Below are 138,118 nucleotides of genomic sequence, written 5' to 3' on the forward strand. Positions count from 1 at the left end.
GAAGGGGCTGGAAAGAAATATTCCAAGTCATGAAAGACAAAGACCTACATCCCAGGTTGCTCTATCCAGCAAAGCTCTCATTTAGAATGGAAGGACAGATGAAGTGCTTCTCAGATAAGGTCAAGTTAAAGGAGTTAGTCATCACCAAGCCCTTATTTTATGAAATGTTAAAGGGACTTATCTAAGAAAAAAAGATAAAGAAAAAACATGTATAGTAAAAGGACAGCAAACTCACAATTACTAACAACCACACCTAAAGCAAAACCAAAAGAAACTAAGCAAACAACTAGAACAGGAACAGACCACAGAAATGGAGATCACATGGAGGGTTAGCAACAGGGGAGTGGGAGAAGGAGAGGGGGGGGGAAGGTACAGAGAATAAGTAGCATAGAATGTAGGTTGAAAATAGATGGGGGGGGGTAAGAATAGTATGGGAAATGTAGAAGCTAAAGAACTTGTAAATATGACACATGGACATGACTAAAGGGGGGGGATATGGGTGGGAGAGGGTGTACAGGGTGGAGGGGAGTGAAGCGGGAAAATGGGACAACTGTAATAGCATAATCAATAAAATATATTTAAAAAAAGAAAATTGGAATAACACAAACAAGTTGAGCTGCAGTTAGGATTCTGTGAGGGGCTGGTGCAAAATAATTTCTCTGTGTAACCACAGCACCTAACACAGTGCCTAGTTATACTACAGCTCTTGCTTGCTAATTTGAGTCTTCAGAGCAGATATATTAATAGAAATGCAAGATATAAATTTTACCTCTAGAGCAGGGGTGTCAAACTCATTTTCACTGGGGGCCATATCAGCTTCGAGGTTGCTTTTAAAGGGCCAAAATAATTTTAGGACTGTACAAATGTAACTACTCCTTAACTGTTAAGCAGCTGAAATTACATTTGGCTCTTTGAAGGCAACTGCAAGGCTGACGTGGCCCCCAGTGAAAATGAATTTGACACCCCCCTAGAGGGTAAAGTAAAAAATATCAGAAAAACAACAAAGAGGTACACCAATGTGCTAATACCATCTAAAGCACTGGGAACATTTATACTTTTCTATTCTTCTATTTTCAAATTGTTCTATAATTTTACGTTTAAAACAAAGTTACTTGGAATTTCATAAGACTCCTTTATTTTATTGTTTCTAAATGAAAGCAAACTCCTACCAAAGCAAATGGATTTTATACTTTTATGTAATGATCTAAAAATAAACAGACTATTCCTGGAATGGAAATGGAATGTTGCAGGACAAACTCCTAGTAAAGTGGCCTTTAAAAAAGGAAATAGCTAGAAATAATGTAACCTTTACATTGCCAAACTTCCACATCTAAACATTTTTTACCCTTAATTCCAATTTCAAGCAACAGCACACAAGTTTTTTATTTAATTTTATTATTTTTTAAAATCCTCACTCAAGGACAATTTTTCATTGGTTTGAGAGAGAGGGGGAGAGAGAGAAACATCAGCCTGCTGCTTCCTATCTGTGCCTGGACCAGGACTCAAATGCACAACCCTTTGGTTACGGGACAACGCTCCAACCAAATGGACCACACTGGCCAGGGCAGTACACACATTTTTTTATTTATTTATTTTTGGCTTCACATCAATCTGTTGCCTCCTGCATGTGCTCCAACCAGGGATCAAATCTGCAACCTAGGCATATGCCCTGACTGGGTATTAAATCGGTGACCTTTCACTTCACAGTGAGATGCCCAACCAATTGAGCCATACCAGTCAGGACATTTTTAAAATACCCTCTCAAAGCCAAGCATGAACACCATGATCTAGCAAAACACAGTTTCATATGGACTGATTGGATAGTGGAATCACCAGACAAACCATAGCATCTTTAAGTCAGCACATGGTACATAATGGTTTATTAAGTTGTACAGGAATCTAGTGACCAAAAAATTAAGCTGAAATTGAGTTTCACAAGTTTCCATTGTGAAGTATTTTTTTTAAATTCAGTATTTACTTATCCTAACTCTGCATCAGATTCAGAATAAACTTTCAGAGCAATCTTTCAACCAACTCTTGCCACTTGTCAAAAACTTATTACCATCACCGCCCAAAAAACACACATGGGGCAACACCTGCATGGAATACTTGTACTTAGTGGTTTCACATATATAATGCACCTTTCTAGACAGAAGAGACCAATCAGGGAAGATTAAAAATGCATTTTTGCAAAATTTGAGATTACATTTGCTTTCTTATAATGGTGTTATTCTAAATCATGTTACATGCTGGTTTCCACCTAAGAGAACAGCCAGGATAAAAAAAAAAATACCATATAAAATAATTATAGATAAAAGCTGATTACAGCACCTCATCCTTCCTCATTTCCATTTTCTTCATTTTGCATCTTCTCCGGTTTATAGTCAGATCTATTTGAGCACATTTAACTATTGCTTTCAATGGGTTCTTTACACAGAAACAATCACTTCCTTAATATAAGATAATCCAGGCAATGTGAAAAGTCCTGAGTATTTTAAAATTTAATATTTAAACAAAACACTATCTTTTAGAAAATATGATAATCCAATAGTCAAGATGCATTTAAGCCAAAAAAACGACAGTTTGGGCAATCTCCCCTTTAGACTACTGCTTTAAAAGAACCTTTTATTTCATAATAGTAAAGTACAAAAAGAGTATGTTATACTGAATCATCAGATGTTTATCAGTGAAATAAAGTCCGCAATTAAAAAATTTCGGGTTTACTTCCAGCACAAAAATACTAGTTTAAAAATATTCAGCTACTCAAGAAAAATCTATGTGTAGATTTTTCATGAACTGTTTTTTCCTCCATTCTTAGAACCCAGATCCAAAAAGTGAACAGAGTAAAAAGAAATGGCAGAAGTATTTTAGAAAGAAAACAATTAACTAAAGTAACACTTTCACATTAAACATAAAACTCAACTTCTTCCAACCCTCATTCCTAAATGAAAGTTGGTTAAAATGTGATTTCTATATAAACTACAAATTTAGGGAAAGCAGTATGTCTCCATTTAGATTGCAATTAAGCCATTCTGTGAAAGACATGCACAATTCAGAGGGAAAGGTAGAACTTTATACATTGACACTAGTTTTGGTTGTTTTGGCATCAACAAATTTTAATCTCACATAAATTTGTTTACTGGAGCATCTTATTTTTCGGACCATGAGACACACCTAGGGTTTTGAGGAAAATACGGACAAAATTTTGAAGCAAAAAAAATGTGGTAAAGTATTTAATAAAATAACATAATTATTTTACCAATGTAAATGTAAGCAGAATTCAACAGCAGCATTAACCATTACTCCTCCAAAACTTGGGAGGGGTTGGGGGAGGGGGCGGCGGCGGGGGCGCGTCTTATTGTCCATAAAATAGGCAACGTTTTAAAAGCCCCACTAAGTCTTAAAGGGAAAGGAAACATTAACTTCATTAATATTCCAAAACCCATCATCAGTGGAGCATATCCCAGTGGGCTTAGTTAATGTGTATACAATCTGCCTTCTTCCCTCCTAGGCCCAATCACAGCCAATCAGCTGGTCTACATTTTCACTGAGTCTCTTGCCATAGATTCATCTCTGTAGTAACATTAAACCAATTGGTTCCCTCTGTGTTTCAGAGGCTTGCTACTTATCCTAGGAGGAAGGTCCCCATCCCAATAGTTATATACAAATGTACTTAGCCAAAAGGTCGTCAGAGAATTTCATGCTGCTCCTTAGGAAAACTAAAGGCAGGATGGTAAGACAGAGTTGAGACTTAAGGCTTCATGATTCTCAAGACCCATGATTGCTCTTGGCTAGAATTTTGCTGCACTGTACTACCTCTGCCCCCTCCACCACCTGTCACAACCTTTTCCAAACTTCAAGGGCCAACTCAAATGCCAACCCTATGAAAGAATCTGATGTCTCCTTCCTATTATTAAGACCCAGGACGCTTTGTTAATATCTGCCTGATGGCACTACTATCCTTGCCTTTTATCACATTCCTTGAGGGCAGAGACCAAATGATTCATCTTTGAATTATCACAACACCCTATGATTATCCTTTTAGTAGTTACATAGTTCTATTTTAACTGCTTTTGAGGGAATGGGAGGCCTAATAGCCATTTGGTGGATGAAAACAAATTGTTTCTTTTACAGACCCAATTCAATCTAATCAAGTACTGACAATAAAAATACCTAAATCCTTGCTATCATGAGTCACTGCATCATTAGTTTAAAACAGTGATTTGCAACCCTTTCCATCTCAAGGCACACATAAAACTATTTACTAAAATTCTGCAGCATGCCAAAAAAATGTTTTTGGCCAATATGACAAAAAAAAAAAAAATAGGTGTAATTTTGATTCATTCACACAGGATGGCCACTGTTGTTAGCCACTGTCATTTTTTAAAATTTGACAATCTAAGGGAAGAGATCAGTGCCCCTGACTATTTTAAAAATTCTTGCAGCACACCAATGTGCAAAGCAACAGTGTATTTTCAATTAGGTACTCATTAAGGATTGACTACAATCACTCTAAAACTCAAGAATATTTAAGATTATCTAGTAAAAACCCCCTATAAAACAGAAATTTTCATTCCAGTTTACTAAAAAAGTCAGCAGTCAAGCCAGGACCTGTAATCTGCCTCCTAGGCCCTTGTTATTACTCCAAGAATTCATAAGCAACCTCAGTAACATTTTACAGAATGCTACAAAATACACATATATACTAACTTAAAAGATAAAATACTGTATTTTCACTGTTGCCAGCAAGAGAGCATATATTTTCTTTTGCTGCTAAAAATCAATTGCAGTATGTACACCAATATATCCTTACACAGTAAGATTTGGGACCATTAGGTTACTGTAGGTTAACCATTTGACCCAGCTTAAGGATTTACTGTGTTACCTCAGGCACTTGACCCCCCCACCTGTCCTTAATTTGTAAAAGGAAGATGGTAAAACTATCTTTGATGAGAATTGTTCCCAGGCACCTCGTGCTTAACAGATACTCAACTAAAAAAACTGCAAGGGTTTATGTCCTCTGCTTACATAGTTTCTTTTCCATTCTCCCCTCAATTAAGTCAGACTGCTTAAAAGTAAACAGAACCCAGATTAATGTCTACATAGCAGGCTTAAGTGGGCTAACTATTATACTCAAGTTTCCCCATTTCATAAAGTCTACTTCCTGAAGAGAAGAAACAAGAAACAGTTGAGAAGAAACAGTTGAATTCTAAATGACTTCACATTTTCAACAGAAATCAAATTATCTCTTTCCATTTAGGTTTTTGTATCAGATTTTAATGACATAAACCACACCTAAAGATATGGTCAGAGCACAGGGCAACCAGGCAGCAGCTGTACACTCGGTCAAGCTATTGCTTGAAAAGATTGAAGATCTTTTCACTGTGTGGGGCCATAAAGTATACTGTAAACTAAGAGGTCTGTTTTACAGATTTTGCACTCCTCTAGGCTTTAAGGTTTAAATCCTGGAATTGGTACCAAAACACAACTGCTTACACTAGTTTATTTCCATTAATGTCAGTAGTTATACCACATTTTTGATACTAAGAGCAAAGCCAGTAAACTACTTAAATCTTAACAGTACATGGCCAAGACTAACAATGAGATCCAGTTAATAAAAGAATACAAGTCACCCCACAAATACATTTAAAATAAGTAGCAAAAGGAAAGTTGTGTGTGTGTGGGGATCTAGCTAGCTCTAATTTTTTTATACAATTTCCCTAACACTGCTGTATATACTCACATTTGCTCTATGTCTAGTTATTTTCACCAAGTTTAGGGTTATCCTGGACTCATCCACTTTGTTGACCTACACGGAGCTTTTGCTCCCATGAAAGCACTCACTCATTTTTATGCTTGCTCTAATAAATCAGTGTAGGTTCCAACAGGGTACTGAAACACTTCAGACTGTTAACAAAAACAAACTACAGAAAGACTGGAGGAAATTACATTATGTATTACTTGCATTCTGGCCAGAATAATGGAGAATAGAGTACAATACTGGGAGCAATTCTATGTTTTCATACTGGTTCCTGCATTTACCACATGACCTTACTTATTATTTACAGACATTTCTGCCAGCCCTGGTTACCCCCAAGGGTTTCAATTAATAGCTCATCTACAATGAGTCAAGGGTTAATCAACATATCTATAGTCCTTAAAAGCCTGCAAGTTATGGATTCTTGCTCCCATTTTACTCATAAAGTGGGGATCTGAGACCAAATGACTTACCTAAAGCCATGTAACTAGAAAGTTCTAAAGTCAGGATTTCAACCGTAGAGGCTTTTGTTAGGGCTAAGGGATAATAAAGTATACGAAAATGCTATTATTAGAAGAGTATACCAATTCACTCCCTAATTCAAAAATATTATACAGAATGTTACTACTATAAAGCAAATAATTGTATGAAGTACACGCTAATCTGAATTTTAATGAAAAAAGTTATGTTTTCAAATATATTTTTCAGAAATAACTTGTTCCAAGCCCTGGCTGGCGTAGCTCAGTGGATTGAGCGCGGGCTGGGAACCAAAGTGTCCCAGGTTCGATTCCCAGCCAGGGTACATGCCTGGGGTGCAGGCCATAACCCCCAGCAACCGCATATTGATGTCTCTCTCCCCCCCTTCCCTCTCTAAAAATAAATAAATAAAATCTTTAAAAAAAATAACTTGTTTCAAAAAGTTCTCTACATTTCAAATATATTCTAAAACTCTATATATTTAAAAATCCACAGCCACGAATGAATTTATTCACAGCATGCTATCCCACAGCTCTCTTGAATTTTAAGCCAAGGCAGATATTCTTCTTAACTTTTCTCAAGGTGTAAGTTAAGAGTGCCACCAGAGACAGAAAGACTGGCATCTGACTTCATTAGTTAATACTCTTATTTGTAATTCTGGAACCACTCCAGGAAATCACTGTACTATACTCTCATACTACTGATTAATAACTAATTGAGTTACAACTTGAATTCTGGTGGCCACAGCTCTCATTTCATTATTCCAGCAGCTTTTTACATACAACATGAAAATGGTGCAGTTTTACTGGAATCTCTCAGTGGCACACCCTTAACTGCAACAGCATCTGACACTATCAGAATAGGAGTTCTATTAAGTGAGACAGTACCAAAAGAGCGTTCTCCATACAGCAGGCCAGAAGGCTTTGGTATCAGTCTCCTGGCTCTCCACTTACTGTCAGGAGGCTAGGAAGAGGAAAGCCAAAATTCTTAAACACAAACACACACACACACACACACACCCACACACACACCAACAAACACAACACAAAAACAACTCACATTCCTGCAGGGGAAAAAAACAGAAGAGCAAAATCTCTCCTGTGGTCAAGTGTTTAGTTAACAGACCAATCTTTCCAATTAAAGGTACATGTCAGAGATATTGTGGGTTTGGTTCGCAGTAAAGTTTTAATCTTTTTGCTGATAGAAGATCCAGCCTTTGATTTATAAAAAATGCAACACGTGCTGCAATAAAGTGAAGTGCAATAAAATGAGGTATGCCTGAAGTCAAATTGTGGCTCTACTGCTTGTGAGCACTGATTTGGCATGTTCCCATACATATACCATGTATTTTTATTAGATTTTAAAAGAAAAAATCCAAACAGTCATAACGTCATACTACAAAACTCACTTATAATATCTTTAAAAAGATCACTCTACCTGCCCCAGATGTTCAAAGGCTTGACGTGCCTCAAAATATTTGACCCTTGGTCTTCCACTGATTTGGCTCAAATATTTGAGGCCGCATGCTTGAAACATCACCCTCAAAAAATAACAAGGAAACATATCACCCCTCTTATTATGAATATGAAAAGAAATGTGGACCTTTGGTTGCAAACAAAACTTACCCAAGTTTTCTAATGTGACATAAGTACACATATACTGTTAGCTTGTTAGCTTTCTTCTTCTTCTTTTAATTCTGTTGCCAAGAGTTGCAATTTGGAAAAATATTTCTTTGTTCAGTTCTTGGGAATCTAATAAATTATTCGTTATATTCCAGCACACAGAGAGCTTTTTGTAGAGAAGAATAAGGCTCAACAAGCTAAAAATAACAGGCACCTCCATATGTGACACTTGGAGGTGTTTGATTAAGCCATGACCGGTGTGATTTGTTAGCATTTGAAAGTAATTGCTTTGCAGGGTGAGGAAAAAAGCCTAAGAGGTAGGAACTTCATTTCATTCATCTTATTAAAGACCTCAAATTCTAATTTGCGATTATGGTGCTTAAGCAAAAGAGAAAGTGGTTAATTTAAGATTCTCAGTGATGCATAAATTAATTGGTTATGGTGCTGTTTCTAAAACTGGGCCATACAACAGAAAACAAAGAGAACCTATTTTTAAAAACTTGGAATTTGGGGGCAAGACGACATAAATGAATCCTCCTTCACCTTATAAGAAACAAAAAACGAAATCAGCCTTTTACACATTATCTGAAATCACAATGAGCAATGTTTTCTTTTTCTAAGGCCCCCGAAGACCAGATGTCACTTCCTTGGAAGGGTCTGACACCATGTGGTTAACATGTGGCAAAGAGCAAAATCCTTACCCATAATAAAATTAACACACAAAACCAAATGTGAGCGATGATGCCTTTCCAAAGCAGGCTTTCATATTGGGAAAATCTAGGCGGAGGCTGGCTAATTAACCATCGTGTTACTTTTCGATTCACTTTTAGAATCAATAGTATTCGTTTAGTTAATCTAATGAACGATGTGATATGATTATGGAGACTTGACAAATTCATGTGGTTTTTTCCCCTGATAATGGGATTTTTTAAAGGTCCCTCTAACTTAAAATAGTGTTGATTCCCGGAAAGCGGGCCTCAGCTGCAGCTTTTCGAATTGCAACGGACGTTAAAGATTCAAGAACTGGGAAGCTGTCAAGTATAGAGAGTATGAATTCCAAAAGCTCTCAGGACTTCCAGAGGGGTGTTCCACCACTCTAAAAGCAAAAACTTCTCCCAGGACCCTTTTCTAAGTCCAGGAAAACCTTTGGCACATGGCCCGCCAGACCCACTACCCCAGCACATGGCCTGTATCCAATCCCATCCCCCTCCACCCCCGCATCCACACCAAGGGCTTTTTCCCACCAGACGGCCTCCTTTTACTAAGTTCCCGCCAAAACCCCCTCCGCCCAGCATTCTGAGTCCGTCGAAGTCTCAGAGCCTCAGTCCTCAGGGCGTCCGAGCCAGGGCCTCATTTGCTGGAAGGCTATGGCTCGGAATGAGGCCTTGGCACTGGGAGAGACCACAAACGCGAGTGGGCCCAGCTTCCCAGGACGGAAAGAAGGGTGGGAGGGTCGCCCGACTGCAGGACGCCAGAAACCGGGCCCCGAGGTGGCGGTGGCAGCCAAGTTTCCCGCCTGACGCAGCAGAGCGGAAAGGGCCAAAGTGCGGCCGCCATCGCCGCCTCACCACTCCCTACCCTCTTCTTCCGCTTCAGACTCGGGCCCGCAGGGCGATTATCCCCAGCCCCAGCCCCCACTCTCGATTCTCACCTTCGGCGTCTGAGCCGGCCCGCAGCGGCGGAGACTACGACGCAGGCCGAAGTAAGCGGCTCCCACGGCAGCGGCTGTTTATTTTCAGGAGTGTCCTTGCCTGCGCCACACGCGGGTCTGCACACGGCCCCACACACGCCGCTGCGCACGGCTCTCCTCCGCCTCGCCCACGCGACCAATCAGCGCGCAGAGCTCGGATGTCCAATCAGAGCTTCTTGCAGGGATGACCGCCCAGCCAGAGCGCGGCGTGGGGAAGCGCGGGGCGGGCATCTTCCCTGCTCTTTGGTTTTTCCAGTAGTTATCTCTGCGCGGCCTTAATTTCCTGGGTTCCCAAGCCTGAGTCCCACGTTGGCCCTTTTCGCTTACTCCACCCCCCTCCCGACCGGGTGTGCATTGGCCTGTGTGTCCGCGAAGTCTCCCAGCAGGTCGCGACGAGGGATTCCAGGGGACGGGTCTCAGTCAAGTGTTTGTGATAAACGTGGGCTTGGGAAAAATTCCTTTCCCTTCTTAGCCTCCAAAAAGAGTGCCTGCCCTTATACTCCTGGCTGGCGGTGCTTTCAGAGGCAGGCCCTATTTCCGGATACTTCAGTTTGGGAAAAAGTGGCCTGTCTAGTCACAGAAGAGGCTGGAGCTGTAGGCCACAGCCCCTGAGATTTGTTTTGGTTTTTGTGTGAGCCAGGGGCAAAGCCCAGATGTCTACTGCTTTCACTTTTAGGTCTATATACCCGCCTCAAAGTAAAACTGGCTGTGGAGGGAAAGGCGCCAGCCCTGGAGAGGGTGTGAAGATGGTGAAAGGTTGTCACTAAGACTTAATAGCCTCCCCAAAAACCTTGTGACAGATTTAGCACATTTGTGAACATTCCCTGTGACCTAAGGTGTAATCGCGAGTGCCAAAAGAGCCATATGGCCTGGGCTATCACATTCAGGAATGGCCTTTTAGATTTTGTGTTTTCTCCAAAAAAGATTGTGTCATATATATATTCATAGATACTGTTAAGATAGTCAATTTAAGTTGTTCAATGTGAACAAAAAATTAACAAAATTCTGTGTAACTTTTGTGTAACAGGGGGAAAAAAAAGCGTTGTCCCCAGTCTCTTGAGTTTTAAAAGGCCCCAAAATTACTATAGGCTCATATAGATTTAATATGCAAGGTGAAATTAGTATGCAACCCATGTTGGTGTCAGCAATGTACTTTTTATTCTCTTCATTACTATCTGATTCTTTGCCCTAGTTTTACCTCACTGAATCCTTCCATTCTCAAGGCAGTATGACTTTTGAAATCATGTTTGTGAAGTGGCAGTACACTGTTTAAGAGCACAGGCTTTAACAGTCAGGCGTTAAATCTGGGTTCAAATGACTAGTGATTGTAAAGCATTTAGTAGATTGTGCTCAACATAGTGCTCAATAAAGGGTAGGAATTATTAAAGAGGAAATAGACTATTTTAAAGATCAAAGATTTTTTTTAACTTTTGTTAACTAAGATATTTGAAGTAAACTTATTGTTAAATTCAGAATGAAAATGTCCCATTTCCAGTAAGATAGAATTGCCTAGCACTTTTTGTATTGAATTGTAACATTGTAGTTACCAGTAACAAAACAGTATTTTGTATTTATACAGGTGTGTTACCAAGAAGCTTGTACATCTTTATAAATTTCCCCTCCCTGACTGATTAATGTTTATAATATCAAGGTAAGTAGTAGGGTAATTGCAGACATTTTAGTAGTGATTTCCTGAGTGAATCAGTGGAATGTGTCAAAGGTTCAGAAATAGCCAAAGTAAAACCAAAGAGTCAGTGAAGTAATCATTGGTAAAAATTTACTGTGCACATGCCACAAAGACAGTTTGTAAACTGGGAGCACTCAAACCAAAGCATGGAATGAGATTCAGGGGTTTACCGTTACAAAGCAGCTTTTACAGTGAAAAAGTAGTGTCTTTGCAGTGATTGGTAATTAAGCTAAATTAATGACTGAACTAGTTTTGTCTCAGGAAAGCTTCAAGGTTGGTCTGTTTGCTGCTGCTGCTGCTTTTTTTTTTTTTTATATCACTTAATCCAAGGAGAGGTGTAAACAGTTTTTGGCTTGTCTGTTGCATTTGTTGTCTGTTCACTGGTGTCCTAAATTATCAGTCTCTCTCTCTCTCTCATCCTTATCCAAGGTTTACTGATTTTTAGAAAGAGAGAGAAACATCAATGTAAAAAAGAAACATCAATTGCTTGCCTCCCATATGCACCCAACCCAGTGATCAAACCTGCAACCTAGGTATATGTCCTGACTGAAATTGAACCCATGACTTTTTTGTGTACAGGATGACACTACAACCAACTGATCCACCTGGCCAGAGGTATTTGTTTTTCATTTTAACAAATGTAAGAGTCTAGATAGGAAGTCCACATTGGGTGCATCCATGCCCACTAGGAAGACAAGTTGAAACTGTAATAGGAAACATAAATTATTATTTCCTGGCTTGACTTTTGTTTACCATTCCAACTATAGAGCCACATAAAAATTTTGCTATTCATTATAGACCCAAGGATGAATATTACTTGTATTTTTTTTTAAGTGGGGCTGGGTATGAAATAGAGATACTGGACATAACATTCTTTTTTTAAAGATTTTATTTATTTTTTAACATTTAAAAAATATATTTTATTGATTATGCTATTAGTTGTCCCATTTTCCCCCTTCACTCCCCTCCACCCTGCCCACCCCCTCCCACCCATATTCCCCCCTTTAGTTCACGTCCATGTGTCATAAGTTCTTTAGCTTCTACATTTCCCATACTATTCTTGCCCTCCCCCTGTCTATTTTCTACCTATTGTTTATGCTACTTATTCTCTATATCTTTCCCCCTCTCTCCTCCTCCCACTTCCCTGTTGCTAACCCTCCATGTGATCTCCATTTCTGTGGTTCTGTTCCTGTTCTATTTGTTTGCTTAGTTTGCTTTTGTTTTAGGTATGGCTGTTACTGTGAGTTTGATGTCTTTTTTTTACTGTTCATATTTATCTTTTTTTTATTTTATTTATTTATTTTTAGAGAGGGAAGGGAGGGAGGGGTAGGTAGGGAGAGAGAGAGAGAGAGAGAGAGGGAGAGGGAGAGGGAGAGAGAGAGAGAGAGAAACATCAATGTGTGGTTGCTGGGGGTCATGGCCTGCAACTCAGGCATGTATCCAGACTGGGAATCGAACCTGCGACACTTTGGTTCACAGCCCGCGCTCAATCCACTGAGCTATGCCAGCCAGGGCCATATTTATCTTCTTTTTCTTAGATAAGTCCCTTTAACATTTCATAAAATAAGGGCTTGGTGATGATGAACTCCTTTAACTTGACCTTATCTGAGAAGCACTTCATCTGTCCTTCCATTCTAAATGAGAGCTTTGCTGGATAGAGCAATCTGGGATGTAGGTCCTTGCCTTTCATGACTTGGAATATTTCTTTCCAGCCCCTTCTTGCCTGTAAGGTCTCTTTTGAGAAATCAGCTGACAGTCTGATGGAAACTCCTTTATAGGTAACTGTCCCCTTATCTCTTGCTGCTTCTAGAATTCTCTCCTTCATTTTTACCTTGGCAAATGTAATTATGATGTGCCTTGGTGTGTTCCTCCTTGGGTCCATCTTCTTTGAGACTCTCTGAGCTTCCAGGACTTCCTGGAAGTCTATTTCCCTTGCCAGATTGGGGAAGTTCTCCTTTATTATTTGTTCAAATAACTTTTCTACTTGTTTTTCCTCTTCCCCTTCTGGTACCCCTATAATTCGGATGTGGGAATGTTTAAAGATGTCCTGGAGGTCCCTAAGCCAGTACTCATTTTTTTGAATTTTTGTTTCTTCATTCTTTTCTGTTTGGTTGTTTCTTTCCTCCTTCTGGTCCCTTCCATTGATTTGAAACCCAGTTATCTCTCCATCACTGTTGGTTCCCTGTGCATTTTCCTTCATTTCTCTTATCGTAGCCTGCATCTCTTCATCTAATTTATGACCAAAGTCAACCAATTCTGTGAGCATACTGGTCACCAATGCTTTGAACTGTGCATCTGATAGGTTGGCTATCTCTCGGTTGCTTAAAAAAAACTGGCTCTGTTTGAGCCTTATTTTATTTTATTTTATTTTATTATTTTTTCCTTTTTGGTCTGGTTGCACCTGTTATGTATGAGGGGCAGAGCCTTAGATGTTCACCAGGGCGGGGCACCCCAGCCGCTGGGTCATGATGTTGTATGCGGGGGCGGAGTCCAAGAGGGAACAATGGTGCCTGCTTCGCTCTCTCTAGGACTTCAGTCCCCTTTCCTGCTTCCCACAAGCAAACTGGGCCCTTCTGGTGCTGGCTCCTGGGCGGGTGGGCCTGTGTACTTTCTCGGACTCTGTGGGTTTCCCCAAGGAGCCTCCTGTGAGGCTCAGAGAATCTCCTGGCCTCAACTCCCACAGGTGTTTTCAATCGGTGCCTTTAGGCTTTGTTTCCCAGCTGGGTACCTGGGTTGCAAGGTCTGTGTCGCTGCCCAATTTTGCTTGGTTTGTCTGCACGCGAATGTGTGGCTGCAGACTTGCAAGCCTCACTGGGTCTGCTCGTTGCCTCCCACACCCAGGGTTTGCCACCAGTCCAGCAGCTGCCCCTGCGCTTCTGGGGTCAGCCAACTGCTGTCTGCCCCCTGTGCGCCCGTGTCTGCCAGCTGCCGCTTTTTCCTGCCGGGACCCCTCGACCCCTCTCTGTAGGCCTTGGACCCCGCCTCCCCTTATTGGTCTGGATGTATGGTAGTCGGACTTCCGTTCGGTTCATTTCTCTCTGTTCTGGTTGTTTTTTTGTTTGTAAATTTTTCTTGTCCTTAGTTATGGTTGTGCGAGGAGGCACAGTGCGACTACCTATGCCTCCATCTTGGAAGTCATCAGATACTGGACATAATATTCTTTTACAGGTTTTAAAAATTTAAAAGACTTTAGTAGAAGGAATAGAAACATAATATGGTCTTTGCTGTTTGGCTTTGGAAGCAGTAACAGCTAATGGTTCTTCTCTACCTGGCTTCCAGCTTTCTGTAATGACTATTATTAATAGAGCCAAACTGATCATGAGGCATTCTGTCTCCAGAGAAGGTCTGTGATGAAATTTAACTGCAGTGACTCATGTTGCCTGGATATGCCCTTGGTACACCTATTCATTAGAGATGTTTGAAAATAAGAAAAAAGCCAACCCACTCAAAAGATAAACTTCCAATTGCATTTGAAGAAAGAGGTTCCTATTACATTTCCATTCCACATAAATGTGTTTTATCCCCCTCCTCCCTTCCAGTATTCAGACTTACCCAGGTACAGTGTTGAACACTGCAGTGGTTACAAAGGTGACCAGTTAAGACATGCACTTTGCCCTTCATCTTGTAGGATGACAAGGGCCATAAGAAAGTATTAAATGTCCTGAGAGAGGACCAACTAAAATGCTGATTCAGCATGATTCAGGATTTCTTAAAATGCATGCCAGCTGAGTAATAATTCTTGCTAACTCTTAATTTCTGCTAAAGAGCCCAACTGCATAGCACATACCTCAGCTTCTGCTATTAAAAGGAAATGATATGGGTATATGAGATCTGTCCAGAAAAACTCCATCCATTGTTATAAAACCAGAATAGTTTGTGCGACATTGATGTAACCTGGCAGCCAAGGAGAGTGGACTGGAATGCACATGCATGAACAACAACAACTTCACTGTACTAGTCAGTGTGGGTGGTATACACTGTTTAGTGAACATGTGCACTGTGTGGCCCTCACATTCAAAACGACTGAGCAACTAGAGCAATGAATCTGCATCAAAGTTTGCATTAAGCTTGAAACTTTATCCCGTGGAAACTGTTTGGGTGATTCAGAAGGCTTTGGGGGACAATGCAATAAATGTACCGCAAATAAAAGTGTGGCACAAATGCTTCAAAGATGGTCAAAAATCTGTTTAAAGTGATCTGTGTTCTGGAAGGTCTGAAACACAGGTTGAAGACTTGAGAATGTTGAACATGTACAGGCTGCCATCAACAAAGAATAGTGACTAACAGTACAAGAACCAGAAGCTAATCTGGGGATTCCAAAAACTACTGTGTCCAAGATTTTGACTCAGGATCTTGGCATGAAACATGTTGTGGCAAAATTCATTCTGCAGCTTCTGCTGCCAGAGCAGAAGGAATTTCATGCTGCTGTTGGGAGAAATGTGTGAGGTCCCAAAGGCACCTACTTTGAAGGGGACTGAGGTGTAACTGTCCTATGTACAATGTTTCCTGTATCTTGTTTCTTCTTCTATAGAAGAATATGTGTCTCTTTTTCTATAGAAGAAATGTCTCTATTTTTTATATACATGGCTGGATATTTTCTGGACAGACCTTGTATATCCTTTAAAACCCTTCCATGTCTTCTTTTCTCTGCCAGCAGAAAAGTAGTCTTTGTGACTTTACTTGGAAAGTATGCAACAAATTTTAAGGAAAATAAATTGCTTCTATCTCTCCTGTCTGCTTCTGAAGCAGAAACATAGTTTACTAAGCTAAATCCTGAAATAGGCATCAGTTATATTAATAGCTAACAGTTAACATATATAGTTTCTATAACAGTGTGTGGCATAGAGTAATATCTACTAAAGTGTTATCTATTATGATTGTTATTATTATGTATTGAGTGCTTGCTATATGCCAGGCATTGTTTATAACCTCTTTATAAGTTTTCACAACATCTCTATGAGATAAGTACTGTTATTATCCCCATGAGGAAACAGGTTCAGAGGATTGAAGTAATCTTTTAAAGGTCATAGAGTTACTAAATTACAGTACAGGCTTGAGAGGCAAAGTGCTTAAACACAAAGCTTCCAGCCTCAGTAGTTATTGAGACCTAATTCTACAATTTTTCATTGACCCCTTAAAGTGAGTGTAGGGCCCTGGCCAGTGTGGCTCAGTTAGTTGGAGCATCATCCCATGACCAAAAGGTTGTGTGGGTTTGGTCCCTAGTCCAGCCACACATACAGAAGGCAATCGATCAATATTTCTCTCTTGCATCAATGTTTCTGTCTCTCCCTTCCTCTCTCCTTTCCTTTCTCGCTAAAAAGCAATGAAAACATGTCCTTGGGTGAGGATAAAAATAATAATAAATAAAGTGACAGTGTAGGGAATGCTAATTGATAAGGAAAATATGAAACACTAATAACTTAGCATTCCATCAGTTGGCTTTGTCCTCTGTGACCTCATATTGAAACTGTCTTTACTTCTGCAAACTAACTGTTAAGAGAAAAACTTTATTTGCAAATACTTTTTAAAATTTCAAAGCAAAGGGGAGAAAAAAGGAAAAAATTTCAAAGTAAAACCACCTATTCTCTTTTTTCCTTAAAAGAAATGTAGAGCCCTGACTGGGTGGCTCAGTTGGTTGGAGCGTCATTGTCATCCTGTTACCTAAAGGCTGCAAATTTGATTCCCGATCAAGGTACATACCTAGGTCGCAGGTTTGATCCCCGGTCAGGGTGCATATGGGAGACAACCAATCGATACTTTTTTCTTGTACTGATATCTCTCTCTCTCTCTCTCTCCCTTCCTCTCTCCGTTTCTCTCTCTCTAAAAGCAATGGAAAAAAAAGTTCTCAGGTGAGGATAAAAGAAAAAAAAGATGTTTTCATTAAAAAAAAGTAATTTCTTATCAAGCATCTACATTATTTAAACTTTGAAATAGGTAAGAATAGAAAAATGTTTAAATTGCTTCCAAATACTTTTTTAAAACAAGATGTCTTAAATTATTCTGAGACAGCATTATAAAGTGCAAAATTTGATCATGTAGCTCTCATAATTTACAAAATAATGTAATTTATTTTTAATTGACAAATAACTCATATAATTGGGTGAATTAGAATTTAAGATCCAGAAGAGTGTTAAGTCTAATCTCAGAGTATTTAGTCTAATTCTCTAGTTTTAAATGAGCACGTGGGACCTATAGAGTTGCAGAGCTCCTCTTACGTGTCCGAAAAAGAACTGATGTTTTTAACCAGATGACATCCATGTATTGTAAGGTCCTATGCTTGTTAGCTATGCTAGTAACCTAATTAATCCAATTAAATGCAGTGGTGGTAAGAAAAGCAGAGCCCATATCTAATCTATACATTTGTTCCGTTTTCTTTGGAAATTAACACAAATGGGCATTCTACTTTATAAATTATTCACGTGTTTGGCAAGAATCAATCAGTAATCAATTTCTCAATCTTGAGAATTATAGTCAGACTTCAGTTTAAGAAACATTAACCGTAGACTGTAAATTTTTATGCTAGAAAATGTCTTTCAATTATGTATTATTACTACAAAAGAGAACATTTGAATTTACACCAGGCAATAGAATGGCTTTTAGGCAATTCAAATATGACAGGTATAGCTAATGTGCCCTTTAACTCTCTTCAGCACAAGTCCCACTTCTTTCCTTTCCTCCTGATATAAAAATGGTGTATATCCTTCTGGTCTGTTTTTTATATGTGTGTCATAAAATTATGTATATATCAAACCATACATGAACAATTAAACATTTTATATCAATATCTTTTTACTAATTTTTTGTGTTCCAAGATTATAACATACACAAAGCAACGACTTGTCTGGCTTTGTCTATTTTCTGCTGCATTTCCAGGTTCTAGAAAAGCTCCATATACAGGGTAGGCATTCAAATATTTTCTGAATACATAAATATCAATCTGTGCCTCACTTTTCAAAGTTGATATTCTGTTTCTAATATATACAAGGTCTGTCCAGAAAAAAGTCATTATTAATATAACAAGGACCGTTTGTGTGACATCAGTGTAATCCAGCAACCAAGAGTGGACTGGAATGTGCATGCATGAACAATGATGACTTCACTGTACTAGTCACTGGGGCTCATAGACATTGTTGAGTGAGCATGTGTACTGTGTGGTTGTTAAATTCAAAATGCCTAAGTGAGTAGAGCAACAAATCTGCATCAATTCTTGTTTCAAGATTTTATTTATTTATTTTTAGAGAAATGGGGAAGGGAGGGAGAAAGAGAGACAAACATCAGTGTGTGGTTGCCTTTTGCACACCCCCAACTGGGGACCTGGCCTGCAACCCAGGCATGTACCCTCACTGGGAATCAAACCAGCGACCCTTTGGTTTGCAGGCTGGTGCTCAATCCACTCAGCCACACCAGCCAGGGCTGCATCAAATTTTGCATTAAATTTGAACATTCCTCCATGAAAATTATTCAGATGATTCAGAAAGCCATACCTTAGGGCAACTGGTAATTGGCAGCTTCATTACTACAAGCCCACACATGCATCATGTCTTGTGCAGAGTTTTTTGGTGAAACATCAAATCACCCAGGTGGCTCAGCCCCCTACAGTGCAAATTTGGCACCCTGCGATGTCTGGCTTTTCCCAAAACTAAAATAATCTTTGAAGGGAAGACATTTCAGACCATTGACGGCATTCAAGAAAATATGACGGGGCAGCTGATGGAGACTGGGAGAACAGTGTGAGATCTCAAGGTGCCTACTTTGAAAGGGACTGAGGTGTCATTGTCCTATCTACAATGTTTCTTGTATCTTGTGCCAGGGTCCAGCCTCAGCAGGGTCTCAGGGTCCCCAAAGGATGTGTGGCTAAGGCGTAGAAACTGAAGGGAGACACCCGGTAGGGTGCTGGAGGACAGCCAGGCTTTTTGGGCCCGACTGACTCACCGAGAAAAATCAGTCTTTACTTTTATAGGGGAGGTTATACAACATTCAATGCATAGTGTGATTATTAAAACAGAAACGGTTACCATAGAAATAATTTCTAAAAACACAGAAGGTTTTACAGATCAATCATGTTAAACAAATAACTGAAAAGTACAGGAGGTCCCACAGGTGAACCATATTAAACAAAGGTTGTTTTGACCAAGAGGGTCATTAATCAGATAGCCAACAAAGCTATATGGGCACAAACTTTCAGGTGCCAATTAGTAACTTGGTGTCTATTAATAAAGATTCTAGGGATTGGTCTAAATTAAAAGGGTGCAAGGGGTGATTTATAGGTTATATAGAAATTAGTTATTGTCCGTTAAGGTTAGATTTATCTCGGTTAGGTAACTGATTTTTTGCCTAGGTTTTTTTATTTATACATCTTGGGGGGGGCATGTTTTGTGTTAATTTCTATGTATTGAGATTATTATTTTCAACTAGAAATCCTTGCTTCTATATACTCCTGTCCAGGATATGGGAGGAGTAGTGGCTTTAATAAATCTTAAGCTTTTAAGTGGTGACTCCCTAAGAAACATTCCTAGCAACAGCTTCCTTCAGCATTCTGGCAGTTGGTCTGCCCATAGTTTAATTTTTGTCCTTAACTTCCCAGGTGGGGGAAGCAGGCAGCACTAGGGTTGCTAGGGGTCTCTATTCTACGGTCAGCAAGTCATTTCTCGCAGAATCAGAGGCATCATGCAGATTTTTTGTTACAACACACGGGTACCCCAAAATCCTACCACCTTTTGCTAGCAGGGATAGGCATACAGGAAGAGATAGACAGGAGATCCTACCACAGTCGCCTCTGCTGTGCAGATGCATCTCATCCGACCTGACTGTGTCAAAGGTCAGCTGTTCGTTGGCTCCTCACAATCTTGCCTTTAATAAATGTCTCTATTTTTCATATTACATGGCTAGGTACTTTCTGGATATTTATCTAGTTCATTATTTTTTCTGCTATGTATTATAAGTATACTATATTTTACTCATTCATTCCCCTGGTGGAGGACATTTATGCTTTGCTATTACAGACAATGTTGTAATAAGCCCCCTTGTATACAGGTGTTATCAGGACATGCAGGAGAGTCTCTCTAGTGTGTACAAACCCAGAGGGAAAATGGCTGGATCAATGAGAGATGTGTATTTTAAATTTCACTGGTCGCCTGCCATATTACTCTCAAAAGTGGCCATACCAAATTATATTCTCAGCAGCAGTGGTAAGGGCACCATGTTTCTGAATTTTTGGCCAACACTTTATATTGTGAGATTATTGAATTTGTTTTGCCAACCTGGTGGATGAAATATGCTGCCTCTTTTTTTGTTTGTTTTTGTTGAGATAATAGTGGATTCACATGTAGTTGGAAAAAGTAATACCAAGAGATCCATATATCCTTTACCCAATGTCTCCCCCAATGATAACATCTTATAAAAGTATAGTATAATGTCACAACCGGGATATTAAAATTGACACAGTCCACCAATTTTACTCAGGTTTCCCCAATTTTATGTGTATTCTCTCTGTGTGTTTTCGTTAGTTCTATATAATTGTATGGCATGTACAAGTCTGTATATACACCTCTACACTCAAAATACAGAAGTTACAACACCACGTTTCACTCCTATTGCCCTTCTATAGTCACACCTACTTTCCTTCAATCCTGTCCTTCCTTCCTAATCCCTATTCTCCATTTCCAAAATGTTGTCCTTTGTCCTTTCAGAGATGTTATATAAATGGAATCATGCAGTATGTAACCTTTTAGGATTGGCTTTTGTCACTTAGCATAATCTCCTGGAGAACCATTGAATTGTTATGTCTATCAACAGTCCATTCCTTTTATTATTGAGTTGTATTCCATGGTCTGGATGGACCAGTTTCTTTAACCATTATCCATGGAAAGACTCCTGTGCCATTTCCAGTTTTTGGCTATTGCAAATACAACTACGAACATTCGTGTACATTTTTAGGTGTGAATATGAATTTTCATTATTTCATTTTTTTCAAATAGTATTCCCCAGATTACCAATGACGTAATAATACATCTGTAGGCTATTTAAGTTTCCTCTTTTGAAAAGGGCTAATTTTGCTCATTTTTTTCTATTGGGTTGTTGCCTTTTCCTTACTGAATTGAAAGAGTTCTTTATATGTTTTGGGTACCAATCCCTTGTCAGTTATACAAGATTGTATGAGTTAACATTGTGGTAATCATTATTTCACAAAGTGATGTGAAGTTTAGGAAGGGGTAAAGAATTTCTGAAGAATTCCTGACTTGGATTTGGATCACTGATGAAGGGACAGAGCAATTTCATTTAGGGAATGTCATTCAGAGCTGTCCACATTGAGTTTGGAGAGACTGCTGCACTCCCACCCTTTGTAGCATCTCCTTTGATCTGTTAAATGCCAACAAACTGCTTAAGTGGTGGTATGTTGGATGCTAGGCAAAACAGCAAAACTTCTTCCTGCTTGAGGACAGATACCATGAGCCCTTAAGATTTGCTTTTAGCAAACCCTTTCCTCCTTTGGGAGGGGCATCAGGTACATTTACTGCATTACAAAACTATGTTTTTTTCAGCATTTTGACCACCCCTTGGAAACTGCTGACATCATGACGTACTTTTACTGGTGTTTCCATTTTCCCCAGTACTGCAGCCAGAATTTAGAATCCTGACTCACCCTTCAGCCTGCCACAGAGAATGCTCATTATTCTGGCATGGTCAATGCTCACAAAGTGACTCTAAAAGGGGAAATATCTTTTTGAACAAGCCAAATTGAGTACAATTTCAGGTAATAGTGAGACTTTTTCTTTTCTTTCTCATCTACTCAGATGCTTATTCTTTTTCCCTTCACAGAAGCAGAAGCAATGCTTCTGCAATCCTGGCCACAATACTGTGGATGATACAGGCTGGCATGGTCAGTAGTGTCTTAAGCTCAGTGAGCTCTTAGGGCAAGTCCTAGGATTTCTAGGAATATGAAGTTTATACGTATGTTATACAAATAAATATTGAGGAAAACAAGACTTTGGACATTTTTAAATGATTGTGGTAAGGATTAAATAAACTATAATATAAGAAAATGCTTTGCAAATTCCAAAGTGTTTTACCAAGGTAAAGGTCAGTTTCTGTAATCCTGATATATCAAAGTCACAAAATTCCTTTTCCACACTGATTTATTATATATAAAGGAAATATTTTGGACATGTCAATAGGCAATCTACTATTTCTATTGCCTTTGAAAAATGATTAGAAGTAATTTTTTCCTTTTCAGTGATGGATTTCTTTTAAAAAAGATTTGATTTTATTTATTTTTAGACAGAGGGGAAGTGGGGGGCAAAAAGAGGGAAACATCAATGTGTGGTTGTTTCTCATGCCCCTCCTACTGGGGACCTGTCCTGTAACCCAGGCATGTGCCCTGACTAGGAATTGAACCACCAATCCTGTGGTTCACAGGCCAGCACTCAATCCACTGAGCCACACTAGCCAGGACTAAGAGATGGATTTCTCATTTTATGCAATAAGAGTTCTCAAGGGACTAAAACTGACCCTAAAAGCCAAAGATTTATCCAAAATAAAAATTTCTTTGGGTGATACAGAATTCAAAGATAGCTTTGAACCAAACAGAAATGGGTCATTAATTTGATCTTTTTGTGCGTTCTTTTCTTCCTTTTGCACACTCTGAATACACATCTAGTTTTCTAGTGATTTCTTGAGTTGATCAGGGCCACTTCCTTCTCTCTTCAAGATTGACCTGCCCTGTTCCGTGAGGAACAGAAACTTCACGGAGCCGAGCACAACCCCTGTAAGTAAGAGATATATATTTAAGTAGGATGACAACCTAGTATTTTTTACAAGGTGGAATGCATGGTATGCTTTTCAGTGGTATATGGCAAAGCATCAGCTAAAGTTGCATTCTACCAGCCTTTAGTTCCTCAAGAACACTGTATTTAACCTTTATTATTGAGTAGAGCCTAGGTTAAGTAGCTATGTAGAATGTTATCATTTTATTATGATAACATAATATACAAATTATACTGTTTTCTCACTTGTAAAGTTTTCTCTTTTTTGCACATGCATACATACATATTTTATTGCTAAATAATCTGAGAGTAAGTTGCAGACTTTGTATTAATACATTTTAAAATCAAGATATAATTGACATATAACATTATATTTAGTTTCAGGTATACAATATGATTATTCAATATTTGTATATATTGTGAAATGATAACAGTAAGTCTAGTTAAAGTCCATTAGCACACATAGTTACAGCTTTTTTTTTTCTTATGATGAGAACTTTTAAAATCTTCTTTGGGAGACTTCCCGCCAATATGGAGGCATAGGTAGACACACTATGCCTACTCGCACAACCAAGATAGAGACAACAACAATTTAGAAACAGAATAACAACCAGAAATGACAGAAAATTGATCTGAATGGAAGTCAGAAAACCAAAAAGTTAAAATAAACACGTTCATCCAGACCGGTAGGAGGGGCGAAGTTGTAGGAGGGGCGAAGTCAGGCAGCCGGGCGCAGGTCATGGCACGGAGAGCAGAGACTGTTGGGACTGGGCACATAAAGCATCTGGGGTGCACAAGACTGAAGCAGGTGGACCCTGAGTGCGCAAGTGGCAGCTGGAAGACCCAGTGAGGCAGCAATTGTGAAGCAAGGCACTGCTTACAACCCAGGATCACAGCGCTGGGTAACAGAGCCTTGGAGCACTAATTGGAAACACCTGTGGGGAGTTGAGGCGCAGGAACAGCCAGCCTCACAGGAGAGATCCTTGGAAAGTCCCATGGTGTGCACAAGCCCACCCACACGGGAATTGGCACCAGAGGGGCCCAGTTTGCTCGGGGGAAGTGGTGGAAGGGACTGGAGTCTGAGGGAGAGTGGAGCAAGTGCCACTGTTCCCTCTCAGACCCTGCACCCACATACATCATCACAACCCAGCGACTGGGGTGCCCCGCCCTGGTGAACATGCAAGGCTCCACCCCTCATACATAACAGGTATGTGCCACACCCTATTCCAACCATGTTTTTTGACAAGGTCTGAACATGGAAAGAGGGCATTCAAGTAATCCATCTTCCTGGAAAAGAGCGTGGCATACAAAGGGGGGCGGTAATTTTTCTGGGGATTGCTTTTAATAATTTCCTTGCTAATATTAATCATGATCTTACTTTGTACCCTGATTCCCATAAGAACAGGCCATGAGAAGAAAGAGGCTCGAAAAGAGTCAATGATTGATTTTGAGGGAAATTCTGAAGGGACAACTAGTTCTCCCTAGACTATTGAATCATGCCCAGATTGTTTTAAATAAGGTGTTTATAAACCTGAGTAAGAAATTATCCTTGATTGTTCCCATAAAAGAATTCATAAATCAGTTACAATAGGTTGAATTAATGGCGGACTTTCCCATGCCTGTTCCTTACCCATAGATACAAAGAGTCTTTCAAGAAAACAAGAAAAAAACTATATAGACCCTTACCCACAGCCCAGGGATACCCCTGGGTAGCATATTAGATTATTGGCAAATTATGGTATCCCTCAAAAGGAGCTAATGGTCTCCAGAGGGTTCCAAGTCTCCCATTGTCTTATACAGGAGCATATAATGAGGGTGGCATTAGAATGGTCAATAAGGATGAAGGTCAAGTGCCTTATAATAGTCTAAATTTCATGGAAAAGCTAGCTTGAAGCAGACCTCCCTGGTGTTTATTAACTAAGAAATAAAAAGAGTTTACTGTAGCTGAATTTCCTGTTTATCTCTCCTTACCTGTTTGTTTTGGAGATTAAAAGGTGGTGGGATTGTTAGATATCTGTATCTCAGGTTTATTGGTTTGCATAATTCCAATGAAGTTGTATAAAATAATTTCTTGACCAAAGAATAAAATCCCCTCTAATGAAATAGCCCCTGAGTGTCTAAAAGTTGTTGGAGTAACAGCCCCGCCTTTACCTTGAATAGGAATATATATCAAATAGAATTAGACAGGCAAAGAAATAAGAAAAGCTGGTTAACTATTATAAATTAAGCACGTAGAAACAGTTACCAGGGAGTTAGAGTCCATGGTACATAGAGAAATATTTTAGACAGAAAAGGTAAATAGGTAAGTTAGACATCACAAAGGCCTTATAATAAATTTCCTATAACCTCTATTCAATTAGCGTATCCTTTTGCCCCATGACAAATTCTGAGCACTTTAATAAACAATAAGACATTCAAACTCTGTACGTACAGCTATTTCTAATTGTCTGATTTATGGCTCTCCTGGTTAAAATAATCTTTGTTTAATATAACTGAATCTATGGGAATTTTTGTATTTTTCCTGGTTACCTTTGTATTAATTTTTTTCTGCTTCACCTAATCGGAAATGTCAATCACTGCTAAAAATGAAAGTATAAAAACCTGCTTATATTTGCAATAAACGGAACAGAGCATCACTGTCCTCTGAGGTGTGTTGTCATCTGTCTCCCATCGCCGACGCCTTACCCACCTTTCAGGAACCCCTGGACCTAGCTGTGGCTGGACCGCAGCAGGTTTGACGAGACCAAAGGGGGGGGGGTGGCTCAAACAGAATTGAAAGCTCCACAACCAGTATTTTTAAGCAACCAAGAGATTGCCAACCTATCAGATGCACAGTTCAAAGAACTGGTGACCAGGATGCTCACAGAATTGGTTGATTTTGGTCACAATTTAGATGAAGAAATGAAGGCTACAATAAGTGAAATGAAGAAAAATGCACAGGGAACCAATAGTGATGGAATGAAAGCTGGGTTTCATATCAATGGAAGAGACCAGAAGGAAGAAAAAAAACATACAACCAGAAAAGAATGAAGAAATAAGAATTCAAAAAAATGAGGAGAGGCTTAAGAACCTCCAGGACATCTTTAAACGTTCCAACATCTGAATTATAGGGGTATCAGAAGGAGAAGAGAGAGCAACCAGTGGAAAACTTATTTAAACAAATAATAATAATAATAAAGGAAAACATCCCCAATCTGGCAAAGGAAATAGACTTCCAGGAAGCTCAGAGAGTCCCAAACAAGTTGGACCCAAGAAGGAACACACCAAGGCACATCATAATTACATTAACCAAGGTAAAAATGAAGGAGAGAATCCTAGAAGCAGCAAGAGACAAGGAGACAATAACCTACAAAGGAGTTTCCATCAGACTGTCAGCTGATTTCTCAAGAGAGACCTTACAGGCAAGAAGGGGCTGGAAAGAAGTATGCCAAGTCATGAAAGGCAAGGACCTACATCCCAGATTGCTCTATCCAGCAAAGCTTTCATTTAGAATGGAAGGGCAAATCAAGTGCTTCTCAGATAAGGTCAAGTTAAAGGAGTTCATCCCACCAAGCCCTTACTATATGAAATGTTAAAGGGACTTATCTAAGAAAAAGAAGATAAAAAAAAAAACATGTATAGTAAAATGACAGCAAACTTACAATTATTAACAACCACACCTAAAACAAAAACAAAAACAAACTAAGCAAACAACTAGAACAGGAACAGAACCACAGAAATGGAGATCACATGCAGGGTTAGCAACAAGGAAGTGGGAGGAGGAGAGAGGGGGAAAAGGTACAGAGAGTAAGTAGCATAGATGGTAGATAGAAAATAGGGGGAGGGCAAGAATAGTATGGGAAATGTAGAAGCTAAAGAACTTATGACACATGGACATGAACTAAAGGAGGGGGAAATGTGGGTGGGAGAGGGTGTGCAGAGTGGAGGGGGATGAAGGGAGGGAAATGGGACAACTGTAATAGCATAAACAATACAATATATTAAAAAATAAAAAATAAATAAAAATCTTCTTTGGCAACTTTCAAGTATACAATACAGTAGTATTAACTATAGTCAGCATGCTGTACATAACTTCCTGGGATTTATTTACTTTTTGACTAGAAGTCTGTACCTTTTGACCACCTTTACTCATTTCACATACCCTGTATCCCTTGCCACTGTCAACCACCCATTTTTTTGTGTTTTAGATTCCACATATAAAAGAGATCTTGTGGTATTTGTCTTTCTTTGTCTGACTTATTTCACTCAGCATAACACCCTCAGGGTCCATCTATGTTGTTTCAAATAGGAAGATTTCAAATTTTGTGTAATGGCTGAACACTATTCCATTGTACTTTTTTAATTTTTTATTTGTTCACTTTTACAGAGAGAGGAGAAGGGAGGAAGAAACGGAGGGAGAGAAACGTTGTACCGACCCAGGACTGAACCTGCAACCCAGGAATGTACCCTGACCAGGAATCAAACTGGCAACCTTTTGCTTTACTGGATGACGCCCAACCAACTGAGCCACACCAGTCAAGGCTGCATACTTCTTTATTCATTCATCTGTGAATGGACACAGGTTGCTTCCAAAAGGTTCCTCTTTAAATAGGAATAAAATATGAGTTAATTTAAAAATAAGTATGAAGTAAATAAGAGCAGAGGTACAACAAAATATAAACAATCACAAAGATAGTGCACAATAATAGGTAAACTTGGCAAAAATGAAGTGGATGGCAAGTTGAACTAGTGTGGGAAACCTGGTGAAATCAAAAGGAATATTTAATGAAGAGAAGGGAAGTACATGAGCTACATTTTCACAACCTTTCAAACTAAGACAACTTTGGTATCTGCCTTCAGATTCTGACAGGCCCTGAGAGTCACCTGTGTAATCTGAGTGATAATTATCATGGAAGAAAAACCTTCAGGAAATATACTATTACCATTAAAAGCAAAACACAAGCCCTGGCTGGTATGGATTGAGTGCTGGCTTGCAAACCAAAGGGTCACTCACTGGTTAGATTCCCAGTCAGGGCGTATGCCTGGGTTTCAGGCCAGGTCCTCTGTGGGGGGTGCTCGAGAGACAACCACACACTGATGTTTCTCTTCCTTTCTTTCTCGCTCCCTCCCCCTCTCTAAAAATAAATAAATAAAATCTTTAAATAAAAAAAGTGAAACACAAGATTGTTCTGTCTCTTTTATATGGCTATTGAGTAATCATAGCACTAGCCAGATATCCTTAAGGATTAAAAATGTTTTTAAATTAGGGGAGGACTGAATCAAGTTTCTATTTCTGATTCCTTCTATGTGCAGTGTTCAGAGCAGAAGAATCTGGAGCACAGGATGTTTGAATGTCTGCAGATTGTCTGTTCAAACAGCTTTTCACAATGGTTTACTATTCTGAGGAGACTGTCTACGGGGCTGTTTGTTGAGGGTGGGAGGGCCGTAAAGGGCTAATAGAAGGGACATGTGAGAGTTTCAGTTTCTGAATGGTGTATACAGTCTTCAAAATTCAGTGAAGGTGGTAGGTGTTAATTCTATTTAGCTTCTTCCCAAATTCAGAGCAACAGTCTGGTTCTGTGTGTGTGCACACCTGCATGCAGCACTTTACACACTCCTTATTATTGGAAGATTGGAAAAATGACACAGGAAGGTAAATCTTCCTTGAGATAAATAATCCCAAGGGTGTTAACTGAGCCTCAGGGGGACCTAAGACCCAGCTGCAGGGTGTAAATTGTCTTTGATTTCTACGCCTCTTCTTTTTCACAACTCCTTTTCCCCTTACTAGTACCTCTCCAGTACTCTTACTTAGGTAATGGTCCCAGCTGAATAAGAGCCAATAAATAACTTCCCATTAATAGGTTAGGGATATTAGCCAAGGGTCTTAGCTTTCTTTGGCTTCTTCCCTGGGTTCTTCTTGAAGACCCCATTATATCCTTTGTGATAGATTTCACAGAGAGGCTAATGAAAGAGTCTCCTCAAAGTTCTTCACACCATAGCCACAGAACCTTACCTACTTTTCCCTCCTACCCACTTTTAAGACCTTTATATATTCCTATTAAGGAACAGTACAATGGGTTCTTGTTTAGGTACATAGATGTTGAAACTGTAGGTTAAGATTCACAACAGAGAAAAAAATAACTCTGAAGAGTAAAGTCATAGGAAGTCTTTGAAAACACATCTTAGTTTAATTATATGATTCTAAACCTTAGGCATAGACCCTCCAAGGGCATGGGTTGGCAAGGTCTAATTTTTATAGGTACAGTACCTAACAGAATAAGGCACTAGAACATGAACCTTACATGAATTTTTACTGAGTAAATGAGGATTTCATTTTCCCTCTTGGCATCACACCTGAAATTGCTCTAATTGTTCATTGTCCTCAGAGCCAACATTTATTATATCTCAGTCTAAAGTTGCTAAGTCAAGGCATTTTCCACAGGCTTTTTCTGTTTGTTTGTGTTTTTTAAGTACCTTCCAATCTTGATTTATTGATGACAACATCAGTTGTCATGCGTTTTATGCTAGCCTTTGCAATGATACAGTAAACAGAATCTGTAATCTCCAGAACCAATGTTAATACAAGTAGAACTACCACACAAAGGGAAGGTTGATATTACCTCACCAGAGTTATGAGTTTAGAATAATGTAAGAAGCACTTTTTAACTGTAAATTGCTACCCATATATTATTATTAGAATACCAGAAAAAAACTCATAGGACCTTACAAAGAGTAATTCCAGGTCATTTTTACTCTATATAACAAAGCAGTATTCTCCAATATTTTTGGTCAATTAATAATTTTGGCAAAATACCTAACGACTTGTTATCTCATTCACTCTTAGTATACAATCCAAGAGTTTTGCCAGGATGAATGGGAAGACAAGAACTATTTTGAATTTCTAGTTTTCAATAACCTTCTGCCAGGAAAGGAAAAAGGAAATAAAAGAAGTGTGGAAAGGAGTTCCAAGTACAAGATCAATGATGATTAGATTTTTGATCAACTCCAGACTCCTCCAAGGTCAACTATGATTAGATTCTTGATGAAGCAACAAGAAGACAAGGAAATCATTAGGGAAATCCAGAAGGGGTCCAGAGGTGGAAGGACAAATGAATACAAGACATACCACTGTGCCTGTTTTTGTCCACCTCTTAATCTTTAGACAGTGTTACTGATCCATCTTTGCCTGCTTTCTCCCTCAGTTCCTAATCTCCCTGTTTCAACTACCATCAACCTAAGATGAAACGAGCCAACTAAGATAACTTGGGGGATAGAAAAAAAAAGATTTAAACAAACCTGAGCATGGGTACCCACCTAACTAAGAGCTCCAGGTAGTTGGTGCCTTTGGAGAATATGAGATTAGGAGTTCCAGAATTTTTGACACAAGTTAAAATTGTTTAAAAAAATTTTTTATCCTTACCAGAGGCCATGTTTTTCATTGCTTTCAGAGAAAGAGAGGAAGGGAGAGAAACACTGGTGGGAGAGAGAAGCATGGATTGGTTGCCTACCATATGTGCCCAGTGAGGGAATCCAGTGTATCCAGACCAGGGATCATACACACCCAGACCAGGATCAAACCCAAGACCCAGGTATATACGCCCTGACCAAGAATCAAACCTTCAGTTACAGGACAATGCTCCAACCAACTGAGCCACACCAGCAAGGGCAGAAGTTAAAATACTTGGTTTTTGTAACAAATCTCCCAATTTGCAACTGTAGGCAATTTATATTAAAAATTTCACAGAAGGAGGACTTAACGGCCAAGATGGAGGTGTAGGTAGACACACTGTGCCTCCTTGCACAACCAAAATAAGGACAACAATTTAGAAACAAAAAAACAACCAGTACTGACAGAAAATTGAACTGTATGGAAGTCTGACAACCAAGGAGTTAAAATAGACACATTCATACAGAACAGTAGGAGGGGCAGAGATGGGCAGCCAGGTGAGAGGGGTTGAGGCAAAAAAAGCGGTGGCTGGTGGACCCTGGGTGCCAGCTGGCAGTGGGCAAACACAGCAAGGTGGCAGATTGTGGAGGGGCACAGCGCACTAGTGTCTGGCAGACTGGGCAGTTCCACATTCGTGCACAGCTAAACCAGGGGAAACTGAGAAGCGAGACAGACCACACAACCCAGAGTTCCAGCTCAGGGAAATAAAGCCTCAAAACAACTATTGAAAACACCTGTGGGGGCTGAGGTGCTGGGAGAGACTCCCAGCCTCACAGGAGAGTTCATAGGAGAGATGCACAGGCTCCTAGAATGTACACAAACCCACGTGCCTGAGAATCAGCACCAGAAGGGCCTAATTTGCTTGGTGGAAGTGGCAAAAGGGACTGAACTCAGGTAGAGAGCAGAGTAAGCACCATTGTTCCCTCTTGGACCACACCCCCACATACAGCGTCACAAACCAGCAACATGGGTTGCCCCACCCAGGTGAATACCTAAGGCTCCACCCCTCACTACATAACAGGCGCGTCAAGACAAAAAGGCCCAAACGAAAGAACAGATCAAAGCTCCAGAAAAAATACAACTAAGCAAAGAAGAGATAGCCAACCTATCATATGCACAGTTGAAAACAGTGGTAATCAAGATGCTCACCAAATTGGTTGAATTTGGTTGCAAATTAGATGAAGAAATGAAGGCGATGCTAGGTGAAATAAAGGAAAATGTACAGGGAACCAATAGTGATGGAATGAAAGCTGGGTCTCACATCAATGGAAGGGACCAGAAGGAAGAAAGAAACATACAACTGTAACAGGGTACAGCCAAGAGGGGAGCCTCAAATAGGGATCTGTAATAAGATCCAGAAGAGCCTGGAGATAATTGGCTCCACACCACAGGGCCACACCTGCCCAGAATCTGGCAGCTGTAGCCAATTGTGAGAGGAGCTGGAAATGGGGCTTCAGAGGAAGAATGGCGCTGGGATTTAAACCGAGATGCAGCAGCCATTTGAGGGGGGAGAACCATGCGTAGCCCTGCAAGAGAGAACCACACAGCTTTAGCAGAGTGAAGATTCTCGCAGCCCTGAGGGAGAGAACCACACGGCTCTGGCAGAGTGGGGACTCCGTGGTCCGGGGAGAGAGGACCACGTGCCTTTGCCAGAGTAGGGACCCCTGCAGCTTTAGGAGATACGGTACTCTGGACTGGGCAAAGGGGGAAGGAAGGAAGGACTGTGTCTGTTTGTGGGTGCTTTAAGGGACTTTAGGATTTTTGGTGAAGACATTAGGTCCCTACTTTAAGTTTGGATAGCATTAAATAAACGTTTCCTTTCCTTTTCACAAATCTCTGGCATTGAGAGACATCTTTCCTCTGGCGGCGGACATAACGGACCTGGGGGCTTCTTTCAGTAATAGTATATCGTCTCAGGCCCCCCTTGTTTGTTCTGTAACACAACCAGAAAAGAATGAAGAAACAAGAATTCAAAAAAAATGAGGAGAGGCTTAGGAATCTCTAGGACACCTTTAAACATTCCAAAATCCAAATTATAGGGGTAGCAAAAGGAGAAGAGGAAGAGCAACCAATGGAGAACTTATTTGAACAAATATTAAAGGAGAACTTCCCCAATCTGGCAAAGGAAATAGACTTCCAAGAAGTCCAGGAAGGTCAGAGTCCCAAAGAAGTTGGACCCAAGGAGGAACACACCAAGGCACATCATAATTATATTAGCCAAGGTAAAAATGAAGGAGAGAATCCTAGAAGCAGCAAGAGACAAGGAGACAATAACCTACAAAGGAGTTTCCATCAGACTGTCAGCTGATTTCTCAAAAGAGACCTTGCAGGCAAGAAGGGGCTGGAAAGAAGTATTTCAGGTCATGAAAGGCAAGGGCCCACATCCAGGATTGCTCTATCCAGCAAAGCTTTCATTTAGAATGGAAGGACAGATGAAGTGCTTCTCAGATAAGGTCAAGTTAAAGGAGTTCATCATCACCAAGCCCTTACTATATGAAATGTTAAAGGGACTTATCTAAGAAAAAGAAGATAAAAAACATGTACAGTATAATGACAGCAAACTCACAATTATTAACCACACCTAAAACAAAAACAAAAACAAACTAAGCAAACAACTAGAACAGGAACAGAACCACAGAAATGGAGATCACATGGAGGGTTAGTAACGGGAGTGGGAGGAGGAGGGGGGGAAATAGTATGGAGAATAAGTAGCATAGATGATAGGTAGAAAATAGACAGGGGGAGGGTAAGAATAGTATGGGAAATGTAGAAGCTAAAGAACTTATGACACATGGACATGAATTAGAGGGGGGAATGTGGGTGGAGGAGGGTGTGCAGGGGGGAATGGGACAGCTATAATAGCATAATCAATAAAATATTTTTAAAAAATACAACCCCCCCCAAAAAAGAAAACACTCAGCAAAGTGGGAGTAGAGGGAGAATTCCTCAATGTGATAAAGGCGATATGAGAGAAACTTACAGCCAACATCATACTTAACAGGCAAAAAATAAAAGCTAACCCACTAAGATCAGGAACAAAAGGATGTCTGCTTTCACCACTTCTATTCAATATAGTATTGGAAGTCTTACCCACAGTGATCAGACAAGAAAAATAAATAAAAGGCATCCAAACTGGAAAGAAAAAGAAGTAAAACTGTCACTATTTGCACTATGATATGATAGTATACATAGAAAACTCTATAGACTCCACCAAAAAAAAAAAAAAACCCCTCTACCTAATAAGTGAATTTGGCAAAAGAGCAGGATTCCAAGTCAATATTCAGAAATCAAAGGAATTTTTATACACCAACAATGAAAGATCAGAATCATTAATCAGGAAAAAAACCACATTTGCTACAGCAACAAGAAAAATAAAGTACCTAGTAATAAACCTTACCAGGGAGGCGAAAGACCTATACTCAGAACACTACACAACACTAAAGAAAGAAATTAAGGAAGACACAAACAAATGGAACCCTGTATCATGATCATGGATTGGAAGAATCAACATCATCAGAATGTCCGTATTACCCAAAGCATTTTATAGATTCAACACAATCCCTATTATAATACCAATGACATATTTCACAGATATAGAACAAACATTTTAAAACTTTACATGGACTCGCAAATGACCCAAATAGCCGTGGCAATTTTGAGACATAAGGACAAAGTAGGAAGGATTGCCAATACCTGATATCAAACTATATTACAACACCACTATAATCAAAACAGTATGGTACTGGCATAAGAACAGACACATAGATCAAACGAACAGAATAACAGAGAGTCCAGAAATAAACCCAAGTCTCTATGGTCAATTAATATTTGATAAAGTGGGCAGAAGCATAAAATGGAGTAAACATATCCTCTTCAACAAATGCTGTTGGGAGATCTGGACAGCTGTATGAAAAAAACGAAACTCGATCACCAAATTACACTATACACAAAAATAAATTCAAGGTGGATAAAAGATTTAAATATAAGTTGTGACACCATAAAAGTCCTAGAGGAGAACCTGAGGAGTCCTAGAGGCAGGATAATCTCAGATATGCGACACAGCAATATTTTCAGATATGTCCACTAGAGCAAGGGACATAAAGAAAAGAATAAACAAGTGGGACTTCATCAAAATAAGAAGATTCTAAACATCTAAAGAAAATAGCATTAAATAGAAACAGAACCAACCATATGGGAAAACATATTTACCAATGACCCTCAGACAAGGGTTTAATCTCCAAAATATATAAAGAACTCACATGGCTCCACTCTAGGAAGACAAGCAACCCAATTAAAAAATGGACAAAAGACTTGGATACTTCTGTAAGGAGGACATATAGAGGGCTCAGAGACAAATGAAAAGATGCTCAGCATCACTAGCCATCAGAGAGATGCAAATTAAAACCACAATGAGATACCACGTCACACCAGTCAGAAGGGCCATCATAAACAAATCAACAAACAAGTGTTGCAGAGGTTGTGGAGAAAAGGGAAACCTGGTGCAGTTGGTGGAAATGCAAGACTGGTACAGCCACTGTGGAAAACAGTATGGAATTTCCTCAAAAAACTAAAAAGGGAACTGCCTTTTGACCCAGAAATACCACTGCTGGGATTATAGCCTAAGGATCCTGAGTCACCAATCCTGAACAACCTATGCACCCCAATGTTCACAGCAGCACAATTTACAATAGCCAAGTGCTGGAAGCACCTAAGTGCCCATCAGTAAATGAGGGGATCAAAAAACTGGTACATTTACACAGTGGAATACTAGACAGCAGAAAGAAAGAAGGAGCTTCTACCCTTCATGACAGCATGGATGGAACTGGAGACCATATGATAAGTGAAATAAGCCAAGTAGTGAAAGATAAATACCATATGATCTCACCTATAAGTGGTACCTAATCAACAAAACAAACAAGCAAGCAAAATACAACCAAAGACATTGAAATAAAGAACAAACTGACAGTAACCAGAAAAGAGGGGGAGAGGGCCATCAAGGAACATGTTAATGGATACATGGACAAAGCCAAAGGGTGTAGGTTTGAGGGTGGGACACGGGGATGGGTGCAGCTAATGTGGTCTTGGCGGGGTGAAAATTGAGAAAACTGTATTTGAACAATGAAAAACAACAACAAAAAAATTTTTTGGTTTTAGAAGGTAGAGTAAAATCAAATACTTATATTTCTTTTTTTAAAAGATTTTATTTATTTACTTTTTAGACAGGGAAGGGAGGGAGATATATATATAGAGAGAGAGAGAGAGAAACATCAATGTGAGGTTGCCGGGGGTTATGGCCTGCAACCCAGGCATGTACCCTGGCTGGGAATCGAACCTGCGACACTTTGGTTCACAGCCCAAGCTCAATCCACTGAGCTACGCCAGCCAGGGCTATATTTCTTAAAATACAATTTTCTGACTGACATCCCTTAACCCTACATGTACATTATTTCCTGACAGCAGATTTTGAAAAGGCAATCAATAAGCAGACAATTTAGGTCATTTTAAAATAATGAGGAAAATAAGGAAGCCAAAGAGAAAAGTACCAGCACTCAACTGAAGAGCCAGACTGTTCCACCCAGAGAACTTTGTGAGAACTGGTAGAAAGGGGCCTGAGCTGCTAAAACCATTCCCTGTGAATTCACAGCATGACAAGGTAAAAAGGTAAAAGTCCTCTGGACTGTAAAAATGTTGAGTAGAGAAATGTGGTGTCCCCTCTGAGAAAGAAATTTAAAGCAAACTTTAATTGTGTCCAAATTCATTGGGTGATGTCTCTGCTATTCAAAGTTAGTTATTTTTTCCTTGCTGAAAGATGTAAAGTGGTTGATTGTGCAACACAGTTGGTTAGAACCTGTCAGATATTAATAATTTGTACTAGTTTGAAAAAATAAAAAATAAAATAAAATAGCATGAAGACATACTTTTTAAAGATATGGTTATGATTCTTGGTATTTACATACACATCCTATGGTGGGATGGCTATGAAAATGAAACAAGAATCAAAGATGCAAATAAAGTTTCACTTCTGCAGGGAGGTGAAACTCGTACTGGGTCCCACGGGGAAATGACAAAGTGGACAAGCAGCCAGGTTCCCCAGGACCAGCTTCTGCAGAACAGCATCTACATCATTCATGTGGTTTCACGTCCTGCAAATGACATTCAGAGACCTTCCAACACTGTCACTGAAAGCTCATCAAGGATTTTAAGATAGGTCTCTTTGGGGGAAGCTGCTCATGATCTGCAAGTGGCTCTGTTATTTTACTCATTGTTAAAGGCAAACATAAAACAAACTTCATCACTGAAAAAAATAGAGCTCAGTCAGATACATAACCTTGTGAGGGGCCATCCAGACACTTCACTTACTCAGGGTGGGGATGCTCGGCGATCACTGTTCCCAGTCCCTCTCTGGATGCCCTGCTGTGACCAGGTGGCTCTGTGTCTCCTCCAGGGTTGGTGCTGTCACCTACAGAAGTGGGGCTGGTGGTGAGGTCCCCCTGAGTCCATGAGAAAAGCGACTCATGCATGGTGACAGTGTGTGCCTCCATCTGGCACTGCAGGCTGTCCATCATCTGCTTCCAGATAAGGCTTCCAGTTGCACTTTGAGTCTCATTTTTTTCTTTAAGAACCTGCAATATCTCATCGTGAGTTTCAGCCACAGAACTTTCCATGGACATACTGCTGTAGATGCTGTCTGTCCAGTTCTACATCTCCCTATTAACATCCAGGATCCAGTCTTGGTGTTCAGCTGCAGTGGCCTGGAGGACATCTGTGATGGACAGGAACTGGCCCAGGGAACTGGTAACGATTTCCTGTCCATTGATCATGTAGGAGGGAGTTCACTAGTGCTCCTGCAGTTCACTGGAAGGTGATGTACACCCCCCTCCATGGAGATACCACTACAGGAGAAGTTGTTGTTCTTGTTCCTATATGCCTCAGACATATTGTCTCCAGACAGGGATGAGTTCCAGCCTCAGGGCACAGGTTGACCTCTGTCACCACTGATGTCATGCTACTTTGGTTCTGCTTCAGGGAGGCCCTGGCAGAGTCTATAGCCAGAACATTTCCACCCAAATTCCCAGCGTTAGGGTCTTTGGTTCTATAATTAACCAGGGACCAAATTTTGCTTCATTTGGAAACTTTTTCTCCTTAGGATGTGCTAGCAGCCCTAAGTGGCCCACTTTCAGCCACTAAGGCATGCTGGGCACAGGAAGAAATATTCCTTTGTCATAACCACAGTGCTGGCTCTTGGTAAGATTTCTGGGTTCAATATGAGTTCAGGATCAAGTGTGCGAAAAGGTCTTGTTTCAGCTGCAGGTTGGCTGGACTTTCCACAGAAGCACACAGAAATAAACTGTATATCCTAGAATTACGTCTGACTGATCACATTTGTTACGTGGGAGTTCTCGATTAGCTTCAAGAGCGGGATTCACTCATTTCTGGTGCAGCTTCACCTTATACTGTTGGAGTTGTTCCTTCAGCTGCTTCCAAGCCTGAAGTTGGACCTGCTCTTCCTTCTTTAGGGGCAGTGAAGCACCTATTGAGCCTGGAAGGACATCAGGACTCACCGGACTCGTGGTAGGACTGAGAAGGTGGGCCTGGTAGCTGTGGTGTCAGCCCTTTCTGACAGCCATCTCCCTCTCTGGGCACAACTGAGCTTTCTCCTTCATCCACTGCTCTGTTTGCCTCAACAATGGCATGCTGGGCTTTATCCCAATGGTCAGGCGGCACCCCCAAGCCCAGGGTCTTCGGGAGGGTATCAGGGAGGGCTGAGGTGTCACTGAGAGATTCATTCTCCAAGAGGCCACCCTACACAGCCAATGCTGGGTCCATGGTCCAGACAACTCAGACTGGCTGACACTCAGGGGCTGCACGTGAGCTGTTGGCAGGCTCTGTTTCTGCCATCATCAACAGTCTGGATCTCCTGAGAAGGATGGCAAGAGGTTTTCCATTTTCAAGAAATTTAAAGTTTCATAAATGGCTGGAAATCAAAACATTATACTCATGTAGAAATGCAGCTTCCTGACTTGCAGGACCAACTCTGACAGAAAGCTGGATAGTAATGACATTTTTTGAAAGAGAAAACAATTCAACCCTGTGGCTAAACTTCCTAGGGGTGTCTGATTCAAAGGACCTTCACAAATTGCATCATAAGCTCCTCCAGGGTCCTGGGATGCCAGAACTGGGTTCTTGCATATGAACTATGTTGCTTTTTTATTTATGCAGGTATGATTTGTGCTTATTCCACCATATCGTGTGTGTGTATGTTAGCTGTTTATGTAAAGACAAACTTGTTCTGGGGACTTTTCACTACAAAATCCCTAGTCCCAGGTTCATTCCAATGTTTACTTGGTCCAAGTATTATAGTTTATATAAAGAAGCTCACTGAAGGCTGGGGCAGGTACTCCTTTTTGGTTTATTAGACCATCATTATTCTTCAGTCTGCTGGTGGGTGGAGATATTCTAACACTTTCTATTCACTGTCATAAGCTTCTGGTGAGCCATTTAATAACTCTTCAGCCACACCAACCCTCCTGGAGGGTGGAGAGAGCCTGTAGATAGCTGCTTCTCCTCCTATTTTGTAGTGACAGGAAAATTCTCAGTAACCTTGAAGTTTTGTGATAGGTCCATTAGACTTAACAGTCACACACAGAGAAGAACAAGATTGGTGTTTATTTTGTTGCATGGGAACTAAGGATCCACAAGAAGCTGAGCTTCCCTCAGACTCCCAGTCCAGGGTTCTTTCATAACACACACAAAAAATCATGCATCTGCATGGAAACATTGATTTGTCTTTAGATGTCATGTTTTTCTTTTTACTAAATCAGTGATCAACATGAAGAAATTTCTTATTGCATAAAAATAAATACGGAGTTACCCACACCAGGCTGGAATCTGAGCAGTCATTTATTCACACTCAATTGCAATTCACTGAGCACCTACTATGTGCCAAGTGTCAAGGATATGGCAGATGAGGATCTGCCTTAACAGCTAAAGTTGGAGAGAGAATAATAGACAAATGTGATGGTTAATTTTATGTGTCAACTTAACTTGGTCAAAGTGAGCCCAGATATCTGGTCAAATATTCTGGGTGTTCCTGCAACGATGTTTTTGGATGAGATTAACATTAAATTAGTATACTGAGTAAAGCAAATTATCCTCCCCAAAGTAGGTGGGCCTCATCCAATCAGTTGAAGGCCTGAATGAAACAAAAAGGTTGAACAAGCGGGGCCTACACCTGCCTGACTGCGTTCAAATTGAGACATCAGTTTTTTCCTGACTTTGGACTTGATATGAAACATCAGCTCTTTCTGGGTCTTGAGGTTGCCCATCTTCAGATAGGAATTATACCATCAGCTGTCCTGGTTCTCAGACCTTTGGACTTAGACTTGAACTAAATCATTGCCTCTCTTAAGTCTCCAGATTGCTGACTGCAGATCTTGGGACTTGCCAGCTACCATAACTGCATGAGCCAATCCCTTATAATCAATCAATCTCTCTCTCTCTGTATGCATATATCTCCCATATAATGCCTGTCCAGAAAGTACCCAACCATGTAATATGAAAAATAGAGACATTTACTGAAAAAGACACAAGACACAAGAAACACTGTATGTAGGACAATGATGCCTCAGTCCGCTTCAAAGCAGGCACCTTGGGACCTTACACAGTTCTCCTAATTGCCATCAGCTGCCCCAATCGTATTTTCCTAAATCTTATCAATGGTCTGAATCCCTTCCCTTTCAAAGGTGACTTCAATTTTGAGAAAAGCCAGCTACCAAAGGGTACCAAATCTGGTCTGTAGAGGGATTGAGTCACCTGGTGATTTGATGTTTCACCAAAACACTCTGCACGAGACATGATGCACAAGTGGGCACACTGTCATAATGAAGCTGCCACAGCTGCAACCTTCTGAATCATCTGAATAGTTTCCACAGAGGAATTCCAAACTTTACACAAAATCTGATGCAGATATTTGTCACTCTACTCACTCAGTCATTTTGAACATGATGGCCACACAGTACACATGCTCACTCAGTGGCATCTACTGCCCCCACTGACTAATACAGTGAAGTCATCATTGTTCACACATGTGCATTCCAATCCATTCTCCTTGGCTGCTAGATTACATCAATGTCATGCAAACTGTTGTCATTATATTAACAATAGCTGGACTTTTCTGAACAGACCTCATGTATCAATCTCTTTCTCTACACACACACACACACACACACACACACACACACACCACACACCACACCATGCACATTTTATTGTTTCTGTTTCTCTGCAGAACCCTGACTAATACAATAAGCAAAAGTATGATCATTTTGACAGTGGTAAATTTCCATGAATAAAAAAAATAAGATCATGGAAAAGAAAGGGGATGGTACTTTATCTACAGAGGTCAGAAATGCCTCTCTGAGGAGGTAGCACTTCAGCAGACCCAAAGCAAGACAGCAACAGCCATGTAACACTCTGGCTGCTTTATGACCCTAGTTTGTTATGTTATCTTGGGTAAATGCATATACCTCTCTGAATTTTAGTTTCCTGTAATTGTTGTGAGGATCAAATGAGATAATGTAAGAAGATGAATTAATACTGTGTCTGGACCAGAGAAGTGGTTGTGGAAATGTCAGTTTCTCTTCCTGGTTGTTCACTAGGGGCAATGATTGGTAAATGCTGACAAGCTGGGGAAGAGGGACTGACGTGAATTTCTAGAATGCAGTATATAGCACACCCTTTAACAAAGGACCACCCTACTAGGATTATAATCGAGGGAAACAATGTAAAACAGGAACAAAATGTCCACCAAAGATGTTCATCATAATGGTATTTACATATAGAAAAACTGGAAACAATTCAGTTTCTGAGAAGAGATGGTTTAAATAAATGTTTGGTACAAACTAGAGTTTTGCAGTTAAATAGACTTGGACTCAAACTTTGGCTCTTTAACTGCATCCTCTCTTGAGTGACTTTTAGTAAGTCATCCAATTCTGTAAACCTCAGTTAACTTGGAGAATGGGGATAACAACAGCACACCCATCACCTCAAGGGTTAAATAAGAGTACATACACAACACATAACACAATGCATGGCACCCATCAGACCCCCCAATACATGGGAACCATCAGGGGAAAATGAAAGTAAAACAAGATTAACTGTAAAAAAGCAAATATATATATGGTAATTCTAAAGATTGCTTAAGTTGATCTATAGATTTAATCAATTCTAATTAAAATCCCAACAATTTGTTTATAGAACAAACTTTATTTGGAGGATCGATATGAAGGAGTAAACACCAAAAAGAGGCAAGACATGCTCCAAGAAGAATAAGACAGAAGGACTTGCCCAACTAGATATTGATATCAACACTTATTCTAAGATTATGATAATTAAGACCATGTGGAATTGACAGAGGGAAGACAGAGAATGATACATAAGAACAGAGTGATGTCAGAGGAATGGCAGCACGAGAAATCCTCTGGATCTCCCTCTTGAAATTTCAACAAGTTGTACATCTATAACTCAATAAAGGATTCCCTGATCAACATACAGGCATGCTTGAGAGATCCGAGCATTGAAGTAACTATGGATGCATCCCTGCAGCCAGGAGATCACCACAGAAAAGGGAGGATGCCAGCTGTGGCTAGTGCTTCCTTCAGCAGGGAGGAGCAGAGAGACTCGGTAGCCATTCTTGCAAGAGTGAGAAGTGCAAACTGTGAACTGTGTCTGAGCCAAGACATCTGGGCAAGGACATGGCACACAGGTTATGCCATGTCTGGCTGTCTGGCAGTTAGCATTACAAAGAAAAAAGACGACAGAGGCCCATAGACTCCCAAAACTCACCTCCCATCACCCTTGGTGTTGGGTTACAGAGCAACCTATCTGCAAACCTGGGAACTATTACTACAGAATCACTATTTCCTCTAAGCAAAGGAAACACTCTGTAACAGATCCCCAGTTGGGGTGTGTGTAGTGGGGGCATCAGGTGGAGGTCCAAGGAGGTCACCATTACTGAGAGGGCAAAACAAAGAAGATAGCCAATCCCCAAACACAGACCCATCCCCAAGCATCCTAGGTATAATGACAGCAGCCATCAGCTTTGTGATTTCACAGAGCTGAAAAAAACTTGTGATTCAGCACCACCTATTGAAAATTAATAGGCCCTGGCTGGCGTAGCTCAGTGGATTGAGTGCAGGCTGCAAACCAAAGTGTCACAGGTTCGATTCCCAGTCAGGGCACATGCCTGGGTTGCAGGCCACGGCCCCCCGCAACCACACATTGATGTTTCTCTCTCTCTCCCTCTCGCCCTCCCTCTCTCTCTCTCTCCCCCCTCCCTTCCCTCTCTAAAAAATAAATAAATAAAATCTTTAAAAAATGAAAAAAAGACACCATCTATTAAAAACCATAAAAAAAGAAAATTAATAGGAAGACCTCTGTAGTAATTTGCTAGGCAAGTGCCATTTATAGATAGATGCCTCAACAGAAAAGGAGCATATCAAATACAATGAGTAACCAAGGTAGCAAGACAGCTCAGAAAAAATATAAAAAAATCTTCAGGAAGCAAACTTGAACACATGGAAATATATGATATGAATAACATAGAATTCAAGATTGTACTACTGAAAATACTCAACAAGAAGTGAGAAAATGCAGAGAGATCATTTAACAAGCCCAGAAAACAACACAACAAACAAAATGAGTATTTCACTAAAGAGATTGAAACTTTAAAAAAGAACCAAACAGAAATCCTGAAGATGAAGAATTCAATGAAAGAGATGAAGAATGAATTAGTGAACATAGGAAACAAAGCAAAACAAAGGGAGAAAAGGATCTGTGATACTGAAGACAGAAATCTAAAAATGATGCAGAGAGGAGAAAAGGGGAGAACTGAGTGTAAAAAAAAATTAAAGAGCTCTACAAGAACTATCTAATTCCATCAGAAAAAGCAATAAAAGAATAATAGGTACACCAGAAGAAGAAAAGGGAATAGATGAGAAATTCCCAAACCTATGGAAAAAACTAGATTCTCAAATCCAAGAAGGAAACAAAACACCTAGTTACCTCAATCCAAAGAGGCCATCTCCAAAGCACGTTGTATTAAAAATGTCAAAATTTAATGACAAAAGAAAGAATTATCAAAGCAACCATAGAAAAGAAGGATATGACCTATAAAGGAAAACCCATCAGCAGAGAGTATAACCAAATATTCAAGCTACTGAAAGAGAGAAATTACCAGTGAAAAATAATGTATCCACTAAAGTTATCCTTTAAATATGAAGGAGAAATAAAGACTTTTCCAGACATACAAAAGCTGAGAGAATTTATCACCAGAATACCTCCACTGCAGGAAATTCTCCAGGGGGTTAGTCTACTTAAAACAAAGAATCAAAGGTCACACCAGTAAGACCACCAAAGAAATTTATAGCATAAAATGGATAATCAAAACATAAAAATAAAAACAATAAAAGGGTGACAATAAAAACATAAAAGGGGAGAGGGTAAAGGTCTGAATTTCTAAAGAAGGACAGAGATCAGATGTATTCAAAAGAAAAAAACTGTATATATGAAACTTTCTTATTCATAAACATAATGGTAACCACACACAAAACCCCCAAAACTAAGACACATAGCTTTAAAAAAAAAAAAAAGAGGAAACACAGGGAAGAAGTATCGAGTACCACCAAACAAAAACAGACAGAAACACAAAGGAAAAGAACCAATGGAGGCACAGAGCTACCAAAAAACAAAGGATAAAATGGCTATAGAAATCCTCATACATCAATAATTACGCTAAATATAAATGCACTGAATTCACCAATAAAGAGGCACAGAGTAGCAGATTGGATAAAAAAAAAAACAAAACCCAGTCATATGCTGCCTTCAGGAGACACATCTAAGCTGCTAAAACAAAGGTATATTCAAAGTGAAAGGATGGAAATGAATCTCCAAGCAAACAACATCCACAGAAAAACAGGAGTAGCCATACTTATATATGACAAAAACAGATTTCAAGATAAAGGTAACAAAAGACAAAGATGGACATTTTATAATGATAAAGGGAACACTACATCAAGAAGACTTCTTAATATATATGTATCCAATCAGGCAGCACTGAAATACATAAAGCAATCACAGAACTAAAAGGATAAACATACCAAAACACAACCATAGTTGGGACCTTAATACTCCACTGACAGCTCTAGATAGATCATTCAAACAGAAAATCAATAAAGAACTTTATTTTGAAAAAATGATAGCTGTAACTGAGGAATATTTAAATGGACACGAGCAATAATAGTAGGGAATATATTGAATTTTATAAATAAAATCATGTAGTTTGTGAGAAAAAAAGGAAATATTGTCTTTAAATGAAGCAGATCAAAGAAACGTAATTGACATTTACAGAGCCTTTCACCTGAGATTATCTGATTATACATTCTTATTCAGTGCACATGAAACATTCTCAAGGACAGACCTTAAGTTGGGTCACAAAACTAGCCTTAACAAATTCAAGAAGACTGAAATTATACCAAGCATATTCTCTTACCATAATGCCTTGAAATTAGAAATCGATGACAAAAAGGAAGTGAAGAAACCCACAAATATATGGAAATTAAACAACATACTATTAAAAATGACTGGATCAAAAAAGAAATAAAAGGTGAGATCAAAAGATACATAGAAACAAACAAGAATGACAATAAAACTTATCAGAATTTCTGGGACACAGTAAAAATATAGTAAGAGGGAATTTTATATCATTACAGGCCTATCTAAAAAAATGAAAAAAAAAATTCCAACTAAACAACCTAACACTACATCTTAAAGAACTAGAAAAAGAACAAAAGCAACCCAAAGTCTGTAGAAGAAAGAAAATAGTAAAAATTAAAGCGGAATTGAATGAAGTAGAGAACAAAAAGGCTATACAAAAAATAAATACAAGAAAGACCTGGTTCTTCATAAAGATCACTAAAACTGACAAACCCCTGGCTGGGTTGACTAAGGAAAAAGAGAAAAGACCCATATAAACAAAATCAGAAATGAAAGAAATCACAGCCATCACAGATATAGAAAGGATCATACCAGATACTATGAAAGATGACATGCCACCAAATTCAATAACCTAGAAGAAATGGATAAGATTCTAGAAATATATAAGCTTCCTACACTGAATCATGAAAAACTGGAAAATCTAAATAGACTGATCAGCAGTGAGGAAACTGAAACAACCATCAAAAACATCCCCAAAATTAAAGTCCAGGGTCAGATGGCTTCACCACTGAATTCTACTAAACATTCAAAGAAGATCTGAAACTATCCTTCCCAAACTCTTCCAAAAAATTGAAGAGGAGTTTGAATGTGATAAAGACCACATTTTATAAAATGTTAAAGGGACTTATCTAAAAAAAGATGATAAAAAATATGAACAGTAAAATGACAAACTCACAACTATCAATAACCGTACCTAGAAAAAAGAAACAAAAACAAAAACAAACTAAGCAAACAAGTAGAACATGAACAGAACCAGAGAAATGGAGATCACATGGAGGGTTATCAGCCAGGACGGGGTGGGGGAGAATGGGGGGAAAAGGTACAGGGAATAAGAAGCATAAATGGTAGGCATAAAATAGACAGAGGGAGGTTAACAACAGTATAGGAAATGGAGAAGTCAAAGAATGTATATGTATGACCCATGGACATGAACTAAAAAGAAAGGATTGCTGTTGAGGGGTGGGGTGTGGGGCCAAGGGGAATAAAGGGGAGAAAAAAATGACACAACTGTAATATAATCAATAAAATATACATAAAAACAGAAAAATATAAAACCTAAATTGGACAGCAAAAAAATTTTAATTGAAAAAAATCAATACATCACTATCAAGTGGGGTTCATTACAGTGGAACAAAGATGGTTGAACACAAACAAATCAATCAATGAAATACAAAACATTAACAAAAGAAAGGTTAAAATCATATAATCTTATCAAAAGATGCAGAAAAAGCAATTAATAAAACAATCATTTATGATAAAAATTCAATAAAGTAGGTATAGAATTAAAGTACTTCATCATAATAAAGGCATATATGACAAACCCTCAGTCCACATCATACTTGATGGTGAAAAACTAAAAGCTCTTCCTCTAAATTCAGTTACAAGACAGGAATGCCTACTGTCACCACTCTTATTCAATATAGGAAACCACCACTATATTATTCAATATTCACCTCTATATTATTCAATATAGTTCTGGAAGGAGGAAGTAAAACTGTCATTCTTTGCAAATTACATGACAGTGTACATAGAAAACCCTATAGAAAAAGGGTGTCAAACTCATTTTCATCAGGGGCCACATCAGCTTTGTGGTTGCCTTCAAAGGGCCGAATGTAATTTTAGGACTATATAAGTGTAACTAACTATTCCTTAACTAGGGGCAAGGAGCTTGGAGCTGCTGCTGGGTAGAAACAAGGTGCCTGGCTAGATAAAACAAGGTGGAAGGTTGTATTTGGCCCACAGACCTTGTGTTTGTCACCTGTGCTATAGACTCAACCAAAATAATATTTGACCTAATAAGTGAATTTGCCAAACAGTGGGAATACAAAGTCAATATTCAGAAATTGAAGGCATTTTTGTATACTAATAATGAAATATCAGAAACAGAAGTCAGGAAAAAAATCTCATTTACTATAGCAACAAGAAAAATAAGTACCTAGGAATAAACCTAACCAAGGAGGTAAAAAACCTATACTCAAAAAACTACATAATATTGAAGAAAGAAATTAAAGAAAACACAAACAAATGGAAGCATGCACTATGCTCATGGATTGGAAAAATTACCATTATCAAAATGTCCATATTACCCAAAGGAATTTATAGATTCAATACAATCCCTATTAAAGTACCAATGACATATTTCTCAAATATAGAATAAACATTTCAGAAATTTATATGGAACCATAAATGACCCCAAATAGTCGCAGCAGTTTTGAGAAAGGAGAACAAAGTAGGAGGGATCACAATACCTGATATCCAAATGTATTATAAGGCCACTTTAATAAAAAAAGCCTGATACTGGCATAAGAACAGACACATAGATCAAAGAAACAGAATAGAGACCCCAGAAACAAACCTATGTCTCTATTGTCAAATAATATTCGACAAAGGGGGAAGGAGCATAAAATGGAGTAAAAATAGCCCCTTCAACAAACGGTGTTGGGAGATCTGGACAGCTACATGCAAAAAAAATGAAACTCAATGACCAACTTACACCATACACAAAAATAAACTCAAGATGAATAAAAGACTTAAATATAAGTCACAACACCATAAAATACCTAGAGGAGAACATAGACAGGAAAATATCTGATATTCCATGCAGCAATATTGTCACTGACATGTCCCCTAGAGTAAGGGACAAAAAAGGAAAGAATAAACAAATGGAATCTCATCAAAATAAAAAGCTTCTGCATGGTTAAAGAAAATATCAGCAAAATGAATAGGGAACCAGCCGTGTGGCAAAATATATTTGCCAATGACACCTCTGACAAGGGTTTGATCTTGTCAATATGCAAAGAACTCACACGACTCCACATCAGGAAGACAAACAATCCTATTAAAAACTAGGCACCTGGACAGACACTTCTCCAAGAAGGACACACAGAGGAGCCGAGACACATACAAAAGGATACTTAGTATCACTATCCATCAGAGAGATGAAAATTAAAACCACAGCGAGGTTCCCCTTCACACCAGTCAGAATGACCATCATACACAAATCAACAAACAAGTGTTGGAGAGGTGTGGCGAAAAGGGAACACTAGTACATTATTGTAGGGAACGCAGACTGGTGCAGCCATTGTGGAAAACAGTATGGAATTTCCTCAGGAAAAAAATGGAACTGCGGAGGACTGCTGGCCAAGATGGAGGCATAGACAGACACACTGTGCCTCCTTGCACAACCAAAAGAAGGACAACAATTTAAAAACAAAAAACAACCAGAACCGACAGAATATCGAACTATATGGAAGTTGGACCACCAAGGAGTTAAAAATGATACATTCATCCAGAGACCGGTAGGAGGGGCTGAGTCTGGCAGCCAGGTGGAGAGGACTTGTGGCAAGGTGGTGGCTGACTGACAGGTGAGATGGCGGATTGTGGAAGGGTGCAAAGGCTGCAGCTGGCCAGCAAGACTTAGAACAGCATTGGTGGAGCCCACAGTCCCACATTCGCCCATGCAGATAAACCAGGCAAAACAAAGGGGAAGCAAAACAGACCGCACAACCTAGAGCGGAGAAATAAAGCCTTGAACCACTGACTGAAAACACCTGTGAGGCCCTGGCTGGTGTGGCTCAGTGGACTGAGCACCCACCTGTAAACCAAAAGGTCACAGGTTCATTTCCCAGTCAGGGCACATACCTGGACTGCAGGCCACATATCCACTAAGGGCCGAGTGAGAGGCAATCACACATTGATGTTTCTCTCTCTCTGTTTCTCCCTCCCTTCCCCTTTCTCTAAAAATAAATAAACAGAATATTTTAAAAAATAAATAAAAGATAATGTCAAGAATAAATACATATCTGTCTTTAAAAAAAAAAACACCTGTGGGGGTTGAGGAGGCAGCAAGAGAAACTCCCAGCCTCACAGGAAAGTTCGTTGGAGAGACCCACAGGCTCCTAAAATATACACAAACCCACCCACATGGGAATCAGCACCAGAAAGGCCCAATTTGCTGGTAGGAAGCAGGGGAAGTGACTGAAATCCGGCAGAGAGTAGAGTAAGCACCACTATTCCCTCTCAGGCCCCTTCCCCACATATAGCATCACAACCCAGCAATGTGGGTTGCCCAGCCGTGGTGAACACCTAAGGCTCTGCCCCTCATACCTAATAGGTATGTCAAGACAAAAAAAATGGCCCAAACAGAAGAACAGATTAAAGTTCCAGATAAAATACAACTAAGCGACGAAGAGATAGCCAACCTATCAGGTGCACAGTTCAAAATACTGGTAATCGAGATGCTCACCGAATTGGTTGAATTTGGTTGCAAATTAGATGGAAAAATGAAGGTTATGCTAAGTGAAATAAAAGAATATGTACAGAGAACCAACAGTGATGGGAAGGAAACTGAGACTCAAATCAACAGTATGGACAAGAAGGAAGAAAGAAACATCCAACCAGAAAAGAATGAAGAAACAAGAATTCAAAAAAATGAGGAGAGGCTTCGGAACCTCCAAGACGTCTTTAAACATTCCAACATCCGAATCATAGGGGTACCAGAAGGGGAAGAGGAAAAACAACAAGTGGAAAAGTTATTTGAACAAATAATAAAGGAAAACTTCCCTAATCTGGCAAAGGAAATAGACTTCCAGGAAGTCTAGGAAGCTCAGAGAGTCCCAAAGAAGTTGGATCCAAGGAGGAACATACTAAGGCACATCATAATTACATTAGCCAAGATTAAAATGAAGGAGAGAATCCTAGAAGTAGTAAGAGAAAAGGAGACGGTTACTTACAAAGGAGTTACCATCAGACTGTCAGTTGATTTCTCAAAAGAGACCTTACAGGTAAGCAGGGGCTGGAAAGAAGTATTCCAAGTCATGAAAGGCAAGGAACTACGTCCAGGTTGCTCTATCCAGCAAAGCTTTCACCTTGAATGGAAGGGCAGATCAAGTGCTTCTCAGATAAGGGCAAGTTAAAGGACTTCATCATCACCAAGCCCTTATTATGTGAAATGTTAAAAGGATTTATCTGAGAAAAAGACAAAAAAATGAACGGTATACTGACAGCAAACTCACAATTGTTAACAACCACACTAAAAAACAAAAGCAAACTAAGCAAACAACTAGAGCAGGAACAGAACTACAGAAATGAAGATCACACAGAGGTTTATCAACAGGGGAGTAGGAAGGGGAGAAAGAGGGAAAAGGTACAGAGAATAAGTAGCATAGATGGTAGGCAGAAAACAGACAGGGGGAGGATAAGAATAGTATGGGAAATATAGAAGTCAAAAATCTTATTATGTACAACCCATAGACATGAACTAAAGGGGGGGAATGTGGGTAGGAGGGGTGTGCAGGATGGAGGGGAATGAAGGGGGGAAATGGGACAACTGTAATAGCATAATCAATAAAATATATTAAAAAATAAAAAATAAAAATAAAATGGTATGGGAAACATAGGACTCAAAGAACTTATATGTACAACCCATGGATATGAACTAAGGCAGGTGAGTAATGCTGGAGGGTTGGGGGGACAAAACAGAGGGGGGACAGAATGGGAAAAAATGAGAAAACTGTAGTAGCATAATCAATAAAATATAAATATAAAAAAGAAACAACCAATGAATGCATAAATAAGTGGAACAAACTTATCTCTCTCTCCCCTTCCCCCTTCTCTCTCTGAAATCAATAAATAAAAACATTTTTAAAGGGTAAATTTTAAGGTATGTAGAGTTTGTCTCAATTTTTCAACACTAGTAAAATTAATAAAAATAAAATCACAGCTAGGATATTGCTATTGGTACAATCTACCAACATTACCCAGATTTCCCCAGTTTCCCTGGTACTTCCAGTATCCTGTGTTGCTACAAAAGACTTAGAAATTATCATGGAAAATGTATACTATATTTTTAAAATAATAAAAACCTTACAGTTATTTAGAAGCCAATTCTTAAAGCTGGAGCCATACCCACAATTCTCACTGTAGAGATGAGGTTTATAAAAATTGCCCTTGATACATAAAAGGCTATTTTAACTCAACACAATTTATCAGTATTTCACCATCTTAACACAACAATCCCAATCTCTGGAGTTCTTTTCTGGTTTTTAAACATGAGGCAAATTTTTTTCACTTTAATTATGAACACATTTACACCCTGCTTTTCTTTTTTAATGTGTCATTTATTATTAGAAGTTTGCACATTGCCTCCCGAGTCAGCAGAAATATCCCTTTGTCTAATTACTATGTTGTACACCTAAAATTAATATATCATATGCCAACAATAATTTAAAAAATAAGTTAAAGACAATAACCAAACAGAAAAGAAATATTCCTTTATAAAGAGTGCAGACTATTTCATCCCATGGCTGTAACATAATTCCCATAATGATCCCCTTATTGCTGAACATTTAGGGTGTTTCCAATTTTCTTGCTGCAAACTCCTAGAGTGCACAATTTTATTTTCTTCTTCTGGATGATTGCCTCTGGATAAGGAGTGGGGATACTAGTTAAAGATTTTTAAAATTTATTTATCCGAGATAGATAAGGAGAAGAAGGGGAGGGAGGGAGATAGAGAGATATTGAGAGAAACATCGATTTGTTGTTCCACTTGTTTATTAATTCCTTGGTTGCTTTTTGTAGGTGTCCTCATCAGAGATTGAATCCCCAGCCTTGGCAGGTTAGAACGACATTCTAACCAACTGAACTACCCGCCCAGGTCCATTGGTTAAAGATTTTTGAACATCTTTCTGGCTTCTGACAATTGCTCCTTGGCACAAGACCGTTCTTCCCATCCCCAGCTTCCCGCCAGTCCCAGAACGAGAGGTACTCCACAAAGCAGGAAGGCTGGCCCCTCCCCCACCCCCTCTTCTGTTTTACTCACCTTCTCCCGCAGGTCTCTGTCCCAGCGCCTTGGGCTCCTCTCCGTACTGCAGGCCTCCTCCCTCTCCGCGACCTGCTCCCTCCCGAGGCAGACTGGTGCCACGCGTCAAGGTGCTAAGTCATCCAGACTCGGCTTTGCGGTAGCCGGTGCAATTTGGCACGTTGGCACGCACCGCCCTTACCCTGGCCTCAAGGTGTTCCGCCAAACTGGCCAGGAAGAGAAACCCTGAGCGCTGTTTCTTTTTCCTCTTTTCCCATCTCTCCCGCCCCCAGCGCTAGGCGGCGCATTTTGATAAATACCCAAAGCATTTAAAAAGCGCATTAAAGTTTCTATGCTCATCTTTTACTTTGGTTAGATCCCTAAAATACAAAACAATTTACACCAAAGGCAGACGTGATAGGAGATGGGCAGATGTATTCAATAAATTTTAAGAGCAAGTTCAAGCATTGATTTATTCAACAAGAGTTTACCGAGCACGTACTATATGCTACAGCAATGAATTAAAGGCAATAAAAGCAATAAAGTAAAAACAGTCTGTTAGATGGTGACTTGAGCTAGAGAGAAAATTCAGGCCAAGGATGAGGAGGATGAGGACTGAAAGTGAGGAGTGGCTAGAGAGGCATCCCTTAAAAGGCGATAATAATAATAACAGATAACATTAATTGGGGGGTCTACTGCTAGCCAGTGTGCTAGGGACCTCACTTCCAAAAGCCTGTTTAAACTTACGCCACAACGCAAAGCCACTCCTATTGTACAGATAAGGTGGGCGTAGGGTATTCTCGGCTGGGATAGAGTTAAAGGCGGACCGCGCCACAAGGCTGTAATATGCGCATGCGCTGAGCGCGCTGGCGCAGAGTGCTGGGTTACGTGGCCGGCCGGAAGTGGCTTGTGCAGAACCGCCATCATACCATCTCTAGCAGTCGCAGCTGCTCTGTGAACGGCTGCTACTTTACTCCCTTGTTGGCACCACGATGCTGAAGAAATTGGACAAGAAAGACGAGGAATCGGGTGAGGAGCTCAGGCCTGTAGCTAGGCCTGGCGTAGGCTGGGCCATCGCTCAGGATCTCAACATCTTTCCTGGGAGCCCTCCTTCAGGACTTGTGTCTTGACCCGAGGCGGAGGCCCAGTGAAAGACAGAGGCTTGTGCGAAGGTCCACAGCTAGTCAGTAGCAAGCCTCGGAGAGCCCCAGCATGCTCTACTTCCCCAATCTGTAGCTCGGCCCACGCACGATTCACTGGGTGACCTTGGGCGGCACCCAGTGAATCCCACGCCTCTCTGGGCCTCAGTTTCCACATCTGTCGGGGAAGTAGCAGATGCACCTTTGTTCCTTTCTCCATTGAATCCCTTCGGATTCGCCGGGGCTGCGTTGGTGCTAGCCAAACTGGGACGTTATCTGAGGAGCTAGTGTCCTGCGGCTGAGAACCTGAACCCTTTCATTTATTTTTTTCAGCAAACGTTGAACACTTACTGTGTTCTGATAGTGCGGTAGAACAAGTGAAACACTCACTGCCTAAGCTAGGAATATTAGAATAGTCACAGGCATAGTGGGGGAGAGAGACATAAACAAAATGATAATAATAAAGCTTGTAATTAACCACAAATGTGATATCTGCTATGAAGAAATCCTAGTCAGTAGGAGATGGTGGTCCCCACATGTAATAGGAATTCAGTTAAGTATCATTTGCGTAAATCGATGTAGGGCAAAGAATACACTGTAAGATGCACAGAAGGACTGTACCATGGATGCTGGGTGATTGTAAGTGGTTTGGGGTTGAGAGAGACCCTTGCAGGAGAGTGGTATGATTTATATGAAGCTTATAGAGCTTTGATTGCAATTCAGAGGAGCTTGAACTTGACTATTGACTAGGCAGACAGTAGGGACATCTGTCCCTTATCTATGGGAGAATTTTGAAATTTAGGGTCACAACCTGTACTCAGTTTTCTTTGTTCTCTGATTGTAGGTGGAGGCTCCAACCCATTCCAGCACCTTGAGAAGAGTGCAGTACTCCAGGAGGCAAGTGTCATTTGCTCCCCTCTATATTTCATCATGTCCATGATGAATGTGATTGAGATGCTAACACACTCAAAGTTCTTATTTTAACAACAGTAGGGGAGGCCTGGCTGGTGTGGCTCAGTAGATTGAGTGCTGGCCTTGAAGCAAAGAGTTGCTGGTTTGATTCCCAGTCAGGGCATATGTCTGGGTTGCAAGCAAGGTCCCTAGCAGGGGGTGCTCCACAGACAACCACACATTAATGTTTCTCTCCCTCCCTATCTCCCTCCACTCCCCTCTCTAAAAATAAATAAATATAATCGTTTAAAAAAATTAAAAATAGATAAAGAATAATGGGGAGAAAACCCATTCCTTGAAAGGCAGGAAAACTTTGTTCCTAGAGAGAGTTTATTATGTTTACATTTTTGTTATTCTTCATTTCTCTTTCTAGTTAAGTGTTTACTAAGTATATGTTAGTTAATAAATCAGTACATTCCTAACTAATACTTAAATTGAAGATTTCAGAAGGTGTTAATAGATGAATTAAAGAAAAAAAATTTTTCCTATGAAAATAAGCTTATCCAAGGAAGTGTATTTATTTATTCTGGGACCTCTCAGCCCTTGAATGTTCTTGAGTATAGTCAATGGAAGGGAAATAAACTGGGCTACAAAGTAAATTATCCTTGGTTACTTCTTCTTAGGCCCGTGTATTTAACGAAACTCCCATCAACCCTCGGAAATGTGCTCACATTCTCACCAAGATCCTTTACCTCATAAACCAGGTAACAGGGTGAAGCTTAGGGGTGGAGGAAACAGTGTTGGGAGATCTTGGAATACATGAGTGAAATAGCCCTTTGGCTATTCAACAGCCTTTGTGTGGTCGTAGCCAAGAGCCCAGCTCTGAGTCCCCTCAGCATTCAACTCTGATGTGTTGCCTTTGATAGAACCTCTGCAGGGGCTGAGGATCTGGCCTGGACTGATTGAGCAAAAAGAGCCTTACGGCTTCTCTATCCTAAGCTGAGACTCTTTTCTTGATTAAAATAGGGAGAGCACCTGGGGACCACTGAAGCAACTGAGGCCTTTTTTGCCATGACCAAGCTCTTTCAGTCTAATGATGTAAGTGCCCCAACCCCACTTTCCTTGAGAGAAGACAGCTGTGACAGGGTGGTTGGAGGGTCAAGGGAAAGGGACTCCGTCAGTCAGTATGGACTGCCTTTGTATAGTCTGGAGTTTTCTTTTTCTAACCCTGGCCATCATGCTGAGCTAGGGGTCAGGGCTTTTTCCATCTCTTTCCTAGCCCACCCTCCGTCGGATGTGCTACTTGACCATCAAGGAGATGTCTTGCATTGCAGAGGATGTCATCATTGTCACTAGTAGGCAAGTCCTGGGTCTGTGGATGGTTCCTTTGATGGGTTCTATTGATACAGAGACCATTTTTTCTCCTGTGTACTAGAGAATGAGACTTTTGATTGACTCCCTCATCTTTCATTTACCACTGCCCACCCCATGGCAACCTCCAGAGTGTGCTGTTTCCCTGTTAATTCTCTGGCCTTAGCTTGGGCACAAACCCTTCCTTCCCTTGATTCCTCTTAGTCACCTGAGCCAGCCTGGAACTCTCGTAAAGCCTTTAGTGAGCACCAAGAGAAAACATAGGAAAAATGGACATAGAGAATGCAAGAGGTATACAAATAGGCTTCCTTACTAAGTATTGGTTTCTACATTAGGCTGCATGATTCAAGGGAAAGATGTGACTAAAGTATAATCCCTGCTCTTAAGAACTTGGGCTCAGTTCTCTTTATTTCTTGTCAGTTTTTGGGGGGGAGTTATAGATGGGGGTGTTATATATTCATTTTTAGGTTCATTTAGAAAATGTCTATTTACTGTCTATCAGTCCTATGTTTAGCTCTGGGAATAGAGCAGCAAATAAGATAAACACGGTCTCTGCAGCCCCAGAATTCACGGAGAAATAACCAGACAGGCTGTGAGAACAGACCAGAAGGGCACCCAATTTGAATTTGGATCAGAAGACCTGTCTGAATGGAATCCTGAAGGAGGAGTGAGAAATAGCAGGACAGAGGTAGAGGTGAGGGGCTGAGGAGTTCTCCAGGCTAAGAAAAGAGCATACACAAATGACTGAAGTAGAGAGATCGCACAGCTTATTTGGGTATTTTTTTGTTAAAGAGCTTGTGCTTGATGGTAATGGTAGTAGGAAGCCTTGGAAATGTTTTATTGAAGGCAAGCAAGGGACCTGGTCAGTTTTGAGTTTTATTAAAAAAATACTCCATCTTGCTGCTTCATGGAGTGTGGCTTAGATGGGACAAAAATACAGAACACTAGTTAGGAGACTCATATAGTAATCTAGGTAAGTGTGGTGCTGAGAGGAGTGGGTGATGATTTTGGTGTGGGGAGAACAGGCCAGGCTCCAGCATGTTGACAGTGCCTTCCTCCCCCTGTAGCCTGACAAAGGACATGACTGGGAAAGAAGACAACTATCGAGGCCCAGCCGTGCGAGCCCTCTGCCAGATCACTGATGTGAGTCTGCTGCCCTACCCAGCCATCTGTCTTTTTCCTATTTTTCAATCAAGGTTCAGTCTCATCCTTTGCATGCTTTAGGTTTTCTGCATCTCCTGGGCAAAGGAAGTGATGAAGGATATGGTGAAAAGGCAAACACATTTGCTTCCTCTTCACCTCACTGCTGCATACCCCATTACCTACATTTCTGAAGTTTGCTGAGAATTAACTGGGTCCTCTCTTGCCCCTCTTTGTCCCCACAGAGCACCATGCTGCAGGCAATTGAGCGGTACATGAAACAGGCTATTGTGGACAAAGTGCCCAGTGTCTCTAGCTCTGCCCTGGTGTCTTCCCTGGTGTGTAGCTGCAGCTGGGGCCCTGCAAGACCAGGGGTTGGGAGGGTAGGATCAGGAAACTGAAGAGAATATAAGAATTGTTTTCCAGTAGGTAATAAAAAATGTTTCTGTATTCTCAGATTTGAGAGTCCCTCTAACCTTCTTAGTGAAGAGTGGTGGGTAATTGTGGATTGGTTGAGGAAGGGCAGTTGAATGGCCTTGATCCATCCTTTGGGGGTGACAGCTTGTTGGAGTTTGGGCCTGGGAGAGGGAGGGTGGGAACCATCCTATGCTTGTATGCCATCTCAGAAGACCAGGACAATGGTGAGGTCCTGAGCTTTGTCTGAGGAAAGAACTAGAGCTAGCTGAACTGTAAGCCAGGTCCAGGATATGTGATGAGAGAGCCTCCTCCTGCTTGCCTGCCACTTAATATGCCCTGTTGCTCACAGCACCTGTTAAAGTGCAGCTTTGACGTGGTCAAGCGCTGGGTGAATGAGGCCCAGGAAGCAGCATCCAGTGATAACATCATGGTCCAGGTGAGGTATAAGCAGAGTAGTGATATTTGAAATACTTAAGACATATCGCGTGGCACTGGCCAGTCAAAATGGGACTCTCACCACAGAGATCCTGGTGGCCCCTAGCCAAAGCAGACTTCAATCCTTTTGTCATTGGATTATAGGGAGATTGCCATGTTGGGTGGGGGGAGGGGAGGTGGCAGGGCAGGCTTGGATTAGACTGCTTGCTACCTGGTACCAAAATATTAAAGTATTTTGATAAACCACTGAGTATTGTTTTGGGGTGGGTGATGTAGCAAACCTTGCCCAGGCAGGCAGAGGGCCTTTGCCACGCTGGCTTTGTTAGTAATGCATGGAAATATCTTAGTGGGACTTTGGTCTATGAAACTCTTCTTTAGTGTTCTAGGCCCATAATTCCTTTTACCTGTGTACTTCTCAGTTTGCTTGTCTGTAAAATAGGAATGAGTTTCTGCTTCACAAAGCTGTGAGGATGAAATGAGACAACATCTATAACGTTCAACACACCTGGTGCTTACCTGTAGGCAGTACCTATGTGTTTATCTCTTCTTTTTCCTCATCCTTTGCACTGTTCTCATCTCCAGAGTCAGCTGTGGCCCCTCAAAACACTTTCCAGGGTCAGAGAAGCTTCTCACATCTAAGGCACACACAGCCTTCTTAACACTTTAGTGCCACTCTAGTAAGGAAACAGAAAAGAGCAGAAGGGACAGGAAATAACTTTTTGCCTTACATCTCTAGAACAGAGTCCCTGGATTTCAGGTTCTCTAGATCTCACTTTTCCAGTACCAACCATGAGTCAGTGGGCTAAAAATATCTCCCTCTGTAGGGTTTACCATCATAAGGTCTCATATCTGAGGTGTTTTGCATGACACCTTACAATACATGTTCATGCTCAGGGCCCAGATCCCTCTTTTTCTTTGTTGTCTAAAGACACAGTTTCCTCCCATTCTTTCATTTCTGTGGTGTCTGTTGTTCTCCTTCACATCTGTACTTATGATGTCTGTTACAGCCCTTGCTATAATTGGGGACAGAACAAAAACTACAGATAACACTCGTGTGATTTGTTGAGCATTGTGTCAGGAGCTATCTGTACATACCATCTGGGGAACTTGTCACAGCAACTCTGTGAGGCAGCTACTATGATGCCCGTTTTAAAAATGAGAAGGCTAAAGTCTAGGAAGATACAGTGGTCTGCCCAGGGTCACACAGTTTGTAGACCTGGGCTTCACATGTTTGTACTCTGCTGCTATTTTCTGTCTTCTAGTACCATGCACTAGGGCTCCTATACCATGTGCGTAGGAATGACCGTCTGGCTGTCAATAAGATGATTAGCAAGTTCACTCGGCATGGTCTCAAGTCTCCCTTTGCCTATTGCATGATGATCCGGGTGGCTAGCAAGCAGCTAGAAGAGGAGGATATCAGGTAATGGCTCTTGTCTCCCCTCATTAGATAATTCTCATTCACCCTACCACACTGTGCTATTTACAACTTCTTACTGCCTATGTTTTTTTATAGCCGTGACAGCCCATTGTTTGATTTCATCGAGAGCTGCTTGCGCAACAAGCATGAGATGGTTGTTTACGAGGCTGCCTCGGCCATCGTGAATCTGCCAGGCTGCAGTGCCAAAGAGCTGGCCCCAGCTGTGTCAGGTTACCAGATACTCCTTCACCCCAGCCTCACACATTTTTGCCTGTTAGGAACTAGGCCCTGGGCTAGGGGTCAGGTGAAGAAAGAAAATGTCCTTCAAATAGGCCACAGTCTAATTAATGTTAAGAAAAGGAATTAGTACCTACTAAGCACCTGCTCTGTGCCAGGCACTCTACCTAGCTTCTCTCATGTGTTACATTTAAGGGATGGCATACTTTTAGTTCCATCATACCATTGAAGAGGTTGGGACTCTAGGAAGTGGCATAGGTAAGGTTCAAATCTGCTCTGCAGCCTATAGAGTAAGAGGGCTTGGTGGAGAAACCCAGGATTTATGAAACCAGTGCATGCTCTCTAGGGGCTGAGCTATCTCATGTAAAGGAGAAAGCAATTCAAAGGGGTGTTTCAGAGCCTGGACACTGGAGCCTGATAGCCAGGGTGGAAGTCCTGGCTCAGCTATTTAGCAACTGAGTGAGCCTGGACAAGTCATCCATTCTCTCCATGCTTCACTTTCTCTAGAATGTAGATGGTAATTGTGCTTGTTACATGAGGTTATAGTAGATAGTAAACTTACGTGATCTATACAAATGGCTTAGAACTGTTCATAATGCTTAGCACTGTGGTGAATACAGCAAGTATTAAACTTGCTGCTGTTACAGGGAGTCCACCATCTCTAGTTGTTTTTGATCTAGTCTGAGTATTCATTTATTGCTTTGTTTGTGCCAGTCCCTGTACTAGGTGTTGCAATCTCACTGTATATCAGAATAGCAAGCATGTGATGTGCCAAGTGGTTGGTACTGAGAAAGTGTATATGTTGAGGAGCTAGGAAAGGAGAGGTTCTGAGGAGTACTATATTCAGAGAGAGGGTTAGTGTTCTAGAAGGGATAAACCCAATGAAAGCCCAGATGTTATGGCAGGAGAGTTGGAGTTACAGATATTTTGGAATGATTGGACCTTTTATTCTAATCTCCATAATAATAGTAGAACCCCAGGCAAAGAGAGGGGGTTCATGTGTGAAGAGAGAAGTCTCCCTTCTTAGAGACAAAAATACAAGAACTAAATTAATTCATTCACTAATTTGGGTATTTATTCATCCTTATTATATTCCTCATATTTCCAGAATAATGAAAGATGTAAATAAGATGGAGCCTTCAAAATAAAAGTTAACCTTATTTTAAGAAAAACAAAAATAAGTTCTGAAAAAGTGTAAGAAAATAAAAGCCAAGTTATAGAAAGGAACATGGACACCTCAGAAAACAGTAGCCATGTTTGCTACTACTCTGCACAAAATCGAGCCCCTATTTTCCTAACAACGAAGGCACAGAGAGGGATACACTGCCTAATGTGTACCAGCATAGTATAGGAACCCAGGCCATTGTTTAAGCCAGGAATGAGGAAGTTCTGTTGGTTTCTGTATGTGCTTCAGAAGAGAGTAGTATTCTACCTTGCAGGGGTCTATAGCTCAGGCTTCAGGTGCAGGAAGTCCTAGATTTCAGTCCTGGTTCTGCCTTTTACTGACTGCTAACCTAGAGTAACTTTAGTTTCTTTACCCCTTTATGCCTCAGTCTCCTTATCTGTTAAATGGGTATGATAACTGGCTGTGTCATAAAGTTGTGAGGAATCCATTAGACAAGGCACGACAGCTCATCAGCATAGTGCCTGGCACACAACAGATGCTTAGTAAACAGCTCTCATCATTCATAAGACCCATTGGGCTGTCACATGCATTAAGGCCTCTGTGTTCATGGCTCAGGGACTCAAGGAGAGAACTCTTCCTTGATTGAGGTAGGGGTGCCAGCAGGGAAATGAGCAGAAGGTTTGGGTCTGAACAGCCTCAGAGCCCTTGCATACTTATGATGCCCTGTTTATCTTCCTCCCCTGGAGGCCTGCCTGGGTTTTTCCTAGCTGCCAAGCAGTGAGGGCAGCCTGGTATATGACATCTGTCTCCCCACAGTGCTTCAGCTTTTCTGCAGCTCACCCAAGGCAGCCCTCCGCTATGCCGCTGTTCGAACCCTCAATAAGGTAAGGGTACAACGGTGGGTGGAAAAGGGACCTGGCCTGAGAGGGTCAGGGGAAGTGGCCTGATCCAGGTGGAGGTACTTCCTAATCCCTAACTTAGCTGGATGGGTGTAGCTCTGACCTCAAGTTACTTTGTACCAGGTGGTAAGATGAGTTTGTCCAAAGGATCTCTGACTAGGCCAAAGCCATGCAGTGGAATGACAGAAGTCCTATTTTTTATCTCTTGTTCCTGTCCTCTTTATTATCTCTTTCCTCCCAAAATAGGTTGCCATGAAACATCCTTCAGCAGTAACAGCCTGCAATCTGGACCTAGAGAATCTGGTAACAGATTCGAATCGTAGCATTGCCACATTGGCCATCACCACCCTCCTCAAGACCGGCAGCGAGAGCAGCATTGACCGCCTCATGAAGCAGATCTCCTCTTTTATGTCAGAGATCTCGGATGAATTCAAGGTACCTGGGGCACTTTGGGAACATCCATAGTCACCAGAGTTAGGAAGATGCTCTGTGCCCCCTCTCCTTGCTCCCCAGCCACTGAGCTAGGATTGATCTGAGGGGCTATTTAGGTCTGAGGACTCAGAGGAGAAGGCTGGTACATAACAATTCACAGGGTTTGGCCTTGGGAGATATGCATAGTCCTGCTTCTGGTGTTTGCCTACATTGTTCCTTTGTACAGCCAGTTGGCAGGGCATGTTGTGAGGATCAAGGGAGTAAATGTTGTCAAAGATGATGTTTTCCAGTTTGGGTTGATGGTGGTGCCATTGATCGGTTTGTGGAAGGAGGGAAAGGTTATGTATTGGGTGAAGGAAAGGGGAAGGTATTGATGGTGACTGTAGATATGCTGTGCTTGTGGGCATCAGGTGGAGTTATCTGGTAGACATGTGGAAACACTGAGCTCAGACAAGAGACAAAAATCTGGGAGTCAGTGGTATAGAAGAGGTAGATAAAACCATGGGAGGAGATACGATTGCTGAAGAGGAGAGGAGGGGAGGGGAGAGGTGAGGTGGGGGGCAGAGGGAGAGAAGAGGGAGAGGAGAGGAGATCCAAAGAGGAGCCAGAAAAGCTGATTGAGGGGAATCTCAAAAGAGTTAGGGATGATAGGAAGAGAGGCAGGACAAGTGAGATGGAGTGGAGGCTCATAGACTCACTTTGAGATCTGAGTAACAAAGCAGAGTTTGGGGTCCTAGAGTGTGGATCTGGGACTATTAGGACTGTTCTGCATGCCACTCTGCCCTGGGTGGACTCAGGGACTGTGCTCCCTGAGGGTGGGGATAGAGTTCTCCTTGTTTCCCTGCCCTGTATCACATCCAAGGCCTGACCTTACCTAAGGAAGGACTTCATTGGCATTTGGTAAACGAAGTTAACTCCACCCTGGTGGCAGGAGGCTGATGCTTATGAATGTCTGTTTGATTCAGGTGGTGGTTGTCCAGGCCATCAGTGCCCTGTGTCAGAAGTACCCTCGCAAACATGCTGTCCTCATGAACTTCCTGTTTACCATGCTGCGGGAAGAGGTAAAAGTAGGGGGCAAGCAGGGCATGCCAGGGCTCCTGGTGCTGGGAATGACTCAGCTGTTGGTTCTATGTCAATTTAGGTGTACCCAGACTGACTTGTTAACTGGGTTGGTTTCCTTTTTCCTATGGCCCTTTAAACTCCTCACTAATTAACAGATAAATATGTAGCAGTTATAGTAATTACAGTAGTAACTGTAATGACTTGGTATCCTAGCTTTAAAGACACAGTAGATGCTCTGAGGCGAAGTTTGTGCAGCTGATAGGAAAACATGTTTTGTACTGGTAGCTAGTATAAAAATATTCTGAATTATTTCAGGAGCTGCATGGGGTGGTTTCTTTTGAAACTATGCTAATATTGTGACATCTGTTTTATTTTTTTGCCTGACATGAATTAATGATTTACTAATACCACCTTTCTTGGATTAACCGGTTTCTCAACAAAACCGGTTAATTCAGAGGAGCAGAAACAAAGTGGCTGTGGAGTAGATTTGGTCCCCAGGTATTTGTTGTCCCTTTGCCCCAGCCCTATAGTGCCTCTTGGACCAAGGCAGTAGAGGAACCATTGCCTTGGGTGTCTTTGGGGTTCCCAAGAATATTTGAAGTGGGGAGAGCACTAATGCTTAGGGAGCTTTTGGCTAATGGGCCTGGCACTTTGGAGACACTACACAGTGTATAGCAGGCCTTGTCCATAAACGTTATTTTCTTCCTTTAAAAATCAGGTATTTGAGATTCAGAGAGGTGAAGTAACCTTAACCTGCCTGTGGTCACCAAGACCTGGACCCAGATCTGTCTGACTCCAAAGCCCATGATTTTCTACTGGATCTCCTTTCCTCCCAGAAAAATTCATGGTTCCATGTAATGGTTGAGTGTAAGACCTTCACTATTAGAGTGCAACACTTAGATACTGAGACCTTGTCGTTTAGAAATAGGTCTGTTTCTAGTTTTCCGCATAGAGGCTTGTCATTCTCTAATTAGAGCAGCTGCCAGCAAAGCCTTGATGTACTACTCTAAACTCAGTGCCTGCCAAGCTTGCTGACTAGCTATACAACTAACCATGAAAATAGCAGTTGAAGGTTTACAGGTTTACAATGTACCTACTCATAGAACAGCTTTATTGAAATGTACAAATGCATCTTATTTATTCTTCAAAATGATCTGAGGTAAACACACTAATTATCCTTATTATGAAGGAGCATGAAGTTCAGGAAGGGAAAGTGGCTCATAGCCATAAAACAAAGTAATCTGAGAACAGGGTCCAGATATGATCCACAGTTAAGTTTTACTTGGACTGTACAAAATGACAAAGCTTTAACATTTAAACATTTGAGAAAATGAACTGTTTAAACATTTCAAATTAGTAGCCATTATTTAAAAATCAGGAAAACAATTATAAGAGATTTCCAATTTCTCCTGAAAAACTTCCCAGATACGGCAACACAAGGCTGAGTAGTGATTTCCGTCTTTAGATGAGGCAGGCACTGTTTATTGCCCCAGTGTTCCCAATCAGTCTGTTTCATGTTACCAGGTTACATGCCTGGTACCTATAGGTACCTCATTTGCCACCTCTGTCATTAAAGTCTAAGTAGCAGAGCATAGGTTTGATCTAGGATCTTCCGACTTTCCACTGCCTTTTTTTTTTAATTGTGGTAAAACATGCATGACAAAATTCACTATTTTAACCAGTTTTAAGTGTATAGATCAGTATTAAATATATTCACATTGTTGTGCAGCAAATCTTTTTCATCTTGCAAAACTGAAACTATACCTATTAAACAATAACTCCCCATTTTTCACACACACACACCCCACCCCCACCCCGTTCCTGGCAACCACCATTATACTTTCTATCTCTATGCATTTGACCTCGTATAAGTGGAGTCAAGCAATATGACTGTTTATTTCATTGAGTATAATGTCCTCAAGGTTCTACCACATTGTAGCATGTATCAGAATATCCTTCCTTTTTATGGCTGAATAATATTTCACTACATATGTAGACCACGTTTTGTTTATCCATTCATTCGTCAGTGGACACCTGGGCTGCTTCCACCTTTTCGGTATTACAAATAATGCTACTGTGATCATATGTATACAACTATCTCTTCAAGACCCTGATTTCAGTTCTTTTGGGTAAATACCTATAAGTGGAACTGAGATCATATGGTAGTTATATTTTTAAGAAATTTTTGAGGAGCTGCCATACTGTTTACTATAGCATCTGTACCACCCATTTGGCCTTTTATCTCAAAGTTAGGAAGAATAAAATTCAAACTATTTCTGTTACACCAAATGCTGTTAGAACTGGAAAGACCCCAGCAAACATTCAATCCAGGTCTTTAGTTTTACACAAAAAGGAGATTGAGTACAGAGGGCCCGGTCCCTTGTCTCCAGATTCTGTGTGTGGACCACTGTCTTCAGTCTTGGTTAGGCTCTGAGCCTCACAGCCCATTCTGGAGCAAGCAGCCTCCTTGTTCAGCTTGACCCCTCCAACTGCAGGGTGGCTTTGAATATAAGCGGGCCATCGTGGACTGCATCATCAGCATCATTGAGGAGAACTCAGAGAGTAAGGAGACAGGACTGTCACACTTGTGTGAATTCATCGAGGACTGTGAGTTCACTGTGCTGGCCACCCGTATCCTGCATCTCCTGGGCCAGGAGGGGCCCAAGACCAACAACCCCTCCAAGTACATCCGCTTCATCTATAACCGAGTGGTCTTGGAGCATGAGGAGGTCCGGGCAGGTGGGTCTGAGCCAGGGCTGAATTTGGGCTCTCTAGCTTGTTCTTAAGTGAATTCTGGCAAAGGGGCATGAGCCTCAAATGAGGACAGGGCATTTGGTGTTCTTGCCTCACAAGCTCAGTTTTTGAGAATATTGTAGAAGGACCTTAGATGGTTAGAGGTCATCTAATTGAATGGTTCTTAACCTCCGTATTTGTTTGATGGAGTTTTTTTCAAGTTTCACTTAAAGTGTTTAACTTAATTTTTTTAACAATAGCTGTGAGATATGATTCACATACCATAAAATTTACTCTTTTAAGTGAGTGTGCAATTCTTTGTGCAACTATCATATTATTTTTAATTTACTGTTATTTTCTCGTCATGCCCATTGGACAGATTTTCAGCAATACATAATAATGAAATAACAGTTCATTTTCTCATTGATGTTAATCTAATGCTTAACTGAATTAAGGCCATTTGGATACAGAATCTGAGAAGCCTGAAGTTGTGGCCACCTCCTGGGGCCTTATCCTAGTTAATGCTGAATATGGCTTCTGGAACCCTAGATTGGGGCTGCCTTATCCATAAAGTAGATGAGAAAGTGAAAGTCAGGTGGTTCCAAGATCCACCCAGAGCCTTGTTGCACTGGCTCTGGTGTGTCAAGTGTGTCTTATGTGCTTCATAAACATAGGTGCTGTGAGTGCTCTAGCCAAGTTCGGAGCCCAGAATGAAGAGATGTTACCCAGTATCTTGGTGTTGCTGAAGAGGTAAATCTAGGCCTGAGAAACCCTGATGGATGATAGAGTTCCCTCAGGCTCAGGCAACTGTCTTTTGTCTGTTTTTTAACGATAAAGGGGAGGGAGGAGGAGTTATATAACTATGGATTGTAGGGGGAAAAACAGAAGGCACAGAAGAGCATGAAAATAATACCATACAAAAACGCCTTCATTCAGATGTGACAGTTCATTTGAGTTTTTTTAAAACATATATTTACTGAGATATTTTTGAGCCTTACAATTCATTCATTTAAAATGTATAATGTGGCCCTGGCTGGCGTAGCTCAGTGGATTGAGCTCGGGCTGCGAACCAAAGCATCGCAGGTTCGATTCCCAGTCAGTGCACATGCCTGGGCTGCAGGCCACGGCACCCAACAACTGCACATTGATGTTTCTCTCTCTCTCTCTCTCTCTCTCTCTCTCTCTCTCTCTCTCTCTCTCTCTCTCTCTCTCTCCCTCCCTCCCTCCCCCTCCCTCCCTCCCTCTCTCCCTCTCTCCCTCTCCCTCCCTCCCTCTCTCCCTCTCTCCCTCTCCCTCCCTCCCTCCCTCTCTCCCTCCCCCTCTACTTTCTATCTCTGTGGATTTGCCTATTTTGGATATTTCATATAAATGCCATCATACAATTTGTGCCCTTTTGTATGTCTGGCTTCTTCAAAATATTTTCAAGGTTCATCCTTGTTGCAAAATGTATCTTTCCTTTTTATTGGCCAATATTTCATTGTATGGCTATACTGCATTTTATTTACCCATTCATCAGTTCATGGACATTTGGATTGTTTCTACTTTTTGGCTCTTGTGAATGAATAATGCTACTGTGAACATTTCTATACAGATTTTTGTGTGGACGTATGTTTTCAGTTCTCTTGAGGATATAACTGAGCACGAGTGAGATTGCAAGGTCATATTAAATTCTTTTTTTGACATATGCTGTTAGATACAGGAAATTAGTTACTTCCTTGACTACAAGAGATTAGTTACTTCCTTGACTGGGTGGGCTTTAAGGAGAGGATCCAGGAAATATGGATATAGTCACCTCCTGTTAATAAGTTAGATGGCAGGAAACCACATCTGGAAACTGAGCTCTCAGAGCTTTAAGAGACCAACTTTCTCTTGCTACTCTCTGATGAAGCTTTGCCAGCTACCTTCTGTAACTCCTGTGGGGCCCCAGTGAGAAGTACCTTATGTTCTGGTTCCAGGTGTGTAATGGACGATGACAATGAAGTCAGGGACCGAGCTACCTTCTATCTCAGTGTCCTGGAGCAAAAACAGAAGGCCCTCAATGCAGGCTATATCCTAAATGGTGAGCCTTTCCCTGTCTCTGACTCTCTACCAAAGTTGTGACCCTTCTTATCACTACAGATCTGGGCAGGGGTAATCTGAGGCAAGACACTCTTTTCTGGACTTTCATGGCACCCCTGTGACCCCAGGAGACCTCAGGTCATGTGGTTCATACCATTGTGGGTGGAAACAGCCTAGTGAATTAAAACGCTGGTCGTTAATAAAACTTCTAGCCTAGCTGGTATAGCTCAGTGGATTGAGCATGGGCTGCAAACCAAAGGGTCACTGGTTCAATTCCCAGTTAGGGCACAAGCCTGGGTTGTGGACCAAATCCCCAGTAGGGGCCTTATGAGAGGCAACCACACATTGAAGTTTCTCTCACTCTCTTTCTCCTTCCTTTCTCCTCTCTAAAAATAAATAAAAATAAGATAAATAAAAATAAATAAAACTTCTATTTATACAGTGCTCTACCCTTTATCAGTCACTCTTATATGTATCCTAACGAGAGTGTGGATGTGGAAGTAAAGGCTCAAAGAGTTAAGTGACTTTCTCAGGATCATGCAGTCTAAGGCCTCAGTTTTTCATGGGGGAATTCCTGGTACTCATTCTGTCATGCATTCCAAGCAGAGTGACTTCTGTCCTACTGGCCTCTAGGTTTGACTGTGTCCATCCCTGGTTTGGAAAGGGCTCTACAGCAGTATACTCTAGAACCATCGGAAAAACCTTTTGACCTCAAGTCTGTGCCCTTGGCCACCACACCCATCACAGAACAAAGAATGGGTAAGTAACATCTGTACTTCTTTCAGAGGCTCTCAGGTTCACATCTCCATTGGAGGGTGGCATTGGCTGTGAAGCCACTAAATCTAACCAGGATGGATATGGTTGTGCTGGGAGGAGGGAATAATGCTTTTTGTCCCTGGCTCCTGGAAATGGAGACACACACGAACACTTACTCTGTTTCTCACATGTTGTATACTACACACTCAGGAAATTATAATCCCTAAATAACCACCATGCTCAATGCCACACTGCCCCATTACTGTGCCTCCTTAGTGGAGTTGTTGATCACTGTGTGTATTTGCTTCTGCAGAAAGCACCCCCATCACAGCAGCCAAGCAGCCTGAGAAAGTGGCAGCTACCCGACAGGAGATCTTCCAGGGTGAGTAGCAGTACTCGGTGGGTCTCTCAGAAGTGGGGCTCAGTCTCCTCAGCTTTGGAGTAGTTGCTCTGCTCAAGGGAATTCAGAGTAAGAACTGTTGTTTATTGGGTCTGTCCTGAGTGCTGGGCCCCAATAGTACTTTAGACAATACATTTGATCCTCATTTGGGGGATATTAGGTCCATTTGGAATCTGAGGAATTCAGAGAGTAATTTGCCCAAGGTTGCACAACCAGGAAGTGAAGGGGCTAGAATTAAGATCCAAATAAAACTGTCTCAGAGCTGGCTCTCAGCCTTGATTCTGAAGATTCAAACCTCAGGAACCCAGGCCAGTTCAGGATGTCTGATTCGGCACAGTTGGGCACAGAGACACTGATACTTTTTCTTGGGTTCCAGATGTGTTTACTCTATATTGTAGTGTAACATTTTAAGTATTTATGTATTCCTCTGGTCTTGCATTTTTAAGGGACAAGACTGTGTGTCTAATTGCCATACCATTTTATCCATTGCATTCCTACCTTCAAGGACTAGCACATACCCCTCTTTGGGAAGCCCTCCTTCATCTCCTAAGCTCTTCTGTCTGATCACTTCTACTCCATCTCTTCTGTTTTCTCTTAATATAGTTCTCTGTAGTTGTTTACATGTCCTGTCCTTTATTTTCTCTACCATAGCACTTAGCATAGTGTCTTTCTTCTTCATAACAGGCCCAGTTATTGTTGAACTGAATTAAAGTCCCCTCTTACCATTCTATTCCAGAATCCTGTCTCCTGTCAACATACTATCTTTCAGATTCAGGAAAACTAGGATCCTGAGCTAACTGGGATCACTCTTAACTGGAAACTTTTCCTTCTGTATTAGTTCTCTCATGCTGCTATCACAAGTCACCACAATCTTAGTGGCTTAATACAACACAAATTTCTTATCCTACAAGGTCAGAAGTCCAAAATGGGTTTTGTTGTGCTGGCAGTGCTGCTGAGCTCCCTCTGCATACTCTAGGGGAAGACTGTTTCCTTGCTGTTTCTACTTTCTAGAGGCCACCTACATTCCTTCTGTAGTGACCCCTTTCTCCATCTTTGAAGTTGGCAGCATAGCCTCTTCAAATCTGTCTGATTCTGACCCCTCTGCCTCCCTCTCATAAAGAATTTTGTGATTACATTTGGCCTACCCAGGTAATCCAAGATAATCTCTCCATTTTAAGATCTACCTTCATATATCTGCAAAGTCCCTTTTACCATGTGATAAAACATATTCACAGGTTCTAAGAATTAACACATTAATATTGTGGGAGCAATCATACTGCCATACTTTCCTAGGAAGATTCCTTCTAAGCCTCTTAGAGGTTATCAATTCCATTTTAAACAGTTCCAACAGCTAACATTTCTTAATCACATGATAAGTTCTCGGAACTTTGCTAGATCTTGACATTTATTGCTTCATTTATCTTCACAACAACCCTGTGAGCAAGATTATTTTATCTATTTTATTGATGATAACTCCTAGCAAAATCCCCCAGATAGGAAGTGTCAAGTCTAGAAGCTTGAAGCCTAGTAAAATGAATTTTCATTATAAAAAGCACTCTGGTGGCTAATGATGATGATAGCTTAAAAGTTCCTCGCAATATCTAAGCTGGCTCTTTCTGGGTATCTATGGCCTATCCCTTTACTCCACAGTCAGGTTCCAGCAGTGGGCTGGGTCCTATTTCCTGCACATTTGTTATATATAGTCCTTCAGGCTGGAGAAGGCTGAAACAGTCACAGAGATTCTTTGTGGTAAGGAAGGAAGCAAAATAAAAACAATTATGCCTTTCTGTCTCTATCTCTGAAATGTGAATTGAGTATCCACTAAGTACAGGGCAAAATATCACATCCCTGGCCTCAAGGTACAATTCCTGTCCTTAAGCAGTTCAATTTAATTGGGAAGACAAGTTGAAAGTCTTGGAGCAGTAGTCTTCAAATATAATCAAGTATCAAAGTGATCTGAGGAACTCGTTAGAAATTCAGATTCCTGGGTCCTAAACCCAAAGATTCTGATAAAGCAGATTTGGGATGAGTACAGAAATTGGAGTTTTTAATAAACCTTCATTCTCAGGTAATTCTGACACAGGTAATTCATGACCATAGTTTGAGGAATCCTGCCCCTACCATATAATAGGGAAGCAAGCAGCAGTTTTAGCCATCATAGGCAGAGACACCATGTGTAGACAGCTGCCAGATGCCTCATTCACCTGGACAGGCCATGGTGGGGGTCCATAGAGATAGACCTTACCAGATGCCCGTAGACCACTCACTCTAAGTTGGGTTTTCTGCAATACTCTGAATCTGAACATATCCCTTTTTTAAAATGTATTTTTCAATTATAGTTGATAAACAATATTATATTAGCTTCAGATGTACAATAAAACATTTTTATTACCATTTGTCTTAGCTGACATGTATAAGACTAGATCATTCTTTTACCTGATTCTGTAGCCACATTCATTCCATCCTCTTAGTATTTTCTTACTTTGCACCTTCTTTTAAGAATCTTTGCTGAGCTTCTAAAGTTGAAGAAGGTCTCCAAATGGATTATGCCTACAACATTGAGGTCTCCCAGTTAGTTTGTTGCTTCTGAGGTCTTTTGTGGGACAGCGGGGAGGAAAGTATTCCTTGTGGGTGGTACAACTTGAGCAAAGTTAGGGAGACGAGAAAATGTATTAGTATATTTAGGAAATAGTAAATAGTTGTATATACATATCAACCCATCTCAGTAGGGGGAACACCTTAAGAATTGGACATGAGCATTTGTTAGAAAACATCACAAGTTGGTCTGGGAATTGAGAAGCTGAGTAATTGTGTGGTCTGTGGTTTTCAGAGCAGTTGGCAGTGGTGCCAGAGTTCCGTGGGCTAGGGCCCCTCTTCAAGTCCTCGCCTGAGCCTGTGGCCCTCACTGAGTCAGAGACAGAGTATGTCATCCACTGCACTAAACACACCTTCACTGACCACATGGTGTTCCAGGTGAGCAGGGAGGGCTGAGGTCCTGCTAAAGCCTCTTGGGGCCAAGGAATATTCCCATGTGTGATGGGTCCTATAGGGTAATGTCTCCCCATACAGTACGTTGGTGACTGGGTCTGTCACCAGTTGGTATGTCTCTTACACCCTTGACCCAGGACCTTTTTGGCTTCTGTGTGTCGGCATGGAGACATGGAACCTGAGCAGGGTACCTGGGATGGGAGTTAGGTTGGCTCATAGATTGAGAGATGGCTATTGCAATGGAAGAGGCAAGAGATTCTTAGACCTAGAACAGTGCCTTCAGTAATCCCTTACCCCCTGGTCCAGTTTGACTGCATGAACACACTCAATGACCAGACCTTGGAGAATGTCACAGTGCAGATGGAGCCCACCGAGGCCTATGAGGTGCTCTGTTATGTGCCTGTGCGGAGCCTGCCCTACAACCAGCCTGGGACCTGCTACACACTGGTAGCGCTGCCCAAGGAAGACCCCACAGCTGGTGAGTTAATTTCCAGATACCCTCAGGATGAGAATGAGCTGGGCAGCTTGTGCACCAGTCATTTATCTCTAATTAAGAGCTTTAACTCCTTGATTTCAGTTCTGATGAAAAGAAGAATGGCTACGTTCTGGGTACTTTTCATTTTCTCCTCATAGAGGACCTATGGGGATAAGTACTGCTGTCCCTATTCATAGATGAAGAAACCAAGACTTGGGTTAAATGACTTGTCTAAGTTCAAACGGCTGGTAAGAAGCAGAACCCGGGTCTATTGGGTCCTCAAACCAGTACCCTTTTATTATACCATGAAAGAGTACAAAGACAGACACAAACACCAAAACATTCCAAATCTTTTCCTTCCAAGAAAACCACCAGCTTCTTTTCCCAACCTGTGAAAGTGAGCCTACAACTATTAAGTGGGTGTAGCCATCCTGTGTGATAATGTGGCAAAGACCTAGAGAGCCAGCTGTTGTCACCTACCCCATGGAGGAGCTCATCCCCTGTAGTAGCTAGGGATATCTTGACCACCCAGCCTTCCTTTCCCACAGTGGCCTGCACATTCAGCTGCATGATGAAGTTCACTGTCAAGGACTGTGACCCCACCACTGGGGAGACTGATGATGAAGGCTATGAGGATGAATATGTGGTAAGAAGCTAGGGTCAGGAGGCTCAGTTTTATACCTGAAGCTGAGAGCAACTCCCTCCAGAAGCAGACAATCAGACTTGAAGCATTTTTTTGCTGTTTTGGGTTTTATAGCTCTCTTTGAAAGAAATTGTTTTTAACTTGAAAAAAAATGCATGCTCATATGAAATGTAAACTTGGGAAATATAAAAACACAATGTAAACAAACATTACCCATAGTCCTTTGGAAGTTATTTTGGGGTGGGAGTAAAGAGTTTTCTAATTGAGGTCACTCTGTACATTATAGATCTTGCTGTTTTCATTTGAAACCATAGTGTATTTTCCTATGTCATTACAAATGCTTCATAAACATGATTTTTAATGACTTTAAAATATTCTTACATAGCTATGTCATAACTCAGTTCCTTTAATGTTAGGCATTTGGGATTCTATATTTTTACTATTTATGAATGCTTCATTAAAAATCCCTTTGAGTATAAATTTTTATCTGCATTTCAGATTATGTCTTTAGCATAGATTCCTGGGAAGGTAGAGATGATTTTAAGACTTTTTGATTCATCTTGTCAAATTACTTTCTATTGAAGTTGGATGAGTTTGCATCTGCTAACCAGCCTTTTTGTGCACTGAAACAGCCCTTCCAATTCTACCTTTCTGAGCTTAGATGGAATCATTCTGTCATTTGACCATGGTGCAGTGGCTCAGTGCCACCTGAGTGTAAATCATGATGCTCAGTTTGGGGATAGAAATTGTTAGAGCTCCTTATAACTAGAGGGCCAGGCACTGTGCTATACAACTGACATCACTATTGTGTTGTGATATCCTAGAACCATTGTTGAGGAAGGACCTTCCCTGAGCCAACAATGACCCAAATGGGCAGGAACTACCCTAGGACCAAGTGAGCTCCTTGGGAGAGCTGGGTCTGAGGCATTGCTCCTACTGTTGGGCCTAAGTCCTACTTATGCACACCTTAAACATCTGCTCAGTGAAGATCTGTTGGTTGAGTGATTGGGAAACCTTTATGTACACTTAGTCCAAGGTGAGGGTGGTAATTATGTGTCATGTTCAGGAAGCACACAGATAAGATAGAAGTGTGGGCAAATATATGTCAGGCCCAGAAGACACAGCTGAGATTAAGGGAAGGACCTATAGGAGTGACAGAGTCATAGGAGTCAAACTGCAATGAATGTTCCTATACAGTACCTGGATCCTTGAGGCGCTGATTTTAGGCTGGCTTCAGAAGGGATGTGATCTTACATTTAACACCCTCAGGTGAGTACTTGGGTCAGAGTGTTTTCCAATGGAGTACTTGACTGTGAGCACTTTGAGGACAAGTACCTGGTCAGATTGCTGTATGTCCCCAGAGCTTGGCAGTATTCAGCACCTGGCAGTGCTAAGTGTATTTCAGGAAGATGGGAGCACTGAGTTCAGAGCAGAGGCCCAGAGGTATACAGAGCAAGGACTCTCTACTTGAGGTGTGTGCCTAACGTTTAACTTCCATCTCCCCAGCTGGAAGATCTAGAAATCACTATAGCTGATCACATTCAAAAGGTTATAAAACTGAACTTTGAAGCTGCCTGGGATGAGGTAGGAGATGAGTTTGAGAAGGAGGAAACATTCACCTTATCTACCACCAAGACTCTTGAAGGTAAAATCGTTGGCTACTGTTGAAGTACTTCTCATATTTCCTCCTGGATCCTTCTTCTCTAGGATCCAGAGCCATGACTACAGCATATACTTCAGATGCTACTTCATTAAAAGCCCCTCAGAGCAGGGTTAGGGGATGGAGGAGTTGTGATGGCACATAGTAGGCAATTTATGTGTCTTAACTAATACAAAGTAATATTGAATGTAAACTAATTGAAAAATGAAATTTTAAAAAATATGTAGCTTAATGATACTAGGATTTCTCCCTACAGAGGCTGTGGGAAATATTGTGAAATTCCTGGGAATGCATCCTTGTGAGAGGTCAGACAAAGTGCCCGATAACAAGAATACCCACACGTTACTCCTGGCTGGTAAGCAACAGTTCTTGTTGGGAAGGGCCTGGGTAGTTTGTAGCCTAGATGCCATTGCATCCTGGGCTGTGGGCTCCTGCTGGGAACATAGGGAGTCCAAATTCCTGATGTTGGAAATTCAAAATGGTGGCAACTTCCAGTCAAGATGGAGGTATAAATAGACTTGCTTCGCTTCCTTGCATGACCATAAGAAGGATCACAACTAACCTCAAAACGAAAAATACCCAGAACTGCCAGAAAATCAAACTATGGAAGTCTGATAAACAAAGATTTAAAGAAGCCATATTCATCCAGACCAGTAGGAGGGCCAGAGACGGGGAGCTGGGGCAGAGAGGGCTCAGTGTGGCAACAGTGAGGCAGCTAGCAGAACACGCCATCCCACATTCACGTGTGGTGGATAAAATCGGGAGGGATACCTTGGGAGCAAGTGAAACCTTGGGAGCAAACGATCCCAGCCCCAGGCCAGACTGTGCAGCCCAGGGTTCCAGCATCAGGAAAATAAAGCCTTATACCTTCTGGCTGTAAAAACCAATGGGGGTTGGGGTGGCAGAAGAAACTGCCAGTCTCTTGGAAGAGGCTGTTTAAAGGGCCCACACAGTCCTAGAAGGAATGCAAACTTACCCACTCTGGAAACCACCACCACGGCAGCAGCAAGACAGGACACCAGTTGCATATGGAAAGGGGGTGAAGTGACTAGAAACAGTGCAAGTGTCGAGCAAGCCTCAGCAGCATTGACCTCTCTCCAACCCCTCCTTCACATACAGAGCCAAAAAGTGGTGAAGTGGATTGCCCCACCTTGGCGAATACCTAAGTCTCCACCCTATACCACTTAACAGGTACACCAAGACAGTCAGGGCAGCTCTACATAATTAATACACTGGAACAAACACAGGTAGGATGCCAAATCCAGGAGACAAATGTGGCCCAGAGGGTTTTAGCCAAGATGGAGGCATAGGTAGAAACCCTTCAGTTCTTCAGACAACCAAAAGGAGGATAACAACCAATCTAAAATCAATAAATAACCAGAAGTGCCAGAAAATCAAACTGCATGGAACTTCAATAACCAAGGAATTAAACAATCAACCAGACCAACCAGGCTGGTAAGATGGGCAGATGGAGAGAACCCACGGAAAGGCAGTAGACCAAGCAGTCCAGGCTGCCTAAGAGAAGCTGCATGGAAGTGGTAGATCATGCGGGAGGGACTGGCTGAATGGGAAATTGAAACTCAGAGCTGACTGTGGACTACAGCGGGGGTTGCCACAATGGGAGAAACTCCCAGTCTCACACGAGAGTCCAGGGTCCATTGGAAATTGGGGCTAGAGCCCAGCAGGCTAGCTGCATTGTTCCCTTTCTGGCCCCTCCTCCACAGACAGTGACACAGCACAGCAACAAAGGTTGCCCACCCTGGTGAATACCTAAGGCCCTGCCCCCTTACAACTTAACAGGTGTGCCGAGACAAAGAAATAGGGCCCAAATGAAAGAACAGCGCAAAACTCCAGAAAGATCTAAGCGAGGAGGAGATCGCCAAACTAGTTTATGGAGAGTTCAAAGCCCTGGTAATAAAAATGCTCACAGAACTGATTGAGCTTGGTTGAAAAATGAAAGAATAAATGAAGGATACCCAAAGTGAAATAAAGCAGAATATTCAGGGAACCAAAGTGACAGGAAAGAAACCAGGACTCAAAGTAATGATTTGGAACAAAAGGAAGAAATAAACATTCAACTGGAACAGAATGAAGCTACAAGAATTCAAAAAAATGAAGAGATGCTTAGGAACCTCTGGGACAAATTGAAATGTTCCAATATCTGAATTATAGGGGTGCCAGAAGGAGAACAACAGCAAGAAATTGAAAACTTATTTGAACAAATAATGAAGGAAAACTTCCCCAATCTGGCAAAGGAAATAGACTTCTAGGAAGTTCAGGAAGTTCAGAGAGTCCCGAAGAAGTTGAACCCAAAGAGGAACACACCAAGGAACATCATCATTAAGTTACCCAAGATTAAATATATAAAGAGAGAATCCTAAAAGAAGCAAGAGGAAAGGATAGAGTTACCCACAAAGGAGTGCCCATAAAGGGTATCAGCTGATTTCTCAAAAGAAAACTTGCAGGGAAGAAGGAGCTGGAAAGAAGTATTCCAAGTCATAAAAGGCAAGGACCTGCATACAAAATTACTCTATCCAGCAAAGCTTTCATTTAGAATGGAAGGTCAGATAAAGTGCTTCCCAGATAAGGTCAAGTGAAAGGAGTTCATTATCACCAAGCAATTATATGAAATGTTAAAAAGACTTATCTAAGAAATTGAAGAAGATCAAAAACTATGAACAGTAAAATGACAGCAAATTCACAACTATCAACAAATGAACCGGGAAAAAAAGGAAAAACAATGAAAACAAACTAAGCAAACAGAACAGGAACAGAATCAGAGAAATGTGATCATGGAGGGTTTTCAGTGGTAAGGGGAAGGGGAGGAATAGGGGCAAAAAGGTACAGGGAAGAAGCAGCATAATTAGTAGGCATAAAATAGAAACGAAGAGATCAAAAATGGAATAGGAAACAGTTCAAAGAACTTACAGGTACAATCCATGGACATGAGCTACAGGGGGGATATGCTGTAGGGTTGGGAGGTGCAAGGCAGAGGGAGATAAAGGTGGAAAAATTGGGAAAACTGTAATAGCATAATCAGTAAAATATACTTGAAAAAAAATAAAAGAAATATGGCTCAAATTAAAGGGTATAACAAAATCCCAGAAAAAGAACTAAGTTAAACTGAGATAGGCAACCCATGAGATGAAGAATTCAAAACTGGTGATAATGATGCTCAGATAATTTATTGAATATGGCAAAAATGAAGTCTACACTAAGTGAAACAAAGAAAAATCCACAGGGAACCAACAGTGAGGGAAGGAAGTCGGAGTTCAATAATTTGGAACACAAAAAAGTAAAGAACCAGAACAGAATGAAGAAAGAAGAGTTCAAAAAAGTGAGAGAATAAAATGATTCTCGGAAATCTCCAGAAGTGCCAACTGCTGAATTATAGGAGTGCCAGAGGAAGAGGAAGAAATTGAAAATGTAATGAAGGAGAATTTCCCCAATCTGGCAAAGGAAATGGACTTCCAGGAAGCTCAGAAGAGTTCCAAAGAAGTTGGACCAAGGAGGAACACACCAAGGCAGATCATAATTACATTACCCAGGATTAAAGACAAGGAGAGAATCTTAAAAGCAGCAAGAGAAACAGAGTTACCTACAAAGGAGTTCTCATTCGACTATCAGCTGATTTCTCCAAAGAAACATTGCAGGCAAGAAGGGACTTGCAAGAAGTATTCAAAGTTTTGAAAAGTAAGGACCTGTATCCAAGATTACTCTACCAGCAAAGGTATCCTTTACAATGCAAGGGCAGATCAAGTGCTTTCCAGACAAGGCAAAGCTAAAGAAGTTCATCATATGAAATATTAAAAGGACTTATTTAAGAAGAAGATCAAAACTCTGAACATTAAAATGACAACCGACTTATGGAAATGAGGGAAAATGGCCACGGGGACAGACCAGGTGGTGGCACTTGGCCTCTCAGCTGTTAGCCTGATCATCTTCACCTACTACACTGCTGGGTGATTCTCTTGGTTCCCAGCACCACCAATTTAGGGTGAGTTCTCCATAAACAACTATTAAATGAAGGAAGGAAGGAAACAAACCAAGGCACACAAAATGTCATCATCTTAAAGAAAAGCAAGTGTCCCAGTGGTTTGATTGGGGTCAGCCCCTGAGATGGTAGAGGTGGAAGGTAGGGTTTGGGGGAGCTGAGCAAGACTGGGAATGCACACCAGAGCTCTTCCAACAATGCCAGCAATTCATTGACAGCCAGCGTGTTATCCACAGATATTTCCTTTCCCGAGCCTATGCCATTGCCATCCAACTAGTTGCTGGCCTCCTGCTGCTCATGTTTGTGGGAGTGTTCATCTCCTATGTAATGCTAAAGAACCAGAAGGTGACCAGGAAGGCTCAGTGAGGGTCAAGGGTGGGGCCCCACGGGACTTGTCCAGGCATTGCTGCCCCCTCGAGCATGACTGCCCTGGAGATGCCCCTGAGGGATGGAGCCATTCACCTTTGACTGACTAGAACCCTACTCCTCCCCTGCTCACTCTTCCAGAGCCAGGAAGGAGTACCTGGAGGTCTCCCTCTCTCCCTCTTCTGGCTCAGGGTCTGAAAGATGCTTGTTTTCCCTACCTCACCTTCATATCCCCTGTTACTTTTTCCTCTGGGTCGTACCCTCTTGCCTCAATTTCCCTCCTGTTACTTGCTAATGTTTGAAATTGGTAGGTTCTGAGATATCACCTGGCCCGTCCCCACATTTCCTTTTCCTCCATGAAGATAGCTTTCCCAGTTCTGACATAGCCTGGGACCTCACAGAACTTCTGGATTTGAAAAGCCTAGGGAAAGGACTGACAGGCCTTGGAACCAGCACCAGTCCCTAGGGCACATTAAAATGGTAACAGCAGGCCCTCAGACCCACTTCTCATGGAGGCCCAGCCCCTCAGCCCCTAGTACTGGCCTATTGAGGAGATCTGGACAATAAACATGGATGGTGTGTTTAAAAAGAAATAAAATTACAACAAACACAATTACCAGCAACTGAATCTAAAAAACAAAAACTAAGCAAACAACTAGAACAGGAACAGAATCAGAGATAATGGAGATCATTTGGATAGTTACCAACTGAGAGGGGGAAGGTGGGGAATGAGGGAAAAGGTACAGTGATTAAGAAGCATAATTGGTAGGTACAAAATAGAGATATTAAAAATAGTGTAGGAAATGGAGAGGCCAAAGAACTTATATGTACTACCCATGGACATGAACTAAGGTGGGGGGATTGCTGGGTGGAGGAGGGTTATTGGGTGGAGGGAGGCAAAGGGGGAAAAATTTGGACAACTAATAGCATAATCAATAAAATATACTTAAAGTCACAAAGTAAAAAAAGGCTTGCAGTGAAATGTCTCCCTCCTGACCCCTGCTGCCAATCATCCAGTTCCCTTCCAATGGACAACCATTGTTACTATCACAAACAATGCCAGTATTTTCTTCCAGCAATTTTTAAAAATATTTTTTAATTTATTTTTAGAGAGAGGGGTAAGGAGGGAGAAAGGGATGGAGAGAAACATCAATTTGGGGACCTGGCCCACAACTCAGGCATGTGCCCTGACCAGAAATTCAGCTGGCAACCTTTTAGTCCATAGGCTGGCACTTAATATACTGAGCTACACCAGCCAGGGTTTCTTACAGTGACTTTATGGATATAAAAGCTAATTTGTGCATATTTCCCTTTTTAATTTGAAATGTGTGGCCCAGTTGGGGCATTGTCTTGTAAACCAAAAGGTTGTAGGTTCAATTTCCTGTCAGGACACGCGCCTAGTTTGGTTTCAGTCTCTGGTTGGGATGCATACAAGAGGCAACTGATTAATGTCTCTCTCCTTTTCTCTCTTCCTCCCTTCCCTTCTGGGTCAACGAGCGTGTCCTCAGAGAAGGGTAAAAAATTTAAAAAATGAGTAAGTTTTTAAAAATTCAAATGTTTGTGTACAAATGGTTTTTTCACTTGACAGTACATCTTGGAAATCTCTGTCAACAGTTTCCTAATTATTTAAGAAATTGTGGTAAAATATACATAACATCAAATTTACTATTTTATTCATTTTAGGTGTATAGTTCAATGGCATTAAGTATATTTATATTATTGTGCAGGTATTGCCATTATCCATTTTTAGAACTTTTTTTTAATGTTCCCAAACTGAATCCTCATTTTTTTGGTAGCTGACTGAAATTCCATTGTGTAGATATACCATAATTTTATAAAACCAGCCTGTGTTAGTGAACATTTAGATTGTTCCAGTCTTTCGATATTACAAACAATGTTAAAGTGAATAGTCACATATATACATGTGTACTACACACATAACTTTATTTTGCTTGTGTGCATGAGGTCCAAGTACACTTCTCATTTTGATAAATGTTTCCCATTGCCTTCCATAGAAATTGTGTGCCTTCTCATTCATACTCTGGACAATGCAGTGTGTTAATCAAACTATATGACCTTTGCCAGTCTGGGTGGAAAATGCTATCTTGGTATAGTTTTAGCTTACATTTCTTGTATATTGAATGACATCAGACATCTTTGTAAATGTGAAGTACCATTTATATTCCTGTTCTGTGAATCATTTTCATATTTGTATAATTTTCTAATAGGAATGGAATTTTAAGCATTCGTCATGGGATTTTTTAACACACACAAAAAATGACTAGTACAGTGAACCCCCCATGTGCTCATCCTCCGGCTTCAACAGCTATAGCATCTATAGCCCTACTCATTGTCTTCCTCGCCAGATTATTTTAAAGCAAATTACAAATACAGCATTGTATATGTAAATCTTTTGTATCTGTATGTTCCTGTAAGAGATAATGACTATTTTAGGGGGAGATACAATTATCACATTTACAACGATGAACAAAAGGAAATAGATTTTTTTTCTGAATGTTTATAAACAGGGTTGGGAGGTAGCTCTGCTTCAGTGCCCTGCTCACAGCTGACAGTCCCTAAACCCATGTTTCTGGCCACAGTGAAGCAACCCAGTCCCCTGGGTCTTGCTGACACCTGCTCTGTGGTTTGATCATGGTGGGGCTGTCCCTTCATCTGTGCTCTTAGGTTCAGCCAACATGTGTGAAAGCCTCTGTGATACCAGGGAAACCCTTTTATGCCCATTAATTCATTTGATCTTTGACAGAAGCTTAAAATATGATTAGTATTATCTCTTCCACTTGTTGAGGATACTAAAGCCCAGAGAGGTTAAGTGACTTATGCAAGGCCTCACTCAGAAATTTTAGCCCAGTTTTCCTGTTCCCAGGTCCGCTTTCCAGTTCACTACCCCAGAGCTGCCCTGATCAGTTGCTACAAATTCCACTTAAGCATAACCTCTGCAGCCGCCTTCTGCCTTATATACCTGTACTTCTCTCTTCCCTTCTAGGTGTGTTCCGGGGTGGTCATGACATCCTAGTGCGCTCCCGGCTGCTGCTTTTAGACACAGTTACGATGCAGGTGACTGCCAGAAGTTCAGAGGAGCTGCCAGTAGACATCATCTTGGCATCTGTGGGCTGAGGCCACCCTGCATAGACCCTACTCCTACCCTTTCCCCCCAACATTATGCAGAATTCAGACCTTCCTCCTGTACCCAGTAGAAACTCCTTCCTAAGCCTCTGTATTCAAAAACAGTTAGGAATCATTTTTAATTTAACCTTTACCCCAGGACTGTTAGGGGATAATTTTTTTTAAAGGATACTTTTGGCTTCTATTAGAACTTGCTGCCCTACCTGCCAGGGAAGGACATCATAAGCTAATAAAATGCTCATATCTCGAACTTATCCCTAGAGAAACCATCTTATCCCTATAAATAAACCAGCATGTTATTTACTGAATGACTGTTACTTCTGCAGACTCATGTTTAGCATCTCCGCCTTCCCCTTTTGGCCTCCCCACAACCAAGAACACCTATCCCCTGTACATTCATAGCAGTCAAAGGGTTGCCATGAGGCAGGACCCTCTCCTACTCATTCATCTCTCTCCAAGCCCCACACCCAGGAACAGGACCAGTGCAGTTTTGCTGAGGGAATGACACCAGCTGACAGGCTTTGAATGCATGCATTTATTCTTGCATTTTCACAAATACGCTCCTTTCCTAGGTGATAGATAGAGATCCCAGAGGGTTTGGGATCGATCACCATTAGGTCTGAAGTAGAATGTGTGCTGGAATTTGCCTGCTCCTGCTTTGGTCCAATTCAGGGAATGCACAGAAGGGAACAGCCTTTACAGAGCACTTGATTGGCTCCAGATGCAGAAATCCCTGTTTTATGCCCCAAGGAAGCAGGCTCAGAGGCCACCTCAGCTGCATTTGTAAACTCAAGACAGGTGGTTTTACTCTGGCTGAAATACAGCTGCAAAGCCCATTTTTAAAAATCCAGGCATCATGTCATGGCTGGTGTACTTAAGTGGGCCTGCAAGCCAAAGGACCACCGGTTCATGTCGCAGTCAGGCCGTAATGCCTGGGGGGTGTTCGAGAGGCAGCCACACGTTGATATTTCCCTCTCTAAAAATAAAGTGTTAAAAAAAAAATCCAGGCCTCATCCTTAGAGACCATGATGGGTAAGGGGGTGAAGGTGAGGACCTTGAGAGGGCTCATTCTGGTGCCCACTGAAGTTAAAGTAACATGTTTGATTCATGAAAGCTTTTCTGATGGTCCAATTATTTGCCCCAACCTATGAGACAGTTCATAGAACTGTTAAGTAAAATGTTTTCTGATTTCACCCCTACCATGACCTGGTGCCCTACAGTTACCTAGCATCTCTGCCAGCGTCCTTGGAACGAGCCTTGTCCTTGCGGATTCTTCCCTAGCCCTATTCCTTCGCTTTGCTGTAGAAGAGCAGTTTACCCCGCAGGGTTGGGGTGGGGGGGCAGACGAATATGGAGGAAAGTGGAGCTCCAAGAACCCTAGTATCAAGGAGTCCGTAAAGGCAACCCTAGTCCCCTGAGGCACTTAGAGAATATTGAGATCCCAGGGTCCACGCCCGGTTGGGAAAGGAAAGGGAAAGAAACAGGAACTGCCCGGGCGTTAGGTATATCAAAGGAGCCACCCTGTACTTGGAGGTGGGGCTAGGCTACGTCACTGGGGTGGGGCCAGGAGCGTGGCCCGCAGAGTGTGAGAGCGGAGAGTGACGCTGCCTGCCGGCGGGGCCCAAAGCAAAGGTCAGACCGCCGGGGTAGTCAAGCTGAGTTAGAGTGAGGAGACGTAGATTACTGGTGTTGGTCGAGGTGGGGGTGAGGCGACACTGGCGGCCGACTGGGCCAAGGCTGAGGTGGGGAGTGAGGCAACTCTGGAGGCCGGTGGACGCCGAAGTGGGGAGGTAGGGTAGGGCCAAAAGCCGGGACCGTACCGCTGTCGCTAAGGGCCCAAGTGACGCCAGCGGGCGGCCTTGGGTCCACCTTAATGCCGAAACTTGCTGCGGAGGTGGGGTGTTGTGGCCTGGGGGTCTCTGGTACTGGAGAGCAGAGGAGCCACGATGGATAAGAAAGAGGCTAAGTTTGGATACTACCCAGAGGTGGCATCTGGTTGCCATCATTGGGATTAGCTGGTGCTCCCTTGGTAAAAGGCTCTAATTAATCTCAGGAGGGGGCAGAAGGAGAGGGAAGTGAAGACGAGACAATGTGGATAAAAAGAGTCACCTAGAGGAGGGAGCTAGTGGCTCAAACTTTCTCCCAATGTTTTGTAACCTAAAGGTTGTGAGAGGCCGCGTTGAAGAATGTGCGGGCGAACATCCTGTCATTTACCTAGAGATGTTCTCACGAGAGCTTGTGCCTATCAGGATCGGCATGGCCAGCCGCGGCTTCCAGAGTGGAGACATCCTGACAAGTACTGTCCCTCTTACAACAACAGCCCTCAATCAAATAGCCCAGTGCTTCTGTCTCGACTGCACTTTGAGAAGGTAATCACTTTATCTGCCTGGCACGTGGTGATTTTCTACCTCTACGTAGATAACCCTTTAACAATGACCCTTAAACAATGCGGGAAGGGGAAGCTGGGTAGGGACGCTAATAATCCCCGCACCCCTGCAAAAGTCTGAAGAGTCTGAAAATCTTTGCTTTATATAACAACTTTTGACCCTCCAAAAATTTTACTAATAGCCTGCAGTTGACCGAAAAAGCCTTACCAATAACACAAACAGTAGATTAACACATATTTTGCATGTTGTATGTATTATACACTGTATTCTTACAATACAGTAAGCTAGAGAAAATGTTACTAAGAAAATCATAAGGAAAGTACATTTACAATGTTTATTGAAAAAAAATCCGCATATAAATGGACCCATGCAGTTCAAACCCATGTTATATTTGGTTTGATGTGTATGCTCGGCCTCTGAGATGCATCGCAAAACAGTCCTTATTTGACCCCTAGTTGAGAACCACTCTGGGCCTCATTGAAATGTTTTATTGGTATCTTCTAATCTTGCAAGATAACTCAGTATTCTTCAGGCTCAATGTAAGTGCCTTCTTTATAGACATTCTACCCATAATGCATGTCAAATTTATATGACCCTTGTATCAGAATACATTTTTTTTAAGACAGCACCTTTCCAACCTCAGTGATCATCAGGATCATTTGAGTATCTTTTAAAAAAGAAAAAGATTTCCATGTCTCTTACTAGTTTGTGCTGTATCAGAATCTCTAGGCCTAAGGCAGAATTAAGACTAGATAATCTAAAATACCTCTAATGTTTCTTGACCACTGAAGTTACCATTCTTTCTGCTTGTGTTTTTAATCTTTTTATGTTTATTTACTAAAGTTAGAAACAGATGTATTTTGTGTGGTTATCTGAAGTTTAATTGCTTTCATTCTATTTATAGTATTTACCCACTGTAGTTTTGAGGTAACCAATAATATATAATGTTTTGGTTCTTTGCCTTATTTTTATTACAAGAATGCGTGTGATAAAAATGTTTCACCTCAGAAGTTAATCGTTTCTCCATATCTTTTTTAAAATTTATGTATTACATAAATATCCTTGATATATTTTTAAAAACATGATTGTTTCCATGCTGGATTTTTATTCTTTTTGATCCATAATGCTTAAGTCACTTTATAAAACTGATTATACCACAGCTACATACTCTTCAGAATTCTTGTGATAATGTGATTGTCAAAAAAGACTCATTTCTACATTACAGGGCTCACATTATTTTGAAGTAAACAAACTAATAACATTGATCTTTTTGATAAATAAAGCTATTTACATAAAGTAGTTTATTCTTAAGCCATTTAAGAAAGCGCTTTTTTTTAATGAGAGGATAATCAAAATAAAGTTATATCAAAGGGAACCTGGACTGGGAAAGGAAACAGTAAAACATGTTTCAAAAGAAGGTATAACTTGAAGTAAAAAGAGAGAAGGAGTAAGTATATGAAATATTCTCTTTTAGCCTTGGTTCTTTTTGTACCACCTCTTTAGAATTATACAATGAATGTTAGCTGAAAGAAAAATTTGTCTAACAGATGTAAAGGCAGAAGAGTAGAAAGATTGTTACTTGTTGTGAGTTACCCAATCTGTGATGGATAGAGCTGGGACTGAGATCCAGACCAGTGTTCCCACTCAAGTGGATGTTCTCCAGAACTAGGAATGGGGAAGGTGGAGCCCCTGGCAAGTATAGCCCTCCTTTTCTGTCAGGGGTATGAATTTGCTGATTGATGAGTGTGATGACTCTACATCTTTAATAAATTGTATTAAGGTTGCTAGGGTTTCGTAATTTTAATAAATAGTTGAGGTTTCATTTTTTCCTCAAACCTGTAAATTATGAAGCAAAATTAGACTTCCAGCCAAGATGGAGGCATAGGTAGATATACTTTGCTTCTTGCACAACCAAAAGAAGGGCAACACCATTTAAAGAGAAAAAACAACCAGAACTGACAGAAAATCAAACTGTATGCAAGTCTGACAACCAAGGAATTAAAGAGGAAACATCCATCCAGACTGGTAGGAGGGATGGAGATGGGCAGCTGGGGCAGAGAGGACATGTAGCAAGGCAAGCAGCTGGCTGGCCAGGTGGGCAAGGAGGCAGCTGGCAGAGCAGGCAGTCCCACATTCATGTGCAGATAAACTGGAAGAAACAACAGGGGAGCAAGACAGACTGCACAACCCAAGTTTCCAAATAAAGCCTCAAAACATCTGGCTGTAAAAACCTGTGGGGGTTACAGTGGTGGGAGAAACTCCCAATCTTACAGGAGAATCCATTGTAGGGACCCACAGGATCCTAGAATCCACACAAACCCATCCACTCAAGAATCAGCACCAGAGGGGCCCAGTTTGATTATGGGTAGCAGGGGAAGTGACTGAAAGCTGGGGCAAGAGCCAAGCAAGTAGCATTATTCCCTCTCTGACCACTCCCCCATATACAGCACTACAACAAAGCAAAGTGGGTTGCCCCACTCTGGAGTATACCTAAGGCTCTGCCCCTCACAATGTAACAGGTTCACAAAGAAAAAGAAATATGGCCCAAATGAAATAACAGATCAAAACTCTGGAAAAAGAATTAAGTGATGAGGAGATAGCCAGCCTATCAGATACAGAGTTCAAAACACCAATAATCAGGATGCATGTAGAAATGGTTGAGTATGGTCACAAAATAGAAGGAGTGAAGGCTATACAAAGTGAAATAAAGAAAAATGTGCAGAAAACCAACATCGACAGGAAGGAAACTGGAACTCAATGATTTGGAACAGAAGAAAGAAATAAACATTCAATAGGAAAAGAATGAGGAAATAAGAATTCAAAAAAATGAGGCTTAGGAATCTCCAGGACAACTTTAAACATCCCAATGTCCGAACCATAGGGTTGCCAGAAGGAGAAGAGGATGAACAAGAAATTGAAAACTTATTTGAACAAATAATGAAGGAAAACTTCCCTAACCTGGTGAAGGAAATAGACATGGAAGTCCAGGAAGCTCATAGAGTCCCAAAGAATCTGGTCCCAAAGAGGAACACACCAAGACACATCATAATTAAATGGTCAAAGATTAAAGATAAGGAGAGAATCATAAAAGCAGCAAGAGAAAAGGAAACAGTTACCTACAAAGGAGTTCCCATAAAACTGTCAGCTGATTTCTCAAAAGGAACCTTGTGAGCAAGAAGGGGCTGGAAAGAAGTATTCCAAGTCAGAAAGGCAAGGGCCTACATCCAAGATTACTCTCTCCAGCAAAGCTGTCATTTAGAATGGAAAGGCAGATAAAGTGCTTTACCCAGATAAAGTCAATTAAAGGAGTTCATCATCACCAAGCCCTCATTATATGAAATGTTAAAGGAACTTATGTAAGAAAAAGAAGAAGATCAAAACTATTAACAGCAAAAATGACAACAAACTCATAACTATCAACAACTGCACCTAAAAAGCAAAAACTAAAACTAAACAAACTAGAACAGGAATCACAGAAAAGGAGATCAAATGGAGGATTATCAGCAGGGAGATGGAAGGAGGAGAATGGGGGAAAAGGTAATAAGCATAAATGGTAGGTACAAAATAGACAGGGGGAGGTTAAGAATAGTATAGTAAATGGAGAAGCCAAAGAACTTATATGTATGACCCATTGACATGAACTGTGGTCGGGCAGGGGAAATGCTGTGAGAGAGGGCTGAAGGGCTAATGAAGATAAAGGGGGTGGGGGAATGGGACAATTATAATAGCATAATCAATAAAGTATACTGAAAAAATGAAGCAAAATTAGAACCATTTCAGCCGTTCATTTAATCCGTATCATCAACGGCCAGCACATATGTATAGATTGCAACATTTACATTTGAAACCACTGGTTTGCAAATCACTTCCTTTTTCATTCATCTACCCCAGAGCTACCAGCTCTTTTGGTCACAGTTCAAAAAGACAGAGGAAAAGATGACTAATATTGAGCCGTATTTTCAGTATTTTGGCTTTGCAGCCACTTTTTATTGAGTATTCCCAGTAGAGGGCAGCCTCACATTTAGGTCTGATTTATAATTGTCCAGTGAACACATTCAAGTTAAAGGTAATCACTGGAGTTTGTAAGAATAGGATTTCTCAACCTTACCAGTATTGACATTTTGTGTGGGGTAATTCTTTTCTGTGAGAAGCTGTCCTGTGCATTGTAACATGTTTATCAATATCACTGGCCTCTACCCACTACATGCCAGTAGCATTGTCCTGGTCATAATAATAAAAAATATCTCCTGATATTGCCAAATATACCCACTAGGTTTGCACACCACCCCTTCCCACCTGCCCTAGGTTTTGATTGTGATAGTGGTGGGATGGGTGGGTGTCAGAATTGCCCCTTGTTGAGAACTATAGATGTAAAAGTGTTGTCTTACAAATTTCTGATGAGAGATCATTTACTTGGCCATTATGTATATATATATGTATGTATAATTCTAATTTCTGCTTTGGGCAAGGATCTCTTCTGCTTAGAAGGCACATTTGATTCTGGAAGAGGGTTAGGGTTAGGGCCTAAGGCTCTGCATTTTCACACATTCGTTCTTCTTCCTCCTACCCCTGAGGAGATTAACACTTGGGTTTATGCCCTTTTACATTTCTTCCAGGGTTTTCTTTTTCTTAGTTATCCTGCACACATATTACTGTAATTTTTGTTGTTTTGGCATACAGTCATCAACCCAAAGTCACTCATGTCAATTCAACACCAACAGGAATCTCCAACTTGGGGTGTAGTGAAGAAGAAAATTTTATTCCGTGCAAATGGCCCAACTATGACACAGCACAGCTGTGAAAATAATATGGCTATTTGGTGGCCTTGAGGCCAGGCCCCTCGCCAAGTAGACAGCTCTGCTCTTCACTTGTCTGCTCTGCTTCGCTACAGCAAGACATCTTCAGTGTTTCTTTAGTGTATCAGCTCTAGGAAGAGTAACACAGTCTTCAGTCTTTTGTGGAAAAGAAAAGTGGCTCTCAGAGCCAGAGGGGAGCTAACTTATGTAGACAGAAGTCCCTGCTCCTGGTCCCTGATTGATCTATCCTCATGCAAATGAGAAGGCCAAATTCTCACATTTTGGTCCAAAAGCCACTGTCCTGACTGGTCAGAATGGAGCTGCTCTGGTTGGTGGGTGAAGAAGCTGATGGGATATAGCTGCACAGCTCTGATTGGACATGGAACGCCACAATCTTATTGGTTGAAATAAGATCTCAGGAATTCATTTATAAGGGCTGGCTCAGAAGGCAGAAACACAGTGCCAGCAAGCAGTTCTGTGCAGGAAGCAGGCAGCTTAGTGCAGGCTTCTCCCTAAAGTGAAGTTGGCATGAGAATCCCCTGTATAGAAATGGTTGGTAGGCTCTGTGTTTTAAATTTGACCCCATTTAGCCATCTGGAGCCCTTCTTAGTATCTTCTTCCTCAGGGTCCACACATACCTAGGCCTCCTGTCTTTAAAAATGAAGCACACACACAGTTGATCCTCATTTATAGATTCTGTTTTTGCAAATTTGCCTACTTGCTAAATGTGTTTGTAACCCCCAAAATAATACTCCTGTTCATTCATGGACAATACAGGCAGTGAATATTTGAGTCACCTGATATACACATTCCCAGCTGAGACTGAATTAGACAAAGCTATTAAAAAACAAACAAACAAAAAAAGAGGAAGTTCTACCTTCTTGTTTCTGCTGTTACATTATGAACAAGTGTCCTTTTTGCCATCTATTTAGTGTTACTTTTTTGCATTAGTGATTTCACTGTTTAAAATCTGCACCCCCCCCACAAAAAAAAAAAACAAAAACAAAAACGAAAAACCTGTTCTCAAGCATAGCCCTAAAGTGCTTGCTGACTGGTATTCCCAAGTGTAAGAAGCTTATAATATGCCTTATAGAGAAAATACATGTGTTACATCATCTTCATTCCAGCATGATTTATTGTGCTGTTGGTCATGAGTTCAACATTAATGAATCAACAGTATATATGAAATAAAGCAGAATTTAAGCAGAAATGGAAATAAAATAAGGTGACATATTAATCAGTTGATGAAAATATTGTCACCATAGGTTCATGGGAAACTAGTCCTGTATTTCCTCTATTTCCCCTAAGAGCAAAAGTTCAGTATTCACTAATTTATTGTTTGCATCACCATTGTAGAACCTGTCATGAATAATGAGAATAGACTGTGTGTTGTATGTATGTGTGTGTAGAAAGGGGATTGACTAAAACAGGAAAGATTTTGAAAGAAGTGGGACAGGATCTTACCAAGAGCAACAAAAGATAAGCCCTTCTAAGACATCACTACTGATGATGCCTTTCTTGACTTTCCTCATTCTACTATTTTCTTTCTAAGTACTTTTTCTTGGACTCTACTTTTCCCTTCATTTCTCCTTTTTTCTTTTTGTACCCCCAGGTTAAATTCTGTTTTATTTACTCCCTAAGAAACTTTATACTAACAATAGGTAGAAAATAGACAGGAGGAGGGCAAGAATAGTATGGGAAATGTAGAAGCTAAAGAACTTATGACACATGGACATGAACTAAAGGGGGGGAATGTGGGTGGAAGGGGGTGGGCAGGGTGGAGGGGAGTGAAGGGGGAAAATGGGACAACTGTAATAGCATAATCAATAAAATATTTTAAAAATATTAAAAATAAATAAATAATATCTTTAAAAAAAATAAACTTTATACTAATGGTTTTACCAGCTACCTTTATAGTTCTAAAAATACTAAACTATAATTTGTATCCGTATTCCATACCACACACTTTTTTAAAACAAAACTTTATTTGTAGTAGTTTTCAAGTATGTCTACAACAGCACACTGTTCAAGAGGAAGTCACATGCTTCCAGCACAAAGGTTGAATCACCCCTGCACCCACCCTAGGCCTGAGAGCTCCTTCTGGGATGGGGAAAATTTATGAGAGGGACAGATCTAGGGTTGAATAGGTGCTCCCCAATTTTCTATTAAGAGAGAAAAAAAGCACAAATAGGAGGAAGAGGCGATAGACAGCTGATAGCTAAGCAGAGGAGTGCCCAGAATTTGGGGAAGGAATCCACGCCACACATTTTAATGACTCTGCAAGGTAGGTATTCTTTACTCTTTTGACAGAAAAGGAAAGTTGAGGATCTAGGAAGCTGAAACTAGTCCAGCTTCATAAGTAGCAGTGAAGGGTTCTTTGAAGCGGGGTCTTACAAAGGCCTTATTTTTTCCTCTATACCAGAGGTTGGCAAACTACAGCCCTTAGACCAAATCTGACCCACTGCCTGTTTTTGTAAATAAAGTTTTCTTAGAATACAACCACACTCATTCATTTGTTCTTTGGCTGCTTTCACACAAGTGGTGGCAGAGTTCCATTGCTTGAGTCATTGCAGCAGAGACTACATGGACTCACAACGCCAAAAATATTTACTATCTGGCCCATTACAGATGAAGTTTGGTGACCCATTCTCCCAACTATGCTGCCTGTCTCCTAAGCTTTAAATCTACACACTTTTGGACATAGTAAACAGCGCTATTTGGATTTTATTTTAGTGACTTAAAATAACATTTATTATGTTCATTAATGAGGAATTAAGACAAAACATTACTGATATGATTTGTCTCTTCCCTGAAGTCTGGGGTCTCAGCCGAAAAGACTTGGCATCTGGGATTAGAATCATCTAGAGCAGGAGTCAGAAAACTAGGGCCCTCTGACCATTTTTGTAAATGAAATTTTATGGGCTACAGCAATATCCTTTTATTTATCTATTGTCTCTGTATGCTTTGTCCCTATAACAGTAGTTATAGTTGCAACAGAGACTGGCCCACAAGGTATTTAATATCTGGCCTTTTATTGAAAAGTTTGCCAATATCTGATCTAGAAGCATCTTAAGTCACTTATCTGGCAGTTGATGTTGGCTCTTAACCTGGGTTGTTGACCAGAGTACCTACATGTGGCTTCTCCACACAGCCTGGACTTTTTTACACCATGGCAGTCTTAGGTTAGTTGGATTTCTTACATGGCAGCTCAGAGTTCTAAAAGTAATACCTGAGCAAATAAGGAGGAAGCTGAAAAACCTTTTCTGACTTAGCCTTAGAAATCAGTGTCACTTTGCCATATTCTGCAAATCACATAGACCCCAGCTGTCATGGGGAAAATGGTAAAGATTTATTGACCATTTCCTTAAACTGCCACAGGCTTGCTACTATTATCAGAAAGTCAAACATGATCTTTCCCCAAATCAAATCCTTCAGATTTTTTGTTCAATAGTGCCATCATTATTTCAGTCTTCTGGGCCTGAAAACTTAGTCATCCTATCTTCTTTTTACGGTTGTACCACAATTTTATTTTTTCTATCTTTTGGATGCCTTTTTTTTTTAAGATTTTATTTATTTATTTTTAGAGAGCATATAAGGGAGGGAGAGAAACATCAATGTGTGGTTATCTCTTGCACACCCCCAACTGGGGACCTGGCCCACAACCCAGGGATCTGCCCTGACTGGGATCAAATTGGCAACCCTCTGGTTCACAAGCTGGCACTCAATCCACTGAGCCACACCAGCTAGGGCTAGATGTCTCTTATTCTCACTACTGTACCCAGAGCTACTGTATCCTTATCACCAAATCCCTGAACTATTGTAGTAGCACCCCAATGTATTCTCCACTACTGGTTTCTTCCAAAGCATAGTGTACTGTGTCATGCAGAATAGTCTGTTCGTGCAGTCTAATCTGCAGATATCATCAAATTCTCAAGGGACAAATGCCAACAATAAAGTTTAACAACTATGTGTTGGGTGACCCCCAAACTACCCCCATATTTGGAGATTCATTAGAAGCACTCAACATGTGGCTAAGCTTTATTATAATGAAAGGGTACACAATAGAATCAGTAAGGGGAAAAGACACAAGTAGAAATCTGGAAAATTTCATGTACATACTTCCTTATGTTCTCTTCTTGTGAAGGGACAAGCTAAGTACATTGCTTTTCCAGAAATGAAAAATATAATGTATGCTGTTTTTCTGGCCAGGGGAAACCCATTAGAAACTCACAGCCCCAGGTTTTTATTGGGGGCTGGTCACAAAATTTCAGAATCCCAGAAGTAAAGAGGATGTTCAGCATAAACCTCATTATTTGCACAAATAGTCACAGTAAACCATTCTTATCAGTAAGAGAAAGGGGGGAACACTCAAAATCTTGTTTCCCAGATGCTAACTGAAAGCCAATGTTGTAAGCAGGCCCTCCTAAAAATAGTATCCTCACACTTGCTTTTGTGCACAAAACCACTTCCTGCATATTCTTGATATGGCTTTGTATATCATTTCATATCTGGTCTTTCCTCCCATCTCTTTTCTGTGACAGTCCTGTACAGTTTGTGGGGTCCATTCAAGAACTATCTTATCCTACCCCTGCCACTTTGGCCCCTTCTAAGGAGCTGATACTTCTCTATTCCATCCCTCACAGACCACTCGCCACAGAACTGCTAACACACTCACTGTATGTACCATTTAAATGGCCCTTAGCCTACTATTTTTATGTCTGTGTGGGCTCACATGTTATAGTATAAGCCCATTGAAGCTAAGCATTCTTCCACATGTCCCCATATCCCTTAATCACAGCTTGTACCTCATTGTATTAAGCTTGTCTATAATATGTGCCTCTTGAGAGCTGGTACTGCATAAAGTGCAGAGCCTAGCTCTATGTTACTTCCTTAGTAGGCACCAATTAAATGTTTGCAGGAACAAAACCTCTTTGTATCCCGTACTCCACCCATCAGAATATGAGTAATATTCTAATAAATATGATTGCTAAAGAACACAAGTTACATAGTGATAAGTCACTAAACTTGTTTTCAAGTAGAATCTTTCCCTTTTAATAATCTATTTTTTGTATTTGATACTAATAGTAATGTAATGTATGTGCTAAATTTGGTTTCTTAAGTTTCATTATGATCTCCTCACTGGATCTTAACCTTTTTTCTGACAGGGTGCAGACTCATCTGAGCGTGTCATTGCTCCCATGCGATGGGGCTTGATCCCATCTTGGTTCAAAGAAGGTGATCCGTCCAAACTGCAGTTCAACACTAGCAACTGTCGTAGTGATACTATAATGGAGAAACCATCCTTCAAGGTAGGTAGCTTATCTAGGGAAAAGATTTATTCTGGTCTTTTTTCAAACAGAGCTTTTAGTGACTTACATTCCTGAAAAATAAAATAAAGCTCTCTTTGGAACCTCCTTTAGGGTCCCAAAGTGTGTTCCTTGTTGTTCAGGTTGATTGCTGTTTTATTTATTACTGTGTAACAAACCATGCCAAAATTTAATGGTTTAAAACAAATCAACTATTTATATTATATCACTTCTTGTATCCTGTGGGTTAACTGGTCTCAAGTGGACAGTTTTCACATGGAAGTTCTTGTATAGTTATAATCAGATGACAGCTGGGGCTGAATGTCAAAGATAGCTTTTTTACCCACATGTCTGACATCCAAGCTGGGATGGGTATAGCAACAGGAATCCTTTCCACATGCCTAGCTGTGGTTGTCAGCATAGTCAGCCTTTTTACATGGCATTCTGCTTTCCCAAAGCACATGATCCAAGACAGCAGGGCAGAAGCTACAAGGCTTTGTGACCTAGCCTTGGAAGTCACATGGCATTGCTTGTACAGTATTCTGTTGGCCCAGCCCTAAATCAGTGTGGGAGGGAACTACATGGGATGTGAATACTTGGATGTATGGCTAATTGGGGAGCCAACTTTGGAGACTAGCTATAGCAAATGCCTATTTGTTAGAGAGCTATTGCTGTTGTATACATCATTTAATCTTTTCAACATCTGTGTGAGTGGTTTTCATTTTATACATATGAAAAGTGAGGTGCAGAGAAATTAAATAACTGCACCAAGGTTACACATTGGTAAACTTAAGATTTTAACTCAAGTCCATGAAACATGATTCTATCACTAAGACCGTATCTTGCTCACATTTTCCCTCAGGTGCCTCTGGGAAAGGGGAGACGCTGTGTTGTTTTGGCAGATGGATTCTATGAGTGGCAGCGATGTCAGAGAACAAGCCAGAGACAGCCATACTTTATCTACTTCCCTCAAATAAAAACAGAAAAGGTAACATCATCAGCACTCACAGTAAATATTTAGAAAGGTACAGAGAAATTAATCCAAAGAAGGGCATTTTTTTCTTCCCTCATAGAATTTTTTAATTTTTTAAAAAGATTTTATTTATTTATTTATTTATTTTTAGAGACAGGAAGGGGGAGGGGAAAGAAACATCCATGTGTGAGACAAAGATCCTTTGATTGCCTCTCTTACACGCCACCCACCCCCACATACACACACAAATAGGACCTGGCCCACAACCGAGACATGGGCCTTAACCAGGAGTTGAATAAGGGACCTTTTGGTTCACAGGCCCATGCTCAATACACTGAGCTGCACCAGCCAGGGCTAGATTTTCTTTTTTAATACCAATAATAGCTTTATTGAGATAGAACTCATCTTTTTTTTTTTAAGATTTTATTTATTTATTTTATTTTTAATAAAGATTTTATTTATTTATTTTTAGGGAGGGAAGGAATTTTTAGAGAGGGAGAGAGAGAGAGAGAAACATCAATGTGCGGTTGCTGGGGATTATGGCCTGCAACCCAGGAGTGTACCCTAGCTGAGAATCGAACCTGGGACACTTTGGTTCCCAGCCGCGCTCAATCCACTGAGCTACGCCAGCCAGGGCTAGAACTTATCTTTTTAAAGTATGCAAGTCAGTGATTTTTTTTATCTATCAACAATTATTTTATTTTTTCCCCAATAACTTTATTTTTAAATATATTTTATTGATTATGCTATTACACCTGTCCCATTATCCCCCTTTAATTCCCCTTAGCCCTGCACACCGCCTCCCACCCACATTCTGTCCCCCCTCATTAGCTCATGTCCATGGGTCATACGTGTAAGTTATTTGGCTTCTTTTCCTATACTATTCTAAACCTCCCTCTATTTTCTTTTTTTTAAATTATTTTATTGTTGTTCAAGTACAGTTGTCTGCATTTATCCCCCATCTCTCCCCTCCATGGCCATTCCCACCTCACTTCCCTGATTCCACCCACCCTTGGTTTTGTCCATGTGTCCTTTATAGTTGTTCTGAAAACCCTCCCCCCCTTTCCCCTCATTATCCACTCCCACCTCCCCTCTGGTTACTGTCAGCTTGTTCTTAATTTCAATGTCTCTGGCTATATTTTGCTTGCTTTTTTCTTTTTGTTGATTAGGTTCCACTTAAATGTGAGATCATATGGTATTTGTCTTTCACCGCCTGGCTTATTTCACTTAGCATAATGCTCTCCAGTTCCATTCATGCTGTCTCAAATGGTAGGAGCTCCTTCTTTCTCTCTGCTGCGTAGTATTCCATTTGTAAATGTACTATCGTTTTTTGATCCATTCATTTACTGATGGGCACTTAGGTTGCTTCCATCACTTGGCTATTGTGAATTGTGCTGCTATGAACATTGGGGTGCATATGTTCCTTTGGATTGGTGTTTCAGAGTTATTAGGATATAATTCCAACAGTGGAATTGTCAGGTCAAAAGGCAGTTTCATTTTTAGTTTTCCGAGGAAATTCCATGCTGTTTTCTATAGTGGCTGTACCAATCTGCATTCCCACCAACAATACACTAGAGTTCCCTTTTCTCCACAACCTCACCAGTACTTCTTGTTTGTTGCTTTGTTTATGATGGCCACTCTCACTGGTGTGAAGTTTTATCTCATTGTGGTTTTACTTTGCATCTCTCTGATGGCTAGTGATGCTGAACATCCTTTCATATGTCTCTGGACCCTCTGTATGTCCTCCTTGGAGAAGTGTCTGTTAATGTTCTTTGCCCATTTTTTAATTGTTTTTTTTGTCTTCTTGGAGGGGAGTTGTGTGAGGTCTTTTTATATATTGGAGATCAAACCGTTGTCCAAGATATCATTGGCAAATATGTTTTCCCAAATAGTTGGTTCTCTTTTCATTTTAATGCTGTTTTTCTTAGCCATGCAGAAGCTTTTTATTTTGATGAAGTCCCATTTGTTTATTCTTTCCTTTATGTCCCCTGCTCTAGGGGACATATTAGTGAAAATATTGCTTTATGGAATATCTGAGATTTTCCTGCCTATGATCTCCTGAAGGACTTTTATGGTGTCACAACTGATATTTAAGTCTTTTATCCACCTTGAATTTAGTTTTCTGTATGATATAAGTTGGTGCTCGGGTTTCATTTGTTTTTTTATGTAGCTGTCCAGGCCTCCTAATACCATTTGCTGAAGAGGCTATTTTTACTCCATTTTATGCTTTTGCCCCCTTTGTCAAATATTAATTGACCATAGAGACTTGGGTTTATTTCTGGGATCTCTATTCTGTTCCATTGGTCCATGTGTCTGTTCTTATGTCAGTATCAGGCTGTTTTGATTACAGTGGCCTTGTAATACAATTTGATATCAGGTATTGTGATCCCTCCTACTTTATTCTTCTTTCTCAAAATTGCTGCACGTATTTGGGGTCATTTATGGTTCCATGTAAATTTTTGAAGTGTTTGTTCTATATCTGTGAAATATGCCTTTGGTACTTTAACAGGTATTGCAAATGAATCTATAAATTGTTTTGGATACTGTGGACAGTTTGATGATGTTAATTCTTCCAGTCCATAAACACGGTATATGCTTCCATTTGTTTGTGTCTTCCTTAATTTTTCTTCAGTGTTGTGTAGTTTTCTGAGTACAGGTCTTATACCTTCTTGGTTAGCTTTATTCCTAGGTATTTTACTTTTTGTTGTTGCTATATCAATTGGGAATTTTTCCCTGATTTCTGTTTCTGATATTTCATTGCCGGTATACAAAAATGCCTTTGATTTCTAAATATTAACTTTGTATCTCACTGTTTTGCCATATTCATTTATTAGGTCAAGCAGTTTTTTGATGGAGTCTATAGGATTTTCTATGTATACTACCATGTCATCTGCAAAGAATGCCATTTTTTTTTTGTTTCCTCTGTTCCAATTTAGATGCCTTTTATTTCTTTTTTCTTGTCTGATTGCTGTAGCGTGAACTTCCAATACTATGCTGAATAGAAGTGGTAAAATTGGACAACCTTCTCTTGTTCTTGATCTTAGTGGGAAAGTTTTAGTTTTTGCCCATTGAGTATGATGTTGGTTGTAGGTTTCTCATATATAGCTTTTTTTACATGAAGAAATGTAAACTTTGCTGAGTGTTTTAATCATAAATGGGTAATGTATCTTATCAAATACCTTTTATGCATGTATTGATATGATCATGTGATTTTTGTCTTTCCTTTTGTTTATGTGAAGTATTACATTTATTGATTTGCACATATTGTACTACCCTTGCATCCCTGGGATGAATGCCACTTGTTCGTGGTGTATGATCTTTCTAATGTATTACTTAATGTGGTTTGCCAATATTTTGTTGAGGATTTTAGTGTCTATGTTCATTAGCGACTTGGCCTGAAGTTTTCTTTCTTTGTTGTATCTTTATCTGTTTTGGGGGCTAGGATGATGCTGGCTTCATAAAAACAGTTTGGGAGTCTTCTGTCTTCTTGGATTTTTTTGGAATAGTCTGCGAAGAATAGGGGTTAGCTCTTCCTTAAATGCTTCCTTAAATGCTTTGTAGAATTCTCCTGTGAAACCATCTGGTCCAGGGCTCTTATGTGTTGGGAGCTTTTTGATTATTGCTTCAATTTCATCAGTTGTTACTGGTCTGTTCAGGCTTTCTGGTTTGTCTTCATTCACTTTTGTAAGGTTATATTTTTCTAGAAATTTGTCTATTTCACCTAAGTTTTCAAATTTCTTGGCATATAGTTCTTTGTAGTAATTTCTTAAAATCCTTTGTATTTCTGTGATATCAGTTGTAATTTCTCCTCTTTCATTTCTGATTGTGTTTATTTGGGTCCTCTCTCTTTTTTTCTTGATGAACCTGCTTAAAGACTTGTCAATTTTGTTTATCTTTTCAAAGAACCATCTCCTTGATTTATTGATCCTTATAATTGTGCTTTTAATCTCTATGTCCTTTAATTCTTCTCTGATCTTGGTTATTTCCTTCCTTCTGCTTGCTCTGAGCTTTGTTCTTCCTCAAGTTCTTGTAGGTCTACGGTTAGGTTGTTTATTTGAAATGTTTCTGTCTTTTTCATGTAGGCCTGTATTGCTATGAACTTCCCTCTGAGGACTGCCTTTGCTGTGTCCCATAAGTTTTCAGTTGTTGTGAGTTCATTTTCATTTGTTTCCAGAAACTTTTTGATTTCTTCCTTGATCTCATGCTTGACCCATTCACTATTTAATTTTATGCTACTCAATCTCCATGAGTTTCAGTGTTTTTGAGTTTTTTCCTTGAGGTTGGTTTCTAGTTTCAGTCCTTTATGGTCAGAGAAAATGCTTGATATGATTTCAATTTTCCTGAATTTGTTGAGGCTTGTTTTGTGTCCTATCATGTGGTCTATCTTTGAAAATGTTCCATATGCATTTGAAAAGAATGTGTATTTAGCTTCTTTGGGATGAAAGGCTCTATATATATTAGTTAAGTCCATTTGATCTAGGACATTGTTCAATGCCACAATATCTCTGTTGATATTTTGTTTGGAAGTTCTGTCCATTTTTGATAGTGGGTGTTGAAATCCCCTACTATAATTGTGCTGCTGTCAATGCCTTTCTTGAAGTCCTCCAAGATTTTCTTTATGTATTTGTGTGCTCCTATGTTGGGTGCATACATATTTTCAATGTTTATGTCTTCTTGATGGATTCTTCCCTTGAGTATTCAGAAGTGACCTTCTGGGTCTCTCTTTATGGCTCTTGTTTTGAAGTCTATTTTGTCTGGTATGAGTATTGCTACCCTGGCTTTTTTTCCCTGTCCATTTGCTTGGAATATTTGTTTTTAGCCCTTCACTTTCAGTCTGTGTAGGTCTTTTGTTCTGAGGTGGGTCTCTTGTAGGCAGCATATGTGATGGTCATGATTTCTTATCCATTCTGCTACTCTGTGTCGTTTGATTGGAGCATTTAATCCATTTTCATTTAAGGATATTATTGATAGGTACTTATTCTTTGCCATTTTTTCATACCTGTGTTCCTCTCTCTCTCACTCTTTTTCTTCCTTTTCTTAAAGCAGACCCTTTAGCATCTCCTGCAGTGATGGTTTGCAGGAAGTGTATTCTTTTAGGCTTCTTTCATCTGGGAAACTCCTTATTTGGCCTTCCATTTTAATTGAGAGCCTTGCTGGATAGAGTAGTCTTGGTTGCAGGCATCTGGTTTTCATTATTTGTAATATTTCTTGCCATTCCATTCCTCGCTTGGAGCATTTCTATTGAAAAGTGAGCTGCTAGTGTTATTGGGGTTCCCTTGTATGTTACTTCCTGTTTCTCCTTTGTTGCCTTTATGATTCTCTCTTTGTCTTGGAATTTGGCCACTTTAATTATGATGTGTCTTGAAGTGGGCCCTTTTGGGTTCCTCTTGACTGGGACTCTCTGTTTCCTGGACTTGTGTGACTTTTTCTCTCATCAAATTAGGGAAGTTTTCCATCATTACTTTTTCAAACAGGTTTTCTGTCCCTTGCTCTTCTCCTTCCAGTATCCCTATTATGTGGATGTTATTACATTTCACATTGTCTTATAGTTCCCTTACCACCTCTTTGCACTTTCTGAGACTCTTTTCCCTTTCTTGCTGTATGTGGGTGTTGTTTTCTATCTTATCCTTCAGCTCGCTGATTCAATCCTCTGATTCTTCAAGCCTGCTTCCAATTGCTTCTAGTGTAATTTTTATTTCCGAGATTTTATTGTTCATTTCTTCCTGGTTTTTGTTTATATTTCTACTTACTTTTTCATGCTGATGTAGTTCTCACTCAGTTCCTTGTAGTTGTCTGAGAATTTTTTGAGCATTTTTATATCCATTATTTTGAATTCTATATCTGGTAGTTTGCATACCTCCATTTCATTTAGGTCTTTTAGTGGGGAGTCTTCCATTCCTTTTGATTGCATGTTCTTTTTTTGTCTTGCCATTTAAGTGACTCTTTGTTTTTGTGCTTCCTGATGTATTGCTTTGCTAGCTGTCTTTGTAGGGCGAACTTCTATGGTAGGAATTCTGTGGGGTCCATTGGTGTGGTCTCTTTGATCCCCTTGTCTGGATGCTCTAGATTTTCCCTTTCCTCTGTTTGTGTGGGCTCTCTTGTTATACTTGGTTTTTACCTTTTGGTGGTTCCTTTCTTGGTGATTTTGTAACTGGAAAAGACACCAGCGTTCAGGCTGCCTGTCAGTACCAAATCCAATAACAATGACAGCAATTGAATCTTTTATGGGTGCTTTATTCAGATGGCTGGAGATCTGAGAAGATGGTGGGTTCATACCCTAACAAACCATCTTCCCTTCTCTTTCCAGGCCAGATCTTTTATAAGGGGGTAGGGGAGGACAAACAAGGTGCAGTGAGGGCTTTGAGATTCAGAAGCTGCAATGTTCCTGTCCTTAGCAGTTAGCTGTTCCCAAGGTGGGAGGCGGGGGGCAGTGGAAACACAAAAGGCCCAGGTGCCTCCAACTTGTCCCTAGGTGGTAATCTCTAGCCAGTGCCCCAGGAGGTCAGCTGTTTTTCCCAGGAGCCAGGATGGGCCTTATCTGTAGTTTCTGAAACAAAAGCTTAACATACACATTACTTGCTGGACTTACAGCTTTTTACCTTAAGCTAAAATTTTCCAAGTCTTGAGTCCCCTATCAGTTTTTCCCCTCCAGCAGGTATACTGATGTTTGCAGCTCCCACCTATTCTTGTGTGTGACCAGTGGCAGGGGGTAGGCAAAATGGATTAAGACAGTAGGAGAGTATTTTATGGGATTTAAAGTACCAGCAAGTAGAGAAGAGATAGGAGATTCTTTTGATAAGTATAGCATTAACTGTGACATGTCACCCAACTTGCCACTTTTTATAAAAGGTGAAAGAGAGATAACACTCTTTTTAGAGGAGAGGAGAATTGTGAACTGAATCCGGAAAACAGAGCACTTGTGCAGATTAGATGATGAGATACTGTGAGAGTAAAGGATAGAAAGTAGGCATAGTGTGAGAGCTAGTAGTTAACCACAGCAATAATCAATAAAAATGCTCAGGAATATAGTGAAGTGGGCTAAGATCAGGGAGGGTTACTGTGTAGTATGTACAATTATATGGAACAAAAATTATTTACAGTAGTACTAGAACAACAATAATATGACAAGAAATATATGATTTGGTTACCAGAATAGAAAATACAGGACAAGAGTAGTGTGTTATTTGAACATGACTGGACTTGAGTGAAGTGAAAGAAGGAAAATTAGAATACAATAAAGGAAATAAGGAAAATCAGTTAAACAATACACAATACAATTAGAGAAATAAAATGAGGAAAACTAACAAGGAAGAGAAATGTAAAAAAATCCTAATAAAATAAAAGTAGTAAAAATAATGAAAAAACAACAATAATACACATAAACAATAAAATGCCAGCTCTATGTGATAGCAAAGTGACATTTGTCTCAGTTTCTCAATTTTGGGGGTTAGCCTTGTGCTCCCCTTTTGGATCTGTCTCTGAACCTTTCGTAAGTCCATGTCTTATTGTCTCACTTGGGGGAAGAGAAAAAGGAAAAAAAAAAGTGAGAGGAAAGAAAAAAATAAGCCTCCTTTTGACTTTAAACCCATTCAGCAAGTTCTGCCAGTCTTCCTGGATGCCACAGGAAGAGGGGGGCTGGGCTTCACTTTTCTCCCTTCCTATGGTTTTGAGAGGATGAGGACCAGTCTGGGTCTCAATATTCACAGTTGCTCAGCCTCTGGCCTGGGTCCTCCATGAGCTACCAGGCTCAGATCAGCCCCTCAGTCTCTGGACATGCTGTGTGAGTCAATGTCAGGCTCGGGGTTCCACTCAGCCACTCAGTCTCTGGGGCACACAGCTCAAATCACCCTCAGGGCCAGTCAGCCACTGCTGGAGAGTTCCTTACAAAGCAGCTGCCTGCCATTCTTAATAAGTGCATGGCTTTTCACATGGCCGAACTTTCTAACCAGTCTGAAGACTATCCGAGTCTGGGTCAGATACGGCCCAACTCCTCCCTTCTCCAGGTGTAACCCACCACTGCAGTTTCTCTGGTGCCAGCATCCACAGTCCCAGTGGATGTATACTTCCTCTGTGTGTTTCCCACTTTGTCTCTATTCCCCCCAGCAACTTCCAGCATCCAGGTCCCTCCTGGTGCCGGCTGCTGCCATCCCTGCTCTGGTAGGGGAGGGAGCTGATGATCTAACTCTCCTCCCTATATCCTGCAGCAAGCATCAGTCTGGGGGCCACAGCAGCCTAGGGACCGATCCCAGGGACCTTATCATCCCAGCTCAATCTCCTCACCATCTGTTTTTCAGTGTCCTCTACAATTTTTGACCTCCAAACTTCATATAAGCTGGGATTCCGTTGGCAGTTCACTCCGTTTCTCAGAAGATTGGCTAGGAGTTCCAGCTGGACACAGGGAAAACTGGGCTCCGCTCCCACCTACCTCACCACCATCTTGTACCGGATAACTATTGCTAGTTGTTTTCTACTTGTTTCATCAGCTCTTTTTTTCTTTTCTTCTATTTTTTTTCTGTCTGCTTTGGAATGAGGTATTGGGTTTTTTTTGTTTGTTAAAGATTTTATTTATTTATTTTTAGAGAGGGGAAGGAAGAGAGAAAGAGAGAGAGAAACATCAATGTGTGGTTGCCTCTCACGGGGCCCACATTGGGGTCCTGTCCTACAACCCAGGCATGGGCCCTGACTGGGAATTGAACCTGCGATGCTTTGGTTCACAGCCTGTGCTCAATCCACTGAGCTATGCCAGATAGGGCTGTTTTGTGCGTGCGTGTGTGTGTGTGTGTGTGTGTGTGTGTGTGTGTTTTAATGATTTCCTTTTATCCCCACCATTGGCTTATTATTTTTACTTGTATTTATTTTTAAATATATTTTATTGATTATGCTATAACAGTTGTGCCATTTCCCCCCTTTATTCCACTCCACCCTTCACATCCCCTCCAACTTACATTCTCCCCCCTTAGTTCATGTCCACGGGTCGTACATATAAGTTCCTTGTCTTCTCCATTCCTATACCATTCTTAAAATACCCCTGTCTATTTCCCACCTACCATTTATGCTACTTATTCCCTTTAACTTTTCCCCCATTCCACCCCTCCCCTTCCCTGCTGATAACCCTCCTTGTGATCTCCATTTCTGTGATTCTGTTCCTGTCCTAGTTGTTGGCTTAGTTTGTTTTTATTTTGTTTTTAGGTTCTATTGTTGATAGTTTAAGTTTATTGTCATTTTACTGTTCATATTTTTGATCATCTTCTTTTTCTTAAATAAGTCCCCTTAACATTTCATATAATAAGGACTTGGTGATGATGAACTCCTTTAACTTGACCTTATCTGGGAAGCACCTTATCTTCCTTTCCACTGTAAATGATAGCTTTGCTGGATAGAGCAATCTTGGATGTAGGTCCTTGCCTTTCATGACTTGGAATACTTCTTCCCAGCCCCTTCTTGCCTGCAAGGTTTCTTTTGAGAAATCAGCTGATAGTCTTACGGGAACTCCTTTGTAGGTAGCTGTTTCCTTTTCTCTTGAGTAATGTAATTATGATGTGCCTTGGTGTGTGCTTCCTTGGATCCAGCTTCTTTGGGACTCTCTGAGCTTCCTGGACTTCTTGGAAGTCTTTTCCTTTGCCAGATTGGGGAAGTTCTCCTTCATTATTTCTTCAAATAAGTCTTCAATTTCTTCTCCTTCTGGCAATTGTATGATTCAGTTTTTGGAATGTTTAAAGTTGTACTGGAGGTTCCTAAGCCTCTCCTCAGAGTTCCTAAGAGTTTTTTGAATTCTTGTTTCTTCATTCTGTTCTGGTTGAATGTTTATTGCTTCCTTCTGGTCCAAACCATTGATTTTAGTCCAGATTTCCTTCCTCTCACTGTTAGTTCCCTGTACATTTTCCTTTATTTCACTTTTCCTAGCCTTCACTTTTTCCTCTATTTTTGTGACCATGCTCAACCATTTCTGTAAGCATCCTGATTACCAGTGTTTTGAAATGTACATCTGATAGGTTGGCTATCTCTTTGTTGCTTAGTTATATTTTTTATGGAGCTTTCATCTGTTCTTTATTTGGGGCCATTTTTTCTTCTAGGCATGCCTGTAAGGGGTGAAGACTTAGGTATTCACCAGGGTGGGGCAACCGTGTCACTGTGTTGTGGCCCTATATGTCAGAGGGTGTCAGAGGGGGAACATTGCTGCTTGTTCTGCTCTCTGCCACTACCCACAAGCAAATTGGGCCTTTCTGGTGCTGATTCCCAGGTAGGTGGTTTTGTGTCTATTCTAAGATTCTGTGGGTCTCTCCAACAAACTCTCCTATGAGGATGGGAGTTTCTCCCATCACTGCAATGCCCACAGGTTTTTTCAGTCAGAGGTTTCGAGCTTTATTTCCCCATGCTGGAACCCTGGGTTGTGCAGTCTGTCTTGTTCCCCAGTTGTTCCTCCCAGTTTATCCACAGGCAAATGTGGGACCACCCACTCTGCCAACCGCCACCTCGCTCACTCCTCCAGCTGCCTCCTTGCTGCAAGTCCTCTCCACCCAGCTGCCCATCTCCACCCCTCCCAGTGGTGTAGATGAATATTTCTTCTTTAACTCTTTGGTTGTTGGACTTCCATACAGTTCAATTTTTTGTCAGCTCTGGTTGTTGTTTGTTTTTAAATTTTTTGTTGTCCTTCTTTTGGTTGTGAGAGGAGGCACAGTGTATCTACCTATGCCTGCATCTTTGGCCAGAAGTCCTATTTTTACTTTTTTTTTTAAGGTTTTATTTATTTATTTTAGAGAGATGGGGAAAGGAGGGGAAAAGAGAGGGAGTGAAACATCAATGTATGGTTGCCTCTAACACACCCCATACTGGGGATATGGCCTACAACCCAGGCATGTGCCCTGACTGGAAATTAAACTGGCCTATTTTTACTTTTTGAAAAATTGTTTTACTAACTGCTCTGTAATTACATTTTAAATTACTATTTACTTTTAAATAATATACAGCTTCTTGTGTAGTGTAAGGACTTAACAGCACTGTATTCCCGATTCCTCCCATCTCTTGGTATATTGTCATACATCTTACTTCTTCATATGCTTTATATTCACGATATATTGCTACTGTTTTAGACAGTCAGTTATGTTTTAGAGTGATAAAAAAGAGAAATTTTACATTTACCTTCATTTTAGCCATTTCCATTGATCTTCACTTCTTTGGGTATATTCAGGGTTCTTTCTATCTGGTATCGTATTCCTTCTGCCTAAAGAATTTCCTTTTAATACTTTGTATAGTACATGTCTGCTGGTAATGGATTCTATTCTTTTGTCAAAAAAACAAGTTTTTCATTTTTTTAATAATCATGATTTTCTTTGGTGATATATAATTCATCTACCTTAAAATTCACCCTTTTAAAGTATTTAGTGTTTTTAGTTAATCCAAAATGCTAGGCAACCATTATCACTATCTAACTTCAGAACATTATTATCACCCCCTGAAAAACTCATTCCCATTATTAGTCACTGCTTGTAGCCAGCACCTGGCAACCAGTTTCTGCATTTTTTCAAAGATTTTATTTATTTATATTTAGAGAGAGGGTAAGAAGGCAGAAAAAGAGGGAGAGAAACATTGATATGTGAGAGAAACATCTATTGGTTGCCTCTTGCATACGCCCAGCTGGGGACCTGGCCCCAGGCATGTGCCCTGACCAGGAATCTAACCAGTGACTTTTTGGTTTGCTGGATGATGCCCAACCCACTGAGCCTCACCAGTCAGGGCACACTGTCTGCATTTTTGATAGGTATTTTTACTGTGTTTAGAATTTAGGGTTGTCAGTTTTGGGCATTTTCTTTCAGCACTTTAAAAAAGTACTTAATTATTTCTGGCTTTCATTGTCTCTTTTGAGAAGTCTACTGTAATTTTTGTGGCTTTTGTGCTTTTTTTCTGTTTGTGATGTGTACTTCTACCACAACTTCATTCCCCAATGCTTTTAAGATATATTTTTACAGATTTTCTCTTTGGTTTTCAGCAATTTAAATATGATATGTGTAGGGTGTATGTGTGTGTGTATGTGTTTGGCATGTTCTCTGAGCTTCTTGGAGTCCTTCATAATTTTTGGAAAATTCTCAGTCATTCAAATATTCCTTTGCCACATATTTTTTCTTTTTGGGGATTCTAAGTACGCATGTGTTAGGCAATTTGATATTGTTCATAGTTTTTGGATGTTCTCTTCTGTATGCTTCATTAATTTTTCTCCATGTTTTAGTCTGGAATTTTTATTGACCTGTGATTCTTTCTGATTATGCCCAAATTCCTTAACTGTTCATGCATGTAGTCTACATTTTCTACAAGAGCCTTTAACATATCAATTAACTTTAAATTCCCTGATATTTCAGCATTTGGGAAATATAATCTCTTGAACCTGATTCTGTTGATTTCTTTATCTCTTGGCAGTTGATTGGTTATTGTTGTTTGTTTGTTTTTGGTTTAGCTTTTTTTATGTGTGTTGTAATTTTTGATTGCCATAGTATGGATACCCTTATCCTTCTATTAGTCCATTAACATGTGAGACTGAGTGGATCTTGTCAGTGGAACTGGATTTGGATTTTGTATTTATGATTACCTTTGTTTGCCACTGGTTTTAATTTTCTCTGGTGTCACCTTGTGTTTATAGTAAGGGTTGATTTTCCAGAGGGTTTTCCTCAGTTGCTCTGCTCCCTTCAGCCATAGTATTTCTTTTGATCTTGTGCTTCAGAGAGGATCTTCCCATGCTCTCACCCCTTATCCAGAATTAGACTGCTGCTGCTTGTCACTTGGTGTCACCAATTTGAAGGGGAATGGAGAGTGTTCTCTCTTGTCTTCGTTCAGCCTCAGTGTTAGGCAAAACTGTACCACTAACTCTCATCCTTCCTCACTGATATTGCTCCTTCCCCAGGCGAGTAGAGGACTTTTTTCTTTTATCCTTCCCCAGCCTCAATGAGTCTTTATCTGTATCTTAAGGGTAATAGGGTTTATTACCCTTCCCCTGACTCTAAGGCTTTTATTCCTTAGAGCAGGGTTGTCAAACTCATTTTCACTGGGGGCCACATCAGCCTTGAGGTTGCTTTCAAAGGGCCAAATGTAATTTTAGTACTGTGTAAATGTAACTACTCCTTAACAGTTAAGCGAGAGTTTGGTGCTTCCACCAGGTAGAAACAAGGTGCCAGGCTGGATAAAACAAGGTGGAGGGCCAGAATCAGCCCATGGGCCTTGTGTTTGCCACCTGTGCCTTAAAGGAACAGTGATCAGGTAATGTTGCGCGTGGGTCACCGGCCAGCAGTGACCACGGCACACTGTGGATGGCTCGACAATACGCGAGAAAAAACACACATGCACAGAGACAAACTAGTTTCTGTGGGGAAGTAGGGACAGAATGGCCACCCCCCCTAGTGGGGAGCGCGCTGATTTACCGTCCATACCTGCTTTTATTAGGCTCATTTTGCATAATAACTCAGGTAACGTACAATACTCATTAGGGAAGTAAGGAATATAGGAAACAAAGAACTCTGCCAGTCTATTGAGTTGGGGGATCAAAGAGCTGTAAGGCTGAGGAACAAACTAGCTTCCTCCTAAGACCCTCCTCATTCAACTGAGAGCATTCTTGAACAAAGAAGGTTTCACAGTAATTTACATGTTCTTTCTTAGGCCTGATCACCCCGGGAAATCCGCACTTCCCAGTACCGAGCTGTACTTCCCCGTCATTGTTTCAGGCTTAGGTGGAGCGCAGGGAACTAAGGCCACCGAGAGATAAGGAGATTTTCTTCCGGACGCTGAGAACTCAGACTTTGTCAAAGCCGAGGAGTGAGGGTCCATCACCCCTCTTTTGCTGCAGCCCCCCCCCCAAGTCCTTCTTTTGGGGGGGCCTCCCAAAAGTGATCGTGCCTGGCTTGGGTTGTTCCCCCGTGGGGAATCTTACCCGTCTTTGGCTAACCGACCAAGCTTTTTGGGGTTCCGCAGCAGAAACAGCGTTCCTGCCAGGAAGATAAGCTTTTGTCTCCTTGCCGGCTCACGGTTCCAAGGGCGTTCCCTTAGCCTTAGCCTAGGCGGGGGTCTCAGTTTCTGATACCAGTCAGGGCGGTTCCCAACAAGGTAAAGCTTCATGCTTTTCCTGAAGCACCTCTTCTAGGAATGCACCAGCAAGGAAGGCTTTCTCTAGCCTCCTGCCTTGACCCCATTCTTTCCTGTGAACAACTGAGAGGTCTGTGGAGAAGAGTCTAAAAGCTGATGCAAATGCCCCTGATCTCTGTGGTTCCCAGGGATTCTATACTCTCAGGCTAGCCCACACTTTGCATTTAGCAATTCAATAATAATTTTATCTGATTTCTTATCTACTATATGAAGGACTTGCCTTCCTCATATTGCCACTGGTAAGCCGGTGCTTGTGTCTGATCTCCCTGTGGAGTCCCCTGTCTTTGCATGAAGTTCAGGCTAATTGGTTGCCCTGTTACCTCAGTTCTGTAATGAATTTAAGAAAAGTTATGATTTGATAGATTATCTAGCTTTTTGTCTTATTAAGGTGGAGGTAATACTCTTTCTAGCTTTCTGTATTCTAGGCCTTGAACTGAATCTCAAATGGCAAGTAGGAATTGACATGATAAGAAAGGGTGGGAAAGACATTGTGGATGGGGTAATGTTTTAGCAAGACAGTGGGAACAAAATTGCATGGTAGCTTCATTGACAAACAGCAGGTTCAGATTAACATTGTAAGTGAAAGCTAGAATGATGGGCCAGATCATAGAAAGCCTGAATGCCTAATGAAGGTATTAAAGTGTATTCTGAAAGCAACAGAAGAGCCCTAAATCTATATATATATATATAGCTTTGAATGGTATTTGCCACCAACCCTCTTTCCTTTAAAAGGCAGTTAATAATCATGGGCTATTACTTCTAAAATTATTGCAGTGCTCATAAGTCTGTAGTAGTGCCCAACTTGCATGTAGAAGGAAGCTGCCAAGTGTCTTATGTGCCCATGTAATTCTTCCAGCCTGGCAGCATTGGTGCTGCACACAGTCCTGAGGACTGGGAGAAAGTCTGGGACAACTGGAGGCCGCTAACAATGGCTGGGATCTTTGACTGCTGGGAGCCACCAGAGGGAGGAGACTGCCTGTATTCCTACACTATCATCACAGTGGATTCCTGCAAATGCTTGAGTGACATCCACCATAGGCAAGTCACACTTCTTATCCGTGGGTCCAAAAGGATTCATGGAATGGTTTTTCTCTTTGCTTTTAGATAGGTTACTTTTGGAATGTAAAGTTTCTATATGTACAAATTTAAACAGGTGGAAACTAAGACAGTTGCTTTGCAAAGTACAGTTAATAGTCAGTTTGTCTCCCTGTTCACCTAACCCAGAGGCTCCAAAGCTGTCTCTTGTGTGGTTGTATGTGCTCTTTTATTGTAGTTGACCCTTCATTTCTGTTGGCACATCAGTAGGTAGAATTGACTCTCAAGTTAACTGGCTCTCAAGAAGACTCTCAAGAAGACTGTGACCACAGTGAATGAGCCCTTGTGGGGTGCAGGGTTGGGAGTGCTGGCCCCAGAGCATGATGCACTTTAGCAGGGCTCTCATGCCCAACAAGCTCACCCTTTGGGTATGTTTTTCATGGTGCTAACTGGGTGCTCCTCTGGTGTTATCTGAAGCCAGCCACCAGGTGTGTTGGTTCTGGGGATTCTTGGGAGGGACTCTGATGCAGGCCAACATTAGTCACTGCCTGTGTCCAGCCTGGTAGGAGTTACAAAGTGATTTGCACTTGGTATCTGCCCATACTGGGCTTAAAGGATCCTAGAGTAGTTATGCTGTGAACCCAGGCTAGTGGCCACTAGTGCCAAGGTTTGGGTCACTTTGCAAGAGGTATAGGGCACACCAAGACCAGCTGCTGCTTGTAGAGGGTTTTTTTTTTTTAAGATTTTATTTATTTATTTTTAGAGAGAGGAGAAGAGAAGAAAAGAAAGATCAATGTGTGGTTGCCTCTCACACCTCCTCCCCCCACACTGGGGTCCTGGCCTGCAACCCAGGCATGTGCCCTGACTGGGAATCAAACTGGTGACCCTTTGGTTCGAAGGCTGGCACTCAATCCACTGAGCCACACCAGTCAGGGCAGGGGTTTATAGATTTGTGAGAGATTTTAGGGAAGTCTATGGCACAAGCCAGGCCTATGCATTGAGACAGTGTCTCAGAGAATAACCAGCATGGGGCAACAGCAGTGTTATCCAAGTTAGTAGAATCTCAGATTTGGCATGTGTGTAGCTATTTGAGATGAGGGCTCAAAAAGGAAAAATGTCATCTGCTGGCAATTTAGTCCCAGACATAGCTACCCCTCCAGCCCTCTCCTTGAAGTCAGACAGTTCAGTTCCTCTCTGTATGTCCTTGGTGCTTTCGAACTGCTGTCTCTTCTCTTGAGCTTAGGGCGAGTATTTATGAACAAGTGACTCTATGTGCAGGCCCTTTAAAGGGATACCTAGGTCTACAGCAGGCAGCCCCTCATCTCACCTGCACTGAGTTCCTGCTGATTCTTATAGCCAGCTGTTGCAGTGACTCCCTTTGCCAGCACTGCTTCTCAAAGGCTGAGAAGCCATGTGTGAGCCTGGGACCCTTTGCCCCTCAATGGGAACCTCCACAGTCGAGATATCCCTCCCTATTCTTAACCACTACACATGAGTGTGTGGCCTGCTCATTTCTACCCCTGTTGCCATTCTCGAGGTGGCTGCTTTATATCCTTAGTTATGGGAGTTCTTTATGTCCTTAATTATGGGAGTTCTTTATATTTTTAGATATGGGAGTTATAGTGTTCAGGTGGTTCTCAAGGGTGGTTGTTCTAAATTTAGTTATAATTTTGTCGTGTTGTGAAAGGAGGTGAACATGTTTACCTACTTCCTGTAAAATATTTTTTAAGTATGTTCAATATTTTTGAAATGAGAATAATGATTAAAATAGATGTTTATGCATTTGTCTCCTAAAATCAAGCACTCACCAATGAAGTGTGTACAATGCTCTGCATTGGTCTAGGACAGGGATGTCAAACTCATTTTCACTGGGGGTCACATCAGCCTTGCAGTTGTCTTCAAAGAGCCAAATACAATTTTAGGACTGTATAAATGTAACTACTCCTGAATAGTTAAGCGAGAGCTCGGTGCTGCCACCAGGTAGAAACAAGGTGCTGAGTTGTATAAAACAAGGTGGAGGGCCAGATTTGGGCCACGGGGCCTTGTGTTTGCCACCTATGATCTAGGACATAAAACTGGAAGCCAAACAAAGGATCTTTTTTAACATCTTCCTGGGTACCAGGAGTCATCTTACAGCCTCTTTGCTTTCAGAGGCATAGGTTCCTTTTGTTCAGAATTGTGTGAGTAAATCTTGCTTACTGTAAATCTGTCATAGGATATAAGGCTGGAGATTATTGTTGATAGACAAGTTTTCCAGAATCTATTTCTCCTTTAATTCTAGGCTGGTGCATCATAGAAAAGTAACCAGTTTGCTAATGTGTGCACTGGAGTGTACTGGATCCACTCATAATTACTATTCACTGCCTTTGCCATAAAACTTTATAAATTGGCTCTCCTAGTGTTGAATTTTGTGCCCTGTTAAGTCAGAGAGCATATGGCAGCAATCAGTATGTGAGGCACAGAGAGAGGGCAAGCTTCTCCTTGTGGTGATTTGTGCTATCAGCTGATTCAAGTCTCTCTCCTTTCTCTCCCTACCCTCACTCTGCCTCTTCTAACCAATATCTTGACCTCACTGGCTAGGATGCCCGCCATATTAGATGGAGAGGAAGCAGTCTCTAAATGGCTTGACTTTGGTAAAATCTCAACTCAAGAAGCTCTGAAGTTAATCCACCCCACAGAGAACATCATCTTCCATCCCGTCTCTCATGTGGTGAACAACTCCCGAAACAACACTCCTGAGTGTCTGATTCCTGTGGACTTACTGGTCAAAAAGGTAGGGGCATGTAACTTTGACAGTCCTTTTTGAGTTTTCTTCTGTCAGTTTAGCATTTTCTTTTAGGATATGGCCTTTTACAATCATAGCTTTCATTTAAACCACTCAAAACTCATACTCCTTTGTTATGGCAAAGGTGAGCAGAGCAGTGATTCAAAGCTGGCTGCTATGCCCTGGTTGTTGTGGCTCAGTTGGTTGGAGCATTGTCCAGTACACCAAAATGTCGTGGGTTCAATTCCCAGTCTGGGCACATACCTAGGTTGCAGGTTCGTATGGGAGACAGCCAATCGATGTGTCTCTCTCTCTCCCCCTTCCCCTCTCTCTAAAATCAATAAAAAATATCCTTGGATGAGGATTAAAAAAAAAAGCTGGCTATAACTCAGAGTCCTCAGGAGACCTCTTTTTGAAATGTAAATGCCAGGCTCTATCTAGACATACTAAGTTGATCAGTATTCAGGAGTGAGCCTGGACTTTTCTATCATTGAGAATCTCTTGGCGAGTCTGGTAATAAATCAAGTTTGGGGACTCCTAATGTAGAGGGTGACTGTGAGAAAACCAAAGGGGCCCTTGACCGTAATTGCATCTCTGCCTATAACCAACTGTGTTATTTTTTAAAAAGATTTATTTATTTATTTTTAGAGAGGGGAAGGAAGGGAGAAAGAGAGGGAAAGAAATATCAGTGTGTGGTTGCCTCTCGCACACCCCCTACTGGGGACCTGGCCTACAACCCAAGCATGTGCCCTGACTGGGAATTGAACCAGCAATCCTTTGGTTTGCAGGCTGGCACTCAATCCACTGAACCACACCAGCCAGGGCCAACTGTGTTATTTTTGATGTCTCTTCTCTGTAGCTCTGCTTTCCCAACCACCAGATAGAGAAGTTCTAATCCTTGTTCTGCTTCAGGACAATTTGAGAACATTTCTGCCAAAAACTTTAACTTCTTAGAATTGGTAAGGATCCTGAAGATGTATTTTGAAGGGAAGTTAAACAAGCATTTGCATCTGTACTGGGGAGGGGAGCTCCAGAGCAAAACACTGGCCCCTACTGACATTCAGGGATAAACATTTAGGAGTCACACTGTTTTTAGGTGTCATAGAGGGATCTGAAGTAGGACATAGCTCTGAGTATGCCAAGATCAGGCATCTTAGAATGCCTGTGCAGTGTTAAGGAAAATGATTACAAGAACAGCTATCCCCCACCCCTATTTTTAAGTTTTTTAAGTTTTCACACCCACAGTCAGTGTCATCTTTTTTTTTTTTTTGCTCTAATTTCTCTGCAAACTCCTGCAACTCTGATACTTTTTTTTTATTAGATGTCTCAAAAAATCATTCATTGTACACTAGACACTGCCCCATTGCAGGCATGGTCTTTACCTCAATTTACATTCTGGAGAGGTGGCATTATGTGGATTCAGAAACCTCAGTTTAGGGTGGGGTTGTGGGTAAGAGAAGTAGAAGAGAAGTTCCAGGCAAGAAGAGGCTATACAGAGGGGCTGGCTGCATGGCAGGGAAACAGCCTATTCAACCTTAGGCTGAATCCCTAATTATGGAGGCTGTTTGAAGCCTATCTCCCCTGCCTCACATCCTAACTCTCTGCCTGGTTACTAAATTATATTCTTTTCCCTGAGAATGCGTCATTCTCTGTATGTTTGAATGCCTGTCAGTGCTCTTCTCTGAATGGCCCCACATACCTCCGTGAAGCTTTTTCTGAGAGCTACCCCCTACCCTTTGTACCCCTTGGAGCACACTCAGTTGCTCATTTCTTGCTTCTCCTGACTAATAAGCCCTATCTGGTCTTCAGTAACATTTTCTAGTAGGGAAAGAGGCATCAGTACCTCGTGCCCCTTGGAGTTGTCCTTTTCCCAAAAGCTTAAGCTGAATGGGTTGAGCTTTTTTTGTCTTTTTCCTAGGAGCTGAAGGCAAGTTGCAGCAGCCAGAAGATGTTGCAGTGGCTGGCCACAAAGTCACCCAAAAAGGAAAACCCCAAAACATCCCAAAAAGCAGAGTCAGATGTGCCCCAATGGTCCAGCCAGTTCCTGCAGAAGAGCCCATTCCCCACCAAGAGAGGCAGTGCTAGACTCCTGGAGCAATGGCTGAAGAAGGAGGAAGAGGAGGAGCCAATGGCCAAGAGGCCTCACAGCCAATAATGCAGGGCTTTGAGAGATCAAGGTCATGGTTTGCTGCACTGAATACTATTGCTGATGACAGATTCTTGCATTGTATGTATGAATTTGCTTTGGGAGGAGGTAGCACGGTGTTAGTTAACAGCTGTGGGTTTATGGGGGAGTGGCTATTCTGGCTGTGACCAGGAACCCACAATGGGGCAGCCTGGGAATGGGAGGGTCCCCCTCCATCAATTCATAGGGGTTCATTATGCCTGCTGTCTTTTCTTGGTAGGACTGGTTGGAGCCTTCCCTCAAAGCCTGACCCTGCTGGCAGGCAGTTCTTAGCACCAACCTTACCTGGTGCTGCTAGTAAAAGGCCATTTTCTACTCAGCCTTTGGACTCTTTCTGTCTTTTGGAATTAAGTTCTTAATATGTATTTTTTCTGATTAAATTATATTTGATAAACTGTCTGTATTTCAGAAAATGCTATCAGTGGGGTTAGTTTTGGATCTTACTATTTTGGGCTTTCTGTGGACAAAACTGTTTTGGGAAAAATAAAAAAGACTAGGTGGAGAGTTCTTTGTTGAGTCCCTTTTCTCTCAATCTTGGAAGTTGTCTGAATCCTATAGCTTAAAACCTACCTGAATGCATGCCTGCCAAATACAGGGAGCTGGGGGTAGAACGGGGTACAGAGGCCAAAACCCTGTCCTTACACTGGGAACTAGAGTCTGCGTGAGGAGAAATTCCAAAGTCCCAGCCCTTCAAGCCCTATGCAGATCCCCAGCCTCTGGGTAGAGCAGGGCACAGAGGATGACTTGGTCTTGTGGCGCAAGTGGGAGCTGGCCGTCTGTCTGTCCCAGCCTGGTCAGAGACCCTATGATTTGTTCTGTAAGCTACTCCTTGGCACTGAATCACTTTATAGTTAGTTAGTTAGTTAGTTAGTTAGTTAGTTAGTTAGTTAGTTATTTGGGGTAGTTATCTATTGTCCCTCTGTCACCCAGATCATTAATTCCATGAAAGCAGAGACCGCTTTTTCACAGTTTTGTTTTCCTAATGTTAACTGTAGATGTGCAAATATTTGTTAAATGAATGTGAGCAGTTACTACATGTCCTGCCCTGTGCTAGGCATGGAGCCATAGGAGCCACTAGATGCCACACCTGTCAATTAAGCACACATGTGAGTGCAAGTATATGTGCCCCCCAATCAGGCTGTGTTTTGCCAGGAGAGAGCCTTCCTGAGTGATTCACTTTTAACTGTTTGGAACATTCAGGCCCTGCAGAATGCTGTCCTGTGCCGCTGTGTGGAAGCAGGTCCTGAGCCAAGTGGAGGGGCAGACTGTACCACCACCACGAGATCTCTGGAGGGGCTCTGGCTGAAGCCCTATGCAAATCAGGGGTCAGTGTCCTCACCAATCAGAGGGCAGTTCCAGCACCTCCTGGCAGGGTTGAAGGGAGGGAGGTCTCTGCTTCCAACACTTGCAGTGACTTCCACCTACCGTGCCTTGTCTCTAAATTTATCTTTAGATCACCATTCTAGGTGAGGAGGTGAGATCACCCTGGTGGTGGTTTGTACTCAAGAACCTTTCACTGAAGGTCAGGGGTGCTTTGCTCTGTGGCCTTCAGTTTTCTTTGAACTGATTTGATGATTTGGAGGTTTTACTGAGAGACTTTAAAAATACATATAACTTACCAGCAGGTTGACTGTTAGGACTTTTGTCATATTTGCTTCAGGTTTAATAAAACAATAGAAATGAGATTCCCTTTATTTTTCATTACTATCTTCCCACTGTCAGGGTTGTAAGTCAGTTTGGCAGGGTCTTTTCATTTTAATTAGAAGGAACAGAATGTCCTCAGCAGTGTGTTCTTTTCATTTAAGTTTTTATACTTTTACATAAGTGTGATGTTAAAAGCATATTCTTATATCTGAGAACATATTTTGTGATTTCAGGTTTACATAAATGGTATCTTGGACATTTCATTCTGCAATTTTCTACCTGGGTCATCAGCTTTACTAGGTATTGCCAATTGTTCTCCAAATTTTCACTTATTTCATGAGCATGTGAATCCCTATTTTCCCACCTTTTGCAAATACTTAATCTTGCTTAACAGACCAATGGAGCATCTAATCCTGTTCTTTGTTTTTTAAGAACAAGTCTCAGGAACAAACAGGACAGCCTTTACCTCCCTGTCTGGATATAGCCAAGTCAGACTGGGCCTGAGGTTTTCTGGGGCAATTGGGACTGTCTGGCCCCTGGACAGGGCTCCCAGATGGCAGTCCGTCTTCACCCTCTGATTCTATGGGTGAGGTGACCAGGCTTGATTCTAGGCCTAATTTAGGGGACTCTTTCCTGCTTTGTAGTTTCAGAGGAGGCAGAAGCACCCCAGTATTCCAGGTTTTAATAGACAAGTATCTGCCCTCCACTCCTGCCTGCAGTACATCTGTATACATCTGGTGCAAAGCTTATGTGCCTAAAAGCCCAACCCTGCTTTGTACAGGACAGACCCAGGCAAGGGAGGGGTTCGACCAAGGCCAGTTTGGCCTAGATATGTTAAGGAGAAATAGAAGGGGTTCATGATTTGGGAGGAGTGTTTAAGCTTAGTTTGGACAAGATTCTGCTTGTTGATGGGAAAGCCCACAGGGCAGGTTGGCAGTGGGCACCCAAGAAAGTAATGGGTGGCTTCAGACTCCTACCCACCTGGGCCTGTGCACCCTCCATCTTCTCAATCTGAGGAAGGATCAAATGATAAAAAAAGTGGAACCTCCTTCCTTGGGGAAAGGAGCTTTGGCTTAGGCTGTATAGGAGGGTTCCTAGTACATGTAAAACTGAGCAAGTCCTTTGTTTCCCCATCTCTAAGTCAGGAGAGTGGGCGCTCACAATTGAACTCCCAGGAACCCAAAAGAACAGGTGCTGGTGTTGAAGACCCAGAATCTACCTTTGGGCTAGTGTTCCTCATGTGGAGATGGATCAAGGACCCCCCTTATTTCCCAGGACTCCAGAGAGGAGAGGCATGCTGCAGGCTCTATGGGCAAAACTCCCAGTGGGAGGCAGAAGCTAGGACGCTTTGGAGGAGCTGGGGTATCAGTGAAAGGAGTTGGACAATCAAGCTAAACAACACAAAAAGTTCTAAATGGCAGCCCTGATATGGAGATAGTCACAAGACAGACAGGAGCTGGGAGAGAGGCAAGATAAGGTAGGTGAGAAAAGGGGCCTCTGGAAGTATGTATGTGCAGGGTGCATTGAGCAAGGGTATTGGAGAGGTTGTTAACGTTGGTGCAGAACCTCAGGACCAGAAGGCTGGGTCTTCGGCTTTTACTCTATGTCATTCTTTGTCTCAGTCTCCTTCAGAACACCATCATCCAGGGCTTCTTGTGAAGCAACCAGAAAGGCCTTCACAGAAGATCAAGTTGAATGATCTCAAATGGGAGACTGCAGGTCACATTGGGCTCACACATGATTTTGTTTGGCCCACAGAGTACTTACTCTTAATTGTTGAAAAATACACATAACATAAACTTTACCACCTTAACTCTTTTTAAAATGTACAGTTCAATAATGTTAAGTGTGTTCACATTGTTGTGCAACCAATCTCCAGAACTTTTTCATCTTGCAAAACTGAAACTTTACCTGTTAAACACTAACTCTCTATTTCTCCCTATCTCCAGCCCTAGAAACCACCATTTGACTTTATATCTCTATTAATTTGATTAGATATTTCATATAAGTGAATCATACATTATTTGTCTTTTTGTGTCTGGTTTATTTCAGTTAGCATATTGTTCTCAGGATTCATCCATATTATAGCTTATGTCAGATTTCCTTCCTTTTTTTTTTTTAATCCTCACTCCAGGATATGTTTTTTTATTTTTTTAGAGAGAGAAATATCACTGTAAGAGAGAAACATTGATTATTTGCCTCCTGTATGTACCCTGACCAGGGATCGAACCTGCAAACTAGATGTATGCCCTGACTGGGAATTGGACCCACAATCTTTTGGTGTATGGAACGACATTCCAATCAACTGAGCCACCTGGCCAGGGCAGAATTTCCATCCTTTTTAGGGCTGAATAATATTCCATTGTAAGGCTAGACCACATGTTGTTTATCCATTCATCCCTCATTGGACACTTGGGGTACTTCTACCTTTTGGCTATTGTGAATAATGCTGCCATGAACATAGGTGATCAGGTAACTCTTTGAGACCCTCCTTTCAATTCTTTTGGGTATATATCTAGAAATGGAATTGCTTGATCATATGGTAATTCTATGTTTAATTTTTTGAGAAACCACCATAATGTTTTCCACATCTGTACAATCTTACATTGCTACCAGCAGTGGACAAGGTTTCCAATTTCTCCACATCCTCACCATTTGTTTTGTTCTGGTTTCTCTTTTATAGTAGCCAACCTAATAGGTATGAAAGAGAATATTTTGTTTTTTAAGCCCACATTTTAAAAGTGGGAGGTTCCACACACACAAAATGTTTATAATTTCCATATAAAAAATTCTGAGAGGTACTTGAGATGACTGAGCCTCATGTGGGACCACTGCCATGCTAAAGCATACTATTCATGCCTTTCTAAATGGCCCAGGCCTTTCCCCTTGCCTCTGGAGATGGGACTTTAAACATTTCATGAGGTGCTTCTGACACAGTCTGAAAAAATGAGAAGCTCTTGCCATACTAAGCCACATACTGCCTGGCAACAATCAGCAAGACTGGATGATTACTGTCCCAATTCAGGTGGAGTCGGTGTCTTCCAGATGACTAGACTGTGCTGTCTGGCTTGGTACCTTTGCACCTCTGAGTATGAGACCCTGGTCTAGTCTCTTCTCACCCTCGTCACACACACACCCATTTTATAATGGGGAACTGTTATGGCCTTGTCAACTCATCTAAGCTAACTACATTTTCCAGAATTCCCACACTTTATGTTTCTTGTTAGTGTGGGCTACAAGGCAGATACTTGCCAGATTTGGAAGGAAGCAACTATTTTGATTGCTGATCTGCTGATGTACCTTCCTGGTGTGAAGCAGCATCTAGGCCTTCATTTTTTTTTACTCCTCAACCAATTGTGTGCATGGTTAGCTCTGTGATGAAGGGCCTCAGCTTCTGCAGAATACCCTCATCACCAAGGTATTCAGAGACAGTAATAACAGTCCATCCTAAGATTCCAGTTTTTGCTAGTGAGTTTCAGCCTGCTCATGATCTTCACCTGACTGAGCACCTCAAGCTGCAGCATCAGTCACAGAGATTTGGCCTTACAGAAGTTGTTTATTCAGTCTCACAACTGTGCAGGGCAGTTCCCTGTAGCAATCAAATACTACATAGGTGTGTGCCTATATCCCTTCTGGTTCTGCTTCTCCATTGAACTCCAACTGATATGGGAACCTGAAGCTCCACTAACTATTCCTGACTCATGATCTGTCAGTTGACTCACTGCTTTTACCATTCCCCAAACTCAGGAGCTTTTTCCAATCCTGGGGACCTGTGCTAGTGCTACTCCAGCCTGGAGTGTCCCTACCCAGAAGTTGCTGATTTATTCTCCTCCTGCTGCACGTGGCTAAGCTCCTCCAGGACAGGCAGCAAGTCTGATAAGTCTGCCAAGTGTCACTGCCTTCATTTTTCAAGTGTATGTGGCCCCAATAGCATTTGCTGCTTCATGACTAGTGGAGCTGCCTCTGGCCACATCATCCAAGGTCTGATACCTGGGACACTGAGATTTCAGTACCCTTGTGCTCAGTGCTCAGACCTTCCAACAGGTCTTGTGTTCAGCACTACGCCCTGTCATGGTAGAAGAGTTTCACCTAGGTTGGTCTACAACAGTTAATTGGATGAATTACTGAAGCTGCACAGCCTGGAAAGGGGCTTTTCCAGTACCGGCAGAGCTGCCCTCCAGCCACAAAGTTGGATCTAGGGACCCAGAAACTAGACCTTAGGAGGTTCAGTGGCAGGTGGGGTAACCAAAGGACAGAGCACTACCTCTAGGGGTACGCAAGGGTTGGGGGCAGGAAAACTTTGGCCAGAGGCAGTATGTTCAGACTCTCTCTGGTTAGCAGATGAGTAAAAGAAATCTTTCTTGGCTCTACTTACAGACAAAGAAACTGAAGCTTGGGGAGAACAGTCTTTCCCAAGACCAGAAGACCATAGGGGAGATAGGCCCAAAATACTGACCTTAGCCTCCAGGACCTGGTCCCATTAGATCTACCTGTCTGATGCAGTGGATGCTAAGAGGTGCACCACCAGCCTGAGCCATTGCTACATATTTTGTCCTTTGCCTCCTCACTGCACTTGAGTCACCTCCCCCACGAAGCCCTCTTCCTGGGCCTTGCAGTATAATGTGCCTTCAATGTTCATCTGGAATTGAGGCTCCGTGAAACCAAGTCCAAGAGACACATGGTGTATCCTGGGCTTCCCAGCTCCATACAGGAGGTGAATGTGGTGTCAAGGCAGAAAAGGAGCCTCCCACTCTCAGCACCCACACCAGTAAGATGAATTTTTTAAAAAGATTTTATTTATTTTTAGAGAGGGAAGGGAAGGAGAGAGAGAGAGAGAGAGAAACATCAATGTGCAGTTGCTGGGGGTCATGGCCTGCAACCCAGGCATGTACCCTGGTTGGGAATCAAACCTGCGACACTTTGGTTCGCAGCCTGCACTCAATCCACTGAGCTACGCCAGCCAGGAGGTAAGATGAATTTTTGAACTCCTCACTGGGGCTATCATGAAGCTAAGATGAGGCCTGTGCTTCCTTCCTCAGAGTGCCTGGCACACACTGAATGTTCACGTGGGGCTGATTGTGGCCATCCATCTTTCAACTTAGGGTGCATATCAGAGATGTAGGATCCAGCTGCAGAGGTGCAGCTCTGCTGAAGTGAGCAAGCTGCAAGGAGGGGAGGGGCCTGTGAGTACAGATTGGGACACTGAAGGGTGGTTTCAGGGGAAGAGCAATTTGAAGAGATGAAAAGGTCCAGGATATGAGCATGGGAGGGTAAAGTGAGTCAAAGGAATGAGAGACAGATTGCAAGTAATGGAAATTCACTTCAAACTAGCTTATTTAAAAAGCAATGTAACAGCTGACATGACACAGGTCTAAACTTGCCTCAGGCACGGCTGGATCTAGAGGTTCCATTCATATTCTCGGGCTTCTATCCATTTTTCAGTTCCAACATTCTCTGTTTTGGATCCTTTTCCAGGTGGGCTCTCCCTATATGTTGATAAAGATAGCCACTGTTAACTCTGGCCACATGTACTACCCTTTGTGATCCCGGGAGAAAAGAATAGTTTCAGTAGTTCCAGGAAAAGTCCCAGGACTTTCAGTGAACCCACTGGGGTCAAGAACCCATTTCTGACCCAGTCATTGTGGCAAGGTGAACTGACAACCCTTATTCACTGCATCTTTGGGTCATACAACCATCCCCAGGACTGAAGGGATCCGACTCCCAGAACCACGTGGCCTGGAGTAGGATAGGTTGAGTCTCCAGAGAAAAATTAAAGTGTTCTTTATTATCAGAAGAGTGGGAGACCTGCCCTGAGGGCTGGTTCAGTGGATGCTCCAGTGCTCCTGGGGGAGGCAGCTCTTAGGGTGGAGTAGAAAACAAGCCAGGGGCCCAGGTGATCGGGGGAATAGAGAGGTGGAGACAAGACAGAGGAGTACCACATCATCAAAGCGGGAGGTCCCTGGGAGAGCAGGGAAGTATGAGCAGCAAAGGGAGAATTTTGGTGGGAAATATGGAAAGGCAGTGAGGAGTAAGGATGACCTGAAGGACATTTGGGGTGTCCTAGTGCTCATGGGATGTTCTCAAAGGAGACAGTCAGCAGGGTTGGGGGCTTTGGTTAAGTAACACTCCAAGAAGGAGATGAAACTCAGTGTGAATTGCTAGGCAGAAAGGAGCAGTAGGCAATGCAAGTGTCAGACCCTTGCAGAACACTCCACAACCCTCTCTGAACCTTAGGGCCACCTGGGAGTTGGTCAGAAAGCCAAATTCCAGGCCCCAGGCTGATTCCAAGTTGGAGAATTGGAGTGAGCCCAAGAGGCATCTAGGCTGGATTTCTGATTTAGGGAAAGAGAGTAAAATCTGAGGGATCACATTTAATTTATCAGGAGCACTATGCCCCAGAATTCTAGGTAGGCTGAGGCCTCTAGCTGCTGTCCTACTTACTGGCCCTGCAGCCAGTATGGATGGGACAAGGCCCTAGGCTAGCTCAATAGGACATGAGCTGGCAGGGTGGGTGGGGCTGTCAGCCCTGGCTCACTACTCTGTGTCTCCAACTCTTTCCTGGATGTCCACAGTTCCTCAGAACCAAAACATCCACAGCCAAGTCTAGCATCACATCTCCTCCTTTGACCTAATGACAGTGCTTCCTGCAGCCATCAGTCATGTCTCCACACTCAGGTCAGGATCCCATCTTGCACTCTGAACTGCCTAGAGAGTAATGACATGCTCAGCAATTCATCTTTGACAGGAAGATCAGACAGGGCAGGCGCCTGTACTTATTTTGCCCACTGTTGTGTCCTCAGCCCAACACATAACAAGGCAGGTGAGACATTGGCACCTGGCTCTGCAGTCCCCTAAGGCAAGCAGCAGTGGGCAGGAGCCTCCAGAGGAATATGAAGAGACTTGAAGAGGGAGTGGAGTGGCCACTTGCCCTTGAAGGGTCTGCAGGGTGGTAGGTGGTTGAGGTCTGCCCTGTGACCCCACCTCATGCACCAGGGAAGGGTAGTTAACTAACACTCCAGTGTGAGGGGTACAAACAGGCCACAGGCCCTTCTCCAGTGGTACTCCCTCCCTTCCCCCAATCTATTGCCCTTCCCCTCTTTCTGTAGTCTATGTAGAGGGTCAAAAGATCCCCTGAATCTCTCACCTAACCCTAGCTCAGGCCTGCCCAACTTGGTACATATACTATCCACTGTTCTAGAAAATGTCCTGAATTTTAGAGTTAATACCCATTTTACAGGATTGACTTTTCAGAATAGACCTGTCAGAAATATGTCAGAATAGCTTCAGCCTGCTGCCCAACTCTAGGAACAATTCCATATGCTAGACACCAGAGTGTCTCAGGGCTGACGATCATTCTCAATTCATCCAGAAACCCTCGCGTCCTGTCTGCAGTCCAGATTAGCCAAAAGGATCAGTCAGGCCACACCTCAAGTTGTGGGTAGTGAACCCGAGCCCAGAGCCTCCGTATCTCCCTGTCATATCAATACTAAGTAACCCAGAATTCAGAATAACTAACTTCCATAAAAACCCAAAAGGTGTCCTTTTAAGAGCTGAGGAGCCCTTACCAGTAAACCCTGAAAACGACCACTTCCCCTACCCCAAGACTGAGGCCATTGTTGGGAACCGAACAAGGCTATCTATCTCCAGCATCTTTTCATCTGCGTTCACAGGATTGTCGGTCCTGAGCACCCTTCCAGGAAGAACCAGGAGAGGACTCCTGGGACCCACCATCCCACCCAAAATGCGCGCCAGGCGCGCCCATCCCTAGCCCACTCAGAAGAAAATCAGAGCAGTTCAAAGGTTTGAACAATTTATTGTGCCCCACAAAGGCCAACGAAATTAAGGGAAAACCCACGCAGTAGCGCGCGATTGTTTGTCGCGCACGCAAAGGCTGGCGAGTGGGGAGCCGGGAAAGGGAGGCACAGTGGCTTCGGCCGCTGGCGCCTAAGGGCGGGTAACCATAGCGACAGCCGTGGCCAAGGGCGAAGAGCCAATGGGGGCGTCATCATGGCCATTTCAAAATCTGAAGCAAACACAAAAACAACAACAACAAAAAATACTACCACGGCGGGCGGGGGATGGGACAAAAGAAGGGGCCCTGGGCCCCTTGCTGCGCTCAGAGGAGGCGCGGCGGCCCAGGCCAGGGTAACCGTATAAAACTACATATACTTGGGGTACAAAAACCAAACACCCGCCCAATCAGCAGATCTGTGCGCTCACTTGCGGCCTTTTGGTACTTTAGGGACGCTGGGCTTTGCGGCCTTCTTCACTTTGCCCCCAGCTGCCGCAGCCTTCTTCGCCTTGCCGCCTTTGTGCTTCTTAGAGGCGGCGCCCTTCTTGTGCGAATTCTTCTCAGGCTTCTGGTCCGAGTGCCGGGGACCCACCGCGCTCGGGGCCGCCTTCTTGCCCTTGTGCACGACTGTGGTTAAGACCGCGGTGGCCGCCGAGGCTCCGCGCCGCTCGCCGCCGCCTTCAACCTTCTTGCGGTTGAGCTTAAAGGAGCCGTTGGCGCCGGTGCCCTTCACCTGCAGGAGCGTGTCGTTCTGCACCAGTGCTTTGATGGAGTACTTCAGGTAGGTGCGCCCATTCTGTTGGTCGAACCACGCCACCTTCTTGGCCTCAGTGTAGATCTTCGCCAGCGAGGAGCCATTGCGCTCGCCCAGCCTGCGAATGGTCTCCACCACCAGCTGACTATACTTGCCCGGCTGGTTTTTCTTCTTGTTCTTCCTCTTCTTGGAGGGGGACAGCGCCGCCGAGCTGCTAACCCTAGCTGCCTTCTTGGCTGTCCCCTCGGTGGTCGTCAGCGGCAGGGCCTCTTCGAGCTCCACAGACATAGTGGCCAGCGGATTGGTGGCAGGCCGGAAGCAGAAGCCCGGTGGCCGCGCCGGGAAGAGGAAAGCGAGAGGCCGAGGGGAGGCCGGGGGGCTGGGGGCGCGCGGCGGCTCCAGGCGGGAGCGGCCGCGGCCGGGCCTGGAGCCTGGCGGCAGGGCTGAGGAGGGGGCTGGGCCTGAGCCGAAGCCTGAGGAAGAAACCGGACCGGGGCCGGACCGGGCCGGAGCAGAGAAGCTGCCCAAGGGAGCAGCTGCCGCTGATAACACTACTCCCACCAGAGCTCTCTTGCACGCTGAGCGCAGCGAGAGAAACAGAGAAAGAGGGCGCCTTGCTTCCCTTTTATGGCTCTGCGGCGGACCACGTTGAGAACAACAACAGCCTGGTCCGCAGCCAGCTCCAACTTGTGCTTTTTGGAGCCGCTTCCCCAGCCACTGGCTTTCGGGACTTCACCTCACCGGCCTCACTTTGCTCGCAGTCGTGATCCTTGGACAGAGTCCAAACCCTAGGGGCAGCGAAGAGGCGGTCTGTTCCTGAGAATGGACCGGCATGGGGGAACAGAGGGGTGCACCTTAGGCTGAAGAACGCGAGGTGGGGGGGAGGGGGGACGCTGCTTTGGAGAGAAATACTGTAGAACCTGGGGGAGGCTACACAGCTCTGAGCTTCGCAGCCCACAGCCAAGAATGCGCCACGGGCACCTAAAGCCTGACTGCGTCCAGAGAACCCTGGCCTTTCCGCAGGACCAACTTTAATTTGTCCGAACTAACACAGGGCACGCCCTCACGTGGTCGGCTGGGGCACAGTGACATGAGCTAGGACTTCTACCAAGGGAACCTCCACCGGCCTCCAGCCGCGAAACCGCGGTCGTGAAGCACAGTGCCTCCCTGGGAACATTTTCTTCTTGATCCCCAACCCCTACTTCTGATGGTCCAAGTATCCTACTTTGCGGGTAGCCCCCTCAAGCCAAATGTCGGATCCTGGGTGGAGCTGAGTGGGGGTGTGTAAGGCCGCAGGGGAGTTGCTTTTAGTTCCCGGCCACACCCCACCCCCTTTCTGGGGAGGGAAATTCAGAGTAGGTCCTATAGAGGCCTTGGATACTAGTCGAAGACCTGGTGGATGTGAGCTTTGCTTGCACCCAGTATTGTGTTGCGAAAGAGGTGCGTGCCTCAGTCTTAAAACCAAAGAAGCTTCTACTTTGGGAAAGCTGAGACCCTGGGCAGAGACTGGGGAGAAAAGCTGACATCTTTGGAGTAAGTGATTTAAGGCCCTTGGACCACTGCAGAAGTGTAAACAAGAAAGTCCTCTGAGCTCTCAGGGTGTGGCTCAGTGAATTGAGCAGGTGCCTATGAACCAAATGGTCGTTGGTTCGATTCCTAGCAGGGCACATGCCTGGGTTGCAGGGCCAGGACCCCCAGTAGGGGGTGCGTGAGAAGCAACCGCACATTGATGTTTCTTTCCCTCCCTTTGAAAAAAAGGAAAAAGTCCTCTGAGACCCAAGCATGGAGGGGGAGGGGTGGATAGGAGGTAAAGGTTCCAGGGTGCAAAGAGCTGGAGGCTGTGAGGTCCCTAAAAGGGAGGGGCGTGTTTTGGGGCCTTCTGCCCCATCAGATTCCTCTCTGTCAGCTCTCACCCTTTCATAGTGCTTGCACAGACCCTATTTGCCCTTGGAGAGCTAGTGACCCAGGAGAGGCTGGGAAAGGTGGAACTGCATGGGTTTTTTGAGGGGTGGTGGTGATTCAGGAGCATGGGTCCAAGAAAGGGCTTCTGCTGCCCAGGGCAGTGAGTACACGCCATTAGATAATAGCCTGGGTCTCTGCAAAGAAGGCCAACCTTCTCTCCCAGAAATGAGGACGCTCTAAGTGGAACTATCTGCCAGGGTTTCTGAAATTGAGCTGAGCCCTGGAGATGGCACTGGAGAATTGGAAGGGTTTTTGCAGATACTGAACTGCTTGAGCAAAGACCTTGAATTCTGAAATGCAAGGCATGTGCTCACTGGGGTTTGGGATCCAGGATTCACAGAGGATGCGAAAGAAGAGACAAGATGCAGATGCCATGACCCATGGACAAGTTTCTGAGCAGAGGGCACAGATGGGGAGGTGCATGGTGATCCTCTCTGGGTGGACCAGAGTGCCTAGAAATGGGATGCAAACAGGGACACCCAGAAGGGAGCTGGCCTGAGGAAACCAGGTGGAGAGGAGGTGGCCAGATAACTGGATGAGAGGGGCTTGAACTTGGGTCTGTGAAAGATCCATGGGCGACCAGAGGGTAATGCCCCTGATCAAATCCCATTGTGCGCAGCAAGGGCACCTCCCAGACTGAAATTTGTGCCACCATCACCAGAGAGAACACTGGAAATGTGAATCTGGAACTGGTAATAGCAGCATGCTGCGTGAGGGGAAAAAAAGGATATGTGAGAATGGTAGAAAAGGGAAGCTGCTCCACTGGAGTTGGAGGAAGAATAGTCAAAGAGGAAGGAAGAAACCAGATGTGGCTAGTGCCACAGAAGGAAAGGAGGAGGGAGTTTCAAGAAGGGCTGATATGTCACAGTGCAGACCACTCAGAAAGTGCATTGATCATCAGTGTGGACAGATTCAGCAGAGCTGAGGAGACTGGTATTTCACCCAGTTTCTTTTTTAAACCTAAATTACTTACAGTATTTAAAAATTTTTAGGTCAAAATGCAGTTCAACCCTGGCTCGTGTGGCTCAGTGGATTGAGCGCAGGCCAGAGAACCAAAGGGTCACCTGTTGAATCCCAGTCAGGATACATGCCTGGGTTGCTGGCCAGGTCCGCAGTAGGGAGCCTGCTATAGGCAACCACACATTGATGTTTCTCTCCCTCTCTTTCTCCCCCCATCCCTTCTCTCTAAAAATAAATAAATAAATAAATAAATAAATAAATAAATAAATAAATAAATAAAATCTTTTAAAAAATGCAGTTCATGTCGAGGCCACCGACCAGCAGCAACCAAGGAACGCTGCAGATGGCTCGTCAAAACATGAGAAAAACATACACAGAGACAACCAAATCCTGTGGAGAAATAGAGATGAAACGGCCACTTTCTCTAGTGGGGAGTACCTCGTTTCCCCGCCCGAGCAGGCTTCTATTGGGTTTGTTTGCATAAGAATTCAGGTAAAGCTCATTACTCATTGCCAGGAAGTAAGGATCAAACAATAGATAACAAGGAAGTATGAGGGCCTATTTTGAGTCAGGGTCAAAGAGCTGTAAAACTTTAAGGAACAAACTTACTTCTTCCTTAGACCCTTATCATTCAATTGAGAGCATTCTAAACAAAGCAGGTTTTACAGGATTTTACATATTCTTTCTTAGAATATTCTTTCTTCACCCAGGGAACCCGCTCTTTCCAGCACAGGGCTGCACCACCCTCTGTCATTGTTTCAGGCTTAGGTGGAGCAAGGGAACTAAGGCAACCAAGAGATAAGGAGATTTTCTCACAGACAATGAGGACTCAGGCTTTGTCAAAGCCAAGGGGCGAGGGTCCATCACCCCCTTTTGCTGTAGCCCCCAAAGTCCCTCCTTGGGGGCCTCCCATGTGATCGTGCCTGTCTTACCTGCCATTGGCTAACCGACCAAGCATTGGGGGCCAGTTATAGATGAAGTAAAAGGAGCAGAAGCAGTGCTCCTGCCAGGGAGATAAGCCTGTCTCCTTGGTGGCTTACAGTTCCAAGGTCGTACCCTCAGCCTTAGCTTTGGCAGGTGTTACAGCTTCTGACACCAGGCAGGGTGGTTCCCAACTGTTCAGATTTCCCTTTTAAAAAAATCTGATTTGACCTCAGTCGGAAAATGAAGGGGTGCGGCCTCCTCTACGTGAGCCAGACTCCCAGAACCTGGTCAGTGATGGGGTACAGCCATTGTGAGGCAGAGGGAAGGTTCTGAAGCTCTGGGGGAGACCTGGCTATAACTGGAGGAGAGAAGAAATCATTGGAGAAAGGCAGTGTGGCCCAGGTCATGCATGGGGAAGGATACAAAAGATCCTGTTCAGAGTCCATGCCAGCCCTGATAGATCCCTTGGTGTGCCAGTAGAGGGAGTACTTTTGCCAACAGGGGGTTTGCTGTCTGAGTATCAGAGCTTGGGAAAACTAATTCCAGGCTTTGGGAGCAGGCAGGGACCATGTGATTTCATCCCACTGGCCTCATTATACAGATGAGAAAACTGAGACCTTGAGGAACGGGTAATTAAGTGGCCAGGACTAGTGTCCTGTCAGCCTTCAAGGATACCTCTCAAGCCCCACACTCCTAGGTGGGTAACTCTCCTGCCACCCATCAAAGGAAACCATGAGTGAAAGGCCTGAAGTGGCCAGTAATAAGTGACAAAATATGGAAAAAGAAGCATCTGGAAGTGGCCAGGGCCTAGCCAGCCTGGAAGAAGTTCCGGGAAGGTACTCTATCCCTAGGTGAGCTAGTCCAGTCCTGGGACTCCAAACATCATCCATAAAATGATGATACTCCCTTTCTGTCTCCAGACCTGATTTCTGTCTTCTGACCAGTGGCCTCTGGCATCCAGCTGCCTGCTACCATTTCCACATCTCTTCTGTTTAGTGGCTAAAACAACTCATTTTCTCTTGTAAGCATGTTCCTCCCCAGATTTTTACAAACTGTTCCAGGCAGAAAGGATATCCCCTCTGATTTTTTTTTCCTCTACCCTCTCACTCAACCCTTCATCAGGTGACCCCCAGTTGGGCCCTCCATTCAATCACTTTTTTCCAAGCCGCTATGCTCTCCACCCTTCCACTCTGGCTTCTCTAGTCCTCTCCATACAGCAGCACGGGGAGTAGTTAACAGAGTGCAATCCTGTGTGTCCTGCCTCTGCTAAAGGGCCTCCAATGAATTCTCACCAAACACGATAAATCTGCACTCAGCCACACAGGCCTTTTTGTTCCTCATACATACCCAGGGGGCTTCCACCTCAGGGCCTTTGCACTTGCTGTGTGGTGGGCTTTCATTCAGATCTCAATTCATAAATACCTCTGCAGAACAGCCTTCCCAGTCAGCTGTGTTAAAATACCTCCCTAGAATTCCTGTTATCACCCTTACTTTATTTTCTTCATAGCATTTATCATCTGACCCTATTTTGCCTATTTACTCGAATACAGGGAGCTCTCTAAGAGCAAAGATCTGCCTTGCTTTCTGCCAGGCCTCAACCCTGGGCACATCTTGCCTGGCTCATGCAGCACCTGCTCTCTTTTCTGGGCCTAAGGAAGACATGGGTTTGCCAGAAAGGTGGCAACAGGAAGGTGGACTGGGAGTCTAGGCCCTGGTTTGGCTTGAACCTGGCTCTCCTACAAACTCTATTGTGACCCACTACTCCGACCCACACAGCCCAGCCTGGATTCCCCAGTTTGTGAAAAAGGGTTGGATGTATGGACTTTGTGTGACCCCTTCAGCTTTGACAGTCTGGTTCTGGACTTCTGAACAGAGTAGATGTCCTTGAGAGAAGTGAGGATCTACAAGAATATAGCCAGGCTGGAGGATGGGACACAAACTTGATGGCCAGGTATCAGGGGAGTTGTCTATAGGACATGCTGGGAAATACAGGACTGGGAACCCACAGCTGTAGGCTCCTATATCTCTGTGGGCCTCAGTGTTGTCATCTCTGAAAGGGGTATATGCACAGGAGCTCACAGAGGCACCTCTACCTGGGAAGGTTTCTGAAAGCCTGGGCAGGAGCCCAGGAGATTGGGGGTAGGGGTGGGGGCACTGAGGAGTGCTACAAAAGTCACCAGCCCTGGGGTTGGGGTTCAGAGGCCCTGCTGCCTGAGGGCCCCTGGCTGGGGAAGGACCACTTGCTTGGGCCACGCTGCTGAGGATAACAGTTGAGGGCCAGAGTCTGTCACCCCAAAATGTTTTAAATTGAGAGATTGGCTCCAGCCTGTGCCTGGACTGGTAGGAAGGGTAACTGGGCCCCATTTGGGATTCAAAATGTAAATAGGAATTTAGTGCTTTTCAGTATTTAAGGGGAGACAAAGGGAAGTAATCAGACAATGGGAAGGTTGCCTTTAAGATGCAAATGTTGTTTTAAAGCCCTAAATGGGGACATGGTTAGGGGCCTGGGCCCCACATCCTGAGGCAGAGCTGAAGGGCCTTCAGGCCTGATGAAACTTGGCAGGCAGGCCATAGATCAAAGCATCAGAGGAGTTGCTGTTGAGGTTGAGGGTGCAAAATGTAGGGATTGGGACAGAATGGAGTTCCAGGAGGTCCAGCCTGGAGGGAGCCTCACGGCTCCTTCTCCCCTGGTAGGAGTGGAGGGTAAAGTAGATGCTGGGCCCCAGCTCTCAAGGGGCACTGGGAAAGGTACCTGGGAAAACATGCTCCATCCACCTCCTCTTCTCACACCTGCTAGTATCCAACTGCTCACAGCCTAGGTTTAGGGCACCAACAAAACCAGAGCTCCCCAAAGTGTTTTAATATAATAGGCATTTTTAAAAGAATGGACTTAGTACTTATTATGGAAGAAACCAGGCTCTGCAGGACTTTACACAGCACCAATACTATTTTTACTTGGAATCACATTAAGGGAGAGAGAGGGTCTGTGCCTCAATATCCAGCTGCCACAGGCCACATACACACATTTGCATTATTTAGTCTCAAGAGAGGGCTTCTTTCCAAGGTGCTCAGTTAAGAATCCCCAAACTACAGATAAGACCTGAGATGCTGAAAGAGTTCTGGACAATTGGAGATTTGAACTTGTCATCTTGAACACGAACAGTTATTCATCTCCAGAAAAAAAATTACCCATCTTCTTATGTCGGTTTTACAAGAACTGTAAAATTAGTTGGACGGGGCACTGTAGTGGCACTGGAGAAGAGGGAGGTCGGGGCCCCAGCCCAGCCTGGGCCCAATCCTGCTGAATGAATGAGATGTGATTCAAACCCAGCTCCAGCTTGGTACTCTTTCTTACACCTGTCACAGCACTAACCTACACAGGTCCTAACTCAATATGTCTGTGTGCTGGACCCCAATAGGCCACCTGGCAGAGCAGGCAGTGGTCACACAGGGGTTGTGACACCTTCAAAAAGCTTAGTAGAAAGCCTACTGTGATCTTTATAAGGCTCACAAATTTATTTCATACAGTTATTGCTTGTCCAGTCTTATGGATCGTGAAATTCTCTACTGGTCAAGAACGAGTGAATAGCTGACTTGGGAATGTTCTACTGAGATGGGGTTCTCAACCTCAAACCAGACTCTGTTGCCTAGCTACCATTATCTGAGGAGAGCTGGAAGAATGGGAATATTGTGGCTTCATTGGGTAGGGAGTAGCAAAGGGACTTGCCGCTTCAGGCAGCTGTCAGTCACCTAGTCCATACTACCATTATCTTCTCCTGGCTGGTCCCCTACTTCCTCTGCCTGCCTTTCCTCCAATTCACCCCAGTCCTTTCTCCACTTAGACACAGCCTAAGTAGCCTTTAAAAAGTGAACCAGAACTTGTGGCTCTCCTGCTCAAAACTGTGTTCCTTTATTTCCCTCTAATCAGGTAATAATTCTTGAATGAGGTAGCCCTTGAGGAACGCTTTGGAACTATTGAGGGGTTGAATGGTAAGGATCCTCAGATTTGTCTTACTGTCCTGTCTGCCCACCCACACTTCATATGAAGAAGCTGAGGTCCAGCAAAGAGGAAGGCTTTTGGATTATACTCCAACTCTAATTCCTGATCCAGTGAGAATTAGACTTGCCCTATTTGACTCCCCTGTCTATCCACTTAGCCAGGTGTGGGGAGGGTAAAGCAAGGCCAAGAAGAAGCCACAGACTGGGGATAGGCATTCAGCTCTTTGCCTCCCTTGTCTGGATGCAGAAAACAACCATTGGAGGTCTGTCCAGACAAGGCCCCAGAACCACGCCTCCCTGGGAACAGCCCAGGGAGCTGTATAGCCTCAAGAACAGTTGTGAGGAGGAACTGAGCACTCTTCTGACATATAAACTATATTTTAGGCCTGCACATTTTGTGCAATTTGCACCCAGAAGATTGAGAAAGCCTCAAAGTCCATCTCTTTGTGCCAGATATTCAAAGAGTCTAAGTTTTCTCAAAACACTCATTGGATCCTGCCTACTCCCTGCTAAAACACTTGGGTGGCTTCCCATCACACATAATAAAATACAAATGTCTCCCCACAACTCCGAAGGCTTGACAAGGTCTGGGCCTTGCCAGCCTTACTTGTGTTCCTACCCAACTCCTCTTTGCTGCCTGCCTTTCTGTCCATGCTTGCTGACTACAACCGCACCGTGGTGCCTTTGTGCTGTTGTTCCCACTCTTTGTAGACCCACAGATGCCATCTTTTGTTGCCAATCAAGTTAATATCACCTCACCTCCTTAAAGAAGCCCTCCCTAAACACCCCATCTGCAGGATTGCCTCTCACCTTTCACCATCATTTTTCCATGTTTTTCTTCATAGCACTTAAAATTACTCGGAGTTTTTGCATTTTTCCCTAGTTTCTCCATCCCATCCAAAGGTCAGCTTATGTTTTATGTATCACCAAATCCTCTGTACCTGGCATACAGGAAATGTTCAATAAACATGTTTGAATAAATGAAATATGAAGGACCTTCATGGAGTACAGAGATTTGCCATGATCTTTTCTGCCCAGTGTATTGAACTGAGTATCTGGAGACCCAGGAGGTGAGGACCAAGACAGCATATTCCCCTGCGACTCTTACCTGATATTTTGAGGGTGAGCAGTTCACCCTAGTTGAGGACTGAGCATTCACAAAGGAGACGACTTGGTCTATCTTCCCATTCCCACTGTAAGCTCCCCTGCAGAGGGACAGGTGTTCTGCGCTGGGTGAGTGCCTTCTGGGAAATGACTGTTTGAAGGGTGGCTTGGAGTAAATGTTGACAGAACATGTATGCCAGGTGTGGTATGAGGGAGTGCTTTGCATCTGGAGACCTAAACTGGTTCTCAAGAAGGACGAAATCCTCAATCCTAGGGTTAAAAACGACCCGTGATTATGTTCAGTAACAACGAAGGCCGGATCAATCTTTTTGGAGGCCTCTGGGAATATAACAAAAAAGACCCTTGGTATACATATGAAAGATGTTTAGGGCTGACTCCTAAAGATTCTGGACCCCTCAAAGGATGGTTCTCTATTTTAGGGGGAAGTGGTAGCAGGTTCCCAGTTATCACCATTTTTAGCTCCAGAGCCTCTTGAGGGTGGGAGGCCTAGTCCCCCTATTAACCATTTAAATGGTGTGCCTACACGTTGCTCAATTCAGTGCTCCTGAGCAAGCGGAAGGCGCGGCCCCTTCCGGGTGTTTGGCTAGGCCCAGACGAGGCGCAGGGCCGACCTTTCTGTACGCCGTTTCTCTGTTCTCCAGTGGCTGGCGCCTTTCCATCTCCCTAGCTGTACCCACATCACCCCCTCCTCCAGGGTCAGACCCCAACATGACAGGGCCCAGTGCCAGCACATGCTGCGCAAGCGACAGCAAGGCCGCCTCCTAGGTCACTGGGTTCAGCTAGAACGCTCGAGATCCTTCCCGGAAGACTCAGCCACGCCCCGCCTCTCGTCTCCCCGGAGACCTGCACGGAGACCAGCACGCCTGTTGGGCCGCCTCCCAACTGCAAGGCCCGCTAACACGCCCACCAGAGTTGCGCTACTTGAATCCTGGAATGTGCGCCTTTTTCTGGGGTTAGTGGGTTGGCGCCTCCAAAATTTGCAGATCCTAAAAACCACCAGGGACGCTTATTAACATACACACTCCTAGACTTCCCTTCTTTAAGGAGTCAGTCTACAGTGAGGAGCGTGGAATTCTGTACTTTAACAAGGTGGTAATTAGGTAGGGTTCGCAAAGTCTAGAATTGGGATTCAGGTATTCTTCGCTAGTGTCCAGGACCAGCATTAGAGATTTTCTCCAGGAAGGTTCTCCGCCTGAGGCCTTGGCTAGTTTCCCTGGGGTGGGGCCCAAAGCTCTGGGGACTGCCTCTCTATCCCGGTAAATTCTGGCCAGGCCATCACAGTTCTGCAAAGCTGTCTTTGAGCTCCACCTGGGAGTCTAAAATTACGTTCCAGCACCACTCGGTCCCTGTCATCTCAGGCTATACCACATCTAAGTTTGCTGGTCACCTCACAAGACCCCCTGCACACATTTTTTAAAAGATTTTATTTTTAGAGGGTAAGAGGAGGAGAAAGAGGGTGAGAGAAACATCAATGTGTGGTCGCCTATCGAGCACCCCCATCTGGAGACCTGGCCCGCAACCCAAGTGTGTACCCTGACTGGGAATCCAACTGGCGATCCTTTGGTTCACAGGCTCGTGCTCAATCCACTAGCTACACCTACCAGAGCTGCACATATTTTTAGATGCCCACAGTTCCAATAGAGCCGATCAGTTAAAAATATAAAGGGGCAGGCTGACCTGAAGGTATACTTCCAAGGTGACCTGGCCAAGTGAAAGCTGGTGCATAGCTGACCTGCCTGGCACAGAGCCAACTAACAGCTAGCTTCCAGAATGACCTTTTAACTGATACCCCGACCATTCCTGATGCTACTTTCAAGGCCTGTGCAATTGGACTGCCAGGTCCTGTGGTTATATTGGACACTGGGGACCAGTGTTTCCCAGAGCTGTCTGATCATAAACACCACAAGAGACATATTCACAGATATAACTACCAGACTCCAAACCTCAGTACTTTTCTTGTCTATGCTGCCTGTACCTGTCTGGAATGCTTTAGTTTTGTCCCAGGAAACAAACAAAAAAGACAAAAGGACTTACTTTTATATGTCCCAGAGTCCACAAACTTGTGGACTGGTGACATAAAGGACAGAGTGGGGCAACTCATGAAGGGACAACTACGGTCAGCCCCAGCTTGTGCCAAGCAGAAGGTAGGTCTAGGGATGCAAGCTTTCTTTAGAGTAGACAGTGTTTCTAAATATGTAACCCCTTGTTTTTTTTTTAAACATTGGAGCATTCAAAGTTTAGATTTAAAAAAAATGCAGCCCTGGCTGGCGTAGCTCAGTGGATTGAGCGTGGGCTGCGAACCAGTGTCGCAGGTTCAATTCCCAGTCAGGGTACGTGCCTGGGTTGCAGGCCATGACCCCCAGCAATCACACACTGATGTTTCTATCTCCCTCCTTTCCCTCTCTAAAATAAATAAATAAATAAATAAATAAAATCTTTTTAAAAAATGCAAGTAAAACACGTCTGCACCTCTGGGTTGGCCCTTAGGCTACTTGCCTATTAACCCTGAACTTCAGTGCAGATTCAACCTTGTATGCCCATGACCTTATCAAAGCTTAACTCCTGTGCAGACCCCCAGACACCATTCTCTGCATGTGGTTGATGCCACAAAGATCCCTCCTTGTTACTGAGGCTGTCTGCTCTACAAGTCTATGAGACTCTGCCTTACTCAGCTGCCTAACATGGTTCTCCTTCATGAAGGCCAGGAAACCTACTGCTCACTGAGGAGGAACTGGCTGAAGATTCTTTACCAAACTGATTTGGGAACCCAACCTGGAAGGATACCCCAGGAAAAAAGGGAGCTGGCCTGAGGCCCCTCAGTATCTGGGCCTCTCACCACTACAGGGCACTCAGCATTGTGAGACTGACTGCCAGGGATCTCTTTTTTCTTTTAACTTTCCACCCCAGACTTTAAAACTTTCTCCAAGGCCCCTCCTAGCACTGCTGAACCTAGAGATCACAGAAGCCAGCAGCAATACAGGAATCTGGCAGTGCAGGTCCGGGTAACTTCCACAGGTCTGGTTCACTCCCAGTCCTGACATTCTCCAAATCAGTGCCAAAAAGCTAGAACTAGTTCTAGTGCCACTTTTTGCCTGGTTTATGTGCTAAGCAACCTGCCTGTGTCTATCACCCAGCACAACACTCAGATGCACCAGTGGTCAGCTCAGGGATTGCATTGTTCCAGGGAGTTCTTCCCTCCTCCAAATCCAGGTTTGGCTTCTCAAAGTGGTGTCATAGCCACAATTTCCTCCAGTAACCATATTCATGTGCACACAATAAGGAACATGTGAGCCATTCTGCAGGCTTCCCATCTTTTTTTTTAAAAAAAGGGATTTCTTATTTCTTCTTTCAACAGAGTTATGATGTTTGCTGTGGGGGCTCTCATACATGGCTTTTAATATGTTGAAGCTTACTTCTATTGCAATACAAGTTTTCAGTGTTTATCATGCAAGAATGAATTTTTTTTTATGATTGATATACAAGTTGTTCCCCCCGCCCCTTTGTTTTTTAAGACACAGGAACCAGGCAGATTAAGTTTTAAATGAGGTGGGTCCTCAATTACTGATTACAGGGAATTCAGGAATGAGGTAACTGGTGCATTTTCTTCCAATT

The 138,118-nt window shown here is 42.2% G+C and overlaps 5 protein-coding genes and 2 long non-coding RNA genes across 17 annotated transcripts in view; 4 read left to right on the plus strand and 3 right to left on the minus strand.

The window, feature by feature from the left end:
* LOC123826213 (CCHC-type zinc finger nucleic acid binding protein) overlaps nt 1–9,666 on the minus strand; it is a 13,795-nt gene extending 4,129 nt beyond the window's left edge. For all 9 annotated transcript variants that reach the window (XM_045850192.1, XM_045850191.1, XM_045850190.1 and 6 more), the window contains exon 1: nt 9,509–9,666. The gene's annotated coding sequence lies outside the window, so the exon portion shown is untranslated. The remainder of the gene's footprint in view (nt 1–9,508) is intronic.
* Nucleotides 9,667–9,844: 178 nt separating this feature from the next.
* LOC123826181 lies at nt 9,845–11,849 on the plus strand. The gene is made up of 3 exons (XR_006787012.1): nt 9,845–9,933; nt 11,127–11,198; nt 11,814–11,849. It is a non-coding gene; the product is annotated as an uncharacterized LOC123826181 (long non-coding RNA).
* A 10,712-nt stretch (nt 11,850–22,561) lies between these two features.
* Nucleotides 22,562–52,797, minus strand: LOC123826180. The gene is made up of 3 exons (XR_006787011.1): nt 52,741–52,797; nt 52,015–52,220; nt 22,562–22,996 (listed from the first exon to the last, which is right to left on the minus strand). It is a non-coding gene; the product is annotated as an uncharacterized LOC123826180 (long non-coding RNA).
* Nucleotides 52,798–52,886: 89 nt separating this feature from the next.
* Nucleotides 52,887–82,084, plus strand: COPG1 (COPI coat complex subunit gamma 1). Its single transcript, XM_045849686.1, has 24 exons — nt 52,887–53,022; nt 53,977–54,029; nt 54,707–54,787; nt 55,050–55,121; nt 55,303–55,382; nt 56,462–56,537; nt 56,780–56,872; nt 57,301–57,387; nt 58,649–58,806; nt 58,900–59,033; nt 60,983–61,050; nt 61,312–61,500; nt 62,463–62,558; nt 65,055–65,298; nt 65,967–66,042; nt 67,248–67,351; nt 67,984–68,109; nt 68,420–68,488; nt 71,337–71,479; nt 71,801–71,972; nt 72,518–72,615; nt 74,119–74,257; nt 74,529–74,627; nt 81,637–82,084. The coding sequence occupies exons 1-24, from the start codon at nt 52,986–52,988 to the stop codon at nt 81,765–81,767; spliced, it is 2,625 nt and encodes an 874-aa protein (XP_045705642.1). The 5' UTR covers nt 52,887–52,985; the 3' UTR covers nt 81,768–82,084.
* Nucleotides 74,773–79,299, plus strand: LOC123826286 (dolichol phosphate-mannose biosynthesis regulatory protein-like). Its single transcript, XM_045850275.1, has 2 exons — nt 74,773–74,778; nt 78,399–79,299. Exons 1-2 carry the CDS (start codon nt 74,773–74,775, stop codon nt 78,630–78,632), a joined length of 240 nt encoding a protein of 79 aa, XP_045706231.1. The 3' UTR covers nt 78,633–79,299.
* Nucleotides 82,085–83,335: 1,251 nt separating the features above from the next.
* Nucleotides 83,336–115,850, plus strand: HMCES (5-hydroxymethylcytosine binding, ES cell specific). Of its 3 annotated transcripts, none has more exons than XM_045850457.1 (7): nt 83,336–83,408; nt 83,940–84,145; nt 94,125–94,268; nt 95,128–95,253; nt 110,219–110,400; nt 112,978–113,170; nt 115,080–115,850. In XM_045850457.1, the coding sequence occupies exons 2-7, from the start codon at nt 83,963–83,965 to the stop codon at nt 115,314–115,316; spliced, it is 1,065 nt and encodes a 354-aa protein (XP_045706413.1). In that variant the 5' UTR covers nt 83,336–83,408; nt 83,940–83,962; the 3' UTR covers nt 115,317–115,850. The 3 variants fall into 3 exon arrangements, with proteins under 3 accessions (XP_045706413.1, XP_045706414.1, XP_045706412.1); XM_045850458.1 differs by lacking the exon at nt 83,336–83,408 and adding an exon at nt 83,418–83,518; XM_045850456.1 differs by lacking the exon at nt 83,336–83,408 and adding an exon at nt 83,423–83,566.
* Nucleotides 115,851–124,783: 8,933 nt separating this feature from the next.
* Nucleotides 124,784–126,276, minus strand: LOC123826145 (histone H1.10). The gene has a single exon (XM_045850078.1). The coding sequence runs from the start codon at nt 125,822–125,824 to the stop codon at nt 125,207–125,209; it is 618 nt and encodes a 205-aa protein (XP_045706034.1). The 5' UTR covers nt 125,825–126,276; the 3' UTR covers nt 124,784–125,206.
* Between the last annotated feature and the right edge of the window lie 11,842 nt (nt 126,277–138,118).

Source organism: Phyllostomus hastatus, unplaced genomic scaffold, assembly GCF_019186645.2.
Source record: "Phyllostomus hastatus isolate PE091 unplaced genomic scaffold, TTU_PhHast_1.1 phas_contig_80, whole genome shotgun sequence".
Lineage (NCBI taxonomy): Eukaryota > Metazoa > Chordata > Mammalia > Chiroptera > Phyllostomidae > Phyllostomus > Phyllostomus hastatus.

Bases quoted from the DNA above. Each gene is read 5' to 3' on its own strand.
- COPG1 (XM_045849686.1), top strand. From the start codon at position 52,986: ATGCTGAAGAAATTGGACAAGAAAGACGAGGAATCGG. The intron at 68,110-68,419 runs GTAAGTAACATC...TTGCTTCTGCAG, and splicing joins CATCACAGAACAAAGAATGG to AAAGCACCCCCATCACAGCA. The intron at 71,480-71,800 runs GTGAGCAGGGAG...CCCCTGGTCCAG, and splicing joins CTGACCACATGGTGTTCCAG to TTTGACTGCATGAACACACT.
- HMCES (XM_045850457.1), top strand. From the start codon at position 83,963: ATGTGCGGGCGAACATCCTGTCATTTACCTAGAGATGTTCTCACGAGA. The intron at 84,146-94,124 runs GTAATCACTTTA...TTTTTCTGACAG, and splicing joins CTCGACTGCACTTTGAGAAG to GGTGCAGACTCATCTGAGCG. The intron at 94,269-95,127 runs GTAGGTAGCTTA...ATTTTCCCTCAG, and splicing joins TGGAGAAACCATCCTTCAAG to GTGCCTCTGGGAAAGGGGAG.
- LOC123826145 (XM_045850078.1), bottom strand. From the start codon at position 125,824: ATGTCTGTGGAGCTCGAAGAGGCCCTGCCGCTGACGACCACCGAGGGG.